At 60.7% G+C, this 106,107-nt stretch overlaps 5 protein-coding genes and 1 long non-coding RNA gene across 15 annotated transcripts; 3 read left to right on the forward strand and 3 right to left on the reverse strand.

The window, feature by feature from the left end:
• Window positions 1–2,172: 2,172 nt before the first annotated feature.
• On the reverse strand, window positions 2,173–4,227 carry FNDC10 (fibronectin type III domain containing 10). The gene has a single exon (XM_057720375.1). It carries the CDS (start codon window positions 4,213–4,215, stop codon window positions 3,538–3,540), a length of 678 nt encoding a protein of 225 aa, XP_057576358.1. The 5' UTR covers window positions 4,216–4,227; the 3' UTR covers window positions 2,173–3,537.
• A 261-nt stretch (window positions 4,228–4,488) lies between these two features.
• Window positions 4,489–11,717, forward strand: LOC130860264 (uncharacterized). Its single transcript, XR_009055393.1, has 4 exons — window positions 4,489–5,268; window positions 10,307–10,560; window positions 11,017–11,182; window positions 11,326–11,717. It is a non-coding gene; the product is annotated as an uncharacterized LOC130860264 (long non-coding RNA).
• Window positions 11,718–24,504: 12,787 nt separating this feature from the next.
• MIB2 (MIB E3 ubiquitin protein ligase 2) lies at window positions 24,505–36,310 on the forward strand. 3 transcript variants are annotated; one of them, XM_057750021.1, is made up of 19 exons: window positions 24,506–25,988; window positions 29,545–29,801; window positions 29,879–30,050; window positions 31,211–31,317; window positions 31,416–31,610; window positions 31,763–31,896; window positions 31,996–32,112; window positions 32,974–33,078; window positions 33,160–33,322; window positions 33,401–33,534; window positions 33,630–33,778; window positions 33,880–34,036; window positions 34,129–34,289; window positions 34,389–34,515; window positions 34,605–34,838; window positions 35,224–35,402; window positions 35,486–35,673; window positions 35,755–35,820; window positions 35,991–36,310. In XM_057750021.1, exons 2-19 carry the CDS (start codon window positions 29,555–29,557, stop codon window positions 36,227–36,229), a joined length of 2,874 nt encoding a protein of 957 aa, XP_057606004.1. In that variant the 5' UTR covers window positions 24,506–25,988; window positions 29,545–29,554; the 3' UTR covers window positions 36,230–36,310. The 3 variants fall into 3 exon arrangements, with proteins under 3 accessions (XP_057605986.1, XP_057606004.1, XP_057605997.1); XM_057750014.1 differs by lacking the exon at window positions 31,996–32,112 and having other exon boundaries at window positions 24,508–25,988; window positions 31,763–31,905; XM_057750003.1 differs by lacking the exon at window positions 31,996–32,112 and having other exon boundaries at window positions 24,505–25,988; window positions 31,763–31,905; window positions 33,160–33,534.
• Window positions 36,311–37,543: 1,233 nt separating this feature from the next.
• On the forward strand, window positions 37,544–40,201 carry MMP23B (matrix metallopeptidase 23B). Its single transcript, XM_057749955.1, is given in 9 exon segments — window positions 37,544–37,639; window positions 37,641–38,108; window positions 38,431–38,567; window positions 38,639–38,778; window positions 38,843–39,010; window positions 39,346–39,510; window positions 39,589–39,699; window positions 39,777–39,903; window positions 39,980–40,201. Coding segments are annotated over 9 exon segments (1,587 nt in total). The 3' UTR covers window positions 40,155–40,201.
• A 785-nt stretch (window positions 40,202–40,986) lies between these two features.
• Window positions 40,987–81,822, reverse strand: LOC130861292 (cyclin-dependent kinase 11B). Of its 5 annotated transcripts, none has more exons than XM_057750054.1 (26): window positions 69,853–70,239; window positions 69,628–69,763; window positions 69,296–69,423; window positions 67,606–67,726; window positions 66,582–66,635; window positions 66,254–66,326; window positions 63,606–63,838; window positions 54,853–54,976; window positions 53,944–54,059; window positions 52,858–52,955; window positions 51,924–52,062; window positions 46,191–46,327; window positions 45,802–45,924; window positions 45,610–45,705; window positions 45,368–45,526; window positions 45,075–45,140; window positions 44,321–44,496; window positions 43,474–43,564; window positions 42,824–42,945; window positions 42,596–42,701; window positions 42,319–42,440; window positions 42,096–42,203; window positions 41,906–42,022; window positions 41,672–41,820; window positions 41,402–41,591; window positions 40,987–41,305 (listed from the first exon to the last, which is right to left on the reverse strand). In XM_057750054.1, exons 1-26 carry the CDS (start codon window positions 70,172–70,174, stop codon window positions 41,213–41,215), a joined length of 3,399 nt encoding a protein of 1,132 aa, XP_057606037.1. In that variant the 5' UTR covers window positions 70,175–70,239; the 3' UTR covers window positions 40,987–41,212. The 5 variants fall into 5 exon arrangements, with proteins under 5 accessions (XP_057606037.1, XP_057606029.1, XP_057606019.1 ...); XM_057750046.1 differs by having other exon boundaries at window positions 52,828–52,955; window positions 69,853–70,238; XM_057750036.1 differs by lacking the exon at window positions 41,672–41,820 and having other exon boundaries at window positions 52,828–52,955; window positions 69,853–70,241.
• Window positions 81,823–82,853: 1,031 nt separating this feature from the next.
• Window positions 82,854–103,822, reverse strand: NADK (NAD kinase). 4 transcript variants are annotated; one of them, XM_057750092.1, is made up of 12 exons: window positions 103,678–103,822; window positions 93,912–94,133; window positions 92,162–92,245; window positions 88,377–88,506; window positions 87,987–88,095; window positions 87,811–87,896; window positions 86,714–86,816; window positions 86,201–86,355; window positions 85,931–86,030; window positions 85,692–85,861; window positions 85,017–85,099; window positions 82,854–84,640 (listed from the first exon to the last, which is right to left on the reverse strand). In XM_057750092.1, the coding sequence occupies exons 2-12, from the start codon at window positions 94,082–94,084 to the stop codon at window positions 84,460–84,462; spliced, it is 1,374 nt and encodes a 457-aa protein (XP_057606075.1). In that variant the 5' UTR covers window positions 94,085–94,133; window positions 103,678–103,822; the 3' UTR covers window positions 82,854–84,459. The 4 variants fall into 4 exon arrangements, with proteins under 4 accessions (XP_057606075.1, XP_057606066.1, XP_057606083.1 ...); XM_057750083.1 differs by lacking the exon at window positions 103,678–103,822 and adding an exon at window positions 95,707–101,999; XM_057750100.1 differs by lacking the exon at window positions 103,678–103,822 and adding an exon at window positions 95,707–101,980 and having other exon boundaries at window positions 85,692–85,849.
• Window positions 103,823–106,107: the final 2,285 nt, after the last annotated feature.

Raw genomic sequence — 106,107 nt, forward strand, 5'->3', positions numbered from 1 at the left:
GACCAAATCCAACAGCCTGCACCCCCAATCCTGAGATCACCAGGGAAATGCCAGCCCCACAACCCTGGCCCGGCGGTGAGACGTTTCCTCCATTGCACCTGACGCTGCCTGCTCTTGTGTGTGTTCCCCGCCCCAACTTAGCAGCCCTCGGGAGTGTGAGGTCCTCACGCGCCAGCAGCGATGAAACCACCTTCTCCTGAGAGGCTGAATGTCCGGTGGACCAGGGGCACGAGCAGCTGCCCCCAGGCCATGGGGAGGGGCTGAGCGGGCAGGCCTGCCTTCTGCCTCCTGTGTCACCGCTGGGGCCTAGAGCCAGCCACACGGGGCGTTGGGCATGTGTCCACAAAACGTCTGTGGATCTCTCCTGCTCGCTGAGCAAGGAACACAAGCCAGGGTCGGCTCTGGGGTGCGAGCGGGGAGTGTGATCGGTCGTAGAATCTCAAGAACGTCAGGATTCCGAGTGGGGTCAGGCTAAGGATGCAGCCCAGGGGGCTCTCGGCCAGGATGCACATCATCTAGTGGCATGCACAGTAGCAAGCATGGACCACTTCCTCTTGTCTGTCTGGCTGATCTCATGTGAGCCTCCAAAAAAACCTCTGAGTTAGGTCCCATGTTTCCACTCCACATATGGGGAGACTGAGGCACTGAAAGGCTGCATGGATCTTAAAAGGCAGGGCCAGGCCCACAGCCCAGGCACCCCTTCAGTGTTTCAGAATCAGAGCAGTTCTTCCCTCTTCACGGCAGAAAATCATAAGCTTAAGGAAGTTATCTCAGGCACCACGAGAAAGGCAGTAGTGACTGAGGAATGAGGTATCTGGACCCCCACCTCCAGGGCACAGGGAAGCCACATGTCCACCCACCAGCCAGGAGTCAGAGAGTGAGCGAGGTGGGGATAGGAGGGGGAAGGCAGGGGAGGCTCCTCCAGGACGTGGCGGGGTGGAGGAGGACTGGGGGCTCGGCAGGGGAGGAGCCTGGGTGTCCCCTGCACCCCTGGGAGGATGGAGGGGCCACCTGGGGAAGGAGCCGTTTTCGGGGGAGACAAGGGTTCCGAAGGAGAAGTGCCCCTCCTAGACGCCAGCTCCAGGCCATCTCCCAGGCCCGAGCTCTGCCACCGGACAGTGCTGGGCTGGACACGGGGCCTCCAAGAAGCCCTCGAACAGTCCTGAAAAGGCATCCCTGGAGCAGAGGGCTGCGGGTCAGTGCTGACCAGTCTCAAGAATCGGCTGGTAGCACAGGCCTGTGGCTGCAGCTGGCGTGAGTTCAGTCAGGGTCACGAACGGAGCCCCACATCGCGTGCAGGGCTGGGGGAAGGGCCCAGGGCAGGCCTCCAGGAACCTCCCCGTGGCCCCAGTTCTGAAGCCAGCTGCCCACAGGAGCTAGAGGACGGACAGCAGGGCGGCAGGACCTGGCACCGCAGCTGCCAGCCCCAGCCTTGTGGAAGGCACCTGAGCACCTGTCACGGGTAGCCTGGGGCTGCAGGAGGGAAGGTCCCCCAGGGAGCCAGGATGGGGGACGTGGAACCCTCCCCACTCCCGCCGCTGTCTAGACACTTCACTGCACCCCAGCCCAGGCCGGGGGTGGGGGGAGGATGAGCCACTCCTCAGAGCCCGGCGCCCCCCCAGCTGTCTTCTTCTCAGGGTTACCGCCGCTCCAGGACATCAAGGACCGCCTGGTCCACGCGGGGGAGGCCCGCAGGGGCGCAGGGGGTGATGCAGTATGCCACACAGAGGGTGCCCAGGTCTGCCCTCTGCCCCCCGCCCCCAAGCTCTAGCACCACATGGGGAGGCGCAGGCGGGGCGGGGTGGGGGAGCAGCCCTCTGGAGCTGCCTCATTGCTGCCTGTCACAGCTCAGGCGGGTCACCCCGGAAGCTAGGCTGTTCCTCACTGCGGCAGGTGCCGCCCCCCCACCCACACCCCACCCAGCAGGCCTGGGAGAAGATGCTTTTCAAGCTCTGAGGGTGGACAGGCCAGCCAAGAGATACTCTGCCTATCCCTCTGCCACCAACCGCCAGGGCAGGGTGCCTGTGCTCCCGCCCCAGCGGACCCCATGTGACCCGGCAAAAGGTCCAGGGCCAGCCACTGGGCTGACACCTGAAGAACTGCGAAAAAGGGGTTCAACCCCCCCCATTTCTCCCGCCTCCCAAATAAGCACACAAGACAGTGGTTTTGGTCTAAGAATGACAGACGTTTAGACACGGGCGCCAAGCTCACGCCTGACCAGTGCCACGCCAGGGGCGGGCAGAGCGAGGAGAGAGAGGTAGGGAGTGGGTGCTGCAGGGGCACCAGCCGGGCTGCTGGGGTGAGGGTCGCTGGTGGCTGCTGGGGGAGGGGAGGAGGGAGCCACAGCGACTCCAGAAGTGCCAGGTCCAGGACAGCCACAGTCGGGGGCTCACACGAAGCCGGGCGAGCCGCACCGCACCCCTCTCAGCGCCGGCATCGTCAGGTGGTTGGCGTAGGAGGCACCCTGGGCCAGGATGCTCAGGTCCGCCCAGAGAGGGGCAAGGCCAGCCTTCAGTCCACGATGATCGGGCGGGTGGGCAGGCAGCAGCATCTCCAGTCAGATCCCGGGCACCCACCCGACCACCAGCTTGAGGAGGGCTGAGTGGTGCTGTCCATCGGGCTGTGGTTGAGGCTTGGGACCCGGACCACAGTGGGAGGTCCGGCTGGGTGAGGTTGGCATCTACCCTCCACCCTCTGGATCCAACGCTGTTCTTTCAGCCCAGGCCCTGTCTTCTCAGCCACCCGCCCCAGTCACCATGGAAAGTCCACGCCAGACACACAAAAGGAAGAGGAGGCAGCCCGACGCTGGTGAACTACCAGCTTCCCCCAAGGGCAGGCGACACTCACCCCTGGACACAACAGCTGGACGCTAGGCTCCCAGCTTGTCAGATACCCACACAGGGAAACGCCGCAGGCGGCCGCTCACCCAAACCCGACGCTCCTTGCAAAGCCTGAAGGGAGGGTCTCCAGGGGCCTCTGGCCAGAAGCACGCATAAGCTGCCAGTATCTGGGCCACAGACCCTCTTGGACAGCACTGGGCGGGTGACTGGCTCCCGCAGCGGGCCCGAGGTACTAAGGCACGAAGCTACCTAAGCCCACGGGGGCCGGGCGGGGAGAGGACAGGCTCCAAGGGGCCCCCTCGAGTCGGCAAAGCACACAGTGCCCAAGCCAGGGCGACAGCCAGGTTTTTTTCAACTCGGCACAGGCTGGGGGCGCAGCGTGACGGTCTGGGGGTGCCAACAGCTCTTGCGAGAAGGGGCTGTGTTCTGACGCCCCCCCCCGAAGGCCTCTGGAGAGCGGGGAGAGCCCCGGATGCAGCTGGCGCCCCAAAGGGCCAGTCCCGAGTTGGAGTCTGGGAGGCGGCTGCTCGGCTGGGAAGGTGCTACGCTGACTCCAAGGCCCTGGCAAGGGCCGGCCGGTGCCCCATCCCTCTCCAGCAGAGATCCTAAGGAGGGAGCAGGAGCGGGGCGGGGAAAGCGGGCCGAGGGCCCCGGGCGGGCAGGCAGAGCCCGGGCGGGCGGGCGGGCGCCTCGCGCTTCAGGGCTGCCTGCGCAGGCCCGGGCGCCCGAAGGCCGGGTGCATGAGGTTCTCGGTGATGTAGGCCACGAGCAGGCAGATGACCACGAGCATGACGCAGATGGAGCCGCCCACCGCCGTCATGGCCACCACGATCTCCCGCATGCCGGCCGGCTCGGCGGCGAACTCCACGCACTCGGCGGGCGCGGCGGGCTCCGGGGCGGCGGCGGGCTCGGCGCGCAGCGGCAGCGGCTGCAGGCACAGGCGGTAGCGCACGCCGTCGTGCACGTCGGGCAGCAGGTAGTCGCGGCAGGCGGCGCCGAGCAGCACGCGCTCGCACGGGAAGCGCGTGTAGGCGCCGCGCCACGAGCAGTTGAGCGCGAAGGCGCGCACGCGGCGCGCCTCGGCCGGCGCCAGGCGCCACTGCAGCAGCACGCTGCGGTTGCGCAGGACGCTGGCGCGCAGCGAGCGGCCGGCCGAGGCGTGCGCCGCGCAGCCGGGCGCCTGGCAGCGGAAGCCGCGCGCCGGGCTGCGGAAGCACAGGCGCCCGCCGCTGGCGTCGGGGCCCTCGGGCAGCACCTTGTAGGGGCACCAGGGCGCGTCGGCCGCCGGCTCCCAGCCCGGCGGCGTCGGGGCGGCCGCGGCGCAGGGCGGCGGCGCGCAGGCGGCCAGCAGCAGCAGCAGCGGCGGGGCGCGCATCTTGCGGCTGGGCCGGGCGGCGGCGGCGGCGGCGGGGCGCGGGCGCGCGGGCGGTGGGTCACGCGGGCCGCGCCGCCGCTCCCCGCGCTCGCCCGGCGCGCCGCGCCCTCCGCCGCCGCCCGCTCCGACCCGCCCCCGCGCCCCGTGCGCGCTCGGACCCGGCGCGGCGGCGGAGGCGGAGCCGCCCCACGCCCCGCCCCCCTTAACCCTCGCCGGGCCGCGGCCCCCGGAGCGCGACGGAGGGGCGGCGGCCGGCGCCGCAGAGAGCCCGGGGCCGCTCGGCCTCCCGCCGCGCGAGCGCCCCTCGGAGCCCTGCCCCTGGCCCGCCCCTGCCAGGCTTTTCGGGGCTTTTCTGTGGACCGCGGCGGGCGGGGGTGTCGCGTGGGGGCGGGGGCAGCTCCGCGACTCTCCTTGGCCACGCCAGGCAAGGACGCCGTGCCTCCGGGTGGGGGGGCGGGTCGGCGGTCAGGAGCGCGCGCGCGGCTCCACGCCGCCCCATCCCAGACCCTCGGGGACCGGCAGAGGAAGGGTCTCATCTGCCCTGACCTGGAGGCGGTGAGGACGGACACTGCTTCGTCCCCAGGGCTTCGGCTGCCTTAGAGGTGGACTGGGAGGACCTGGGAGGGGCGCCGGAGCGAAGAGGCTTCCGTCGCTGAAAACTATTCACGCCGCACCAAAGAGGCAGCTACAGGGTGGACCCGTCTCGGCTCTGATTCATCCCTCCCCCACCTTCCCGCAGATGTGGCCCTGGGGCAGCCCTCCGCATCGCCCGGGAAGAGGGCCGAGGCTGGACAAAGGGAACAGCACCCCCGCAAGCCCACCTGGTGCAGCGGTGGGCTGCACTTCCCCCGGGGAGGAGGGGCACACACCTTCCTCGCTCCTGTGTTCAGGAGGCCCGAGACCGGAGGCCCTCCGTCCCCTCCTGCCTGACCGTCCCCCACTCAGGACGCCTCTCCAGGGCCAGGGGACGCCAGGGCAGGCCTGCCTGACCTGCCTGGATGTGGAGCGGGAGCACATCACCTACAGACAGCGCACCTCTGAGTCCTAGGCAAGGTGAGGAGGGGTCCCTGGCAACTGTCCTGTGGACCTTAGTCTCCCGGAAGCGGCTTCCAGGCGCTGTTCTCACCTGGGGCAGAGAGAGGGACTAGGTGGGCTGCAGTGCTCACTGAGGCCTTGGTCCCCATACACCCACCCGTGGAGCACCCCACCTCCACCCCGGCCTCACTGTTTCCTGGTCATCCCCCCAAATGCTGAGCCAGCACCCGACCACCAGACCTCTACCAGAAGGGTCAGCGGGCCCCCAAACACCAGGCCTCTGCACTTAGTGGGGGAGGGCTGGGGGTGAAGGTTCAGAGAGAGGCACCCCTGGCCCTGCCCCTGGCTTCTGCCCCCTCCGCAGGTGGGAGGGTGCTGGGCTCAAACTCCTGGCCAGCTGCCTGAGGGACTCAGGAGCTCCCCCGGGGAGGCAGAAAGTGATCCAGAGAGCCCCGTTGTCCTCTTCCCAGCTCCCTGGGGCCTCGACCAGCTTGCTCACAACGGCTTCCAGTGGAAGCTGAGGCCACTGCAGCTGCTCTGCCGGAGGGGTAGGGACAGGACAGGGGTCAGGTTTCCACTACCAGGTCCTCTGGGCCAGAGAGCAGCTGGGGGACCACTCCACCTGCCCACTCCATAGAGGAGCTGGGCGGAAACGGGACTGTTCAGAGCTTTTGCAGCTTGGGGTGGGGGGTGGGGGGTGGGGGGGGGGAGTCCAGTGAGATCCAGCCTGAGCCCTCCCTGGGGAACCTGGTGCCCGTACGCTGAGCCTGTCCTGGGGCTGGGGGCTCACCAGTGGTGAGCGTTCCTGGTCCTGCAGCTCCTGGCTGGGCAGGAGAGCCAGCCGTGAGGTTGCGTGCTCTGCTGTTCCCGACCTGGGCATTTTACTCTGCAGGGCATCTTCGGGCAGAGAGCAGGGAAGGGTGGGAGAAGGGCTGTGCCCTACACGTCCCTGGCAGGATCTGTTGAGCTGCTGCAGGACTGGGGAGCACAGATGTGAGAAAGCGCTGCTTCCCAGCTGAGGGTTCTGGGCTGGCAAAGCAAACCAACTGCCCCAGAGATGATGGCGGACCCTCAGCCTTCACCCCACATCAGCCCCCATACCCACCTCGGCAGCTGCCCCTGCCAGCGGGGTCGCCGTCTGTGCCCTACGAAGACTCAGTCCCAGGGCTTAGCTCTGTGGAGGGGCTGGAACCCCCTCTGCCACCAGCCACAGCCTATGAGGAACGTGGGTGGATTCTGGGCCCCTTCCCCCACCCGACAGAGACCGCCCATCTCAGATCCTGGGTCCACCAGCCCTGAGAGCCCCCAGCCAGAGCCCCCCAACAGCCCCCTGCCCAGAAGTAGGAACTCATGGGGTTTGCAGGAGCACCTGGGGCTGCGGTCATTGCTGCTCCATCAAGGGAAAGGGAGGAGGAAGTCAAGGTCAGCACGCACCTTCCCCAGGTAGCCGAGCGTGGCACTGGTGGCCTCCCTCCCACCAGAAAGGGCATGTGGGCAAGAACGCAAAGACCCGACGGCCCGCCTTTAAGCTGCTGCGCACCCGCCAGGGTAACTCCCTCCCTGCATGGAGACCCTCTTTCCGGCTGGAGCCAGCTTCCTGCCATTCCCACCGGAAACCAGAAGACAGAGCCCGGGCTCTGCAGATCCGGAGGCCCGCTGCCGGGCACAGCCAGGTTGAAGCAAAAGATGGGGGAGGGGCAGCAGACAGAAAGGGACCAGCACGTGAGCCGAAGCCAAACCCAATGCCGACCCGCCCCCCTGGCCCCCGCCAAGTTGCAGGCGGGTGGTACCTGCCTGCCCCACACTTGTTCCGACTCCCAGTCCTAACGCCTCCATTTCCCTTCGGGGCCTCCATTTTCAGCTCTCAGGCCGTGGGCTTTGGGTTGGCAGGGCACCCAGGCATGGCCTGGCAGACCGTGGCCTCAAGGCCTTTGCCGCAGCTCACGGGAATGTGTGGTTGCCCCACTGGCAGAGGGAGACGTCCAGCTGCCCACTGAAAGGTATCTCAGGGGAAGAGCTGGTCTGAGGATGAAGCCACCCCCTGAGAGAGGCAAGAAACCCGCCGGAGTATTGGCACCAAGTGTCTGGATCCAACCTTGCCTGAAGCAAGCCCATGCTCAAGTGTCAAAGCCACAGGGGCCGGGAAAAGCCCCTCTTGTGTAAACAATGGGACACTGGCTTTCTGACCATTGTAACTCAGAGTTCCACCCAGTGTGTGGCCTGCAGCCCCCGCTGACCTTGCCAACTTCACCTGCCACCCCTCCACGCTGACCTGGAGACCCCAGGTCACTCCCTCTGCCTGACGGCCCCTCCCTGAAGACCTGCGCATCTTCCTCCAGCCTCACCTGCCCTGGCAGCAGGGTGGGCAGCTGTGGACTGGGGACACAGGCTGAGCCCCAGGACAGCTCCCTGCGAGGGGCCAGCAAGGTGAGGCAAAGACCACGGCCCGTGGCTGTGAGCGAGAACACGGGAGGGGGAAACCATTTCTGTGCAAGGAAAACGTGGTTTCCGGGGCCTCCTGTTGAGTGAGCAAGCGGGGACCCACGTTGGGAGGCCCAGCGGGGGCTGGCCCTGAGGACGGGGAGGGCAGAGGCCTCCACCCCGCTGCCGCAGGGCCAGCTCGGGCACACTTCCCTGCACGAAGTGCCACTTTGTGGTGGTCGGCAGCTGCCTGCTTACTTCCTGGATGTTGTCTTTAAATGTTTACGGGAGGCTTCATGTCACGACCACAAGTAAAAGAAAAGTCAATGTCAGACGGTCTTGCCTTCTTGGCTTCCTGCTTGGAGGCTCAGACTGACTGCCAAAGAGTGTCCCCAGAAACCTCTGTGGCCTTCATCCTCTCCACACCCCACCTACCCCCCGAGAGCCCCCAGGCCTGCCCCAGAGCCCAGCAGGCCGCTGGCCACCCCCTGCATCCCTGTGTCCCCACCCTTACTCGGGGAGGGGGTCTGGGTGACTCCACCCAGGTCGCACCTCACTTTTGGGGGAGGGGGTTCAAACTCCAGGACCTGTGGGAAATGGTTCCGCCCAGCAGGGAAGGTTGGACCAGACTGAAGCAACGACAGCAGCTTCCAGGGAACCCCCCAGGGGGGCCTCCAGACAAGGTGGTCCCCCTATCCCATCAGGGCCGGGAGAGAGCAGCTGGCGTTGGGCCGCGGGGACAGGGAGCACAGAGGTCGTGGGACGTGCGGTGACTGCTGTGTGGGTTGTAGGGAAGCAGAGGGTTCCGGGCGGCAGCTCATGCTTGGCCCTTCCTGGCCTCCGTGTCCACGGCGCCCTTGGGGTCTGGGAACCACGCGTTCTGCTGCCTTCGCACCTGCGGCGGAGTCCCCTCTCTTCCTGTGGGCCAGTCTTGCTCACGCCCCAAAGAACCAGGGAGGGACGTGCTCCTGGGGGCGGCGGAGACCTGATGTCTGGGGAAAGGAGCCTTTTCAGGGCGCGGTGCTCCCCTCTTTGCAGATCTGGGCTCTGAGGTCATTGAGCCCGGGTTGGGCTCCGTGGGGCCGCGTTTCTCACCGTGTGGCCAGCTGCCCTCCTCACCTGTGGGACCCCACGGTGCCTCCGACCACCGGACCGCGCGGCCTCAGGGCTCCCCAGTGCCCCATCCCTGGCAGGTGACCCTGGGGGGGGATGGCCTGCACCCCAGGCCCCACGCGGGGAGGGAGGGCAGAGGGGACACTAGAGAGACGCTGCCTGGGCTCCGGTGCCCCAGGCTTCCCTCCTAGTGCACGCTGCGGGCCTGCTCACAGCTCACCTCCTGCTCTGGGTTTGCAGTGGGGCGGCTGGGGCGGAGGGGACGGGCGCACACCCCGCCTAGACACCCCTGCTTCTCTGCTCCCTGAGGACAGAGGTGTGCTGGGCGCTTGCGGGCTTGTCCGCAGGGCAGGGGGGGCCGCAGGCTGGCATGCATTTTCTCACCTGCAGAGCCAGGAGGGGAAGGTCCTGGCCTCCAGGGCCCCCCACAGGGAGCCTGCCCACGCAGCTCGGAGCTCTGTCAGAACACAGCACGTCGTGGTCGGTTAGGGGCAGACCCCGAGGCTGCCAGGGCACGCAGGACGGGACCGGGCCCAGGACCAGGCGCCCTTCCCTCCCTGGTGTATTTGAGCCAAGAGCCGGCAGTGCAGGGGGACAGCCGTGGGGCGCAGAGGGACGCCCGGCCACGAGCTCGGCAGCAGGCAGAGGAGGACACCGAGGCTCTGGGGGTCCGCGAAGCTGGGACGTGGGGCAGGCCCCCCCCCCAGGGGACTTCCCTGTAGAGGGAGCTGCAGGGCTCCTGGTGGGGCCCTCCCTGCCTTCCCCCCCTCCTCCCAGTACCGGTCAGCGCGGGCCTCAGCAGCATGGCAGCTTTTGCCGAAAACGCGTTGAATTGAGCAAAACAAGTGGTCAGTAGAGAGGACACTCTGCTGTGCTGTTTCCAAGGACCAGCGAGGAGGCCTGTGTGCAAGGTCACCCAGATTCCCTTTGGCCCGTTTCTGCTTTTGTACAGAGACCCTCGTGGAGCCAGTGGCGGCTGAGGGCCTCAGGGAGGCTGGACGAGGGCGGGGTCTCGCTGGTCAGCCTGGGCCCCGGCGCTGGCGGCTCTGCTGGCCCCGGTCAGCCCGGCCCCTGCCCACCTTGTCTCAGGCCACTTTACGGACTTAAACCTACCCAGACGCCCCAGGAAACGGTTTACGTTTTCAGATGTATCGGCTTAAAAAAGTCCACAGGGCTCTCATTCCCGCTGCAAATGTAATCGTTCCTAGCGTGGAAGGAAGACATGGTTCATCACGTCCCATCTGTGTTTAGAAAGGGTCTGCCCCGCCCTTCCCTGATCTCAGGAAGTGTGAGCTCTTCAGGCCTGTCTTTCTGGAAGGTTAACCGGGGCATCCCAGCCTCCGGCCCTGCTTAGTTCCCAGCTGCCCCGGGAGAGGGATCCGGAGGGACGGTGGGAGGGCATCTCCGCTGCCCCTGTTCTGCTGTGTCCTCAGAAATTCGGGCTCTGAGAACGCTGGTGTCTCCTCTCCTGTCAGCGTGGAGAATGGGGAGAAACTTCTGTTCTCCTTTTGATGCTATGAAGCTGCCCCTGGGCCTGCAGGTGCCACAAAGGCATCTCCGACACCTCGGACACCCAGAGTGGACCTGTCTCCCCCCGGATCCAGCCTTCCGACTGGGTCTTTGCCCTGATAATACTGAACTGACAACTCGCCGTGTGATGAGTCCGCGTGGCCTTCGCGGGCGTCCCCTGCGCTGCTCCGTGGCCAGGGCCAAAAAGGTGACAGTGCAGGCCTCACCCTAATCTTCAGACTCCTGCAACATAGACCTCGGCTTCAGGTGTGGCTTCAGGAGCAAGTGAATGTGCGGGTAGAGGGCGGTCTCGTTGGTTTTGGTGCGTGTGTGAACCTGGGGTTGGGTGGTGCGGGAGGTGCTCTCACGGTCAGAGTCAAGGGCACGACAGCGCGGAGCGTGCTAGAAGGAGACGACATCACTCTGTGCCACAGGCTCTCCGACCAGAAATTATCAACCAAGTGAGACACTGGGGGGAAGGCAGTGCAGTGTTGTAGGTGTCTGAACACTGATCCACGTTGTTTATTTTATCACCACATAGTTGACTGACAATATCATATTAGCTTCAGGTGTACAACATAGCGGTTCAACCTTTTTATAGATTATACTCCCTTTAAAATTATTAGCAAATAATGGCTAAACAGTAATTCCTTGTTGCTTATTTATTTTATTTATTTTTGAAAATAATTTTTAAAACTATTTATTTTTGGCTGTGTCACGCAGGATCGTTTGTGGTGGCACGCGGGCTCTGTTGCCCCCAAAGCATGTGGGATCCTAGTTCCTCCACCAGGGATGGAGCCCGAATCCCCTGCGTTGGGAGGCCGATGCTTCACCCCTGGAGCACCAGGGACGTCCCCCGTATCTGTTTTACACATAGTGCTTTGCATCTGTGAATCCCATACCCCGTCTTGACCTCCCCCTCCCCCGGAGCTCAGCCCCCTCTCACCGCCCGCTGGGGCTTGCTGTCTCCCTCCGGACCTTTCCCTCGGCCGCGTCACGCCTTTAAAATGACGCTTTCTATACCTCATACAGATTTTCCACGTTTCATTGAGAAGGCCTTTCGTGCGACCGAACACACGCGGTTGCTGAAGACGGGGCTCTTCCTCCCGGATGGCGGATTTCTGTCTGGCCGGCGCGCCGCGACAGCGTGTGGGTGACCGGCTGCCCCTGCCCGCGCCCGGCCCCGCCGTGGTCCCCGGCCGGGCTCCCCTTCCCCCGCGCGGAGATGCGGGGGTACCCCCGCACCCCGCGTGCACAGCCTGAGCCCAGCGACCGCTCCCGCCCTGGCCTGCGGCGCGCCCGGGGACGGGGGACCGGCCTCGGGTTCGGGTCTGGCGCCTTGGCGACCGCGGGCATCGCGGGGAGGGACGCGCCTGCGGACCTGGCCCGGCCCAGCCTGCGCTCCCCGCGCGCGGGCGCTGCCGGGGTACCGGCCTGAAGAAGCGCTCGGACTGTCCCCTTGCAGCCTCCTCCTTTTCTGTCCCTCTTGTGTGCTCGGCCCGTGTTCTCTCCGTCTTCGCAATCTGTGTTGCTCAGCCTTCTGCCTCTAATGGAAGTTTGGGGCCTTCTGGCCTTGCGTGTAGGATTTGCCAGGCAGAAATGCTTGATTTTCAGGTGGGAAAACTAGCATCCTTTATCTATCCTTTCTGGCTTTGGGGTCATGTTGTCAAAAGCCGAGGACTGAGGTTCAGGAGGGTGTCTCCTTGGTTCCCCTGGCCTTTGTGTGGTTCTGTTTATTCTAATTTTGGCCACAGTAGGACTTGCTCTGGTGCGGCCTCCTCTGTCGCGAGGACCCCTCTCCCCGGGGGACTTGGGAGCCACCCTGTGCACAAGGCGTCCTACTCTGTTCCGCTCTCCCGCTGCTCCACCCGGCTCTACTCATCTGGTCTAAACAGCTCTACCCTCCCATTAAGGCTGGTACACCTTCAGGATTTTCATTTTCCAGAAGTGTTCTGGATGTTCTTGCCTTTTTTTTTTTTTTTTTTATTGAAATATAGTTTATTTACACTGTTGTGTTAATTTCTTCCTTCCTTCTTTTCTTTCTCTCTTTTTGCCCCGGGGCGGCGTGCAGGGTCTTAGCACCCAGACGCGGGATGGAACTCACACCCCCGCAGTAGAAGCACCGAGTCTTCACGACTGGACCACGAGGGAAGCCCTTGTTCTTGCCTTTTTAATGGATGAATTTTATCTACCTTAAAAAATGTTACTGAGGTATAATCTTTTAAGTGAAGCACATCCATTGTTAGAGCACAGTTGGATGAATCTTGACACGGGTGCAGCCACACGCCCGCCTCCCACGAAGCCCTGGCCCACGGCTCCCCGCCCCCTCCACTCACTGGAGTCTTGCCTGTCCTTGGACTTCGTGTGAATGGGACCGTACAGTCCATCCTCTTCTCTGTCCGGCTTGCTCGCTGAGCATCAGGATATTCGGACCCTTCAGCAGGTCCCTGCTTTGTGTCGCCAGGCAGCGCCCACCGCACAGCTTGTGGTTCAGCCCCGTTAGCGGATGCCTGGCGGGCTTTGCCAGTCGTGGATGAGCTGTTCAGATTTGTGTGGTTCTGTGTTTTCAATTATCTTAGGTGAAGACTTGGGTGCGGTGGAGTGTGGGGGACCTGGGGTAAAGCATATGGTTGACTGTCACGCCTGCCAGATCACGCCTAAGTGGCTGTTTTCTGGTTTGTGTGCCGTATATTTCTGCCAGCAAGGGGTGAGCCGCCCGTTGCCCCACATCCTGGCCAGCCCTAGGTATTTTCCGTCTTTTTAAAGGTCGTGAGTGGGTAGTGATATCCCTTTGTGTGTGTGCCCCTTTTTATTCCAAAATAATTTAGGATTTCAGAAAAGTTGAAAAATGAGTACGGAGAGTTCCTGTGTACCCCTCACCCAGGTTCTCCTAATGTTCACAACTAACACAGCCTTAGAGCAATTCTGAGAAGCCGGCAGCTCACTCGGACACGGTGCTAGTAAGCACAGGACGTCTTCAGATGTGGCCGCTTTCCCACTGTGTCCTTTGCCCCCGGCCCCACGTGGCTCCTTTGCCCATTCCAGTCAGTGCTGGGTCCTCCTTGACACTTCTGAAGGGTACCGGTCAGTTATTTTGTTGAATGCCCCATAACTTGGACGTGTCTGATGTTTTCTCTGGATTAGAATGAGGTCCTACATTTTGGCAAGAAGTGACGTGTCCTCGGGCATCGTAACGGGGACAACACGGCATCCATCTGTCTCGTGGCCGCTGACGTTAACCTTGATGCCAGGGTAAGGTGGATTTCTCCACGGCAGAGGCACTGTTTTTCTCTTAGGAATCAATAAATATCTGGTGGGGAGATACTTAGAGTCTCTGAAAACATCCTCTTTCTCGTCACACGTCCCCAGCACTAAATTCAGCATCTATCCGTGGGTCTCGCCTACAGTTGTCACGATGCTGTTTGTCTAATGGTGTTTTCAATTTCTCTCACTCCTTCTGTATTTACTAGAGTTTTTCAGTTAAGGAAGAGCTGTACCGTCTCCCCCATTTATTGATTGATTCAATTGTTACATCAGTATCGAATCTTAGATGGATAACTTACCCTGTGAGTCTGAGCCCTGTGTTATCACTATTTATTTTAATGCTCAAATCATCCAAGCTTGGTCTTCGGGAACTTTTTTTTTAAATTATTTATTTTTGGCTGCGCTGGGTCTTTGTTTCTGCGTGCAGCCTTTCTCTAGTTGTGGTGAGTGGAGGCTACTCTTCGTTGTGGTGCGTGGACTCCTCACTGTGGTGGCCTCTCGTTGCGGAGCACGGGCTCTAGGCACGTGGGCTTCAGTAGTTGCAGCACTTGGGCTCAGTAGTTGTGGCATATGGGCTTAGTTGCTTTTCGGCACGTGGGATCTTCCCGGAACAAGGATCGAACCCGTGTCCCCTGCATTGGTGGGTGGACTCCCAACCACTATGCCACCAGGGAAGCCCTAAAATTAAGAGTTTTAAAAAATGCTAAAAAAAATTCAAGGTCATGAAGACTTACCCTATATTTTCTTCTAAGAGTTTTATAGTTTTAGGACTTACATTTAGGCCGTTATCTATTTTAATTTTGTAGGTGGTGTGAGGTGGAGGTCCAACTTCATTCTGTTGTATGTGGCTACCCAGTTGTCCAGCACCATTTGTTGAAGAGGAAGTTTTTCCCCCATTGAGTGGTCCTGGCACCCTTGTTGAAAACCACTCTGCCACAGATGTATGGGTTTTTTCCAGACCCTTGGTCCTACCCCACTGATCTCTCCATCTGTCCTATGCTGGAACCACTCTGTTTTGATTATGGTAACTTTGTAAGTTTTGTTATCAGAACGTATGTCTTCCAACCTTTTCTTTGTCAATATTGTTTTGACTGTTCAGAGCCCTTTGCGATTACCCGTGAATTTTAGGATCAACTTTTCCATTTCTGCAAAACAGGATGTGGAAACCTCACTAGGGACTCCCTTGAACGTGTAGACAGCTTTGGGCAGTGCCGCCTCTTTACCAATATTAAGTCTTTCAACCCAGGATTGCAGGATGCCTGTCCTTCCATTCATTTTGGGTCTTCTTTCATTTCTTTCAGCAACAATGTGTAATTTTTGGTGTCTTTCCCCTCCTTGGTTAAATTTGTTCCTAGGTATTTTATTCTTTTGGATGCTATTGTAAATGGAATGGTTTTCTTAATTTCCATTTCAGATTGTTCGTTGCTAGTGTATAGAAATATAACTAACTTTTGTGTGTTGGTCTTATATTCTGCAGTTTTGTTAAATATGCTTACTAGCTGTAGTTGTCATGGGAGAATTATTTAGATTTTCTATATATAAGATCAAGTTGAGGGGCTTCCCTGGTAGCACAGTGGTTGAGAATCCACCTGCCCAATGCAGGGGACAAGGGTTTGATCCCTGGTGCGGGAAGATCCCACATGCCACAGAGGAACTAAGCCTGTGAGCCACAACTACTGAAGCCCACTCACCTGGAGCCCATGCTCCGCAACAAGAGAAGCCACCACAATGAGAAGCCCTTGCACCGCAACCAAGAATAAAGAGTAGCCCCCGCTCACCACAACTAGAGAAAGCCTGAGCGCAGCAGTGAAGAGCCAACACAGGGCTTCCTAGGTGGCACAGTGGTTGAGAATCCACCTGCCAATGCAGGGGATACGGGTTCGATCCCTGCTCCAGGAAGATCCCACATGCCTTGGAGCAACCAAGCCTGTGTGCCACAACTATTGAACCTGCGCTTTTGAGCCCGTGAGCCACAACTATTGAGCCCAAGTGCTGCAACTACTGAAGCCCACGCACCTAGAGCCCGTGCTCTGCAACAAGAGAAGCCACGACAATGAGGAGCCTGCGCATCACCATGAAGAGTAGCCCCCACTCACCGCAACTAAAAAGAAAGCCTGCGCATAGCAAAAAAGACCCAACACAGCCAATAAAATAAATAAATAAATATTTAAAAAAAAGAGCCAACACAGCCAATAAATAAATAAATAAGTAAATATCAAGTCAGAGGGCTTCCCTGGTAGCACAGTGGTTAAGAATCCGCCTGCCAATGCAGGGGACACAGGTTTGATCCCTGGGCAGGGAAGATCCCACATGCCGTGGAGCAACTAAGCCCGTGTGCCACACTGCTGAAGCCCTCGTGCCTAGAGCCCATGCTTTGCAACAAGAGAAGCCCCTGCACCACAAGGAAGAGTAACCCCTGCTCGCCACAATGAGAGAAAAAAGCCTGTGTGCAGCAACAAAGACCCAACACAGCCAAAAATAAATTAATTAACTAGAAAAAAAGTCCTGTCTCATTTTTTAATGTTAAGGTGACACCAGGTGCTGTACTGTATTATGTAATTGTTTATCAAGTGGTGTTGGTTACATATGCTGCTTTATGTGCTGTACATGGTAGTAAAGTCCGTGGGGCTGTGTCCCTGGCTGGATGGCTAAAGGCTGGTCACTGGAGGCTGGGAGCAAGCCTCAAAGGCACCGCTGCTGGGGCAACAGAAATCTCAGAGGATCAGGAGAGAAGATGGGAGGGGTCCGCCGGGGGCCCCACAGGCTTGGGACAGAGAGCAGTGCCCTCATCTAGGGACTGTGGCCTGAGCAGGTCACAGCCGGTGCCTCCCACCCCAGGGTGCCCGCCTCTCCCTGGTAGGCAGGGTTCGCCCCTCACCCCTTCCATCTGCTTCTGGAAGGGAGCGGCCCAGGCTTCACTCAGGGGGAGAAATGAAACAGTCACAGAAAAAATAGAAAAGATGATCAGCTCCGGGGGGTAGAGGATTCTCCAGCTCCCCTGGAAGGCCACGGCAAGGGTCCTGGGTGGTAAGCGGGGCCCAGGGACTCAAGGCTTCCACCAGCCTCTGAGGGCTGGGACGCCAGTTCTCCCTGACCTCTGAGTAACTCCACCTGGAGCTCACCTGGGTCCTTGCCTCCCCAGCAGCTGGGCTGTCAAGTTCTAGCCAAGGGAGCCCTCCTCCCGCTCCCTCCCCGGCTCACAGATGGGACCTGAGCCCGGGCAGGAGCCCCCCCACCCCTCACCGAGGAAGCCGGAGCCGCCAAGGAGAGTCAGACGGGGTCCCCAGGTCCTGGGACCCGTCACCCAGCCCTAGAGCACCCCTACTAAAGAGGGGAACTGTCCTCTGCCTTTTGAAGCCACTTTCACGTGGAGGTGTCCACACACTCTCAGTTCAGCTGGATCCCACCGGTCCAGGGCCCCCTGCCGGGCTCCAGGGACAGCGGGGAGTCGAGAGACCATCGCGGGCAGAGCAGAGGGACCTGGACGACAGGGGTCAGCGCCGAAAGCAGAAGCCAGAGCTTCAGGAATCTGTAATCCAACTAAACTGAGAAAAACGCTGCACTTAGGAAAGAACTTATTTATGAGAAGGAATCAGAAAAAAACCAACATGAACTCATAGAGGTAAATGACCCAGCAATTCTCCACGTCTGTGTGGACACTGACCCGTGTCCTACAGTTTAACTCAATTTTTTAAAACCAAATGAACTAAAGAGCTTTACTGACACCACAGTATATTCGAGAAAAATGTTAAGAACTTTACAGCTGAAAGAGAATGGCATGTTTATAATCTCGTCATGTGCTATTTTTTTGGGGAAAAAAAAGTACAAAGAAATCGTCTTAAGTAACTTGGAGCAGCATTTGGGAAAAGTACACCTATTTAGAGACTTAAAAAATTATGGTTTTACTTACACACCACAGTGTGCTGTATACTGAGACAAGCCCTTAAAGCTCCCGGGATTTCGTAGACATCATGAGCGTTTGTAAACATTGTGGCGTTCTCGCCATGTCATTTCTTGGCGTTTTCTGTGGGGAGGGTTCACGGTTCTGCACAGGACTGATCCCACTCAGGTTTCCACACAGCTTGTCATTTTCGCCGCCACCTGGACTCCTGCGCTGGACCATCGGTCTGTCTGTCCCTCCAGCCGCTGCCCTGCTCCGTGTACCTCAGGGAGGCCGTGATCTCCTGCTCTTGCTCTTTCCAGGCCGCGTCGCTCAGACCTCCTCCTGCCTCCCACCCTCGCTCTAGACAGTTTGCTCTCACTCTACAAATAATAACTGCTGGAGGGGCTGTGGTGAAAAGGCAGCCCTTCCGCACTGTTGCTGGGGATGTAAATTGGTGCAGCCCCTGTGGAAAACAGTATGGAGGTTCCTCAGAAAACTAAAAGCAGAGCTACCATATGATCCAGTAATCCCACTCCTGGGCATCTATCCAGAGAAAACTCCAATCCAAAAAGATAAATGCACCCCTATGTTCATAGCAGCGCTATTCACAACAGCCAGGACATGGAAACAACACAAATGTCCATCGACAGATGAGTGGATAAAGAAGATGCGGCACACACATACAATGGAATATTACTCAGCCATAAAAAGGAATGAGGTTGAGTTATTTGTAGTGGGGTGGATGGACCTAGAGTCTGTCATACAGAGTGAAGTAAGCCAGAAAGAGAAAAACAAATACCGGATGCTAATGCATATATATGGAATCTGCGAAAATGGTACTGAGGAACCCAGTGACAGGACAGGAATAAAGATGCAGATGTAGAGAACAAACTAGAGGACACGGGGGTGGGGAAGGGAAACAGGGACTTAGTGAGAGAGTGGCACTGACACACACACACGACCAAATGTAAAACAGACGGCTAGTGGGAAGCTGCTGCAGAGCACAGGGAGCTCAGCTCGGTGCTTCGTGACGACCTAGAGGGGAGGGATAGGGAGGGAGGGAGGGAGGCTCACGAGGGAGGGGACATGGGGATACACCTATACATACAGCTGATTCACTTTGTTGCACAGCAGAAACTAACACAGCATTGTAAAGCACTTACCCTCCAATAAAGATGTATAAAAAAAAGATGTGATATGTATACACGACAGAATATTACTCACCATAAAAAAAAAAAAGAGCAACCATACTACAATAAAAATAGGAAAAAAAAGAAAGAAAAGAAAGGGTACCATGCAGATAATGTGGAAAGTTTTTAATGGGTCAGACTTGGAAGTGGCACACGTCACTCCTCCCATGCTCCACGGGCCAGAATTCAGTCCTGCAGTCACACCTAAGTGCAAGGGGAATTCTGGGAAGAGCAGCACATCTGTGTGCTCCCAAGGAAAAGGAAATGGACTTTGGTTCACACAGAAGTTTCTCCACCCCAGCCTGCTCCTCTGATCACCAAGTATCTTTTTTCTCCTTACATTTAGAAAACACTCATTCCCATGGATAAACATCACGGTCCTACTGTACGGCACAGGGAACTACGTTCACTACTCTGTGATAAACTATCGTGAAAAAGAATATGACAAAAAATGTATATGTGTGTATAACTGAATCACTTTGCTGTACAGCAGAAAGGCACACAACATTGTAAATCAACTATACTTCAATAAAATAATTTTTAAGTGGGAAAAAAAAAAGAATGAAATAATGCCACTTGCAGCCACATGGATGGACCTAGAGATGATCATACTAAGCAAAGTAAGGCAGACAGAGGAAGACAAACATCATATGACATCACTTATATGTGGAATCTAAAATATGCCACAAATGCACTTCTCTACAAAACAGAAACAAACTCACAGGCATAGAGAACAGACTTGTGGTTGCCAGGGTGGAGGGGTCGGGGGAGGCATGGAGTGGGAGGTTGGGGTTAGCAGATGTAAGCTAACATGTATAGGATGGAAACAACAAGGTCCTACTGTATAGTACAGGGAACTGTATCCAATATCCTATGATAAATCATAATGGAAAATAATATAAAAAATAATGCACATGTATGTATAACAATCACTTTGCTATACAGCAGACATTAAAAAATGTATGTATGTATTTATTTATTTGTTTATTGGCTGCGTTGGGTCTCCATTGCTGCACACGGGCTTTCTCTAGTTGCGGGGAGCAGGGGCTACTCTTCGTTGTGGTGCACGGGCTTCTCATTGCCAGGCTTCTCTTGTTGCAGAGCATGGGCTCTAGATGCGTGGGCTTCAGTAATTGTGGCATGCAGGCTCAATAGCTGTGGCTTGCGGGCTCTAGAGCACAGGCTCAGTAGTTGTGGCATACAGGCTTAGTTGCTCCACGGCATGTGGGATCTTCCTGGACCAGGGCTTGAACCTGTGTCCCCTGCATTGGCAGGTGGATTCTTAACTACTGCGCCAGCAGGGAAACCCCTATTTTTAGTTTTTTAAGGAATCTCCATACTGTTCTCCACAGTGGCTGTTATCAATTTACATTCCCACCAACGTTTAAAAGGGTTCTCTTTTCTCCACACCCTCTACCATTTATTGTTTGTAGATTTTTTGATGATGGCCATTCTGACCGGTGTGAGGTGATACCTCATTGTAGCTTTGATTTGCCTTTCTCTAATAATTAGTGATGTTGAGCATCTTTTCATGTGTTTGTTGGCCATCTGTATGTCTTCTTTGGAGAAATGTCTATTTAGGTCTTTGGCCCATTTTTTGATTGGGTTGTTTTTTTGATATTGAGCTGCATATGTACAGCAGAAATTAACACACCATCGTAAATCAACTAGAGTTCAATTTTTTTTAATGTGAAAAAGTAGGCAGTTTGCTCTTCAAACTGGGGGCTGGGTGGGTGAGGGGACTGTGGGCTCCAGGGCACAGAAGTCTTTTTTTGTCCCCCGTTTCTTGTAGGTGAGACTCCAACTTCCATGACCTTCCCTGAGCTCCAAAGGTCAGATGTGAACAGTTGCTCATCAAGGGAGGAGCAGCCAAGACAGCAGCCGAGGCGAGACTAGAGGGGCCAGAGAAGCTCAAGGTTAGGAGCGACCACCTGAGACCCTGCACACACCCTGGTCTTGTCAGCACCCCCACCCTAGGGATGCACTGTCATAAAACTCCTCACCAAATCCTCCTGGGTGGGGACACATAGTTTTTTGAGGCAGGAGCCCACTGTGTCCCCCGTGCCTGGCAAAGCAATAAAGCTATGCTTTTCTACTCTGCCCAAAACTCTGTTGCTGAGATTCGACTTGGCACTGATGCAGAGAGGCTGAGCTCTCATCATCGCCCTCGATTTTCATTCTGGGAGAGTCACTCCCCCTCCTACTGTGTCCAGCTTTAGCTGTTGGGGGTCTGCTATTTGCCTCACTTAACTCTTAGGAGATGATTGATGCAGTGTGGCGGGCTCTAGAGCACAGGCTCAGTAGTTGTGGCGCAAGGGCTTCGTTGCTTAGTTAGAACTGCGTGCAGAACTGGGGCCTGTGGGAACTGTGCCCCAGGACTTCCTCATCAACTCCTTCTTTGCTTCTTTTCCTTTTTTAAATACATTTATTTATTGGTTGCGTTGGGTCTTCGTTGCTGCACACGGGCTTCCTCTAGTTGCTGGGAGCAGGGGCCACTCTTCGTTGCAGTGCGTGGACTTCTCATTGCGGTGGCTTCTCTTCTTGCAGAACACAGGCTCTAGGTGCACGGGCTTCAGTAGTTGTAGCACGTGGGTTCAGTGTTTGTGGCTCTCGGGCTCTAGAACACAGGCTCAGTAGTTGTGGTGCATAGGCTTATTTGCTCTGCAGCATGTGGGATCTTCCCAGACCAGGACTTGAACCTGTGTCCCCCGCAATGGCAGGCAGATTCTGAACCACTGCGCCACCAGGGAAGCCCTGCTTCTTTTTCTTTACACACTTCTTCTGGAGTGCTTTTCTTTAACCTCATCACTGCTCGTCTCTCTGTTTCTATCAGATCAAGGGTTTTGCTCTTCATGGATGAATTCATTCATCTCCTCGGTAACTGACAACCCAGGTCGTCACAGTGTCCCCAACCCTCAGACCACACATTGGAGCTTCCTACAACCCCTCCTCGGGTCTGACGAATTTGCTAGAGCAGCTCACAGAATACAGGAAAGCAGTTTACTTTGTAGATGACCAGTTCATTATAAAAGGATATAACTCAGGGATGGCCAGATGGAAGAGGTGTGTCGGGCAAGGTGTGTGGGAAAGGGCATGGCGCTTCCCTGTTCTCCCTGGCACAACACTCTCCCTGAATCCTGGCATGGTCACCAACACAGAAGCCTCCCAACCCCATCCTTTTGGGATTTTGTGGGCATGTCTAGTTAAATATCGGCCTGTGGAGACTGAGCTCAGTATCCTGCACCCCCCTCCCCAGAGGTCAGAGGGTAAGGCTGAGAGTCCCAACCCTCTAATCACATGGTTGGTTCCCCTGGCAATCAGCCCCTATCCCTAGGAGCTTTCCAAAGACCACCTTCTTAACATAAACTCAAGTGTGACTGAAAGAGGCTTGTTATGAATATCAAAATGCACCTTTATGACTCTTCTGATTTAGAAAATTCAAGGGTTTTAGGAGCTCTGTACAAAAGACCAAATGTCTATTTCTTATCATGAATATCAAAGAGCTTAATTAATGAAAATAAGGGATGGAAGGTAAATTTAAGAATATCTACCATAAAAAGAGGTAAACACTAGGTGAGAAAAGAAAATTAAAGGCCCAATCAGAATGTGAGTAATAGGAATTTCATCAGGAGAGAACACAGAATATGGAAAGAGCTTGTTCTTTACAAAGTTCCAAAACTAAAGGACATGAGTCTGTAGGATGGAGAGAACCACTGCGTGGAAAGTGCTATGAGCAAGGCCCACATCAAGGTATACTGTTGTGTCACTTGAGAACACCAAGGCCCAAGAGAAGATCCTAAAAGACATCTTTCAGAGAGAACAAGCAGATCACACACAAATGACTGGAATTAGAATGGCTTTAGACCTTTTAATAGCAGCCCTGGAAGCCAACAGTTAAAAACTATGACTTCAAAAATTTTGAAAGAAAAGTATTTCCAATCTAGAATTCTATACCCTACTAAACTATCCATCATAGATGAGAACAGAATAAACACATTTCAGACTGGTACCCTTTCCCAGGAAGCTACTAGTGGGCTAACTTCCGCAAAATAAAAGAGTAAACCACAAAGGGGTTCCAGGAAACAGGGAAACCAATACAGGAGAAAGGCAAAGAGTCACAGGGATGACAGCAGAGGAAAGGTCAAGACGGCAGAGGTGTGTGATGATTTGAGAAAGCTACCAGTCTGGATGGAACAGGGGCCAGAGGGCTCTGGAGAGGGGCCTCCAGGAATTAAATGGCTCTAATATGTTTGAGAGTTTGGAAAATGTTATTGATAGGCAAGTGGCAAAGAAAACTAGCCAAGTAAAAATTTAGGCACAAGAGAAATATTAGGTAAGTATGAAGAGAAAAACGAGGTGGTACGAGATGGAGATGCGGTTTTACATTGTCACCACCAATGAACAAGCGTGAAAATGTGGGGGTGGGGCGGGCAGGGAATTGTTTGGAGAGCCTGCTTCTCCTTAACCTTATCGGGAAGTCCATAGAAATGTCTAAATTTAATACATCAAAAACTAGCAGTCTCTGGTTGAAAAACATGGAGGTTTCTGTCCAAGGAAAAGCTACAAGGGTTGGAAGTATATATTTACTTCTGGAATAACTGACCAATGCTGTTCATAAGTCTTCGGTTCTGCCTCAATTAAAAACATGCACTTGTGTGACTTTGATTTTAAAATAAATCAAGTCAGGACCTCCCTGGTGGTACAGTGGTTAAGAATCCGCCTGCCAACGCAGGGGACACGGGTTCCAGCCCTGGTCCGGGAAGATCTCGCATGCCGGGGAGCAACTAAGCCCGTGTGCCACAACTACTGAGCCTGCGCTCTAGAGTCCAGGAGCCGCAACTGCTGAAGCCGGCGCCTAGAGCCCAAGCTGGGCAAGGAGAAACCAGCGCACCCTGCTTGGGCAACTGGGGAAAGCCGGGGTCAGTAACGAAGACGCAACGCAGCCAATAAACAAACAAACAAATAAAAAACAAACGAATAAAGTTCTAAGAAAAATAATAACATAAAATAAAAATAAAATAAATCCGGTCAAAAGGAGTTGCCTGTGACCTCGCCTCATTTTTACGCCCGGAGGCCCGGCCTATCCTGTCTCCACGGCAACCGAACGCGTCTCCGAACACAGCTGTGCCACGTAGGGCTGGGCGAGGGCGACGCACTTCCGCCTCAGGCCCCGCCCCTCCGCAGCGGGGGCTGGGCCGCCGGGTCCGCGCGTCTGGGGCCCGCGCGTGCGCAGTCTTCCGTAGCCCGGGCGGCTCGGGGAGGCTGTGTCCCTGCACTCCCGGGCCCCGGCCCCGGGCGGTGAGAGGCCCGAGAGTCGCCACGGCCTGCCGTCCGCATCCCTCCCTCGCTGTCAGACGCGAGGACGCCTCCCCGTCCGTGGCGGCCCAGAGCCAACCCGAACCCGTTCCCGGGGAAGTGGGGCCGTAGCTCACGCCCTCGCTCCCGTTACGTCACGGCGCTACCGGGCCTCCTGGGAGCTGTGGTTCAGGTCCGCCCCCCGGCCGGGGGTCCCCGCGGGCTGCGGACTACAAGCCCCGGCAGGCCTCGCGGCGGCCCCAGAGCCCCGAGCGCCGGGGTCGTCGGGCGGCGTCGGCCGGTGGGCTCGGGCGCGGCGCGGCGCGGCGGCCGGGCTGGTTGGCTGGCTCCGGGCGGCGCAGCTCGCGGGCCGGCCGCCGCACACGCGGAGGCCGCAGCCGGCCGGCTGACAGACGCGGAGCTCCGCAGGCCCCCGGCGCGCCCGCGCGGAGCGGGTGGGACGCAAACTTCGGGGCGAGTGGAGGGGCCGACCAGCGCGCGGCGCCGGGGTCTGGCGGCGGCGGGGGCCCGGGGCGGCTCCCTGAGCAAGGTGACGGGGGTCGGGCCGGGCCGGGCGCGCGCGGAGGGGGCGCTCTCGGGCCGGGCGCCGGGCCCGCCTTGTCCGGCCCGGCCCCGCCCCCCCGCAGGCCCGCCGCTCGCGGCCCGTCGGCCGAGCGGGGGCCGCCAGCCGTCTGACCCCACACCGGCGGCCCCAGAGCGCAGGCAGCCCCGCGGGGCAGGAGGCAGGCCCCTGGGGCGGCTCTGGGGTCGGCGGCGCGGGCCCGGGGACGGGGACAGGGGCACCGCCGGGCGCTGAGTGTGCGTGTTGGCGTCTCCCCGCCGCCGCAGGGTCCGACGGCACAGGGCTTGCGCTGAAGCTCCGCGAGGCTAGAGGCCAGTCCCCAGGTCTCCAGGCGTCCGGGCTTCAGCCCGCCAGGCTTTAGGCGGGCGGGGGGCGACCCAACAGCTAGACAGGTGGGCTCTTGCGGGGCTCGGCTTCTCTCTGTTGCCACGCCAGAGGGGTTTTGCTTGTTTTTGAGTGTGTGTATGGGCTGGTGGGCTGGTAAATGATCCTGCCTCTCTGCCTCGGAGCTTAGAAGCAGCAGAGGAAAGAGCAGAGGGGCCCGACAGCTCCTGGGGGGGCCCAGGAGAGCTGGGGCCCTGGCAAGCCTGGTCGTTCCTGGCAGGTCCCCTCCTCTCCCCTTCTCACTCTGGCTGTTGCTGCAGGTGCAGCGAGTACCTGAATGTGATGCCCCAGACTGGCTCCAGGCTGGCCGTGTGCAGTGGCTGGGCCGCGACACCCAGTCTGCGGGGTGCCTGAGGGCTTCCATCCGGGTGGCTAGGATTGGGGTGATGACTTCCCTCTGCTTTCTTCGGGCCTCCCCCCAGAGGTGTGTTCGTACCGGGCCGAGTCAGGTCTCAGGGTGTCACCCGGTCTCTGATGGGCCCCACTCCCTAGGCACCCAGGATGTCCGCCTCTGCCTTAGCCAGAGCTGCCCTGGACCTGAGCCTGTGATTCACCACGTCTTGCCGGTTAACTGCGCCGCACGCGGTGTGGACCGAAGCAGCGCAGCCAGGGGAGGCGTGGCAGCCTCTGCTCCCAGGCGGCCAGCACGCAGCTTTGTTCTTCTCAAGAAAGGCAGTTTGCCCACTTTCTAGCTAAATGAGATTTAATCTTTGCAGCTTTTTAAAGTTTTTCCGATGAAATAGTCAAAGTAGGGCAAACGCGTTATTTCTACACTGCCCCATCGTGTGCTTTAGAAATAGTTGTGCCTTCCAAGAGCTGGACGTTTCTTGTGAAAAGAGAAACTGGTAAACCAGCAGAGCAGATTAGGTGTCCACCTGTTTGGTTGAGGTGGTAAATGCTACGTGTGTAAAACTGCCTTTGAAAAACCGTGTTTCCGCAGACGTGCTGGCTGCCTACCTGTCTGGTTTGCTGTGTTCTGCGTGGGCAATGGCTTCTCGTTTCCAGCAGGAAATGTTGGTGGCTGAGCAAACCTGCGAGCTGGGGAACAGCCCCTGAGCGTCCGGGATGCTGATGAGCGGCTGGTGCGCGCTCTGAGGTGGGTGCCGCCCGCTCACAGCTGGAGGCCTCAGGGCCATCCTGAACCTTTGTAGTGACAGCTTGGGGGGGCGGTTTCCGGTGGCCTGTGAGCTTGAGGAAGACGTCAGCGTACAGCGTTTCCGGCATAGGAAGAGAAAGGAGAAACTGTCTGCGTGAATTTCGCACTGAAACGGGGGGCGGGCCCCCTCCTCCCTGTCCCCTCGGGGCTTCGTCACTGCCTCCCTGCTGCTGACCACGGTGCATTCCCCGCTGGCCCCTCCCCTCACACCCCGGGGGACCTTCCCAGGCGAGGCTGGGAGCCCTGGCCCCGGGACGGGCTGGGGACCTGAGGCTGCACGGAGCACGAGCGGCCATCTGCTGGGTCCTGGTGACAACAGTGACGAAGACCAGGCAGGGAGGCGGGTGGAGGACAGGAGCAGGGACGCTTGGAAAGCCACCTGGCCTGCTTCACAAGTGTCATACCACGCAGCGCCGGGGTGCCGAGGTCCGCGAGGAGGGGCGTGTTGCTGGGGGCCCTGCTCAGGCCCCAGCTGGGGTGATGCCAGGCTGTGCCGAGGTGCTGTGGCCGAGGGCCAGCCTGGGGCCCCCAGGGATGGAGTGTGGAGCGGAGGGGACAGAGGCTTCGCAGGCTGGGGCACCCAGGGCAGGATGCCCCTCTCTCCTCACCGCCCTCAAGGGGCGCTGGTCTGTGCGGGAGGCAGCCTGAGGCTCAGCTGTCCTTTGGCTGTGTCCCCTGTGGCTCGTGGGCTCAGAAGGGACATCCTCGGTGAGCGGGGCGGGTCCCTGGCCAGCACTGGACACTTTCCAGCTGTGCTTAGAATAGGGATGAGGAGGCAACAGGTGCTGGTCAGAGGCGCTCCTCGTGACCTGCTGGGCTTCTCTGGCGGCCTGATAGGGCCCTTGCTGGTTGGCACTTGGCCCTGTTTTCCCACAGGCCCCGCACCCCATCTGTTCTTTGCACATTGCCCTGAGGGCAGAGCCAGGCACTGGCCACGCCTGCTCTCCTGCTTAGTGTGTCCGTCCCCGCCCCTCACTGCGCTGTGTCTTGTTGGAGACGATTCTGCAGCCCATGGCCAGTGGATCTGTAGGCCACAGGAGGACCACAGCTCATGGGACTGGGGTCCTTTCCTGCCCCTTTATCTCAGTGTAGGGCTGGTTTCCGGCCCTGCACATGGGGTGCCCCTGCTCACACAGACCTCACGTGGGGCCTGCCTGCTCACACTTGTCTGCTTGGAACGAGGTCTGCTCTGGCTGACTAGCTCAGCAGGAGTGCCCGGCGAAGGCGAGGGCAGTGCAGCACTGCCCACAGGCCACGGCCAGCTCTGGAGGCTCGCGGCAGGGAGTTCGGCAGCCTGGTCTGATGGGGCCTGTGCTCTGAGCGGCAGTGCCACCGTGAAGCCCCCGGGCCACTGGCTTAGGCTGTGCTGCCCAAGACAGACACGTGTGGTGCTGCAGACAGAGACACACCAGGCAGGGGGCCGCAGCCACATGTGAACGGCCCACCCCACAAGGTGACAGCCCACTAGCCCCCTCCCCTTGTCTGGGGCTCACTGGCACCGAAGAGCTACAGGCATTGTTGTGTGGCCTTTTTGCTGTGGCAGGAAGGATGGAGAGGCCCTGGTGCCCCATCTTTGCGGGGTCCAGAGACCCCAGAGGGGAAGGTGGCTGGAGGACAGCAGGAGAGGGGGCCAGCGTGACCCCGGAGGGGCGGCCAGCCGGCCAGGTGCACGAGCCGTGAGGAGTTTACCGGAGGAGCTTGGCTGTCGGGTCGGGAGGCTGTGTCCCTGCAGGTTGTCCTGGGCGGGCTGGGCGCAGCCTGGGAGGGACGGGGACTTGGGGAGGGTGAGCTGGCTCAGCAGCTCATGCTGCTGAGAGTCTGAGGGTCATTCACTTTGGACTCTAGGCTGGGCATGGACCAGGGGCTTCGCCCTGTGGGCAGCGCCCCTCCCCTGCGCCCCCCGTACTGGGTGCGAGCCTCAAGGTGGGGCTGGGCAGAGGGTGGCCGTCAGATGAGCTCCGGGCTCAGGCCTGGGATTCTGAGTGTCGGGCTGGGGTGGAGAGTGTCCAGGTGACGTCTGGTTTTCTTTCTTTGTTGCTGGCCAAGCTCTGGGCTGGCCTGGTGGCCTGTGGCTGCCCTGGGCCGCTGGGTGCTGACAGGAGCCGGTGCCCCAACCAGCCTCAGGGTCTCCCTCTGGCCTTCCAGGGGCTCTGTAGTGAGACTGCGGGGTTGCCAGCCAGCCCAGCCTTGGGGTCCCCGGCCTCAGGGTCCTGATGCCACCTGAGCGTCTGCGCCACGGCGGAGGCTCGGTCTCCAGAGCTGGCAAGGCGACTGCCCCTTCAGCGCTGGAGCCCTGAGACCTCTCCTGCTTCAAGTCCTGTTGGCTTAACCTCTTAAGTGTTGTTACATCCATTCATGTAAAAACAAAATCGATCGAGGAATCCCATATACAGGGAGGCGCAGGCCATACGTGATCCGAGTTTGCAGAGTGAACGCGCGTGTAACCGGCACCCAGGTCAGGGAGCGGCCTGTTCCCGGGTCCCAGCCCCCCGTGACCGCCTGTGCCGCGGTCTCCCTGACTCCAGCGCCCTGGGTGTGCCTGTCCTGTCTGTGAACTTTGTCACTTGGAGTCAGGTAGCGGGCACAGGGCTCCTTCCTTCACCACCTGTTTGTGAGCTTTGCTGGGTGTAGCGCGGGGGTTCGTGCCCTCCTGCAGGTAAATCACGTGCCACGACCCTGTTCACCCTTGAGCACGCGGGGTGGGCGCTGCTGTGAACGACGCCACCTCCGTCAGGGCCTGCCTGGGGCAGCCTGGCATGCTTCTCCAGAGAAGGCCCCAGCAGTGGGCCCATGCAGCACTACCTGCCGGGCTGTGGGTGGCGTCAGGCCCCGTGTGTGCTGGCTGCTGGGGACAGCTGTTCCAGCACTTTCTTGTTTTCTGTTGGGTTGTCTGCTTTGTACCTGAGATCTGCAGACCTTCCTCCCATACTCTGGGTCTGGGGCCTTTGTGGGGTGTGACTTGCTGCCTCTCCAGTCTTAGCTTAAGTGCTGGCCAACTTCTCTGTTGGTTGCACAAAGAGTCTGCTTTCTTTGGAAAATTTTATTTTTTCGTGTTGATGTGTGGAGTCCTGGTGACCTCTGAATGCCAGCCACCCAGAACCGGGTCTGCTAGCATGGGCAGACCCTGCTGTGGGCCCGGGCTTATCCCCTGGTTCCCTGGGGACCTGCAGTCCTGTCACCAGAACTGCCCCCACTCTTCTGCTCCAGCTCCTCACAGCGGCTGGAAGGCCCTTTCCAAAGAGGTGGCCCCCACCCTCCCTCCAGGACGGGGCCACCTCTGCCTTTGCAGCTGGTCTCCCCTGCTGCTGGCGGGTGGCCACATGGGCCTCCTCTGGTCTCAAGTGCACAGGGCCCCTCTGCAGCCCCAGGGCCTTCGCTGTGCTCCGCACTCCCCCCCAGGCCCGTTCCCATCCCTCTCTCCCTGGCAGCCCTCCCAGAACTGGTGCACGCTTGTGTGGCCTTCTCCATGTGGCCTGAGGGTGCCCTCTGCCCGCAGGTCTCCCACCATGGACCCGGACCCCCAGGCGGGCGTGCAGGTGGGCATGCGCGTGGTGCGCGGCGTGGACTGGAAGTGGGGCCACCAGGACGGCGGCGAGGGCGGCGTGGGCACGGTGGTGGAGCTCGGCCGCCACGGCAGCCCTTCGACCCCCGACCGCACGGTGGTCGTGCAGTGGGACCACGGCACCCGCACCAACTACCGCGCGGGCTACCAGGGCGCGCACGACCTGCTGCTCTACGACAACGCCCAGATCGGTGCGCGCGCCGCGGGGGCGGGGCCGGGGGCGGGGCCGGGCGGGGGGCGCGGCGCCCCTGACGCGGGCCGCCCACAGGCGTGCGTCACCCCAACATCATCTGCGACTGCTGCAAGAAGCACGGGCTGCGGGGCATGCGCTGGAAGTGTCGCGTCTGCTTCGACTACGACCTGTGCACGCAGTGCTACATGCACAGCAAGCACGACCTGGCCCACGCCTTCGAGCGCTACGAGACGGCCCACTCGCGCCCGTGAGTCCCCTGCCGCCCCGGGGGTGGGCGCGGACCCGCGGGGGCCCCAGCGGCCCTGGCTCCGCTCGCGTCCGGGGCCTGGCGAGAGCACGCCCGACGCGCGACCGCCCTTGGTCCCGAGGACTGGGGCTGCCTCCTGTGGACCACTCCCCAGGGTACAGGTCGAGTCCTTCCTGAGCCATTTCCTTGAGGAGTGGCCGGGGTCGTGGTCGCACCAGGGCCCTGGGCGTTGACGCCAGCCCCCACCCCCTGCGGAAGACCACTGTGTCCACAGAGCAGGTCTGTGGAGGTGGGTGCTGTGGGTGGGGCCTCCTCTGTCCCGGTCCCCTCCTAGAGCCAGGCTCCCCAGCGGCCCCCAGTGCCACCGCGGAGATGCTGTTGGCCTGGCTAGCAGGCTCCTTTGCTGTGGTCGCGGTGCCAGGCTAGGGAGTCCACTGGGCTGGGTGGGCACCTGGAGGCACACCGGTCCCTTGCAGTGTCACCCTGGCCTCCTGGCCACCCCCCACACGTGGAGGGGAGGGATGTGCTTGCTGCACATCCCAGCCACCCCCGGCCAGCGTGGGAGTGGGGGTCAGGTGTCAGGGCACCTGTGGCCAAGCCTGCCCTCTTCACACCTCCGTTTCCCACATGCTGAGTGCTCCCCAGGGCCAGGCTGTGCGCTAAGCTCTGGGGTCAGCTCAACGGAGGAGGCCCAGCTCACGGGGAGGCTGCAGATGTGGTGTGACCATACCCAGAGCTGCGCGGTGGGGGTGGGCCTGGGGCACCCTTCCAGCCTGGTATCATGAAAGGACCCCCAGGGAATTCCTTGGCGGTGCAGTGGTTAGGACTCTGCACTGTCATTGCTGAGGGTGTGGCTTTAATCCCTGGTCAGGGAACTAAAATCCCACAAGCTGCATGGCGCGGCCAAATTAAAAAAAAAAAAAATTCTTCTGGAGGGACCCGGTCAGCAGCCCCACTCTCGGCCCACAGGGTGGAGGGCCCTGACCTGCGGGGCCAGCTGCTCCAGGGTGAGAGCTGGGCCTCGGAGCTGGCGCCCCGTCCTTCAGGCTCCCGGGCGCCCGTGGGTGCTGGTGGTGGAGGAGCCAGGCTGGCCCAGCAGAGGGCCTGCTCCGTTGCACGCTGTCCCTCACAGCCTGGGACCCACTCTCTCTCTCTCGTAGGGTCACGCTGAGTCCCCGCCAGGGCCTCCCAAGGATCCCGTTAAGGGGCATCTTCCAGGGGGCAAAGGTGGTTCGGGGCCCCGACTGGGAGTGGGGTTCGCAGGATGGTGAGTGGGGGCAGGGTGGGAAGGTGGGGCTGGGCTGCCGTGGCCGTGGCCACCTTACGGCACGGGCTCAGCCTGCTGGTGGGGCCGCTGTCTCCCAGGAGGGGAAGGGAAGCCAGGCCGAGTGGTGGACATTCGTGGCTGGGATGTGGAGACGGGCCGGAGCGTGGCCAGCGTGACGTGGGCCGATGGCACCACCAACGTGTACCGCGTGGGCCACAAGGGCAAGGTGGACCTCAAGTGTGTGGGCGAAGCAGCCGGAGGCTTCTACTACAGGGAGCACCTCCCGAGGCTCGGTACGGGTGGCCCCGCTGACACCCACCCAGTCGTCCTCTGTCCTGGCTGAGCCTCAGGGGCAGCCCCGGGCCAGGGGGGCCCGTGAAGTCACTGAGGGGAGGGTGGGGGCCAAGGGACGCCCCCAAGCCTGGCCTGCCGCCTCCCCCTCCAGGCAAGCCCGCAGAGCTGCAGCGCAGGGTGAGTGCGGATGGCCAGCCCCTCCAGCACGGGGACAAGGTCAAGTGTCTGCTGGACGTGGACGTCCTCAGGGGGGTGCAGGAAGGCCACGGTGGCTGGAACCCCCGGATGACCAAGGTGAGCCGCCCTGCCCGCCAAGTCCCCGTGCCCCGCCCCCCCCCAGCATCCTCTGGACCTCCTGCCCCCCTCGGCCGCAGCCATCACGACCTGCCGCCGCGTGTCGGACAGATGGGCACTGTGCACCGCGTCACGGACCGTGGGGACGTGCGCGTGCCGTTCAGCCACAAGACCCGCTGGACCTTCCACCCTGGGGCTCTCACCAAGGTGCATGGGGGGCCGGGCTGAGCCCCTCTGCTCGCTTCTGCACCCTCTGTAACGTACCGGCTCGGCCCTGGGAGTGCCTCCCTCCAGCCCCGAAGGAAGAGGGGAGGGCCTGGTGGGGTGAGGGAATCAGGTCGAGGGAGAGGGGACCCGGGAATGAAGGGACAGGAGGGTGGGGGGGGTGAGCTGTTGGGAAGCAGTATTCCTCTGATGGGGGATGGGTGCGGGGGGAGGCAGCGGTGCGTCCAGTGGTGGCCCCTGGGCGGGGGGCGCTGCCGGCACTCAGCTCTGAAGCTGGAGTCAGGGGCTCCAGAACACATCCGCCCTCAAGGAGCGGGTATCGTGGGGTCACAGCACAGGTGGGTTGTAGGGTGAGTTGTCTGCACAGGCTAGAGCACAGGTGTGGAGGAAGTTGCCAGGAAAGGTTTGGGAGTGGGGGAGGAGCAGCCCCTGACCCCCGCCCCGTGCTGTTCCGGCCTGGTCCCTGGTCATCCTGGGGTCCCCTTTCCCCGAGCCAGGCTAGTCTGGTCTTGGCCACGCTGCCCGCCCCCCGTCAGCGTGCAGGGACAGGCCGGTACCGGCCTGCACGCCCCCCGGAGTGGGCTCTGTCCCATCTGGGTGCTGAGGTCTAGCTGCCTCTCTGGTGGTCACCCCCGTGGCTCTGCGGCCAGGCCACCAGGGCTGCCCGGGCCACTTATCGCCCTTATGGAGCCAGCCCTCTGGCTGTGCTTTCGGGGGGCGGGGGGGCTAGGGTCCTGTCCAGGCCAGCCTGTCCTGTGGAGCTGGATGGGGGCCCCTTCCTGCACGAGGACCCTGGGCAGCCAGGCCCGCCTGGCCCCCCTCACGCGCTTCCTCATCGCTCAGCACGACTCCTGCTCGGTGGGCGAGGTCGTGCGGGTCATTGACGACCTCGACACGGTGAAGCGGCTGCAGGCCGGGCACGGCGAGTGGACAGATGACATGGCCCCCGTGAGTCCCCTGCGCCTCCCGCTGCCCCACCTTTCTCTGTCCTGGGCCGCCTGCCTGTGACCCCACCCTGTCCCCGCTCAGGCTCTGGGCCGCGTGGGGAGAGTGCTGAAGGTGTTCGGAGATGGGAGCCTGGGCGTGCTGGTCGGTGGGAAGCTGTGGACCTTCAGCCCCTCCTGCCTGGTGGCCTACCGGCCGGAGGAGAACACCAACCTGGATGTGGCCGAGCGCGCGCGGGAGAACAAAAGTGAGGGCCCTCGGCGTGGGCGGCTGGTGGCGGCGCAGCCGTCCCAGCCACCACTGAACCGCAGCGCCGTCCCCCCAGGCTCCTTGAGTGTCGTCCTGGACACGCTTCGGGCCCAGAAGAGCGACCTGGAGCACCCGGGCCGGCTGGTGGTGGAGGTGGCCCTGGGCAACGTGGCCCGGGCTCTGGACCTGCTGCGGCAGCACCCGGAGCACGTGAGCTCCCGAGACGGCGCCCACCCCACCCCCGCCCGGCCAGCCCCAGCGGGAGGGCCGCGGGCCTGGGACTGACCGGCTGCTGCTCCTGGCAGGTGGACACCAAGAACCAGGGCAGGACCGCCCTGCAGGTGGCTGCCTACCTGGGCCAGGTGGAGCTGCTGCGGCTGCTGCTGCAGGCTCGGGCCGGCGCCGACCTGCCGGATGACGAGGGCAACACGGCGCTGCACTACGCGGCCCTGGGGTGAGGCCTGGCCGGAGCGCGGGGGGGGGGGGGGGGGGGGGGGCCGGGCCTGCAGGCCGCGCCCGTGGGCACAACGCCCCTCCTGCTTCCTCTCCCGCCAGGAACCAGCCAGAGGCCGCTCGGGTGCTGCTGAGTGCGGGTTGTGGGGCCAATGCTCTTAACGGCACCCGGAGCTCAGCGCTGCACGTGGCCGTGCAGAGGGGCTTCCTGGAGGTGGTGAGGGTCCTCTGTGAGCGCGGCTGTGATGTCAACCTGCCCGTGAGTGATGGGTCCCCTGGCCCTTTCCCCGGGGTGAAGGAGGCGGTGGCTGAGACCTCCCTGCCAAGTGACCACGGGCCCGCCACCGGCAGGATGCCCACGCTGACACGCCCCTGCACTGCGCCATCTCGGCGGGCACTGGCACCAGTGGCATCGTGGAGGTCCTCACCGAGGTGCCGGGCGTGGATGTCACTGCCACCAACAGCCAAGGCTTCACGCTGCTGCACCACGCATCCCTCAAAGGCCACACGCTGTGAGTTTGGGGTGGAGCCCTAGCCAGTGGCCAGCTCCTGCGCCGCTGGGCCACTCTGGGGTCGTCCCCAACCCCAGCCACGTGTCCCTGCCCCCACAGAGCCGTCAGGAGGATTCTGGCGCGGGCGCGGCAGCTGGTGGACGTCAAGAAGGAGGATGGGTTCACGGCGCTGCACCTGGCCGCCCTCAACAACCACGGGGAGGTGGCGCAGGTTCTCATCCGAGAGGTGTGGACGCAGGGTCCTGGGCCGGCCCGGGTGCCAGGGAGCGGGGCCCACCGGGGTCCCTGGGCCGAGCCTGTGCCCCCCGCCCCCAGGGCCGCTGCGACGTGAACGCTCGGAACCGTCAGCTGCAGTCCCCGCTGCACCTGGCCGTGCGACAGGCCCACGTGGGGCTGGTGCTGCTGCTGGTGGACGCCGGCTGCAGCGTCAATGCGGAGGACGAGGAGGGCGACACGGCCCTGCACGCGGCCCTGCAGCGCCACGCGCTGCTGCCCCTGGCGGCCGAAGGGGCCGGGGGGGACCCGGGGGCCTTGCAGCTGCTGTCCAGGGTGAGGAAGCGAGACGGGGTGCTGCAGAGGTGGGCTGTGGCGCCTGGCCGCAGGGGCCTCTGGCCGCCTCCGCCTTTGGGGACGGCCCTGACCAGGTCCTCTCAGGGTGGGGCAGCCTGGGCCCCCATGGTTCGCAGGAGGTGACCCCAGCGTCCCTGAGATTCTGTACTTCTGACTGGCCTGGGAAAGGGGGTGGGGCGGTCTGGGCAGCAGCACCGTGTGGAGGGTGGTGGTGTGTCCGAGCTTGACCCCTCCCCCGGAGCTGCCAGGCAGTGGCCTTCACCTGCCTGCCTCTGGCTCCAGGGGCCTCTGCAGCCCGCTGCCAGCCGAGGCTCCCTTCAGCATCCCCAGGGACCCGGCCTCACGGCGTGTGTCCTGCCACCAGCTACAGGCCTCGGGCCTTCCAGGCAGCGCGGAGCTGACGGCGGGCGCAGCGGTCGCCTGCTTCCTGGCGCTGGAGGGCGCCGACCTGAACTACGCCAACCACCGCGGCCGGAGCCCGCTGGACCTGGCCGCCGAGGGCCGCCTGCTCAAAGCTCTGCAGGGCTGTGCCCAGCGCTTCCGGTGAGCCGGCGGGGCGGGGCGGGGCGGGGCGGGGGGCGGGCCCGCAGCCCCGGGCCCCCTCAAGCCCCCCTCTTCCCACGCAGGGAGCGGCAGGCTGGGGGCGGCGGGGGCGCGGCCCAGGGCCCGAGGCTGGTGCTCAGTGCCCCGAACACCGTGACCAACCTGCACGTCGCCGCGCCGTCGGGGCCCGAGGCCGCCGAGTGCCTGGTGTGCTCGGAGCTGGCGCTGCTGGTGCTGTTCTCCCCGTGCCAGCACCGCACGGTGTGCGAGGGTGAGTGGGGGGGCCGGGGCGGGGCGGGAGCGACGGCGGGGGCGGGGAGGCGGCCCCGCTCACCCGCGCCCTCCCCCGCAGAGTGCGCGCGCAGGATGAAGAAGTGCATCAGGTGCCAGGCGGTCATCGGCAAGAAGCTGCGCCCAGGTGGGGCTCGGCGCCCACCCCCGCCCCCCCGCTGCCCAGGTGTGGGCCGCTGCACCCGCCCGCGGTTCACGGCTCCATCCCCGGTCGCGGCTCGCGCCCCCACCCGCGGCCCTCCCCCAAGCCCCGGGACCCCCTCAGCCCCTGTCCCTGACCCGGACCCCTGCCCGCAGACGGCACGGAGGTGGTCAGCGCGGCCCCCGCAGCCGGCCCGCCGCGGCAGCTGGTGGAGGAGCTGCAGAGCCGGTACCGGCAGATGGAGGAGCGCATCACCTGCCCCATCTGCATCGACAGCCACATCCGCCTCGTGTTCCAGTGCGGCCACGGCGCGTGCGCGCCCTGCGGCGCTGCGCTCAGCGCCTGCCCCATCTGCCGCCAGCCCATCCGCGACCGCATCCAAATCTTTGTGTAGCCCGCGCCCCCCGCCTCGTTCCGGGGCCACGCCTTGCGGCCGCCGTCGCAAGCCCCTACTCTGTGTTTTATAAAAAGATGAAGGGACCTTGAGCCTGGTTGCCTGTCTGGGGCGGGGCCGCACGGGTTCCCCTCCCCAGTCCCGGACCGCCTGGACCTGCCCTCCCCCCCCCCCCACCTCCGTCGTTGGCTCGGCGCTGGGCTCTGCCCTCGCCAGCCCCTCCCGACCCGCGTGTCTTGCCCTTCTTCCCAGGACTCACGGGTCCAGAGTCCTGCCCGGACCCCGGCCTCTGGGCCAGAAAGGATGGGGCCCGGGCTCGCGGTGTCGTCCAGGAGCACTGGGTGGACCGAAACCCCAGCAGCGCCTCCTCCCTGCGCCGGGGGCGGGCCATGGAGACAGGCTTTTGCCAAAGCAGAACCCGGTCTCGTGGCGGGCTGTGCGGTCCTGGCTGAGCGGGGATTTGGGCGAGGCCTCTGTTTCAAGCCAGGAGCTCAGGCAGGGTCTCGGGACCGCTCAGCGTGGGAGGCGAACACGGACCTGGGGAGAGGGCAGGACAGAGGGAGTCGGTTTGTTGGCGCAAGTATTTAGCCATGCGGGTGGAGGCCACTGCCCTGGTCTGGGCTCGGCGGCCCGGCGCTTTCCAAGAACCACCGAAACGCTCCCCCAGAGCCTCAAGGCTGCCAGCCAGCCACTTGGCGCTGACCCCGCTGGCCCGGCGCGCCACTGTCACTCTGGGCTCAAGGCCTGGATGGAGAACGGGGAGGGCCAGCACCCCAGGCCTCCTCTGGCTCGGGGCCTCTGCGCTTGGTCCAATTCACCCAGCCCCCACCTCCACGCTGTCTCCCCTCCCCCCAGTCTGCTCCGCCCCGGCGGCCCTCCCGCCCCGCCCTGGATCCCGGCCCCCCAGGCCAGAGGCGCCCTCGCCGACATCCCGCCTGGCTCGGCTCCTCTGCCAGGCCCAGCCCGAAGACCGTCCCGTCGAGTCTTTCGCCCTCAGGACACCCGGTCCCCCGGCCCCCACCCAGGACCGCTCAGACTTCGGCCCTGCGCGCTCCGCAGGCGGCGCCTGGTGCGGATTCCTGGCTCCCCGCGGCCCGCACCCCCGCACTTTGTGCGCTTGCCCCGTCGCCCTCCGCGGGCCCCTGCAGGCCCCCCTGCCTCCTGGCACCCCAAGCCTTGCTCCGCAGGCGCCGTCCTTCTCCCTCTTGCTCAGCCCGGTACTCACTTGCCACGTCCCCTCCCGTCGCGTGCCTCCCTTCTCGCGGGGTCCCTGTCAGCCAGCGCCTGCGGGGGACGTGTCCTGAGCTGGCCAGGATGGAGGTTCCACTGCCGGGTCTCATCCGGTGTCCGGGGGGACTCCGTTTGGGAGAAAAGCTGCCAAGTCATTCGACTCCCAGCGAGTTTGGGGACCCCGGCTGACCACCCCCACCTCAGCCTGAGCCCCTGGCGGCTGTCGCTTCCCTGGCATCCGGGGCCCTCCTCGCCCCCCCACCCCCACCCCCGCCAAGTGACCCCGCCCAGCCGGCCCTGCCCAGGCCACCGCCACCAACCCACAGGCCCGGGTCCCCGCGCCCCAGGCTGGAGGCGGCGGGGGTGCTCCCGACAGCGGGCGGCCAGCTGGTTCCCTTCAGGGGCGGCCGCGCGCCCTCCCCCCAGGGTTGTAACCCGAGCCGCCGCGGCGCCCCGCCGCCCGAGCCCCGACAGCGAGTCCGCAGGCGCCATGGGCCGCGGGGCCTGCGTCCCCTCGGCGGCGTCGGGGGCCCGCGACCAGGCCCGCCGGCTGGGAGCCGTGCTGGGCGCGCTGTGCCTCCTCCCCGCGCTCGTGCTGCTGGCCCGGCCGGGGGCCCCGGCGAACCGGCCCGCGGCGAGCGCAGCGCAGGTGAGAGCGGGCGCGGGAGCGGGAGCGGGCGGGTCGGCCCCGGCTCCGCGCTCGGGGGTGAGTCCGGGTGTCCGCCGATGGGGGGAGGGGGCAGCCTCTGCCGCCCGCTCCGCCCACTCCGACCCGGGCTGTTTTTAGTCACCTTTTTCTTCTTGGCTGCTGAGTAGCGCGGGCTCAGGGCAGAAAACCAGAAAACGCCTAAAGACAGGCCCTCAGGGCTCCCTGGAGCTCGGCCCCCCATCCTGCCAGGCCCTTTCCCCCCAGGCTGGGGCTTGGGGGCCGTCCCTATGGCCTCTCCAAGGGGCACTTACTTCCCTCCAAGGGAGACGCTGAGCCCCAGGCCGCCGGCGCGCTCATCACCCCCAGCCTCGGCCCGCCGCTCCCCCCAGCGCCCCGCCGACGCCGCTACACGCTGACCCCCGCCAGGCTGCGCTGGGACCACTTCAACCTCACATACAGGTGCGACCCTGGCCCTGGAGGGGCGCGCGGTGCCACCCGCCCGCCGCCCCTGACTGTGGCTCCCACCCCAGGATCCTCTCCTTCCCGAGGAACCTGCTCAGCCCCAGCGAGACCCGGCGGGGCCTGGCCGCCGCCTTCCGCATGTGGAGCGACGTGTCTCCCTTCAGCTTCCGCGAGGTGGCCCCCGAGCAGCCCAGCGACCTCCGCATAGGTGGGCACCGTGCCCCCGCCCCTGCCCTGCCCCGCGGCCCCCTCTCAGCCCCGTGCTCCCCCAGGCTTCTACCCGGTCAACCACACCGACTGCCTCGTCTCGCCGCTGCACCACTGCTTCGACGGCCCCACGGGCGAGCTGGCCCACGCCTTCTTCCCCCCGCACGGCGGCATCCACTTTGACGACAGCGAGTACTGGGTCCTGGGCCCCACGCGCTACAGCTGGAAGAAAGGTGACACCGGCCCGGCCTCCCGTGGGCACAGCGGGAGGGCTTTGGGGGTGGTGGCTGGGGTTTGGGGTCGGGCAGGCGGGGAGGGGCAGGCTGGGAGGAGGCGGTAAGCCTCGGTTCCGGGCATCCCGAAGCCCCCCACCCCCATTGCCGCCGGAGCCGAGCCGGAGCCGCATTCCTGGGGGCCAGCTCACCACCTCGCCGGCCTGGAACATTCTTATCTCCCGTGGCTGCCGGGGGGAGGCTCCCTGCACTGCAGCAGCTGTGCGGCCGCGGGGAGCGGGCGGAGGGCGGGGGGCTCAGCCGGGGTCCCGGGCGCTGACCGGCAGGGCCCGCAGGCGTGTGGCTCACCGACCTGGTGCACGTGGCGGCCCACGAGATCGGCCACGCGCTGGGCCTGATGCACTCCCAGCACGGCCGGGCGCTCATGCACCTCAACGCCACGCTGCGCGGCTGGAAGGCGCTGTCGCAGGACGAGCTGTGGGGGCTGCACCGGCTCTACGGTGAGTGGGGGGCCGGCGGGGGCCCGGGGCCGGGGGGGCCGGGGCGGGCGGGCCCTGAGGCCGGCCTGCCCCCCGCAGGCTGCCTGGACCGGCTGTTCGTGTGCGCGTCCTGGGCGCGGAGGGGCTTCTGCGACGCCCGCCGGAGGCTCATGAAGAGGCTGTGCCCCAGCAGCTGCGACTTCTGCTACGGTGAGGTCGGGCGTCGTGCCCCGGCCCGGGTCTGGCGAGGGGCCGGGCACTGACGTGGCCTCTGTCCCCGCGAGCAGAGTTCCCCTTCCCCACGGTGGCTGCCACCGCGCCGCCCCCCAGGACCAAAACCCGGCTGGTGCCCGAGGGCAGAAACGTGACCTTCCGCTGCGGCCAGAAGATCCTCCACAAGAAGGGCAAAGTGTCGTGAGTGCCCCTGCCTGGGCGCCCGAGGGTGGGCGGCGGGCTCGGGACCCTGCCCAGCCCTCTGCCCTCCCCGCAGCTGGTACAAGGACCAGGAGCCCCTGGAGTTCTCCTACCCCGGCTACCTGGCGCTGGGCGAGGCGCACCTCAGCATCATCGCCAACGCCATCAACGAGGGCACCTACACGTGCGTGGTGCGCCGGCGGCAGCGCGTGCTCAGCACCTACTCCTGGCGCGTCCGCCTGCGCAGCTGAGGCCGCCAGCGGGGCTGAGGCCGCTGATAAAGCACTTTCTCGCTCAAGTCTCCTGGCCCTTTCTTGGGAGGGTGGGCGGCCGGCCTCGGCCCAGGGGGTGGGGAGGATGCCATCCACAGAGACGGGCCGAGGGGCTCTCTCTCCCGGCCGCCGGGAGCAGAGGCGGAACCGAGGCCGGAGCACCGGCGGCGGGCTGAGCCAGTGGGGCTGGGGAGGAGGCACCGTGGCTGCAAGGCCTCCCTGAAGGCAGCGGGGTGAGCGGCGGGGCGAGGCTGGGGGCGGCAGCGGGAGGAGCCAGCTTAGTGCCGGTGGGGCTCCCAGCCAGTGGCAAGCACCCCGTTCTGTCCAGGCGACACCCTGTCCCGCCAGACCAGGACCTGAAGACGCGAGCGCCGGGCAGAGCCGGGCCCACGTGGGGCGAGAGGCTGCCCTTCCTCCTTCCGCCTGGAGCGTGGGGGCCGGGGCTGCCCTCCTAGGAGGCCCTAGCCAGGACCCAGCACAGGGCCCGCCGCTTAAGGAAGGAAATACCAGACTTTTCCTCCAAGAATATTTCACTTCATCTTCAAACCCGTAACAACCTTGTACAAAACCCCACAGTGGCCGAGTGCTCGCTCGCCGGCTCGGGGCCCTGGGTGAGGGCAGGGAGGGGCGGGAGCTGCAGCCTGAAGACTGGAAAGTACACCCCCCCGCCCCAGCGCTGTCTGCAGGCACGGCCGGGGTCCGGCCCGTGTGCCCCGCTGGTCACCGAGGCTGAGTGTGGGCTGGACGGGCGCCCGCCCTCTCCTCCCAGGGCGAGTCCGACACGTCTGAGAAAATACAGTCTTTCCTCCCACAACAAGGAAAATGTGATTTAATTCTACAAATTTACAAGCCAAGATAAAAAGAAAACGTGGAAAACCCCACAGGGCCAGCAGTCCTAGACGTGAGGTCGCGTCCACGGCAGCCCTGGGCGCGGGGCCAGGATCTGGACCCAGATGCCCCCTCCGGTGTCAGCCGGGGTCCCAGTCGGGCCGCGGCGGTCGTGCTCCCCAGGGTGGGTCTGGGGTCGGCTCTGAGCCTCAGAACTTGAGGCTGAAGCCCGGGCCCGCGGCCGAGGCCCCCTGGTTCGTGGTGGTGAGGTGGAAGCCCGTCTCCTTCAGGTCGTCGTCGCCCTGTGGGCACAGCGCGGCGCCGTGGGTCCCCGGCCGGGCCGCCCCCGCCAGCCCCGCCCCCGGCAGACGAACCCCGCCCCCGGCCTCGCCCCTCACCAGCTGGCTGTAGCCCAGGCCTCCCTCCGGGGGCCGCGGGCTGGTGCCGCGCTTCACCCTCTGCTGCTCGCTCTTGGCGGGCCACGTGGGGAACATGGAGGGGTCGATGGGGAGGGGGGTCTCGCGGAAGTACTCGTGCTTGAGGCCGTCCTCTGCGTTGACCCTCCGCCCAGGAAAGTAGGTCAGAAACCTGCGGAAACCAGGCCCGTGGCGCCACCGCGGGGGCGGGCTGGGGGCGGGGCGCGCGGCGGGGGTGGGGGGGACCCGCACTTGTTCATGAGGTCGAAACCCTGGTCTGAGAGCAGAGCCCCGAAGCGCTTGCGGAGGTTGTTGTAGGGGTACTCGGTGAAGGTCATCTTCTTCACGGCAGGGAGGTCGTTGTAGCCGGGCCAGATTTTCTCACTGGGGGTCCCCAGGTCCTGAAAGAGGGGGCGTCTCGGGCAGCCCAGCCCTGCGGGGAGGGTCGCCCGGCCCGGCGCCCCCCCACTCCCCGCGGGCACCCACCTTGAACACCTTGTTGATCTGGTCGATCTCCGACTTCCCCGGGAACAGCGGCTTCTGGGTCAGCAGTTCCCCAAAGATGCAGCCCACCGACCACATGTCCACGGCCGTGGAGTACTCCTGGGGGTCAGGGGGCGCTCAGGGGCTGGCGGGTCGGTGCGCCCAGGGCGGGCTCCCGCACACCCCCACTCACCTTGGCGCCGAGCAGCAGCTCGGGGGCGCGGTACCACAGCGTCACGACCACCGGGGTGTAGGCCTTCAGAGGGGAGCCGTACTCCCGCGCCAGCCCGAAGTCCCCCACCTGCGAGGACGGAGGGCGCGCTGTGGAGGGCGCCGGGCAGGGCGCCGCCCCGAGGACGCCATGGGGGTGGGGGCGGGGGTGTCACCCTGAGGACGCCCGGGGGTGTGGGTCTCACCTTGAGGACGCCCGCGTGGCTCAGCAGCAGGTTAGACGTCTTGAGGTCGCGGTGCAGGATCCAGTTGTCGTGCAGGTGCTTCACGCCCCGCAGCAGCTGGATCATGAGCGTCTTCACCTCCCCTGCGCGGCGGGCAGCGCGGCTGGTCCCGGGCCCCCCGCCGCCTCGGAGCCCCAGGCCCCCCGCTTCCCCCATCCCCCTCCCAGCGCACGTGCACCCCCAGTCCCCCGGCAGCGCCGCTCCCCGCGACCGGGCGTGGGACGCCCCTCGGGCCCACCTGGCAGGAAAGGCTGCTTCATGGTTTCCATGAGGCTCTTGAGGTCGTGCTCCACGTAGTTCATCACGATGTAGATCTTGTCCATGTTGCTGCCCACGACGATCTCCTAGGAAACGGCTGCAGGTCCGTGGCCTGGGAGACCTGAAACCCCGGGGCCCGGACGCTGAGTGACGGCAGGGCTCCCGAGTGCGCCGGCCTCCAGCGGGCGGCGCGGGGGCGGGGCCTCACCCTGACCGTGACGATGTTGGGGTGCTGCGCCTTGAGGATGGTGTTGATCTCCCTCAGCGACGTGATCGGGAAGCCCTCCTTCTCCTTCTCCATCTTCAGCCGCTTCAGAGCCACGATTTCATCTGTAAAGAAGGCGATTTGAAGAGCAATGCTGAGAAGACATTCCTCCAAGCACAGCTTCTTCCTGTCATGACTGCTCCCGTGATCATGGCACACGGCCAACCAGCCTCGAAGGTGCTCTGAGGCCCCGTGGGTGCACACCTGCTCAGGTGCCCTCACTCTAGGCCAAGCCCCAGCGGCTCCCAGGCCTGGCCTGGTGGACTCTGCGCTCCCCCGTGGGGCCGAGTGGCCCGAGGCTGCAAGTGAGCAGCACAGAGCCACGTGGTCAGGCCGACCTCTGGCCTCCGGTGGCACCAAGGGGCCAGCTGCTCAGGCGTGCACCAGCCAGGTAAGCCAGGGCCGAGGCCCAGCCCCAGGGGAGGGGTGATACCCGGGATCGTAGGGAGCTGTGCCCAGTGACCTCGACGCTGAAGGTGCCAGGGCCCCGTACACAGCTGGGGGCCTGCAGTGCTGGCTGGCACTCTGGGCCGCCCAGTCCACGTCCCACACCGCCCCTTCCCTTTGGGGGGCCACCCTGGAACCTGCCCCACCTGTTTTCTTGTCCTTTGCTCTGTACACCACCCCGTAAGTGCCTTCTTCGATCCTGTTCAGGCACTGGAACTCCTCCACGCTCCGACAGCCCTGGGAGGAAGCCCTGGTGTAAGGGCGCAGCAGCAGGGTCCACCCCAGAGCGAAGCCCTGCCTGGATATCTCAGGAGGACCCGGAGGGCGCGTCGGCAGGAGCCCAGGAGCAACTCTCCTCTCCGGCGTCTGCTCGCTTCAGCGAGCACTGGCCCTTTATCCAAAAGCCAGCCCTGGGCACCCTCCCCCCTCCAGCCACCGCATCCTAAGATGATGTAGAGACAGGAGTGACCCTCTGCGCCACACCCCCAGCTGGCACAGCAAGCCCCCCAGGAGCTGGGGCGGTGCTCGGGGCTGGGCCACTGGCCTTGGGGCACCCAGAGCACCTGAGGCCACTCACCCTCTCGGGACCTGCCCTCCCCAATCCCCTCCCTGCGGCACTGTTGTTACTGACTTTTCCCAACAGAAAAGGAGGCTGACTCGCACAACTACCCTCTGACCCCTGCACAGCGACCGGGTGAAGGGGGCCGCTGCCCACTTAACCCAGGCCGAGGCAGAGGTGACTGCAGAGCTGACCGCCTGCCAGGCTGCCTGCCCCCTAAGGCGGGGCTCCTGGCAGGTGTCCTGGCTGCGGTTGCAGGAACTGAACTCCCACCAAGGCTGCTGGACAAGGGGCCAGACCATGACCGGGGACACGTGGGAGCCAGCGGCCGGCCCCTGCCAGTGACAGACACCCACAGCGGGAACCTGGCTTCTCTCAGCCACTGGCCCTGTCCATGAGCAGCAGCCAGGCCTGCGGCAGGGTGGGCGCCTGACCTGCAGGGCAGGCAGGTACTTGGGCAGCTCCTGTTTGAGTTCGATGGGCGACAGGGCTGGGGAGTCGGGCACGAAGTCCCCCTCCGTAAGGGCGCTGCTCTGGGGGGTGCCCTCGCCCACATCCTCTTCCCCCTCTTCACTGTCTCCAGAATCGCGGTCAAATCGTGACTCTGGAACTTCAAAAGTTAAACCCAATTATGGAACCAGGCACAAGCAAGTGTGGCCACCCCTGCCTGTTCTGGAGGGACAGTGAGCACACGAAGAAGCCACAAGAGCCCCTGGGGGGCCACACACGGGTTGCGTGTCCCACCGCCCTGGACAGAGGGCGCTGTGTCTTGGGGCCACCCACCAGGCTGGGCCCACTGTGAACCATTGACAGGTCTCCAGCTCTAAGGAGGCCCAGAACTTGCATCCACCGGCCCGAGGGCTCAGCCTGGCTGCCTGTGGAGAAGCCTGGCTGGCGGCTGCCAGCCTCCCTGGGGACCCAGCCCAGCACCCTCAGGGTGACGCTCGGTGAGCGCTGACCCAACGGGCGCTGGCCCCCACGGGCACAAGCTGCCCAGCGTGGGGCGTTTGGGGAACCAGCTCGGCCCCGGGGTGCACCAGCAGGTGCTCCCTGAGGCTCCTGGGACACGACGTGCCTTGGAGAAGGTTACTGCCTAGGTGGCCACCCAGCTCACGGCTCTCACACGCGTCAAGCACCCGGGTTGGGGCAGAGGAGGAAGAGCCAAAACGCCACCCGGGGGCTTCTTACCGACCAAGACGTGGTTTTCATTCTCTCGCTCCTCATCTTCACTCATTTCTTCCTCACTCACTTCTTCTGCAAGTGAAACAGGTGTCGGCTCAGACCTTCATGAGCGGAAACGCGGTCCGCTTTAGCCAGCAGGGAGCAAGGCCCACCTTACGTCATCAACTCCGGGATCTCGTGCGACTCCCAGACAGCAAGGCGTATTCAATCTGGATATATTTCTACTGAGATTTCAAATTACTTTTCTTCTAAGAGCTTCTAAGCTTTTATCAAATTAAACTGCAGGCCCACGCACTCACCGGCCGACTGTCCGGACGCGTCCTCGGAGTTGCTCCCGGTCTCCTCCTCCTCCTCCTCCTCCTCCTCTTCCTCCTCCTCCTCCTCCGACTCCTCACTGCTGCTCCCCTCTTCCTCCTCCTCCTCCTCTTCCTCCTCCTCCGAACCTGACCCCGATTCCGCTTTAGGAGGAAAGCAGCCGGCAGTGAGCTCGGGGCCCCTGTGGCCACGGACTCGGGCCGGGCCGGGCCGGGCGAGCGGTCACCTGACGAGGACTCCGCGGAGCTGGTCTTCCTCTCGCTGTCACTGACGTCCTGCAGGTCGGAGAGCAGGTCTCTCTCCTCCACTTTCTCTTCTTTTACTTACGAAACAAACCATCAAAGGTGAATATGGGGAAATGTTTAGCAGCCAGTTTCTGTGCTCAGACGCTGGCCCGCCGGGCACTGTGCGGCCTCACCTGGCTTTCGGCTGTCCCCCAGCTCAAACCTCTCTCGAGGCGGCCGGAGTGGGCTCCGACTCCAGTGGCTGGCTTTCACCTTGTCACTGTAGTCCTCTCTCATCGTCCGGTGATGTGCAGACACTGCGCCCGAGAGGAGAGCAGGGGCTGGTGCCCGCAGCCCCCGTTCCCACAGCACCCCCCCACCCCCCAGCACACACCTGCCCGCAGCACCTGGCCAGAGCCTGGGGCGTGACTGCAGAGGCCGTGTGGGCTTTCTAGACTGCTCTCTGCTGGTTAAAAGGCGGGGGGGGGGGGGGGACACGACGGGATGGGACGGGACGCCAGACACGCCCGTCAGGGCCCGACAGCCCAGAGCCCCCGAGCAGCAGGGCCGCCGGCCCCCGCACCCTCGCGCCGCGCCTCGCGCTCCTTGCGCCGCTCCTCGGCCCGCCGCTCCCGCTCCTTCTGCTCCCTCTGCTCCTTCTGCTGCTCGCGCATCTTGCGTTCCCGCTCTCGCTTCCTCTCTAACTGCTCCAGGCGGTCCCTGCAACAGGCACGCACCAAAGATTTTCGCCCAAAACGTAAGTTCTCGTCTTTGTCTCCCAGTGCTTTCTGCTCGCATTTATAAACCACCCCTCTGGGTGGCTCACCCCACAAAGGGCTTTTTCAAAGCAGAACGCGCACACACACGCGTCCCGGGAACCCTGTTCCTAAAGACACACGGAAGGAAGCGCTGGTACAAGGAGGTAACGACTGGCTGGGGCCGAAACCCCACTGGCCCCAGAACCTTCTGCCGGGCAGGCCTACCCGCGCAAGCACAACGGAGATCCACCTCCAGCAGGAGACCAGCCTGCAGGGGCCTCCAAGGGGTGGGAGAGCCCATCTGAGGACGGGGGGAGGGGAGCCACACCCCCGCACCAGGCACCCTGTCCTCCTCCCCGATGCTCCCGAGGACAGAGGCCAGCCGCGCGGAGGCAGGACAGCTGTCCTGCCGGGGTCAGGAAATATTAGTGACCACAGCACACGGGGTCGGCGGCACTGTGAGGAGGCCAGAGGGAAGGCTCATCAGTCAGAGGTAATTCTCACGTCCCTACAGACTTAGTCCAAATACAACTTGAAAAGCAAACACATTAAACAAAAAAGGCAGCATTTTACACACAGAAAGGAGCACAGGCAAAAAACAGAGCACAACCGGGGCCTCGGTGCTGCCCGCACAGACCTCGCCACCCAAGGGGCCGGACCAAGGCTACTGGGGCTCCACGCACGCTTTTATGAATGCCAGTGAGTCCAAACCATCCCGAGATAAAAACGAGGGGGGCCTCCCCGGCGGTCCAGTGGTTAGGACTCTGCGCTTCCACTACAGGGGGCACGGGTTCGATTCCTGGTGGGAGAACGAAGATCCCGTGTGCCGCGTGGTGTGGCAAACAAAAGAACAGAGGTGTAACTTGCATATAAATTCAACTAGTGAACTCAGTCTCCCACACACCTCTGGAATCGCGCCACCAGCACAAGCCGGTTTCAGGACACTCCCAACGTCCGCTGAGCACGCGGCCTGTGGCCACACCCCCCACCGGCACTTTGTCCTGCTCGGCACTTGCGGACACGTCTGCTGCTTGCTTTGGGCTGAGTTTGCTTTTTTCCTGGTCTCCTTGGGTACAAGTTAGGTTATTGATTTGGCAACCTCCTTCCCTGCTCTCTGGTTTAGCTGTTTACAAGCCGAGACGCTTCACTCTAAGCAGAGCTGCAGCCACATCCCTAGGTTTTGATACACTGTCTTTGTCCTCATTTAGCTCAAAATATTTTCAGGGGACTTCCCTGGTGGTGCAGTGGTTGAGAATCCGCCTGCCAACGCAGGGGACACGGGTTCAATCCCTGGTCCAGGAAGACCCCACATGCTGTGGAGCAGCTAAGCCCGTGTGCCACAACTACTGAGCCTGCACACCTGGGGCCCGTACTCCTCAATGAGTGAAGCCACCGCAATCAGGAGCCCGCACAACACAGTGAAGAGTAGCCCCCACCTGCCACAACTAGAGAAAGCTCATGCACAGCAACAAAGACCCAATGCAGCCAGTAAATAAATAAATTTAAAAAAAAAAAGTATTTTCAGAGACTTCCCAGGTGGTCCGGTGGTTAGGACCCTGAGCTTTCACTGCCGGGGCCCGGGTTCAATCTCTGATTGGGGAGCTAAGATCCTGCAAGTTTTGTGCCCTGACCAAAAAAAAAAAAAAAAAAGTTCAAAATATTTTCTATTTTTCCTTCTAATTTCTTCGTCAGGCTGTGGGTTTTTCAGAAATGGGCTGTTGGATTCCCAACATCTGAGGATTTCCCCAGCTTTCTTTCTGTTGCTGACTTCTAACTGAATTCTCTGGTAAGAGGGCTTACTTTTGTTTGGCCTTATTGATTGATTGGCTGCACTGGGTCTTCGTTGCTGCACGCAGGCTCTCTCTAGTTGCAGCGAGCAGGGGCTACCCAGTTGCGGTGCGCGGGCTTCTCAGTGCGGTGGTTTCTCTTGTTGTGGCTCATGGGCTCTGGGCGTGCCAGCTCAGCAGCTGTGGCTCGCAGGCTTCAGAGCACAGGCTCAGTATTTGTGGCACACAGGCTCCGTTGCTCCACAGCATGTGGGATATTCCTGACCAGGGTTTGAACCCATGTGCCCTGCACTGGCAGGCAGATTCTTAACCAGGGAAGCCCAGGCCTCAATTCTTTTACATTTGAGACGCGTTACACAGCCTGGCATATGGTCTCTGTTGAAACGCATCCCAGGTCTTGGGGTGTCCTGCGGCTGCAGCTGCAGTGTGGCGTCCCCGTGGGTGACCCTTACTTGGCTGGTAGCATCTTCCAAGTCTTCTATATCCTCGTGGATTTTCTCCCGTTGTTCTACTGACAGCTGGTGTGGGGCACTGACATTTCCAACCAGAGTCAACAAACCTTCTCCTTTCAGTTGTGTCAGTTTGGGTGCGGAGACACTTACCACGGCCACATCCTCCCGCTCTGCCTTTCTCGTCGTGAGGTCCTCTACTTTCAGCATCTGTCTTAGTACCTACTTGGTCTGCCATCAGTGTGGCCACTCGGGCCCCTTCCAGTTGCTGTCTCCTCGGACCATCTTTTCCCAGCCTCATACTTTGAACCTACTTTTGTCTCCCAGATGCTCCTCTGACACACATCCCAGAGCTGGCTCTTGCTTTTCTGTCTGACAAGGTCTTCCTTGTCTGGTGCAGAGACTACACCAAGAATGTAACTGTGGACGTGGCTGCAGTTACTCCCCCCACCCCCACCTTGTTTTGTCTTCTGTTTTGTGGTTTCTCTGTTTCTCTGTTTTTTCTGGCCACACTGCAAGGCTCACAGGATCTTAGTCCCCTAACCAGGGATTGAACCTGGGCCCCTTGCAGTGGAAGCCTGGGGTCCTAATCCCTGGACCACCAGAGAACTCCTTGTCTTGGGTTTAAATAAGGATTTTTAGGGACTTCCCTGGTGGTCCACTGGTTAAGAATCTGCCTTCCAATGCAGGGGATGTGGGTTCGATCCCTGGTTGGGGAACTAAGATCGCACATGCCGCAACTACTGAGCACAAGCGCCACAACTAGAGAGAAGGCCACACGCCGCCCACATGCTACAGCGGAGGATCCCACAGGCCACAGTGAAGAGCCTGCGTGCTGCAACTAAGACCCAACACAGCCAACAATAAAATAAAATAAATATTAAAAAAAAAAAAAAGGGCTTCCTAGGTGGCACAGCGGTTAAGAATCCGCCTGACAATGCAGAGGTCACGGGTTCGATCCCAGCTCCAGGAAGATCCCACATGCCACAGAGCAACTAAGCCCATGTGCCAAAAAAAAAAAAAAAAAAACTGTTAGTAGACCCGAACGGCCTCCGGATGTTAAATCATGATGTTTAGCACACTGCTGAGGTTCCTCTGTTAATTACTTTTTAGAAGTTATTTTCCTAGCAGTTGCTCTGGAGATTGCAGCGTGCGTCCTGTGAGATTAAGTCCCGGAACACACACAGGCTGCTCCTTCGTGCAGTCCATACACGCTACGGGCTACACGACCACAGTGTTGTAACCGTTCTCGTTGTACACAATCCTGTGTGCTCTGTAGCAATTCAGACAAGACGTGAGGAAAAGCATGTTCACAGGCGCTCTGGTGCTGACCTGCTCTCCAACCACGTCCAGCGCTTGCTGTTTCTCCTGGTGTCATCTCCACTCAGCCTGAAGGCTGTGCTCTCATATTTCCTGTAAAGCCCACTGTGCCGACAGAGAACCCCCAGCCTCTGGTCACCTGGGGAGGTACCTGCCCCTCACCTCTGAGACCGGCTGCGCTGGTTACAGAATCCTGGGGCTGGGTTCCTGCCTGTGCCCGCCCCCAGCCCCCTCGTTGGTGCCTTTCACGAATTTCTCACTGACTTCCGCAGTGTGACTGTGACTTTGTACTCATCCTACTTGGGGCTCACGGAGCTTCTCAGATGTGTAGATACATGTTCTTCGTCAAATTTGGGAAGTTTTCAGCCATTATTTAGAAACCACCTTCCTGCCTTCCCCTTCCCGCCCAGGCCCGCCACCACATGGTGCTGGTACAGGGGGTGCTGCCCCCCAGGTCAGGAGGCCCTGTTCCTTTTTCTTCAGTCGTTTCCTCTGTCTTCAGAAAGCATCATGTCTGCTGCTCCATCTTCAAGTTTCTTGCTTCCAACTCTTCGCCAAATCTGGAAACACTGTTTCTACTAATGTTATTCTTCCTTAAAACAGCATCAAACCTTCTTATTTCTTTGTATGTCTCAAAACTTTTTGTTGAAAACCAGGCATTCTAGATAACATCTTGCAGCAACCCTGCAAGGAAAAATACGAGTTTTTCCTCCCAGTTGTTGCCGTTTAGTGACCTGCTGGGCTAACTCTGTGACTCTGTGAACACGTCTCCCTTGTACGATGTGGCCACTGCTTCATCTTCCTATGCGGTCCTCTTTATTTTCAAGCTTGGCTTCCTTGGGGTCACCACTGTGTCTGCACAGCTGTGTGACCAGACCACACTGGACAGCACAGGGCTCAGCACACGTGGCTGTGTCACGGGCCAGCAGCCGGGACACTGATGGCTCTGCTGGCCTCACAGTGGCCCCAGACCCTGAGTCCTGAGAACGAAGGCCCTCCTCACACCTGCTGTACACGCCCTCTGTGGGCCCCAGCTGCTGGGAATGTCGGCACTTTCCATCCTGCTACCTTCCTTTCGTGGAGCAGCCCAGCTCCCAAGCTCTCTGGAAATGACCACAAGATACACAAGGGGCCCTAGGATTCATACCTGGGCCACGGAGAACAGATCTGGGCAAACAGACACTCTCTCCTGGGACTCTGAGCCCACAGAGAGGCACCTGGAGGCGAAAGCCCAAGTCTGGTGTCCTAGCTCCCCAGCCATTTCAACGTCTTTGGGACTTCCTTTGTTACTTTTCCTTTTTTTTGTTTGTTTGTTTGGAAGAACCAGAGTCTATTTCTGCTGTGACCCCACAGAACCCTGAGCAACACATCGTGTTGGTCCTCACAGAGAAGCCTCTAGAAGAGAGCAGGCGCAGGGCAGGCGCTCAGCACACAGCTGCCGAGAGTGCCAGCGGAGAATCGCCACACCCCGGCCTCCCCGCACCGACTCTGCCTCAGGATTTACACATGGGGACTGGCGGCCGCCAGGACGGCTCCACCCGGGATGGGGCAGCCCCCCTCCCCCTCCCTCCTGTCACCCGCCACTCCTCCCTACTCTTCCCCCCACGGCTGTACGTCTGGCCGGAACCTTCACTCTTCACCTCTCAATTCCTCCTGGACCCCCAGCTCCCCCCGGCAGCATCCCTCCCCGCAGGCCCATCTCACACGCTGCCGTATGGTCCCTGCCGACCGTCGGGACCCCGCTTGCCTGGCCCAGCCCGAGCGCCTGGAGGAAACGCTGCCCTTGCCGACTCCTCTCAATCCGTTCACACCCACCTGTCTTCAAGATTCAGTGAACCCTCCCCGTCTTCGGGACAAGTCTCTGGGTGGGGGCTGCACTGGGACTCGGGGTCCGGAACCGCCTCCTGCCAGGTTCCTGTCTGCGTGTGCCACGCTCATCCACACGACTGCCCCCAGCACCCCTGCACGTGGCCCTCGGCCTCAGCCTCCCCGCAGGCCTCACCTCTCCCGCCGGGAGTGCTCCCGCGCCAGCTCCCTCCTCTTCTGCCGCTCCCACTCCCGCCGGGCCTTGTCCTGCTCCTCCCGGTGGCGCTTCCGACGCTCGTGCTCCCGCTCCTTCTCCTTCACCCTGGCGTGCTTCCCTAGTGGGAAACAGGACGTGTCACGCAAAGAAACTTTACCTCCAGGGACGCCACTTGAAAACACCCAGCGAAGAAAGGAAACAATACGTAATCACTGAGTTGGAGAAACAATCATGACTTTGTTTTTAAAAAACGAGGGATGCGGGGTGAAAACATAGAACTCTATGCCGTAAGCCTCCAGTTAAGAAACAAACAAAAACAACATGACTGTCACTGAACAGACCTGGGATCGCCATCTTTTCTTTTTAATTTTCTGTATTAAATAAACTGTGATTAGACTGTATGAGTTTCATGATTTAAAGAAAATCACTATTTGTAAAGAACACAGGACAAAGCACAGCTCCTTTTAGTTCCTCCATCACATCACAAACCAGGTTAGCAAACTGAGTTTAACCATGAGATCTGTATCAGTGCCAGGCCCACTTTTCCCAACACTCCTAAGGAGCTCTTCATACTGGTACGAGACCAAACCCATTATTTGGATTTTATCAGGCATCTGTCTCTTAGTTAAAGCAATTTACATGGAAGAGGGTGTTTTCCCCTGTTGAATTAACTTTATAGGTAGACAAACGACCCCGGAGCAATGCGATGAGGGGAAACACACCAGGAGGAAAACGCAGTATGTATTCAGAATGATCTACAGTATGTTTTCAGCTAAAATTGTACTCTCTCTCTCTCAGCTGTGCCCTGGAGAAGGCAGCAGATCATGCGACAGGAAAGAGACTGCATCTGAACATAGCACAAAAGAAAACAAATGCTCTGTACCCCCTTCTGCTGAATGGCTACGATGCCTACGTTTCTCTTTTCTCTTTTCGTCTTTCCTGTGATGAGCTTTTTCTTTCCGAGACATCTGCTGGGGCGGTTTGATAGCCAAAGAATCATCTTCCTCTCCTCTGAAATAAGACACCACAGCATTACCGCACGCCCGAGGGCGTCACGTGGGGAGCATCTCCAGGGCGTCACGGAGTGTCTCCAACTGTGAGAAATGAAGGGTTCAGAACAGAAAGGGGAATCTCCACCATCAGCCAAAAGATCACACTCATCATGAAGCGAAAGCCCAACCTGTGTATTAAACACAGATTCAGATGGAAAGTCTAAGCGGGGAGTCACAAAACGGGGACAACCGGATGCCTGTGCGGAGCTTTTAGGCCGGGACGGCCGAGCTCATCACCTCCATCGTGGGGACAGTTTACAGGAATGTAACAGCCTAACAAGCCGCACGCCTTAAATCTGTGCAGTCTATCTCTTCCATCGCGATAAAGCTGCTAAAAAAGATCCCACAATTTTAATCAAAGTTAATGATCTCAAAAGGTCATTTAACAACATTTTAAATTGATTATACAGCCAAAATCTTGGGAGAATTCACACCCTGTGCCTTTTTGCCTTCATTTCTGGTTATGTTGTTTTTAACTGTTTGATGATGGATGTGAGAAGAAAACAAGGGAGGAGAAACCAAGGCACGGAAAGAAACATCAGAATACACAGACCTCGGTACGACCGTTTCTGTTCCAAGGCCTGCATCAGGTATCTTTCAGCAGCTACTTTGGTTTCTTTGTAGACGATTATAGTCAGAAATTATATAAATCATCACAAACATACAGCACAACTGCTTACATAGCCTGTGCGAGTGGTGCTGACTTTGCTGCAGGATGGCCACAAGGAAGAGGCCGCACTCAGGCTCCTCCGAAGAGGGCAGAGCTGAGGGCTGACACCACACCAGAAGCATTTCAATCGAGAGCTAAACCTCCGGTCATGACCTCAGACTTTTAAAGTAACACTGAGAGGGGCCAGCCAGCCCACAGCCCTGTCATGGGGCCCAGTCTGTCTCCAGGTGAGCCCGCCGGCAGCCTGTGGGCTCCTCCAGGGCCACACCCTTCTCACCTGTCTTCCATGGAGTCCTCTCTTCTGTACGGCGAGTTCCTTATCGTTATCTCCATGCGGTGGTCCCTCAGCTCCCCCTCCTCAAGGGAATCCCGCTTAGAATCCCGGTCATCAGACTAAGAAGCAAAGAGAAAGAAATTTTCCTTACAGATAAGCCTATTTTTAATAATAGTCAAACCCTGCCAATATCTCAAAACAAACTTTCATAAACACTTTGAGTGGACCAATGGGACAAAATATAAAACACTTTCATTCGACTCCCTTGACATTAGAATTTTGCGTAACTCTCTGTGAGCCAGAACCTGAGAAACGGAGAACCAGCACGTGTGACAAGGGCCATAAGACCCTGTGCCGAGCACGTGCGTTGTCACAGCAGCCAGAGCTGAGCCTAAAGCATGTCTGATACACCAAGGACTTTACAAAACCTCATCCAGGACTCAGAGATAGGTCAGGGAGGTCTGCTGCTGATCTCACAGAAGAGGTGTTTCTTCCTTATCAAGTCACTAGAGTGTTCCTGTGTTATTTGGCAAACTAAGAAAGCTGTGAAACATTAATGTTGATTTCAAGGGAACTTCCTACTATACTAGAAATATTTGGAAATGGTGTCATGAATGTAACGATGAAATGAGAAAAACGAGTCCAACTGCACTAATGATGTTAGGTTCAAGACACCTTATTTTCCATGTAGCTGTGCTCATCTATATGCAGCTGTAGTATGTTACTAATCAGCCTTCAATGTAAACTGAGTATCTGAATGTTTTTGTTAATTTTTAGAATTGATTTTAGGCTCACCTGTGACATTTGGAAGTACAAAAGAACTTCACCGAAGACACGCTGTTCTAATGGAAAAATGAGGGCAAAGAAATTAAATCTCCTTTAACAAAAACACTTACTTAGAAACATGCTTACATTTTTTAAGCGTTTTATCTCTGCTTTCTCCTCTTGTTCCTTCCGTCGTTTCTTTTCCTGAAGAATTTCATCTAAAGTTTTCACTTTCCAAGAGTCCTTTTCATCACCCATTGGAGTTAAAACACTGCAAAAAGACCAAGAATTCAAACTGCATCAGGACACAACCAGCTGAGGTTTGCTGCTGCGCCGCTTCGGCATGCTTCTGCCACCTCTGAGCGCTTCAGCACAAACCTGCCCTATGAGGGGTGGGCTCTGCCAGAAATAAACCCACGCACCTGCAGCCCATTAACCTTCAACACAGGAGGCCAGGATACACAATGAGAAAAAAAGTCTCTCCAGCAAGCGGTGCTGGGAAAGTCGACAGCCACATGGAAACTGACACAGTCAGAACACACCCTCACATCATACACAAAAATAAACTCAAGGGACTTCTCAATGCAGAGGGCCCAGGCTCGATCCCTGGCCGGGGAACTAGATCCCACACGCATGCTGCAACTTAAGATCCTGTGTGCCACAACTAAGACCTGGCACAACCTAAATAAGTAAATAAGTATAAGTAAGTATATGTATATTTTAAGCCAAAATGGCTTAAAGACTTAAACATAAGACATGACACCATAAAACTCCTAGAAGAGATCACAGACAAAGCATTCTCTGGCATAAATGGTACCAATGTTTTCTTAGGTCAGTCTCCCAAGGCACCAGAAATAAAAGCAAAAGTAAACAAACGGGACCTAATCAAATTTACAAACTTTTGCACAGCAAACTATAAACAAAACAAAAAGACAACCTATGGAATGGGAGAACATATTTGCAAACGATGTGACTGACAAAGGCTTAATTTCCAAAATATACAAACAGCTCACACAACTCAACAACAAAAAAACAAACAACCCAATCGAAAAATGGACAAAAGATCTAAAAAGACATTTCTCCAAAGAAGTACAAATGGCCAATAGGCACATGTAAAGATGCTGAACATCACTAATTACTAGAGAAATGCAAATCAAAACTACAACGACAAAACTACAACGAGGGGCTTCCCTGGTGGCATGGCGGTTAAGAATCTGCCTGCCAGTGCAGGGGACATGGGTTCAATCCCTGATCCGGGAAGATCGCACAGGCCATGGAGCAGCGAAGCCCGTGCACTACAACTATTGAGCCGGCGCTCTAGAGCCTGTGTGCCATAACTACTGAAGCCCATGCACCTAGAGCCCATGCTCTGCAACGAGAAGCCACGGCAATGATTAGCCCACACTGCAATGAAGAGTAGCCCCCGCTCTCTGCAACTGGAGAAAACCTGCACACAGCAACAAAGACCCAGTGCAGCCAATTTAAAAAAATTAATTAATTAATTAATTTTAAAAAAAAGCCTACAACGAGGTACTACCTTACACTGGTCAGAACGGCCATCATTAAAAGTTCTACAAATAACAAATGCTGGCGAGGGTGTGGAGAAATGGGAAACTTCCTACACTGTTGGTGGGAATCTAAGTTGGCACAGCCACTATGGAGAAAAGTGTGGAGCTTCCTCAAAAAACTAAAAACAGAATTGCCATATGATCCAGCAATCCCACTCCCGGGCATATATCCAGGCAAAATTATAATTAAAAAAGATACACACACCACCCCCGTGTTCACAGCAGCACTATTTACAATACACAAGACACGGAAGCAACCTAAATGTCCATCGACAAGTGAATGGATAAAGAAGATGTGGTGCGTACATACAATGAAATGTTACTCAGCCATAAAAATAGAATGAAATAATGTCGTTTACAGCAACATGGATGGGCCTGGAGATCATCACACTAACTGAAACAAATCAGACAAAGAAAGAGAAGACATCAACGATATCACCAATATGTGGAATCTAAAATATGACACAAATGGGAATTCCTTGGCCGCCCAATGGTTAGGACTCACTGCCTGGTTTTGGTGGGGGGGGGGGGAGGGAGGGGCACTCCTGGGTTCATCCCTGGTCAGGGAACTAAGATCCCACAAGCCACATGTGGCCAAAACATAAATAAACAAAGACACCACAGAACTTACTGACGAAACAGAAACAGACTCACAGACGTAGAGAAGAGACTCGTGGTGGCGAGTGGGGAAGGAAGGACGAGCGTTTGGGGACGGCAGGTGCACACTGTCACACACAAGACGGGTGAACAAGACCCTCCTGCAGCGCACAGGGGCCTGTGCACGGCTTCCTGCGACAAGGAGTAAGAGGAAAGAGCGTGGACAAAAGGGAGGTACGTGGATAACCGCGCCGCCCTGCTGCGCAGCAGAGGCTGCCACCGCCCTGCAAACCGGTCACACGTCGATTAAAACAGGTGAAAAACTAGGAGGAAAAAGATTAAGAAAAAAGAAAAAGAGAAAGGGTGAGCGGCTCCGGGAAATGGCTGCCTGGATTCCAACCTCTCCTCCGTCATTCCCGCCCAGCCTAGGGCGAGCTCCTGCGCCTCAGTTTACCTCTCCGCAAACGGCGGGGAAACCGCCCGCACGACGGCGGCCCCGCGGGCCGAGCGAGACCGCGCGCGCGGCGCGGGGGCGGGGAGGCCTGGGCGTGGGGACCCCGCGGGCGCGCTCGCACGCCAGGTTCCCGGGGTCCGGCCGGGCGGGGCCTGGCTCGGGGAGCGCCCGCGGGGTCCCCCGCCGCCTCCACGACCCCGAGCTCCGCCCGGCCCGGCCCAGGCTCCCGGGGCCCGCCGGCATCGGAGAGCTCGGGTGAGCCGGCCGCGCCGCGCCCCCGCCCCGCCGCCACTCACCCCTGCGCCGCCGCCGCCGCCGCCGCCGCCGCCACCGGTCCCGGAGCCTGAGGAGCAACAGCGCCCGGCGCGCGCCAGGAGCGTCGTCACTTCCTGCGCCGGCGCGCGCTGATGACGACACCCGGGGCGGCCCCGCGCGTCCCTCCCGGCCTCGGCGCGCGCTGATGACGACACTCGGGGCGGCGCCGCGCGTCCCTCCCGGCCTCGGCGCGGGCTGATGACGATCCCCAGGGCGCCGTGACGGGCGAGCCCCTCCCGGGAGCGCGGGGCCGGCGGGAGTCTGGCCCCGGGCGGCTCGCGCGCCCGCGCCCTCCGTCCCCGCCCCCCGCCAGGCCCGGGCGCGACGAGCCGTCACCACGGGGTTCCCGCTGCGCAGAGGCGGGGGAGGGACGTCAGCGCCCTCGGGCTCGCCTGGCCCGCGAAGGGTTTAAAGACCCAATCCCGAGGCTCGGCCCCGAAGCTGCCGGGGCTCCGGGCCGGCGTCCTCCCCCCGCAGGGCGCGAGGGACCGGCAGGCCTCCGCCGCACAGGCACGCGGTCGCCCGGCGTCGCGGCGCTCGGGAGGCGAGCGGCGAACACACACCCGCGGCCGCCGGCCTGGGCGGGAACGTGGCTTAGGTGCTGGGTCCGAGCTCTTGCTTTGCTTCCTGAGTTTCACTTTTCTACTCCCTTCACGCTGACAACGGCGAAGGCAGTAAGACCCCACCCGTGTTTGCTGAGAGTCAGGCGAGGAAGAAAACAAGGGACACAATGAACACTTGTTTTACTTTTTGCAGAACAAGAGTCCTAGATGGCTGCTACCACGGTGGCTTAAGTTAGACAAAAATAACCGCACGTCCACAGGATTAATTGTACAGCACATGTATTACCGCAGCAGGATTAGCAGTGACTCGCTCATTTCACCACCATTTTCTAGAAAGAATTGATGTAATCACATAAATACTGAAATAGGTGCAATACAAAACACTATGGACATTTTGTACGATGTACTCTTAGTTCTCCACAGTTTGGTATAAAGCAAATAGAATTTGGTTCTGATACAATTATGGATATAATTTTCAAGTTTTTCACTGTGGGAGGGTCACCCGTGCTGTGGCCCTCTGCGACGCCGTGCCCCCAACACCCACTGGGTGGGTTCACACTCATCTCACACATCTGCCGTCTAGAAATAGCACGTCCGTTGAATGCCGTTCTCAAGTGAAAACTGAAAACAAAGGACTTTGCCAATTAGAACAGTTCCCAGCTCCGTCTGGACACCTAGGTGTGCATCCAATGGCTACCAAACGCAGAACCAGCGCAAATACTATAGACACAGCAAACTGGAAGGTTTTACACCCTGAGCCGCAGGGTGAGTGGGCCAAGCGACCGTCACCACCACCTCAGCTCTGCTCGCAGCTCCTCAGCCAGGATAAAGAACTAGGCAGACTCCTCAGAGGAGCTGGGACGTTTTTATTTATAACTAAGAAAATGAAGAGTCCCAACCAGGGTATCTACGTGTTTTGGAAAAGAACAGAGCACTTAGTACAACATTGGTCAAAGGCTAAAAGAGAGAAGGGGTTTTCTACCTGTAACGACATCCTTGTTTAATTTTTCTAACCCAGGAAAACGGTGAAAATACTTTCAAGGCCTCAGGAAGCATATCCCCTGGAGAGATGTAAAAAGACCTGTTGCACTTCTGTGGTCCCCACAGGCCCACCTACAAATGACCATCCCTGGGACAGTCAGTGCCACACGGGAGGCCAAGTGTCGGCGACAAGCACGGCTCCGTGGCAGATACTCTTTGTGCAGCACTTTTTTACTGTTTGATTCAAATTAAAGACACATTTTGGATTGTGCAAGAGTTTTCTCAGCTTTCCAAGGCAGATGATTTTAAAGCTGATATGCAGGAAACGACTATCAGAATTCTTATTAAAAAAGCCTTTTACGCCACTCAGTAGTGGAAATTTCCTGGAAAGCCAGAGATCTCTACATCTCTAAGTATCTATGTAAGATTCGGAAGCCTGGTTCAAGTGTCTGTTTACAAAGGCACGGACAACGACCACGGGCACAGGAGGGCGGGACCCAAGGCAACACACGACACCCAGTGTCAACGTTTACACAAGCACATCTGCGACAGTTCCGTGAAAAGAACACACTAGAAAACTACTAAACAAAGTTATTAAAAAACATATCTGTAGGGCTATCAAACAAGTGCCATTGCCAGGCTGCGGGTTTTGACTCTGGGCGCAGGGCTGTCCCGGAAACGCCCAACACGTGGACTCAGGGGGGGAGCCACACATGGAATGCGGCCGTAGCACGTGTTCTGTGGTCTCCCACCCAGGATGAGGAGTCTCAAAAGCAGCTCTGCTTGAAACTGCCTCATTTACTAATAATTTAGGAAAATCTTTCTGGTCCCCAAATCTAGAAAATCAAAACAGGCTGAGAGAGGAGGGAGGGGCGCATCCACGGGAAGCAGTGGCACCCAATCACACGCAGGTGACACAGCCGGCTGTGGGTGACCACAGACGCTCTCCTTCTGTAAACGTCTCACCAGCAGTCGCGGGCGCGGTGGCCACAGTCTAAGGGCAGAGGCAGCAGCCCCAAGGAAACGGCGCTTTCCCTCTGGTCCTCACAGAGCAATGCGCCAACCTGCCACCCCAGCCACCACTAAAGAATCCTCTTTAGTTTTGTTTTGGGGAGAAGCAGAGAAAGAGGAAAAGGGAAAAAGCCTGGGAAAGTCACGGGAGCCAGCCCTGCACTGAAGGTTCATGTGACCCGCCATCCTCCGGAGCAGGAGGTCTGTTTCATAAAAAGGTGGTTTGTATTTTAAAAGGCCTCCTTTTAATCCATCATCATGACAAACTTTTTAAAGTCAGCGGAATTTAATGAGATGTAGTTATTGCTCTTTGTTTCCAAGAGATTTGATCTCTAGGACGGGCTATTTTATATTTTCCAGTTGAGAAGCCAACTGGAAACCCAGAGAAGCAATGAGGGAGCCCAGGCCCCGAACAGCAGGGACTGTTCCCTGAGACTCGGGGAACGATTTGTCCTGCGGGTGGCTCTGTCCTGCAGGGCGGCTGGAGACGGCCAGATGGCCAGCCCACGGTCTGGAGTAGGGCTGCACCTGACAAGCCCGAGGGCTCGAGCCTGGTAGGAGGGAGAGGGGCGGCGTCCTGATCAGAAATCCCAACAGGATGTGAGGCGAGGAGTAAAGTGAGAGGTGGAGCCTCAACCCCCTGTAGGCCTCAAACACCTGGCTGTCTGTCTGTCTTCTCCAGCGGAGGAGGGCCAGGCCAGGCCATGGGTCTGTGGTTTACCTGGCATACACGATGCATTCCAGAAGCCACCTGTGCCTGTGTTTCCGTTTAAAAACCTATACTGTCATTTTAAACACAGCATAACGAAAGCTGTAAACACTCCACAATCATCCTGTCATCCTTCACGAGGGAAGATCCTAAAACCATTGTCGATGAGACAAGGAGAAGCCCCTGACCAGCTAAGCGGGGGACAGGTGCCCCCCCAGAATAGCCTGCTTCTCGCCCAGGCGAGCATCAGGGACAGTATCCGCCCCCCGCCCAAGTCAAACACTGAGGGGGGTCTGCCTGCAACCTCAGGCCAGAAACCGTCTGGGTCTCTGGGACACCCCAGCTGTAGGTGAGGGACAGGACTCCGGGGAGGCAGGGGGCTTGGTGCAGCACAGACGTGAAAAGAGGTGGGGTCGCCTTCCTTCTGTGAGTGACTTTCCCTAAGCGGTGCTGACGTGGGCAGCTCCACTTCAGGTGGAAGAGCAGGAGGCAAGGGCCGGACACCCCATCCTCAGGAGCCGGGACCCCGGTTTCTGCACCCCATCTGTCCCCTCTCCACTCGCTGCCCTGCTGCTGTGGCCTCCGTGCCCGGGCAGTGGGGGCCTTGGCCTGTCTGAGCCCAGCGGACAGACTCCCCTGGCGGCCGCGGATGGCTGGTGCGGGGACGCCAGTGCTCTACTCCAGCTCCAAGCGGGGAGGGTGCCTGCTGGCCCTTGGACACAGCTGTCCTGAGTGGTCATCACCCACAGGGGAACTGGGGCCTGGGCTGGCTGCAGGGAGTGCGCAGTGGCCACCTGGAGCAGACTGTCACGTGGCTCGGCGAAGGCTCGGTGGCAGCTGTGGTCTGCCCTCCAGGAGGCTGACATCTGGGACCCCAATTCGAGTCCCCGCCAGTTCTGACTGAAAGCCCCAGAAAAGAGCGGGAAAGGCTGCCAACCCCCCCACCTGCCGTCCAGGGAGGGGGAGAAGTGAAGGGGGTCCCCCGTGAGCAGAGAGGGGGGAGGTGCGCGGTGCCCCCGAGGCTCCGGGGCTCAGTGGCGTGGCCGGGGGTCCTGGGGGGGCAGCGGCTCGGAGCCGCCGTCCGGGGACTGGCTGGAGGCCGCCGCCAGGCTCTGCATGGCCTCCCGCTGCTGCTGCTTGGCCTTGTTGTAGAGCAGGACGCCGGCCATCACCAGCACGGTGCCCACGGCCGACAGGCTGGTGACTCTGTTGCCAAAGACGATGACGCTGAGCCAGATGGACAGGGCGTGCTTGGCGGTGCTGGCGACGCTGCGGGAGAGCACAGCGGGGGTCGACGGGGGCGGGGCCGGGGCGGGGCCTCCGCTGACCCCGCCTCCGTGTGGGTGGGGCCCTTCCTACTAGGAGAAAGGTCAGAGGAGGGACCCGTCTAACAGACAGCGGAGTCTCATCTTCACACTCAGCATTTTGCCTCCTCCTGTTTTTGAGGAAGTATTTCTAAGTAAATTACAGATGTCAGGATATTTCACCCCTAAATGCTGCAGCCTGTGCTCCCAGAGCGAGAAAGGTCCCCCTAGGCCCCTGCGGACCAGCCACTAGGGAGACCACCTGGGAAGTGGCAGTGCTGCTGTCACTGCTGGGACCTCGTGAGCCCAACTCCAGGGCTCGTCTCCTGGGCTGCGATTATGGACAACTTAAACTTAATTTTTGTACCTTACTGCTTGAACCTATTTTCTTTAAAAAGAACTGGTTTGGGGACTTTCCTGGCGGTTCCATGGTTAGGACTCTGCACTTCCACTGCAGCGGGGCACGGGTTCCATCCCTGGTCAGGGAACTAAGATCCTGCATCCCGAGCAGAGGCCAGAAAAGAACTTTAAAAATGAAATGAGAACTGGTTTTCTGTCTTTTTTGAGCCTCCACTAACAATCACTGAAAAACAAAGTTTCACGGACATTTGGAAATAATTCCTAGCCCTAAACGGAAACAGGACTGTGTGACAGACCGCGGCCCCGTGAGCTTCAGGAGACCTCAGCAATCACACTGTCCGCGACGTCCCTGCGGGCACCTCCCTTCCGGGGGAGGCTGCGGCCGCGTGCGGGTCCGTGAGACCCGTGAGCAGCACGACACTCCTGCTGCTGTCACTTCTGGGGACAATTCCGCTCTGGTGACGGTTCTGAGGTTAAAGGACCACGGCCCGTTGACGTCCACGAGAATGCGGTGGGCAGGCGGCCGACACGCCCTGCTGGCGACCTCGGCTCATCCCTTTCTATCTGTTGTGAAAAGCCTCTGGTGTGAAATCATGCTTTCGCCACGTCCTCCCAGTTACAGAGAAGCAGCTGGCGAGACCCGAGCCCAGCACCACGTTCCCAGCGGGGAGCCGGCAGCCCCGCGTGGCTGCTCGCGGGTGAACCGATTACAGTCAGAGGGACTCAGGCGGCGCGTCCCAGGCGCTCGGGAGCCCGCGCGGCCCAGGAGCGGCAGGCGCCAGCATCCCGGCAGCGTCCCGGCCCGGGCGCGCTCCCACCCCCCCAGGGTTTCTCTGCTAAGCACAGGTTCCCAGTGCGGGGTCCCCCGCGCGTCTACTTCACAGACTCTCGTGTCCACGTCTCAAACGGCCTAGGGAGGACGACCCGCGACCTCAGCGAGAACCGCCCTCGTGACTCCACAACCACACACACCTCTCACGAAAGGTCTAGACGGCAGGCAGCCCCCTCTGCGCGGGACCTGGGGAGCGCGGTCCTTACCTGAAGGTCACGGGGGAGACCCTCCCCATGAGGGCGTAGGCTGTGACGCTCTGCAGGTGGAACAGCGCGCCATCCGCCAGCAGCAGCAGCACCACATCCTGGCTGTAGCGGAGGCTCCTCCCGCTCCTCCCGATCACCGGCAAGTCCTGCGCCAGAGCCAGAGGGACGTCCGCTGTGCCGACACCCAGAGGAGCTCTGGTGGCACCTGCGCCCCGGGACCTGGGTACAGGGGACTGACAGGGAGGGCTCTGGAACAGCAAGTGGACGGCACTGACCGAAACGTTAAATACAGAAATACACGACGGCCAATAAGCACATGAAAAGATGCTGAACATCACTGATCATCAGGGAAATGCAAGTCAAAACCACAACGAGGTGCCAGCTCACATCCGTCAGAGTGGCCGCTATCAAAAAACAAAACAGGGACTTCCCTGGTGGCGCAGTGGTTAAGAATCCGCCTGCCAATGCAGGAAACACGGGTTCAAGCCCTGCTCCAGCAAGATCCCACATGCTGCAGAGCAGCTAAGCCCAAGTGCCACAAATACTGAGCCTGTGCTCTAGAGCCCGCGAGCCACAACTTTTGAGCCCACGTGCTGCAACTACGGAAGCCTGGGTGCCTAGAGCCCGTGCTCCACAAAAAGAGAAGCCACCGCAATGAGCAGCCTGTGCACCATAACGAAGAATAGCCCCCGCTCACCGCAACTAGAGAAAGCCCGTGTGCAGCAACGAAGACCCAACACAGTTATAAATTTAAAAATAAATTAAAAAAACAACAAACAAAAAAACCCAAAACAACAAACCAAAAAATAACATGTGTTGGTGAGGACGGGGAAGTTGGAACCTGGGCACTGCTGGAAGGAATGTAAAATGGTGCAGCTGCCGTGGAAAACAGTCTAGTTGCTCCTCAAAAAATTAAACATAGAATTGCTGTGTGATCCAGGACTCCAGTTCCGGGTTTAGACCCAAAAGACTGAAAGCGGGGTCTTGAAGAAATACTTACACCCCTGTGTTCAGAGCAGCGTTACTCACAGCAGCCTAAAGATGGAAGCAACCCCAGTGTTCCTCTGTGAGATGTTGGATAAGCGAAATGTGGTCCATCTATGTGACAGAATATGATTCAGCCTCGAAAAGGGAGGCGGTCCTGACACCTGCTCCAGCGTGGACGGACCTTGCGGCCGCGATGCTGAGTGAAATAAACCAGACACAAAAGGACAAATCCTACGTGATCCCACTTCCACGAGGTCCCTGGAGGAGCCAGATTCACAGAGACAGAAAGCAGGAGGGTGGGGGCCGGGGGCTGGGGGCTGGAATTCAGAACATCCCCTCCCCTAAAATATGCCTCTTTGACATAAGGACTGTTTTGCGCTAAAGGCGCTTAGAAAACAGCAGGTGCCAGGAGGGCTCTCCAACCTCCCTTTTTCTTCCTGGAAGCAAGAGACAAACCCCGAAGGGAGCTGCCCCACCCGCACCCCCAGCCAGGAGGAGACGGGCGTCAGGACCTTGTCACCATCTCCCTCGTCGTCCTGCCGCTGCCCCCCCCCGTCCCCCCGCCCGTGTTGTTTCAGTCACTTGCTTCTTCTCCCTGATGTGTGAGCGCCGAGGTTCTGCCACGTACTTGGGATTTCACGTCCTCCCGGGTCACGGGCCACGTAAAGCTCGTGTCGGATAAGCCTGTGTGCTCGTCTCCTGCGAATCTGCTTTATGTCAGTTTACTCTCGGGCCCAGCCGGAGCCCTGGGGTTGGGGGTAAACCTCCTCTCCCCGTTAGGGGGTGGGGTTGGCACGTGACGGGTCCGAGCTTCGGTTTGAGACAATGACCACGCGTGATGACGGCTGACGACAATGTGAATGCACGTGACGTACAGTTAAACGTGGCTCGAACGGTAAATTTGATGTATGTTTTAACACAATAAAAATAACTTCAGATGTGCACAGTCTTTCACTCCACCATTCCAATTCCAAGAATGTAACCCAAAGAAATACCCTCATCCGCTAAAGACGTGACACACCAAGCTCCCTGCTCTCTGTTACGAGCACAGAACGGCAGCAGCGCCAGGCGACCACGTCTATCAAGGGGCAGTGACGGGTCAGGGCAGAGCCCGGATGTAGCTCAGGACAGCCCCGTTCCACTTGTGTCAGGAAGACAGGTCTGCACAGACGCGGGCCTGTGCTCCCACAGGACTGACGGCATCCCGCGACGCACGTGAGCAGCTCAGACGCGTCTGGGAAGCGGCTCTGCCGGGAGCGGGCCTGGGGGGCCGGGGGACACACTGCTCTCTCTTTTATAAGCTTCTGCCCTGTGACCTGTTCGACAGCGGTCATGATGTTTTTAAGTAAGAGTAGCGATAAAAAACAAGTGCGGGAGTTCCCAGGCGGCCCAGGGGTGGGGACTCGGCGCTCTCACTGCCGGAGCCTGGGTTCCACCCCTGGTCGGGGAACTAAGATCCCGCAAGCCCTGAGGTGTGGCCAAAAACAACACAAAAGTGCGCCTAAAACCCTCACGCCAAAGTCTCCGGGAAGCGAAGCCTGCGGCTTTGCCCCCGTGGGTCCCCCCGCAACCCCGGGTGCACGGCGGCCTCTGTGCGTTCAGCACGGCCGGCGCCTGGGGCTCGGCCCGACCGGGACGGCGGCCACCACCGCGGGACTCACCATGAAGAAGATCCAGGCCGGGATGAGCATGGCCACGGCCGCCGCGCTGGTGTAGAACTGCAGCTCCGCGGCCCTGCGGGGACACGCACCTGACCCTCTCCCCCCTCCGCGGCCGGCACCCCCGCGCAACCAGGCGCCCGAGCGCGGCTACCTCCTCCCAGGCGGTGGGGACGGCCGGGCCTGACAGGCGCCCGCCGGCCACGGGGCAGTGGGAAACAGGTGGGTTTTTCTCCCAAGTTTCCACAAGTGTCTTTTAAAGGCACCGGTGAAATGGGGGCGGGGGGGCGGGGTACAGGGTGCTCTGGTCTCCACGGGCAGTGACACTTACGAGAACCTGTATTTGTCCCCGCTGAGGAGCTTTTTGGAGAAAACGTTCTGCAAACTAGAATAAAAAGAAGAGGTTACTTGAGGTCTGATGGCACCTCACAGAGGAAGTGCCGCCTCCTCTTGAAACGGGGTCGGCCCTGGGCGTCTGCCAAGAGCCGGGCCGAGCTGCCCCTTTCGCAGGTGGGTAACCTGAGGTCTTGGAGGCTGAGGACATGCCCAAGGCGACCCAGCTCTGCACAGAACGCGTCTTGGTGCCAAGAGCTCCCACAAATCAGCAGTGGCCATAGGATGGACAGTGAGCACAGGAAGACCCGGGGGAGAAACAGAGACAAAACTCCTGGCGGGAAGGCCCGTGGTGGCCAGTGGGAAGACCGGACAGCGTCCAGCTTCCCTGGAGCCCAGGGGTCGGCTCCCCGACGGACGACACTACACCCCGGCCTCCGGGTGCACAGAAGCTCTGGCCGAGACACTTAAACCAGAGCCACAAGTCTGCTGCAGAGGTCCGCAGTGCTGGCCCTCTTCTAGCGCTTTACGCTGCAGGCCAGGCAGAAACCTAGAGGGACATGTGTGTGAGGATGTTTCCTGCAGATTTAAAGGCGTCAGGACTGAAGCGTCTGCAGGGGAGCGAGGAGGCTTCTGGAGACCATCCCACGCTCGGAGTGGACAATGAGATGCAACCAGCACGTGAGCCGGACTGTGTTTCTGGGAACAAACGCAGAGGGAAAGGCTGAAGGAAACACAGCAAAGTGTGAGAAACGAAATGAAGGCTGCTTTTTCATTTTTACTCAGCTGTGCCACTCAGACCCTCCAGACGGGCCTGTTTTTCTTTGCGGGTATCGGCAATGAGAAACCCCCGGTACCCGCGCTGCCACTACTTCTTCTCTTCTCAGAAGTGGCGACGCGGAGAGGGCAGGCTGTGCCGAGTGGTCAGCAAGACAGCCCGGCCTCACCAGGGTGCGGCGCCCCCCCCCGCCTCCTGCACGACATGGAAGCCCGCGTGCCCGGGACCCACCCCTCGGACTCACCAGTCCATGATGTTGGTGGACAAGGCGGCCGAGAACCCCAAGAAGTTGAAGCTCATCTCGGTGGCCGTGCACAGCGCCAGGCCGCCCATGACCGGGATGAGGGAGAGGTTGACCAGCAGCCCTGCAGAGGGACAGCACACAGGGGCCGCGCTGCAGCATCCCACCTCCCCCCGCCGCCACCCTGCATTCTCTGCAGGCTCACTTTGTTCCATTCTTCTCGTTGGAGGCCAAACATAGTGCGTGCCTCCCTCACCCACTCCAGAGCCGGGGTACGACCGCCAGAGCCACCAGCTCCAAGCCCTGCTCCCTGCAGCCCCCTCCGCTGGGTGAAGGGTGGTCTCCAAGGAAGGCTGGGGTAGGAGGGAGGCCTCACACCCTTGGGGCATCCAGCCCTCCTGCCTCCGTTCTGAAATCTAAGCAACAACCTTGACATGCGGGTAAAAAGTCCGTTTGGTGCAACAGAAAACCAGGCCACTTTGCAAGCACGGCATCCCGCCTCGTCTGGTGCCTCTGCTTTGATTTCAGACACAGCACTTCACTTATCTTGAAATTCAAAGCAGATGAGGGGACAGCCTTTCGTGTTTAGCCAAAAGGAGCAGGAGTGCAGCCCTCAGATGACCACGGCCACCACTCCCGCCCAGGACAGCGCTGTCCACACAGCAAACCCGCAGCCTCGCGGCTTCAAGTCACCTCGAGGGGAGGCCTGCTGGACGGAGGACTGCACGCGGGGCCGAGGCTGAGAGGCCGTCCATGGGGGCAGATGCCTTCGTGGATTCGGGGTGGGCAGTGGCAGATTCGGGGGTTTGCTGGGGGTGCCCCACAGTGGGTCACTCCTCTAGGGACCCCAAACCTTGGCCCCTCAGGTCCGGGCACCTCAGTCATCCCCCAACGCCTCCCTAACAGATTTCTTTCTGCTACATTTTATCAAGATTCCCTGACCGTTCTCAGCAAGCCCGCTGGTTCTCTACATGCGGACCCACCACAGCCGGAACCGGAGTGTGATGCTTTAAGGCCCTTGAAATAAACCCCTCTGTGTGGCTGAGCCTGACGTGCAGTCAGGCTGTTTCCCCCCAAGTACGATTTCAGGAACTGCGTTCACACTTGGATTTGACCGTGTTTCACCATCACCTGAGCGTTCTCGTGGCTCCAAGGGCGCACCTACGAGGAGCCCGGCTGTGCCCTGTCCCCTCGTCCTCCTCTCTCCCTGAGGCAGGTGCTGCCTTGTTCTACCTTCTTGTCATTTTCCTAATTGGAGCAGCCCCCCACCCCCACCCCGGGGTAAAACACGACGCATCTCGTGCCCAAGGCTGCCCCCTGCCTGGCCTCGGAACCGCACTCTTGGAACGGCTGGCAGGACAGCCAGGGACGTGGGTGCCGCCAGTGAGTGCCGGCCGCCGCCTGGGCTGGGGATCTGGAACTAAGCCCCATCTGCTGAGCCTCAGGGAGGACGGTGGACGCAGAGGCGCAGCGGAGGGCAGGAGGGGTGCGGGGAGGCGCTGGGGCGCCCGGCTGATTCCAGGACAGGCGCTGAGGTCACCTGCCTGTCACTCCTTCACCCGGTTCCTACCGTCCCCCCGCCGCTGAGGCTAAGAAAGGACCAGGAGAGGCGTGGACGAGGCTGAGCGCCAGGGCGTCACGGGTGGGAGCGGCCCCAGAGGAGGGGTGCGCCCAGGTGCGGGGGGCTGCTCACCGGTGTGCTCCCCCAGGACTGTCCGGGACAGGATCACAGTGAAGATGGGGGCCGAGCTCTTCACCGTCTCAGCAAAGGACACCGCCACGTTTTTCAGGCTGACCAGACCCAAAACCACTGTTGCAAACCTAAGACAATCAGAAGGGTCCGGAGGGTGAGTCAGCGCGCCCGCAGCCCCAGGGCGGTCCCCCCCCCCCCCCCCCCCGTCGGAGTCAGCTGGAGGGGAACGTCCACCCCCCCCCCCCGGGTCCCCTGAGGATAACAGGCAGCCCGGGGCAGGTGTTTTACAGATAAGAGACTCAGCCCCTCAGCCAGCAGCGCCAGCCGCTTACCTCATCAGACCCACGAACAGCATGGTCATGATGAAATTGGGTGGGTAAGAAAGCCGGGGCTTGTGCTGATGCAGACAGCAGGGCACGAACGTCTTCACGCAACCAATGAGCGTGGTCGACAGCATCTGCACGGCCCCTGCGGGAGCGGGCGGGCGCCGGCTGAGCAGACGGCCCCCCCCCCCCCACCAGCAGCCCCGTGCCCCCCGCCAGCGCCCGGCAGGGTACCTAGCATGCTGGGCTCCCCTTCCAGCAGGGACAGGATGTACTTGTTGAGAAACAGGGTGCAGAAGCTGAAGAAGAACCAGAGTGTGAGGTAGGTGAGGGCGCGGGCGCCCCACACGCCCAGGTCCGCCTCGATGACAGTCGTCTCGGTGACGGTGACCGTGAGCAGGTGCTCTTCGGGGCCGCCGTCGCTCTGGCCAAACGCGATCTTCTCGCTCCGGTGGCCGAACACGGGGCCCCAGGCCAGGAGCGGCCGTCCCCCCGGCTTCTCGCCGGGGCCCGGGGCCAGCTCCGCCAGGGCCGCGGGCTTGGAGGGCGCCGACATCTCAGGGGCGGCGGCGGGCGGCGCGGGGCAGGGACGTGGGGCCGGAGGCTGCGGCCATGCGGGCAGCGGGCCGGGCGTGGGCTGGAGCAGGAAGGAAAGGGCGGTGTTGCCGTGCGCCTGAGGTCCTGCCCACTTCAATCACTCCCTTAAAGTAACTTCACAGCGAGCGCACCCTCGAGTCCTGGCCTCCTTCCCTGCCCCGTCGGAGCGGGCGCCCCGACAGCCCCGACTTCTCTTCCACTGAGTTCCTGAGGCCAAAGCCTTTACCGGCCTCCCTTCCCCCCACACACACCTGGCCTGCCCAGCAAATCCCGCCTGACCTCCTCCCACAGGACCTGCTGAGCCCTGCCTTCTGCGGCTCTGTCCCGGGGCCCCCAGCGGCCAGCCCGGCCTCGAGCTCATCGTCCAGGCTGCCCTCCCTCAGCTGAGGCCTGGGGTCTCCACGCCACCCCCGAAGCTGTCACAAGTGCCCTGCACCGTCCCCCCACCCCCCCCGGGACCAGCCAGAGCCGCTGAGACAGGGCTCCCGCCAGAGCTGTGCCCCCCACCCCGAGCCGGCGCTCCCACGCCCTCACCCGACGCCTTCACACTTTATCCAGAGTTTCAGGTTGTCCTCCGTGGGAGGGCTGACCTGCCCCGTCAGAGACTCTTGAGTTTCTGTCCCTTGGCCGGGTTTTGAGCTCCGCCCCCTGCCTTCTTTGTGTTCTATCTGTTCCCGTTTCAAGCTGGCCTGTTTCTCTTCCCTTTCCATTCCTCCTTTGTATCACCTCTTTCTCGGGCCACCAGCTCCGCACCCAAGACCTGACCGCACGCTCCCCCGCCTCTCGGTGGGTCAGCTGCCTCTGGCTCGAGGGGGGCTGCTCCTGTGCACAGATCCTTGGCCGAGGGCCCTCCTCCCGGGCTTGAGGGGGAGCCTTGGAGCGGCCGCGGGGGCTGCCTCTGCCAGGCGCCCAGGAGAGGACACTGCTTCCTCAACAGACCCACAGCTGCTGGGCGCTCAGGCCTGGGGCCACGACGTCTCGAGAGACCCCTCACACCCCCTAAGATCACAGGCAAAATCAGACCCGGTCTCCCCCGTGTACTGGTGGGCAAGTGCTTCAAGTTCTGGCTCTTCTTCTTTTGGCTGCACCTTGTGGCTCGTGACCTGCAGGGACTGGATCCTTGGCAGTGAGCGCACGGAGTCCTAACCACTGCACCGCCGGGGCAGTCCCCATTCTGGCTTTAAGCGACCCAGTGACGACCACCTATCCCGCTCAGGAGGCCCAGCCACTCCTCCCCAGTGACACCAAACCGGAGTTCCCAGCCCCTCCCCGCCCCCCCCAGCCGAGCCAGCTGACGATGTCCTGGTCCCTCCCATGCTGTCATCTGGGGGGACAGGTGTCACAACAAGGAGGCATCGCGTGTCCAGCTGGCTGTACCGCCCCCAAGGCCCGTGTGACCCAAACAGACTCACGACTCCCTGAAGCCTGCCCGAGGCCGGGCTCCCAGCCGAGCTGCCCCCCAGCTCCCAGTGTCTACCCAGTGCTCTCGGTCGCCTCACGGACTCAGCAGCACCAGGTCCCAGCAGGCCCCCAGGTGCACCCCATCCCTAGGGACACCAGGGCAGCTCCCCAAACGCACCCCAGACCACGATGGACGCACCTGGCCCTCCTGTGGGCTCCCACTGGCCCCTCGATATGCACAACCCTTCCAGCCCTCTGGGCGCCGACAGGGCCCCCGCCCTCCTTCCTCTTCCCAGCCCACCCCCTGTCCCCTCTGGGCAGCACCATGCTGGGAGCTGCACCTCTGTGGGCTCCCCCAACCTCGCAGCTGGACCAGCTACAGCCCAGCAGGGGAATGGAAAACGCAGGAGGAAGGCCCACGTGTGGTGTGGGCTCCCCAAGAACAGAAAGAAGGCGCCCCACCCCCAGGCCCCTCACTGACCGTCTGGACGCCCAGCCCTGCAGCCGGACCCTCCAGGACACAGTTCCCCACCGGCCGCGGGGCTCTGCCTCTCAGGGGAGCCTCCCGTCCGCCCCCGACGGCACCAGGAGCCTCTCTTCAGGGACCCTGTGCTGGCGTTTGCTGCACAAGCCCCCCGGCCACTGAGGCCCCACACGGAACCCATCTGTGAGGTGCTGCTCCCAGAGCCCCCAGGCTGGTGCCCGGCCCCGGGGAGGGTCTCATCAGGCGCCCCCCCCACCCCCCCGCCCCCAGCTTCTGGGGCAGAACGCCAGCTGGGCCTCCACCACCTCCTCCACAGGTCAAGGAGCGTTGGCCCTGCCGCCCACTGAGCCCCGAGGCCCAGGGCACCCGCTCTCCTTCTTCAACTAGAAGCTGCTTTTAAACGAAGACCTGGCCATGCGGTTCCGCAGCCGCCACTCACCTGCGGATGGACCGCCGCGCGGGAACCAGCCCCCCCAGGGACACCAGCACCGGCACTGGGCCATCCACCACGTCCTTGTGGTTCCGCTGGGTCTGCGCCTACGGGGCACCCACGACCCCCAAGGTCATCGCGCAGGGCTGTGCCCTCATCTGCCCGTGAGGTCCTGCCCCCGAGGGTGCAGGGCATCGGGCGAACCCATCTCCCTGCCCCTGCAACAAGCACAAGAGGCACCAGCCGCCCGCACCACGAGGCCCAGAGTCAGGACTGCCGCAGGCTGAAAGCAGGCTGTGGCGCAGGTGCAAACACATTCAGACAGACGGTGGGAACGGGGCCCTTCAGGAGTCACCACGAGGGACAGGAAACAACGCAAGGAGGAGTCCACAGAGCCCTCGCGGCGGCGCGGGGACAGGGCGGCCGTCAGATGGGGTCAAGGTGGCACTTTTTTGTCAGTAGCAAAACAAAAGCCAGACAGACAGGGACGCGACAGGCAGGCGGAGGTGGGGGTGCAGCCGGACGCTCACGGCGGTGGGGAAAGCCGCACACGACCAGGCTGACCTCACGGCGTCGTGGGCAGTGTGGCGCCCGGCGCCACCAGCAGCAGACGCGTCCAGACACTGTGTGCCAGCAAGAGTAACAGCACAGAAAGAACCGGGGGCTCAAGCCGGGGTGGGGACTGGGCTGGGCCTGAGGACGGGGACGCTAGCGGGCAGGCCTGGCGGCCGTCGCGCTGTTTCCTAGGCTGTTCCGCAAGCTGAAGAATCGTACCTAAACAAGAACCAGCCAGCACCTGGGGAGACGGATGCCTGTTCAGGCCAGGGCCTCCTGGCCCCTCTGCCCTCGGTGGCCTGGTCTCAGGTGGAGCCAGAGCTCCTGTGTCCTGCCGCAGGCAGGTGGCAGGTTCCAGACTGGAAGGCAGCCGGTGCACCATCACAGACCACCACCACCATCCCCGGCCTCCAGACGGGCCCCGGGAGCCCAGGACAGGTGCATGGGGCCTCTGCAGCGCACGACCTCTTCCCGACCACTGGCACCACCAAGAACAGCCCACCCAGCCTGGTGACCGAGGATGCCACAGCCGAGGGACCGGCAGAAGCTCCCCGCCGCCACGTCCAGCAGGAGGGGTCAGCACCCTCCACGTGTGTGTAGTTTCGGCAAGGAGTCCAGATGCCCCTTGAGTCACAACAATGGCTCTGAATGTCTTAAAAAATTAAATCATGGGCATTCCCTGGCGGTCCAGCGGTTTGGACTCAGCGCCTTCACCTCAGTGGCCCAGGTTCAATCCCTGGTCGCGGAACCAAGATCCCGCAAGCCGCGCTGCCCAGCCCCCAAACAAACACACACAAAAAGTGAAATCGACTGTAGAAGGGAACGACGGTCCTGTCTTGCTTCTGCCCAACAAGACCCGTGAGTCACCAGGATTCCCAGCTCTTTGCTCGTGTGTGCTGTTAGGCGATGGACGGCTCCTCCGGCAGCTCCTGGGGCGGGGCTAGGGGCCTGGAATAAGGAGGGGTCACTGCAGAGAAGCAGCTGAGACCGGGCAGTGAACGAGGCCCCTGGGCAGTGATACAGGCTGAGGTGGCCCTCCAGGCTGGAGGCCAGAAGGGCCGTCTCTGGGGAAGTCAACAGGTACAGGACAGACCTTGAGGACGGAAACCAGGGCCCCAGGAGAAGGCAGCTGAGCAGCCCTGAGCTTCTGGTCGCCTGTCAGCGCCCGGGAGCTGAGCCAGGGCCAGAGACGGGAGGGGGCGAGCGCCCCCCGACAGGCAGGAGGAGATGCTATGAGAGCCCCTAGGGAGGGGTCCCTGGGGACCAAGACCAGGGCAGCAGACGTGGAAACCTCACCAGTGCCCCGGGCTCCCAGGAAGCTCCGACTCAGGACGGGACTTGACGTGGGGACTCCAGGGGCCCCAACAGCACACGGGGAGCTCGAGGTGGGCAGACAGCAAGGATGCAGTGACCCAGCTGACCTGGGGTCCTGCCTCTGGACACAGCCCACAGAGGCCAAGGCAGCCCCAGGCGCGGCCCGGCCACCAGAGGAGAGGCAGCCGCCCTGAGGAAAGCTTCCGCGGCTCAGCCTGAGGACCTTCACAGTGAGGGTCAAAGATCGGAGCTCACCCGGCCGGCAGGCAGCCAGAGGGAGACGAGCCGCCTCCCGGCCCCTCCGGGAGGGACAGACGGACACAGCCGTGCAGACAAACCGACAAAGTAACCGTCAGGAATGAATCAGCGGGAGGAGAACGTGGGAAGTCGCGAGAGGAAGCGTCCCACTGCTGAATGAAACCACGACGCCTCAGACGACTCCCGAGAGGCGTGAACTGGTGACCAGGGTCCGTCACAACTCTGCTCCCCGGAGAAACAGGCGGACGCCCCTCCCGGAGGCACCCAAGTGGGAACCAGCAGGAACGAGACAGAGACACCGCGTGCTCCCTGATCTGCAGGTGCCCTGCCACGGGCGCAAATCTGATGGTGAGTAAACACCGGTGTTGGTGTCCACAGCCGAGGGGAGGATGGACGGCTGAGGGCCGAGCACCAGGCCAGGGGCTGAGGATCGCCACGGCATCCACGCCCCTCGGATCCCACCCATGCCACGCACCTCTGAAACACGCACGCCCTCTGGAACCCAAAACGATCCAATCGATTACGTCTCTAGAAACAAAAATCTCTCACGTGCAATACAGACAGAAATACCTGAACCAAACCACAGCCAGGCGACACCAGTACCCACCGAAGAGCACAGGACAGGAAGCCACCCCGCAATGTGCGCCCACAGTGCTGAGAACATGCACGGGCTCCAGGCCACACCCCAGGTAGGCGCTGGGCCCCCTCGCAGAGGCCGGGTGGGAGCCGCGTGTGGAGCAGACGGGGCAGCGCGCTGCACAGAAGGAGGGTGGCTGTGGGGGCAGACGGAGCCGCAGGAGGCCCGGAGGCAGGAGGCTCCGACAGCTGGAGAGAGCTGGCTTCTAGACCTCATCCTGTGCTGACCCGAACCAGCCCCCCTGGAGAAACGGCTGATTCCAGGGCTGGGGCTTCAGCTGGGCCAGAGGAGAGAGGGGCTCATCAGAAGGACACGGGGGGCTTCTCTGGTGGCACAGTGGTTGGGAATCTGCCTGCCAACGCAGGGCACACGGGCTCAACCCCTGGTCCAGGAAGATCCCACATGCCATGGAGCAACGAAGCCCGTGCGCCAACTGAGCCTGCGCTCTAGAACCCGTGAGCCACAACTACTGAGCCCATAAGCCACAACGACTGAAGCCCGCGAGCCTAGAGCCCGTGCTCCGCAACATGAGAAGCCCCCGCAATGAGAAGCCCATGAAGAGTAGCCCCAGCTCTCTGCAAGTATAGAAGGCCCACGTGCAGCAACGAAGACCCAATGTGGCCAATAAATAAAAAATAAATAAATAAATAAGGACACAGGGACCAGGATGAAGGACGCCCTTCAGCCACATCCTGGTGGTTTGAGAAAGTGAATAACGACAAAGGGTTAGAACCCACACATCCACCGTGATCAATAAACGGAGAAAAAGAAAACCTCTTCCTTCTGGTACAAAGTCAAATGACTGATGCCATCAGAACACCTCCACGTGTCAGGGATCCCATCATCTCACTACAGTCCACGCAGGCTGGGCGGACGTGTACAAATGACAGGATGTTTAGCCTCAAAGAATGTCCCTACAAGGTACGTGTCAATGACAAAAGGCCTGCGATGAAGGTACAAAGGGGAGAAGAAAAGAAACTTCCCTGAAGGGGGGCCTATCCAGACACGAGGGTGCCAGGCCACGTGCGGTATCGGGAACGCAGGCCCAGAGGCTGCGCGCAGCAGGGTGCAGACCCGAGACAGAGCGGGGCTGCGGCTCACTGGAGACGGAAGGCCTCGCGCCCCGTCCGGGCATGACCCTGACCTCACAGTGACGACAAGCAGCCCCCACCGAGCACTTCCAGGAAGCAGTGGGCCTGACGGAGCATCTCACACACGTTAACTCAGTGAGTGAGTCGTCACGACGGCCCTTGGGGAGGGACGCTGGCACCCATGCGAGACACAGGTCAGGGCTTGAACCTGGACAGCCTGGCTGTGGAACGCAGTCACATAAAACCTCACGTTTAGAGGAAAACGTAAGAGAGTATCTTCCTGATCCTGGGGTAGGAAAAGAGTATCTTTTTTTTTTGCCTTCCATTTTGGCCATGCCACGCGGCTTGTGGGATCTCAACTCCCCCACCAGGGACTGAACCCAGGCCACCTGCAGTGAAACTGCAGAGTCCTAACCACTGCACCGCCGGGAAGTCCCAGAAAAGGGTATCTTAAACCCATCCCTGTAAAGCATTACCCATAAGTGAAAATATAAATAAAACAGACTAAGCTGGCTAAACTGAGAGCTTTCGTGTCATCAAACCGCACTACGATGTGCCGCAACACTAACACACTAAGCCCACTAAGTGACAAGTGACAACCTGGAAAAGATAGGTACAACAATGCAAAGGGAGACATAACGAATTCCTACAACTCAACAGGAAACGTGGGCAAAACGCCAGCGCAGGAGAGGATTTCCAAACCGCCAACGGGCACGAGAAGGGAGGCGTATCCGCTGGCCAGCACCGTGTAACACGGCGCCCCGCGCCCCGCACTCGGGACCCCACAGCTTCTGCGGTCGGGACGCTGGCAGCAGCTGCGCCGGGCGGCTGGGCCGTCACGACGGCAGGAGGGGCCGAGGTCTTGGGGCGCCCGCTTCCAAGCGCACACGCGCTCCCGGCCGGCTGCGGGGGGAAGACCCCTCGGCGGGGCCGCGTCAGCACGAGCTGGCGGCTGAGAGGAAGCGCCCGAGGAGGCCCAGTCTTTCCGCACCGTCCTCCCCTTCGCGGTGGCAGGGCGGCGCTCGTCAGAAGCCTGGCCTCGAGGGAGGGGGCTACAGAGGGTGCGACGCCGGGAGGCGGGGCCACAGGTGTCACCGTGGAGGTCACCGACCACAGGCGTCGACCTCATCAGGGGTCAGGACACACCCCCCACCCTCACCGCCAAAAACCATCAGGTCTGACAACACCCAAAGCTGTTGGAAGGTGTGGACCCCGAGGTCCCCAGACACGGCTGTGGGGCGGCTGGGGACACGCACTTGGGGAGATGGTTTGGCACCGCCTTGAGAGCTACACTCCCGCACACCCTACAAATCAGCACTTGCACCCTCGAGGTTCCCCCAGAGCGTCCAGAGTGGGACTGCTCGTCACGACGGCTGGGAGGCGCGACCATCCACCCGCCGGAGGATAGACCTGTGCTGTGGACTTGGCGCGGCAGTGAGAACGAGAAACGCCGGCAACACCCTCGGCTGAGGCGGCCAGGTCCTCGGTGCCCGCTGGTGGCTGAGCACCCGCCGTGCCGGCGGCACTCACCACCCGCCACTGGCGCAGCGCTGGTCCTGAGCAGGAGGCCCGCCCCGGGCCTGGCCGAGCCCCTTGGCGGCTGTGCTGGGCGTCGCGGTGCAGGCCGGCAGCAGCCGGGGGGTCGGCGGCCCAGGCCTGCAGGGACCCCTGCTGCCCTCCCCAGCTCCGGCTTGTGTTTCCACTGCCCGTTCTTCTTTCTCAGCCCCCGTGACTCAAGGTGCCTTCACGAGAAGCAATTCTTATCCTGCGAAAGACCGAAGTTCAGCAGCCCCAATCTGACAACGAAAAACTGACCTCACCCAGGTCGGCCTGGAAACGGGGCAGACGGGGCTGAAGGCAGGGCTCGTGGGGCACTGCTCCCCCCAGGCCCCTGGTGACAAAGGTCTGAGTTATCGCCCTCTCAGATGACAGCACAAATAACAAGATCTGAAACGTAGCCTTTTCCACCCAGCACAGAATAAGTGGCTCCCAAGGCCAGCGTGGATTCCTTCCTCCTGCCCAGAGCTGTCCTCAGAAGAGGGTGCCCACCTGGGGCTGAAAGGAAACCCGGTCAGCAACAGGCTGCAAGAAGCACATCTGTGACGCCTTCATCAGGCGCTGAGCCACCAACCAGCCACGGCTTGAACGGGCCAGTCTCCGCTAACCCTGCGGCGAGGGCTCACGACCCGTGGGGAGGGTGCCTGGTTCTCGAACGTGGGCGGCCAGGGCCACCATGGCACATTTGCCACTGAAGGGAAGTGCAGGTGGCAGTTTGTTAAAATAAACATGTTGACTTTCCCAGCCAGTTCTGCAGACCCTTAAATTCCAGGTCCTCTTAGCCTGAGGTCAAGAGCTCCTATTCTACAACAAACAACTCAGGATGTTCTCAAATACCTGGCGAGGAAACCTAGGTTTGTTCAAGTTGTCAGCAGGGCAGTTGAGATAAAATGTACTGAAAGTCTACACTTTTTATACCCTAATTCAGAAATTTGACCTCTAGGGATTCATCTTAAAGAAATAATTGAACGAAGTCCCCAGCTTATGCATACAAAGATGTTCAAAAGCTTTGTTTTTAAGAATGAGAAGCTGACACTAGCCAGGGGTCAGATAAAGAATTTGTAACAAATTCTGTCACACACCGGGCCTCTGTGGCCCTACAAGCTTTGACAAAAATATATTTGTCGTAGCTTACGTGAGAGCAGAGTTACAAGCTCTCTGCACAATATGTTCTGCTTTGAAAAGGACAAATGGTTCAGAAGAACACAAGGCAAGTCCCCAGCTGTGGTCAATTCCGGGAGGCAGAATCTCAGACCCTCCCCTTTTTTTTTTTTTTTTTTGCGTTTTGGCTTTTCTTCATTTTATAATTTATGTGCATTAAAAGTGGATTTCTTAACAAGTGGATTTCTTAACAAGGACCTACTGTGTAGCACAGCGAACTATAGTCGATATCTTGTAATACCGCACAACGGAAAAGAACGTGAAAAAGAATATGTGTATATATGTATAACTGAATCACTCTGCTGCACATCAGAAACTAACACACTGCAAATCAACTACACTTCAATTATAAAAGATTTTTTTTAGAAAAGAAAATGGGCTTCTTTAATGTAAAAACTTTCCTATTCCCTCTCTTAATGCTGCTTTTCCTGTTGTTTACTGTTGTTTCGCGCTGCTTTAAAGTGCCACTTGCAAGTTTCAAGGTTTTTGGTGACATCCACTGTGTGCTACTAAAATACCAAGCGCTTCCAGCCGCTCAACAAAGAGCCTGCCTCTGAGCAGAGCTTTCCTCTTTCTCTCGCAGCAGCGGTGGGCGAGCAGAGCTCAGGGCTTCGGAGCAGGAGGCCCGCGGGGAGGGACGCCGCCGGGCGCCCCGGGCCCCCCGAGCCCGCCGCGGGAAGGGCGCGCGCGGACCGCGGGCAGCCCCCCGCCCCGCGAACACGGCCGCGGTCCGCCCGGGCCCCGGAGCCCAGCGCGGACGGACGCCCGGACCCGCGCCCGGCTCTCTCTCTGTCGCGCGCGCGGCCGCCCCCACCGCCCCGGCCCGCGCCCGCCCGGACCCCCGGAGCAGCGGCGGCGAAGGCGCAAGGACCCCCGCCCGCCCGCCCGCCGCGCGGACCCGGGGCCGCAGCTGCCCCCGCGCTGGACACGGAGGCGGGCCCCGCGCGGGCCGGGGCGGCCCGGACGCCGGGGGCTCCCCGGAGGCGCCCGCCCCGCCGGCTTCCCTCAGCGCTGCACCCACCGAGGCGCGCCCGGGCCGGACGCCGCGAGCGCCCCGCAGCCTCGGGGCCGTAGACCCGGGCCGGCGGCCGCCCCCGGGCGGGCCCTGCGCGCGCCGGGGCGGAGGACGCGCTCGCTCGGGCGCCGCGGGCCCCGCCTCCGCACGGCGGCCCGCCCACGTCCCGCGGACGGCCCTCGGGGCGCCGACGCCAGCGGGCCCGGCCGGGTGGGCGGGGCGCGAGGGGCCGCTCCGGTCCCCGCGGGGCGGGGCCGCGGGCGGGGCGAAGCGGGCGGAAGTGCCGCTACCGGCCCGGAAGCCAGGCGCCGGAAGGGACGCCTCGGCCGGAAGCTCGCCGCGGCTCCCGGACAACCCGCGGGACTCGTTCCGCCGTGCCCCTCAGAGCCGGGGGTGGGGACGGGCTGCTGGGCGGTTGCCCCCGCGGCCGTCCCCCTGGCATCCTTTTGGCCCTACCACTTCAGCCCCGGCGGGGGTGGTGCTCCTGGGTGACGGCGACCCCCAGGGTCATCCCTTTGGCACCCCTCCGGGCCGTACCACCTGTGCCCAGGCGGGGGTGGTGGCGCTGCTGGGCGACGGCGCCGCGGTGGTCCCCTCGGCACCTGCCGGGCTGTACCACCTCCGCCCAGGCTGGGGGGGTGTGCTGCCGACGCCTCCGCGTGGTCGTCCCCTTGGTATCTTCCGGCCCGTACCACTTCCGCCCACTTGGGGGTGTGCCCCTGGGCGACGGCGACCCCCGCCGTCCTCCCCTTGGTACCCCCCCGGGCCGCACCACCGCGGCCCAGGAGGGGCGGCCAGCTCGTGGAGGCGCCGACCTGTAAGCCCCTCAGGGGCCGTCCTCCGGATTTGGTTTCAAGGCACAGAAGTCCCAGCCTCAGTGCACCCCCCTTTAGAAGGGGAAAGACAAAGGGAGGGTCGTGCCGAGGTAGCGGGCCTCGGAAGCGCCCCGGGGCTGGCGGGGCCCCCGAGGCCGCGCCCCTGGCAAGGGCGCGGATTGGCCGAGCGGCGGGAGCCCCGCCCCGGGGCCGTGGCCTCGGCCCGGGGACGCGCGCCTGCGCCGGAGCGCCCGCCGCGGCGGCTCTCCGCCCCGCGCAGGTTTTGACGTAAATGTCAGGGGCGCGGGCGCGGCCGACGCGCTCTCCTTAAAGCCTTTCTTTCTTTTCAAACTTTCACGTATCTCCCTTCCCATTATTGTTGAACGCAAGGCGCTTCTGCTTTAGATCTTGGCCAGAGGGCCAGTTCCTGGGCGGCGGGGCCGGGCCTGCGCGGAAACCGCCCCGGCGAGGCTCGCGTGTCCTCGCAGGCGCGCCCCGGAGCGGAGGAGACGCCGCCTTCGTCCCTGGGTGGAGTGTCCGGGGCCCCGAGCAGAGTCTGGGGGGCAGGTCCTCCTGGCGTGCACAGAGCTGAGAGTCTGGATGACCGCGTTGGTGGCCGGTGGGTTACCGGCAGTCGAATCATTTCAGAAGCAAACGTGTGCGAGGTATCGCGAGCGTCGCAGCAGCTTCTTCCGTACGTTTCGCCCGAGACATTACATGTCCACGCTTCTGAGCCGCTGTCGGGGAGCCCGGCGCCCGAGCGTGGGGCCTCCGGCCGCGGCCGCGGGAAGCCTCGCTCCGCGGCCACGCTTCCGGAGCTTGGATCCCGCCCCTTCTGCTTTGTCAACAGTGCTTCACTGAAACAGCCACTTCTTTTACCAGCAAAACGGGTCTGACAGCAGCGAAGAACCTCGCTCCAGGGGACACGTAGCCTGGTCAGGCAGGAGCGGAGACCCACGGAGGAGGGGGGCCGTTGCAGAGTCTCCTGGAGGAGCGGGGCCCTGAGCGCGGGTGGCTTTTCATGGGCTGAGGTCGCCAGGCAGGCGGAAAGTCGTCCCTCCTCCTGCTGGTGGTAGTGAAGTAGCTGCTTCTGGCCACAGACACAAGGGACGCTCTTCTTGCTGGGATGTGTGCATGTCCAGGGGTGCAAGCCCGAGAGCTTCCCCTGCTGGCCTCCCAACTCCATTTCAGTTGAGGTTTCCCTTTATTAGTTTTCACGTAATTCATAGGAGACGTTGCTTTGCTGCCTGTGAAGGTAGCAGGAGACATTTCACTGCTGGGCCCTGTCCGACGTACAGCATCAGAGAAGCCAGGGATTTATGTGCATTTGCTGGAGTTTCAACTTCTCCCTTTGACTGGATCCCAAGAGGTAGAATTTGGGGCTGAAAGACGTTAGACTGGCCAGGACTCTTCACACCCTTGTCCCTTGTCAGCTTCAAATCTGTTTCAGCCTCTTGGCTGATGTGCCCATGAGACACGAGTCTGTTAGGGAGCAGTTCTTGTGAAGGAGGCCCCTGCCCCGCCCCAGCCCGGCTCACACTCCAGATGCTGGTGTCTGCTGGGCCCCTCCAGTCCACCCCCGCTCCAGGTTCAGTGTGCATCTGGCTGCAGCTGGGTGGGGTGGTGACCTGCAGGCCCGGGGGAGCCCAGGCACAGTGAGGACAGCAGGAGGTGTGGATCTGGGCCCAGCAACCCACAAGGCCGAGAGAGCGGGGTCGAGATTGGTGGGTGGGAGGAAGGGCGGAAGGGCGGGAAGAGCCCCGCCGCATGCCTCCAGACCCACCACCAGTGCTGCCAGGAAGCACTGACTCTCACGATGCTGCTGCCTGGACGCCCAGCCTCCTGACCACAGCCCTCAGCATCTCGGTGTTGGTTACAAGTTACAAAGAACCCAATAAAGTTGTCACTCAACCCAACTTTTTAAACAAGTCTGTTTATTGAAAGGATCTGAAAATAGTAATAAGGCTTTCAACATTTAACAAATTTTCAAGATATTAACAATATGAAACATTAAGAATTTACTTCAAAACCCCAAAGTTTCCTAGGTCATTCCCCGTTACGCGTGAGGACTTGGTCTACACCGGCTCTGTTGTCTGAACAAGTGACCCGCGTTCTGACTGCCACTCTCTTCTGGCCCTAAAGCTGGGGCTGTCACCCCCTCAGCCCACGGGAGGCTGGGTGGGCCACCCACCGTGCCCGAGCGCGCGGGCAGAGGGTGGGAGCCGACCTCCATCCCCCGCACCTGCTCAGCTGCCCAGACGGGCACGCGGGGGCAGCAGCACTTGATGGACACACACGCGCTCAGGCTGCAGGGCCAGCCCTGGAAACCCCGGATGCCTTCCCACCAGCCCGGGACCCTCCAAGCAAGCAAAGCACAGCCCCCCAGCCCTGGCCCCGGCCCTCCAGAAGAAAGTCCAAGGAAGGACAGGCCCCTGCCCCTTCCATTCCGGACAATTTAACAGGTGAAGACGCAACTCAGAGACAAATCAGTTACTCAAAACAGGACACCGTTAGGCAACAGTAACCGGGGGCCAGGGCCATGTGCCCTCTGAGCCACAGCTCCCACCAGACACCACGGGGACCCGGCCCCCGGCACCGGTGACGCAGGCACGGGGCTGGAATGATGTGCGCTCCCACGAAGCCAGGCCCCCGGGAGAAGTGAGAGCAGCGTGGGCACCTCCCTGGCCTGCCAAGCGCCAGGCACCCTGACCGAGTCGCCCAGCTCTCTGGACGGTTACGGGGGCTGCACAGAATGGTCCCACGTCACAGCACAAACCCCGTTCCCACCGAAATCTCAAAGTGTGTACAATAAAATCTGTACGTAAGCACTTTCAGAAAATTTAAAAAATAGACACAGGATTGAAAATAGCTTCCAGGGTGGGGAGGCGTGCCCCTGATTCCCAAGGAATGTGTGTGGTCCGACCCTCGCCCCACCAGCACCGGTCACCCTGAAGCAGGGGGAGGAGACCGGGGCCTGGGGACCAGGCAGGAGGTCCAGGAGGACTCAGGGAGGACCCCGAGCCGGAGGGGGCGGGGACCCACCTGTCCTGCCAGCCAACCTCCACCTGCTCTCGGCAGAAGCATCCCCCCAGGTGGCTTCAGGGGAAGTCGTGGAGCTGAAGGAAGATTTCTGGCCGTGAGACACTGATTTTCAAGACCATAGGACAGACCCGCTCATTCTGATCCCCTCTGAATTTCAGTAGACTGATTTACGGAAGTTTCTTCACAAGGAACCAAGGAGCCCACCCGGCTCGGCCGTCCCTGCCCGGGCTCGGGCTCTGACCACACGCAGGGTGGGTGCCCCTGGGCTGACCCCAGAGCTCCACCTGCTCACTTGTTTAGAAATGCAGAAAAGTCAGATTTAAAATGGTAAAAACAGCTGATCTGGTCGACAAAAGGCAGACTGCAGGCCCCTCCTCTGGCCACAGACATGTGGTGCAGCACCTGCCTCCGGCGCTGGGCCCGTGACGTTCACAGCGCACATTCAGGCCGGCCTGTCCCGAGCGCGGACAGCAGGACCGCAGGCCTAGCTCCCCACCTGCCCTGCCCCATCCTCCTCGTCCGCATCCTCCTCGTCCTCTGGGAAGTGGGCCTGCTTCTTCCGCACGTTCCAGTGCAGACACTGCGCCAGGCTCTCAAACCAGTCGCTCACGGGGTCGCGGACGCAGATGGAGGGGAGCGGGTAGCAAGAGGTAGTGATGCTGATGCTGAAGCAGGAGAGAAGCAACATGGCTCCTTCCCACCCCCCTGCCCCGCCCTCTCCGCACGACCCCCACTGCCCAGCTGGGAACCAGCTCAGCTCTGCTCACACCACTCCCTGCTTTCCAGACCAGCCCTGAGGACAGCCAGGAACCGGGGGCTCCCCCAGGACAGATTCATGGACCCCCTCAGCCCACCCAGGTCCACAGAGGGGGCCCCCAAGGGGCAGGGTGGCAGGAGGATGAGGGGGCGGGGGCGGCTGGCAGGGTGCTGTCACCCCAGGCGCAGGTCCGCACTGTGACGTCTCAAGAAAGGGGATGGGCCCGGGCCCAGGCCCTCGGCCCACCCACCCACCCACCCGCCGCAGCCCCGCTGTCCACGCACCTGTCTCCGTGGCGGATTTCCTGTCTCCTGCGTCCATCGAAGGACACCCACGCCGTATTCCTTGCTTCTGGTGACAGCATGATCTGAAGGGTCAAGCAGGACAGGTGTGGGCTACCCGAGCACCATGGACCCTACCTGGGGCGGGGGGGCCACCGGCCAGGAGGAACCTCACAGGCACCCAGTGGCCACCACGCGCCAAGGTCAGGTCCAGGCTGTGAAAACAGTAACTTATACGGAGTTGACCCCAGCCCCGGGGAACAAAGGGCCAGCGCCTGGCTCTAGCCCTCCCCCACCCCCAGCTCTCTGCGTCCAGTAGACGCGGCTCTGCCTGTCAGCAGAGGGAGCATGGGGCAGGGGAAGAAGAGTGGACATGGAAGGGCAGTGGGGCCAGTCAGACGCCGGACGTGGCCCTGGGGGACACGCCAGGCAGTGCTTGTTCCTCACCTGCAGGCCCCCCCACCAAGGACTGTCCCCACCCACTCGGCCTGAGAGCCCTGCCTGAAGGGCTGGCCCAGCTCTCAGTGCCACCCCCACCGACCAGACCCTCCGGGGCGCTGGCCACGCGACAAAGAGGGTGGAAGAGCCACTCCCAGCACCCAGCAAGGCGGGAGGTCGGCACGGCAGGCCCCATGCTGGCTCAACCGCCAAGGGCGGGGGTGGGGAGTGGGCTCTGACCTTCAGCTCGACACCGGCCGGGACCACGATGGGCCGGAAGGACAGCGAGTGGGGGCAGATGGGCGTGATCATGATGGCCGGCACGTTGGGGTGGATCATGGAGGCGCCGGCGGCAGCCGCGTACGCCGTGCTGCCCGTCGGCGTGGAGACGATCACGCCTGCAGGACAGGCTGCGGTCACGCTCGAGCACCTGCCCCGGCCCCGTGTGCAGCCCCTGGGCAGGCCTGACGCCCACATACCGTCGCCCTGCACCGTGGTGATGAGGTGCCCGTCCAGGTAGACGTCCACGTTGGACAGGTATGAGGAGGGGCCTCTGTCGATCACCACCTCGTTTAAGACCTGGGGGCGAGGCCGCTGCGCACTGAGGGGGCCGGGCAGCACCTGGCTGCTCCTGGGCTCCCTGGAAGGTCCTGAGGACAGGGTAGGGGGGTCCAGCCCAAAGCCCCCACCCCCTGCACCCCCTGCACGAGAGCGAGGCCCAGAGCCCTGCCGGGGACAGGCCCACAGACCTGGTACTGCATGACCTGCTTCCCGACCTCCGCATCCAGGGCTGCGGCCAGCACCCCATTCTCGCTGATCCCGTTGGGGACGGCCACCTTCTTCCCTCGGAGCTCCTTTACGACCCTGACCTTCAGCCGGCTCCGGAGAACAACAGCTGCGTTCCCTGGGGGCCGGCAGGGGTCACACCCAGGCAGGTCAGCAGGGACGGGGGCGGTGGCACCACAGGAAGAGAGACCCTCCTCGACCAGGGACCCCCCCTTTCTTCTCCCAAATGGAGGGAAACACCCTGTGCTTTTGTGAAAATCAACTCCCTGCTACTCGACACTGTACGGTGGCCTAAACCCATGATCGGCTCAAACGTCTCACCGTGAAGGAAACACGTTTGACCCACTCAAAATTTAGAATTCTCTGAGTTCCGAAACACTCACATGTTGACCCTTGCATCATTAAAAAAAAAACCGAAATCAAATAGAAAGACAATCCCACGAGCAGCTCTGCAGTTCCGGAACATTCCAACTCACCCTGTATCACCTGAGTAACTTGGGACTGAAAGTTCTCAAAGTTGAAGGGGGTCAGGAAGCCCAGGGAGCCCAGGTGGAACGCCATGACCGGAGGCACGCTGCCCTGTGAGCCGACGAGGCCGGTTACTCAGCGGGCCAGTCCTCTCGAAAGCCCCGCGAGCCATCCCCAGCCCGACAGCCCCGCACCCCGGCTGTGCGGGCATGGGGGGCGGGGGGAGGCGTGCAGGGAGGGCAGGGCACGAGGCGGGGCTGCTACGTTCCCGGTGGGGCGGTGGGCACAGGTGACGAGACATGGAGGCAGCGGGGCCGACCAGCCCACCGGCCACAAGAGACATGAAGGAGCGGCGGGGCAGGACACAGGCTCCGGCACACGGAGAGCACACCCGGCAGGCTGGGGGCGGGGGGGAGGCCCAAAGAGACAGCGGGGAGGCGCACGCGGCGGTGGGGGCCAAGGACGGGACTCAGGGACCCCACTGAGGGAGGAGATGGCAGGTGAAGGGACTCCCACGGTGGGAGGGAGGGAGGAGGGGCGGCTCCGAGGAGGCAGGACACCCCGCGGACCGTCGCCCTGGTCCTCTGCTGCCGCTCACTCTGGGGCCTCCCAGCCTCGGTGGGTTCACACCCTCTAGTGCTCAGGCCCCGGGCCCCGGGCCCCGCTGGACCTGACCCTCCTGTCCTGCCCACGTGCAGGCTGCTCTCTGGGGACCACACCTCACCTGACCCACCTGGCTGCGTCCCTCCAGGGGCCCCGCCTTGTGGAGCCCGAGGGTGGGCCCCCAGGCGGACCCTTGCCCTCCGGGGCCTCCACAGGGCTTCCCTGAGGCCCCAGACGGTCAGCCTGCAGCTGTGGCCCTCACCTGCCCCGGACTCTCGCCCAGCAACGCAGGCCCGCACGCAGGCTCTCCCAGGGGACGCCCTCCGGGCCATGCGCGCCCCCCCCCACCCCAGCCCCTCCTCCGAGCCCAGGCCGCAGGCCCCCCGTGGGCCGCCTGCACCAGCGACCCGAGGTGCACGGAAACGCCTGGCCTGTCACAGCGGCCTGCACGGGGCGGCAGATGCGGGGCTCCGTCACCCTCGGGCAGCGCCGGGGGCCGCACCTGGAAGAGCGAGGAGGCGTAGAGGAGGGTCCCGTCCCCTCCCAGGCAAATGATGAGATCGATCTGGTTGGAGATGTCGTCATAATCTAGAAAGCGCGGCAGACACAGACGTGCCGTCGAGCACCCCGCCACGGCCAGGCACAGGAGGCCCCGCCACAGCCCCAGGGACAACGCACCTTCTGAGAAAGTGCAGAACTTCCTCTTCACGGGCCCAAAGCGGTCGTCGCTCACGATGGCAGGGTCCTCCAGAACTTTCTTCTCCACGTACACGATCATGTTGTTCTCCTGGAAGGGACACGGGCGCGTCAGCCCCGCCAGGAAGAGCAGGTCAGGGCGGGCCGGTCTTCTCGAAGGCTCCTTCCATGCCGCAGCCTTTTACGATGGGGGGCAGGGGCAACTTCTCCCTCGGCAGCAAAGCGAATGTGTTTTGCTCACTTCACACACTTCTGAGTTGCTGGAAGCTCAGGGACGCTCGGTCACGGAGCCTCTGGACTTGAGCAGCCCCGGGATCAGAACCCCAGGTGAGAACCGGCTCCGACCCCGACCCCGCAGCCACCCCCACTCACCTCCATCAGGTACACGCAGAGCTCCTTGAAGGGCTGGAGCAGGCTGGCGTCTCGGATCTTCTTGATGACAAGGACACTCTTTGGGGACTTGTTCCACGTCAACCGCTGGCTGGCAGGGTCCTGGATGTGCCTTGGAGGGGAGAGGAGCGTTCACGCTGGCCCCGGGCCGACCTCCGAGCAGGGGCAGGGGCTCAGCGGAATCAGTCCGGGTCTTGCTGCCTGACTGCATCCCTGCCCGCGGCTCCTTCAGAACGAGGCTCACGCGGGCACACGTTCCAGAGGAAACCCCACGCACACCTGGACCAGCCTCGGGCACTCTGTCCCAGGGGACCCGGGCTTCCTGCTGCAGCGTACGTGGGGGCACAGCCCCACGTCCGCACCCCTGTGTGAGCAACTCAGCAGACCACACCTCTCACAGGTACGCCACCCTGTCTTAAAGTCAGTGGCAGGACTGCGGGCAGTGCGACCGTGCTGTGTGATTTCAGCAGCAGGCACGCGTCATCACACGTCTGTCCGAAGCACAGGACGCAGCACGCGAGGGGCCCTAACGCAGACGAGGGGCTCCGGGCGTCGATGCCGGTCTGTCGTGTGTAGCAAGGCGGGGAGGCTGTAGGGGGACAGGGGGACTCTCTGTGCCTGCTCCTCACTTTTGCTGTGAACCTAAAACTGCTCAAATGATAAAAACAAACCTCAGAAAGTCAGTTGGGTCTGCCTTCCACCGACAGCCCTGCACGCCCTGTGCTGCTCGTCCTCGGTCCCTGGCGTGGTCCAGGGACCAAGGCCGAGCCCCTCGGCGAGGACTCCGACTGCCGTGCGTCCCAGGTGACACCAGCCTGGCCTGGGACGAGCCGGGACCTGTGGGCGGGCAGCACACACCTCCGCCTGTTGGGTAACGGTCCTCCAGGCTGCAGGGCAGCAGAGACTTCCCTTCTGACACACGTTCCCCAATCGAGACACCTGCTCCAGATCCTGCCGCCAGGCTGGTGCCTCCCTGCACACCTGACGGCCCCACCAGCACATTCCCAGACCGTGATACGAACCACGGAAGCGCGGTGGGTCCCTGGCCCCAGGCTGTCACGGACTGACCATCACTCATCCTTTCCAGGCGTTTCTGCGAGGGCAGGGGTCACTCACCACCTCTGCTGCCAGCATCTCCGCCAGCCTGGGGCACACGTGTGGCTCAGCGGAAGGCGGAGCTTGGTGCCCGGCACCTCTGTCATGCTTGACTGACAGCAGGAGTGAGACGCAAACCAGCCCTGAGACTCCCCCAATGTGCATTTGCCCCATAACCCTACCTTCTGTAGCCTCCAAACTGAAAACATAAACTTGTTAAAGCTCATATAAAACAAGTCAAGAGAGCTGCCTAAAACGAAAAAATCTAACCAAACAAACTGTATCTGACCTTCTTACAGTTCACACCATCCTCTTGTCCAATCGCCTTTAACAGCACAGAGGCCAGACCTCAGAGGCGTGCTCCTCACAGGCTGGCCGCCAGCTCCGCCGCCCCGGGCGCTCAGAATGGGCCCCGTCCAGGCACAAATGATGGCGCTGGGCTGTGGAACCTGCTTGGCCCGTGGGAGGAGCTCACAGGCAGAGGCGGGCACTCATGGGCCTCTTGTCACTCTGCCTGGAGGGAGGGCAGGCGGGTCAGCGGAAGGCTGCCTGGCCCTTGAGGTGGATGATGAAGCCCCCTCCCCACTGACTAGGCGGGCTGGGCTCACAGCTCCTCTAGACCCGAGACTCAGCCGCGCCCAGCCAGAGCCACTGCAGCACCATCAGCTCGGTCTTGGGCACCCACTGGTCACTCAAGTTCTTGTTGGGTCACTGCAAAGAGGGATGCTGACCCTCCCTGGCACAGAGGCTCTGGGCGCCGGACAGGAGGGCACGGACGGATGGGAGGGCGTGGATGCCTGGCAGCTCAGCAGGGGACCCATCTGAGCCACCATCTCAAAAGCCAAAGGCGTCAGATGTTGGCAATTCCACGTTTCGACGTAACAGAAAACACACCAGTGGTGAGACGTGAGACAATAAGAGCAGGAAGTCAGGTCTCCTGTAACCGACTCCTCTACAGCACCTTCCTCGTGAAGGTCAGGGGAGGGCCAGCTTAGCGCGTGAGCCCGCCCCGCCTGCACCCGCGGCAGCACTGGGAGAGCAGGGATAAGACGGGGAGGGCCCTGTCCTCCCAGTGCAGACCGCCCCCCAGGCCACGCCGGGAGCAGGCCTGGGAGATGCTCCCGGGGCCCTTGCCCCCTGCTCAGTGCACCGCTCCCCACGACCCCCCCGACCTCGCAGAGCAGCTCAGGTGCCGCCCTGAGACCCCCACCCGAGGCTCACGAGGCCGAAACACACACACACATCTCAGCCACTGTGGGCTGGGCCAGGGGCAGGTGATGGCCAATTAAGGCTGGACGGCCAGAGGCCACCCAGGGCAGCACCTGAGTGAGTGAGTGAGGTGAGCGGCGATCAGGGAGAGGCACTGCCAAGACCAGGAAGGGCAGGGAGGGGCCCTAGGCAGCGGTGAAAGGCCGAGGCAGCGCCAGTCTGGGGCAGTGCAGACAGCAGGGCGTGGGGCGGCGGGGCTGCAGCGCGAGGGCAGGACCCGCCCGCGTCCAGCAGCCGTGACGAGAGCCAGGGCAGCACCCACACGGCCGAGGCACCCACACCAGCTACCCCGGTGCCCAGGGCGCCCTCGGGTTACGGGGTGCCCACGGCACAGCAGTTCCCGGGGGCCCGGCACCGCCCACCCACTGGGCCAGCGGTGAGAACAGGCAGGCAGCTGCAGGGAGCAAGGCCCCCCACGGCGAGTCGCAGGAGCCCACCTGGGCCCCTGGCCCGACCCCTCCCAGAAGGCAAACCCTCCATGGCTCCCCTGAAGAGGGGGCACAGATGGCCCACTGGGTGGAGAGCCCACCGCCAGGCACGGTGGCAGAGTCCGCCTACTATTCTGCTGTGTTAACACAAAGCTCTCGTGGCTGCGAAGCCATTTGAATGTTTTCTCCCCTAAGACACAAACCACACAGAGCAACGGGGCAAAGCTTTCCCCTCTCTGGAACCATCCGGACCAGGAGGAGGCGCTGGACGGGTGGAGAAATAACCCAACTGCTTAGCTTTTTTTTTTCTTTCTAAATGTCAGAGTTCTTGGTCAGACTTGAAAACACTTTAAAAAACAAGTCCTTGGCAACCTCCAGATCATTCTTGGTGACCTTAACATCCCTCTGGCCATAATCTTGGGACAAAAGGGCACATAAAAAGTCACCTTTAACTGCTTAGTTTTTAAACAGTGTCTCGGGCGGCACAGCATGGCCAGGGGCCCCCAGGCAGCACTGCCCTCAGGCTGCCACTAAAACACAGAGCTCGTTTGAAAAAAAAAACAAAAAACAAAAAACAACACATGCCCGCAAGGCGCAGTATCTCTCAAACAAGTAAACTCAGATTTTAAAAAATGCCAGTGAACATCTCTGCATTTCAATGATAATTAAGAGAAACATATTTGACCCACCAAGCACATTAGCGTGAAATATGTTGCTTTTTTTCTCCTAGAGTTTTTCCTGTAAAAAGCAAAAGTAACTCTAAACATGGGGTGAAGCCCTGCTGACCCACTGCACCCAAGGAGCAGGCCCCCACCCGCATTCTCGCCCCGCGGGAGTCGGTGACGATACCACGTGGCCTCCTGGGGTCTCAGAAGCCGCCTGACACACGCACGGCTCACCCCAAGTGTCGGAACCTCCCACAGCACAGAGGTCCCTCAACAACAGCCCCCTGGGAAGCACCCCCAGAAGACTCACATGATGGTCTGGGGGTTCTGCAGCACACAGGCCTTTGGTCCGAAAGTGGTCACCGGGCACGGCCCATGCAGAGAGCGGGTCCTCCTGTGGGGAGAGGCACAGGGCAGGGGCCGTCAGTCAGCTGAAAGACACACACGTGCAGACAAGGCACAGACTGTGTTAGACTCTCCAAAATATTTTTAATCCAAGTGACATGAACTCCATCATCTGCCCAGCCCCATGTGACGGTCCCAGAAGACCCTGCCCTGATCCCCAGAGCTGTGTGGAAGGTCACACGTTGTCTGTGTAGCTGCGAGAAGCAGCACACCTAGAAACCCTCCTCAGAACCAGGACCCCACACCAGTGGAGGTGCCCAGGCCCCGCCCCAGAACAAGGGCATCCAACCCTGGGAACCTGATTTCTTGTCTGGGCAAGTCTAGCTGAGGATGAGCGTGGGGCATATACTTGGGAACCAAGACCTCAGAAACTGTCCCCAAGCCATCCAGATTCTCACAAAATCATTCGGAGCTGTACTGTCAATAAAAAAGGTAGTCCTTGGGTGGCACGACATTTCTGATAACTGAAAAGTGACTCAGCCACAATCGAATCACAGGGCACTGTGGCCAGCATACGTCCTGGGGACGATGCCACTAGGTGGCCCTCCCTGTCCTCTTGTTCGGGTCTAGCGCCAGCCCCACGGTGACAGGTGGACGTGTCCACCGTCACGCAGAGTGCCAGCTCCAGTGGCCTCATGGTCCCTTTCTCTTTTTTCTTTTCTGGCCGCACCACGACATGCAGGATCTTAGTTCCCTGACCAGGGATCGAACTCGTGCGCCCTGCAGTGGACACGTGGAGTCTCAACCACGGGACCAGCAGGGATGTCCCCTCGTACTTGCTCTCTGCAACAAAACTACTGGCACAAAGACAGGCAAGTGCAGATGACAAACTTGCTTTCGTCTCTGCCCATCTCATGGGTCAGCAAACTTTCCAAATCCTAGTGCAGACAAACCAGATTTCCTGTTGTCTCATGAAGAGCAGCCACGCCCGGGAGAGTGAAGGATCTGGTCAAGGGCTCCCTCCCTGGCTCTCGAGAACTGCGGGGAATGGCTGCGGGCCACGGCCTGGGGCCGCTGAAGACTAAAAGATTTTGGGAAATGCAGTTCACAGCAGGCTTTTCTAAGTCAGCGTTCCATCCAACCTTTGAAACCCCCCTCCTGGAGACACCCACACGCAGAGGCCACCTTTGACCTGCTGCCACCGTACCAGGTTCAACGTCCTCTGAAGGGACAGGGCGTGACACCCCACAGAGCCGGCAGCCAAGGCCACCCGCCCGTGGGGACACGCCCTCCCTGCAGGGACCCCAGGGACACTCAGCATGGAAGCTTCTGCCAGCAGCCTGGCCACCCGCTGCCCAGCAGGCGAGGGTGCCGTCCACCAGGCCCCCCGCACGTGCAGAAGGGCCGGCTCAGGCAGCTTCTCCCCAGAACTCCGGGGGGCATTCACAGCTCTGAGGCCGGCACTGCTGCCCCCCTGCCTATGCCAGAGTAGGTGCCGCCCATTCAGCACCCGGTGGCCACACCTGGCCCAGCACCAGCTGTGCACTGGGGGGCCGGCCAACGGCACGCAGGCCCCACCCCCACGCCCCAACCTTCCACGGTGAGCGTGGGCACCAGCCGGGGTGAAAGGAAATGGCTGTGGGGGTGCCCTCTGGGGGGCCGTGCCCACCTCCCTCCCGCCTGAGCGCCCACGCAGGCCCAGAGGAGCTTGGTACCTGAACTCCCGGGTGCTGGCCAGGGCAGGCGCGGCCGACAGGCTGCGGGACTTGGCACGGCCCCGGATGGGGTGGCCCAGGCCCCAGTCCTCGTCCCCATGACAGGCGGAGCAGCGGTAGGGGGCCGCCTCTGAACTCATCTCCTTACTCCCGTTGACCTCTTCTTGTTCCATTTCTGTAGCTGATGGATGAGGAGGTCTTCGGCCCGAAAACCCCGGATGCCTTGATTCAATAAAATAAATATGTATGTACAAAACAACGTATACACATACCTACATCCATCCTAGCAGAGGAAAAACGGCTGAAGTCCAACGTACCAAAGGACTTTGAAGAGAGTCTGTTTCCACCCCAAAGATATTTAAGAACTCGGGAATCTACCTGTGGTTTTTAATGAATCCAGAAGAGCCAGAAGTCCAAGAGGAAGAAAAAACTACCAAGCTAGAGTGTGGCCGCATGCCAGGGGACACAGCACTTTAATGAGAGAGAAATCACAGTCGTGTGGTTTAAATATCTCTCAGCCCAGAAAATCTGGATAAATATAATTGATAAAACCACTGGCAGGCACACAGTGAACTCCACGTCCTGCAAACAGAAGCTGCGTTTCAATCCAGTGCCAACGAAACACTGGCCAAACCTGACATACTTGGTCCTCAAAGAAAACTTCAGGGCTTCCTAGGTGGCGCAGTAGTTGAGAATCCGCCTGCCAATGCAGGGGACACGGGTTCGAGTCCCGTCCTGGGAAGATTCCACATGCCACAGAGCAACGAAGCCCGTGCACCACAACTACTAAGCCTGTGCTCTAGAGCCCGTGAGCCACAATTACTGAGCCCATGTGCCGCAACTACTGAAGCCCACGTGCCTAGGGCCTGTGCTCCACAACAAGAGAAGCCACTACGAGGAGCCCGTGCACCACAATGAAGAGTAGCCCCCGCTCGCAGCAACTAGAGAAAGCCCGTGTGCGGCAACAAAGACCCAACGCAGCCAATAAATAAATAAAATAAATAAATTTTTTTAAAAAGTCTCTAAGAACCTGGGCTTCATTAAGTCCTAAAACCAGAGGTAGAGTGTAATTTCCTACTCCTTGAATCTGGAATTGCCTTGTGACTTGCTTTGTCCATCAAATATGTCACAAGTGACAATGTGTGACTTCTGGAGCTTAGACTTCCAGAGACCCCCAAAGCTTCCACTTTCACTGTCCTGGGGCCTCCCGTTACCGAGTAAGAAACCCAGGCTCTTCTTCTGGAGGGCCACATGGAGGAGAACTGAGGCACCCTGGCAGACAGCCCCAGCTAACCATAGTATGTATAAGTGAGGCCACCTTGCACCATCCTGGTCCAGGTGACTGCAGCCACATGAGCAACTCCAGGTGAGACCAGCAGAAGAAATGCCTAGTTGAGCCCAGCTAAAATGTGACCTAATAAATTGTTGTTATAAGCCTCTAAAAAAAATAAGTAAAAACACCATTTACAATAGCACCAAGATATAAGATATGTTCCAATTAAAAAATAAGTCATGGTATATAATATACACCATGATGACTTCAGTTGATAATATTCTAGTGTATATTTGAAAGGTGCTGAGAGAGTAGATCTTAAAAGTTCCCATAAGAAAAAAAAACTGGTAGCCATACATGCTGATAGTGTCAACTAGACTTACAAACACTGAATCATCATGTTCCGCAGAACCAATAACTACATGCCAACTACACCTGATTTAAAGCATAACACCTGTACACTGAAAACGACAAAACGGTGCTGACGGAACTTAAAGGAAACAAGTAAATGGAGAGACGTACCATGTTCACAGATCGGAGGACACGATGCTGTTGCGACCTCACTTCTCCCCAGTGTGCGTTAGGGTCTACCCAAACCCAGCAAACAACATCCAGCCTTCTCCATAGGACACGGCAAGCTGATTCTAAAGCTCACATGGAAACTTAAAGGACCCAGAATAGCTAAAACAAAAAGGACTGAAAAAGAACCAAGTTGGAGAACTAATACGACCTGATCTCGTCTGTTGTGAAGCTACAGTAACCAGACAATGTGGTACTGACACAAAGACAGACACGGAGATGAAGGAAACAGAAAGACACCTTCATACACAGTCAATGATTTTCAACAGAGGTGCCAAGGTGATTCAACAGGGAGAGGACAATCTTTCTCAAAACAGTCCTTGAAAAATTCCACAGCCATGTCCAAAAGTATGAAGCTAAATTCTTCTCACACAATATGCAGAGATTAACTTGAAATGGATTACAGACCTAAATGTAAGAATACAAACTATAAAACTTTAAGGATGGACTTCCCTGGTGGCGCAGTGGTTAAGAATCCACCTGCCAATGCAGGGGGACAGGGGTTTGATCCCTGGCCTGGGAAGATCCCACATGCCACAGAGCAACTAAGCCCGTGCACCACAACTACTGAGCCTGTGCTTCAGAGCCCTTGAGCCACAACTACTAAGCCCACATGCTGCAACTACTGAAGCCCTCGTGCCTAGAGCCCGTCCTCCACAAGAGAAGCCCCCACAATGAGAAGCCCTGGTACTGCAACGAAGAGTAGCCCCCGCTCTCTGCAACTAGAGAAAGCCCACGCGCAGCAACGAAGACCCAATGCAGCCAAAAATAAATAAGTAAATAAGTTTATTTCAAAAAATCTTTAAGGAGAAAGCATTGGAAAAAAATCTTAGTGGCCTTGGATTTGGCAAAGATTTCTTAAATAGGACACAAAAATCACAAGGTTTAAAACAACAAATCAAACTTCATTATAATTAAAATCTTTTACCCCTCATAAGACACTGTTAAGAATGAAAATACAAGCTCCAGATTGACAAAAAATACTTGCTAAATGTATATATGACAAAGGACTTGCTTCCAAAATACATAAAGAATTCTTAAAACTTAGTAAGAAAACAACCCAATGAAAAAATTGGCGAAAGACCCCAACTTTGGGCAACTTCCCCAAAGACATATTGATTGCAAACAAGCACATCATTAGTCACTAGGGAAATGCAAATCAAAATCACGATGAGCCCCACCTCACGCCCACCTAGAATGGCTAGAATGTAAGACAGCTGACCGCACCAAGTGTCCCTGAGCCCCAGGAGGACCCGGAACCCTCAAACACTGCTGGTGGGAACGGAAACAGGGCAAGCTGTGTACTCCAGCCACTCTACTCTCAGATGTTCACCCAACAGAAATGAAAGCACGCGTCCACACAGACTTATCTGTGATATAACCTGCATTCGGATCTTGGCTCAAACGCCACCTCCTGCAGGAAACTCCTGAAGGAAACACCCGAGCCTCCCACTCCATACTCCCTCCCCCACGCTCACTTCCTCTTCTTGGCAGCACTGACCACACCTGCCCCAAGTTCCTCCTCACTCCTGGTGAGTCTCCCTCCCCACAGCTCCTGTGGAAGCCACAGAAGCTCCGCTCCGCTCTGGGTTCTCAGGGCCCAAATGGTGCCCCACCGACTTCACAGATCATTGCCGGCGGGGGGAGAGGGAACAAGAGGGCGGCTGCAAGTTCAAGGCTGGAACCCAGCGGCAAGCTGCACGCGGTGGGCGCCGTCAGCACGGAGTGACGCTTTCAACCACGGAACCGGACAGGCTCGCGGGGGCTGCACCGGGGGCACGCCAAACCGAAGGGTCTGGATAGGAGTCTGGAAGGAAACCACAAACGTGACGCCGAGAGCACAGGAGCCACGAGGGTACCGGGATGGAGAGCCCGTGGGCGGCACCAAGTGTGGGGAGGTGAGGACGAGCCCACTGGCCACAGGAGGGGCCCGAGAGATTTCGAGTGTCCGGCTGCACACCACAGCAGGCCGTGCGTGCCTGAAAGGGCACCGTGCAGACTGGTAAGAAATACAAGAAGGCAGACTTTGGCTCTAAATATATATAAAAAAATGAATAGATATGTTTCCCTCACTCCAGTAAAAACTGTCCAAAATAAAAACACAATCACTAGCATCACTGAGCAGCGTCTCTGTGCGGGCACTGCCCCAACGGCTCCACTCGTGTAAATCACTCAATCCGCAGGAGGGCCCGACGGCACCAACACAGTCACACTGCAATGACAGATCGACCATAAACTCACAACGTTCAAAGGGAGTGTTATTTAAAAAACTAGTTTTAAGCTGTTACTAAGAGGCCTGGCAGCAGCCTCAGCTTGCTACCTTGAAGATGCAAGTAAACAAACTGCTCTCCTCCAATAAATCAGGGCAGGGCCACATCTGAACAATCTGTTGCCAGAAAAGAGCAAAAGAGCCCTGAAAGGACCCGGTTAGCCAAGCTGTTACCATGCAAGCCCCAAAGAGAGGTTACGAAGGCTGGAGCAGATGATGTAGGAGAAAACAGTCCACAAAGGGAAAGGTGACAAGTCACACAAATGGCTGTGCTGAGACCGAGGGTGACACCGCGAGAGAGGGTCAGTTTCCAGCTCAACAGGAGGCGACACAGGACACAAGGCCGTGCGTCCCTCTCTCTGTGAAAGGAGGAAGGGCAGGCCAGGGAGGCCAGGGTTACAGCTACAGGAATGCGGACGCTTACGCAAGACCAGGACGGCCGGTGAACAGCAGAACCAGGGCCCATCGCCTGGCCCAGCGCCCACCCTGCTAGGCCCCGTACGACCACTGGACTCGAACCGCCTGACTTACACTCGCAAGGGGCCGCGAGCAGGGAGTGTCCAGGAGACCGAAGCCCACGGTGATACAGCGAGGAGGGATGGAGTTGGCATCTGGGCCAGTGCTCATAAGGCCCCGTGCATGACTGCAGTGGACACAGACAACAGGACCCAGCAGAGAGGCCCAGGGCCCCGGGAGGAGACAGGACCCTGCAGACTCCACTCCTCATCTTCTGGAAATGACGCCTTTGACTTAGCCCCTCCTAAACTAAGGTTCCATCAGCGTGTACCCCAGTTTCCAGTCACACACAACATCAACAGACGATAACCACAGGCAACGATGCCAAAACACTGGCCACACAAAACTTGAAGACCACTCTCTGGGTGCTGCACCAGCCTGCAAGAAGCCAAAACTTGCTTGCAAGGAAGACCTGTCTCAAAACCAACTGGGCCCGCAGCCTGAGCTGGGCAGGTGATCCTATAATCCTAGAAGGATGTGGAAGACTCTGTCATCCCAAAAAAGTACAGAAATAGCTACTATAACCTTGAGAAGATATGGATAAGAAAGTAACAAAATCCTACCATGTTGAAATTTTGAAAAGGCTCAGAATTAACTTTATAATCATTACATTTTTACATATTTTGTTTCATATTATAGGCAACATATTCAAAGGAATAAATCATTCAAAGTAATTCTCATTTAAAGGGCTGAGGTGAACTTATGTTTGTAAATAACAATGTTTCCAGTGCTAAGAGCTGAGGACTGGGGCGCAGCACAGGGGCCAGAGTCACCCCCCCCCCCCACCCCTCAGCCCTCTGGGACAGGCGCTGAAATAGAATTTATTCAATAGCTAAGTACGGGCTGGTGATGCCACCTCAGCTTCCCCTTGTAGTTTAAGAATTACATTAGCTGAGTCTTGGGGTAACACTCTGTATTATCTGATGCATCCTTAATATGGACAACGTTTAAAAAGGACAAACCAATCACCAAGTGGGGCTTATTCCCGGAATGCAAGGCTGGCTCAATGGACGTAATCTGTCACTTCATCTGGCTGATTACGTCAACTGATGCACAAGAAAGCGCTGGGCAAAACTCAACATCCGCTTACGGTAAAAGTTCTCAGCAATCAGGAACAAAGGGTACGGTACCTTCCTCAACTTGATATAGAGCATCTACAAGAACCCTACTGCTAACATAAACTTGATGGTGAAAAAGTAAGACTGGGAACCAGGCAAGGATGTCTGCTCCATGCACGCTCAGCACAGTCCCGCAAGTCCCAGACAGGGCGACAGGCAAAAAAGGGAGACAAATTAGAGAGGTATCATCCAGTCGCTCAAAACATGCTTAGATGTAACCTAACGAAACATGTAGAGAACCTGTATGCTGACTATATTTAAAAACCCTGATGAAAGAAATCAAAGAAGATCTAAATAAACAGAGATGCCCTTGGTCACGGATTAGAACACTTAACACAGTGATGTCAGTTTCCAAAACTGACCTATAGGTTTAATGCAATTTCTATAAAAAGCTCAACAAGATTTTTTATAGATATGGCCAAACTTATTCCAAAATGTATATGGGAAAGCAAAAGTACTAGAAAAGTAAAGATTTTTTAACTGATTAATTAATATTAACCTGGCTGCATTGGGTCTTAGTTGCGGCATGCAGGATCTTTCGTTGCGGTGCGCTGGCTCATAGTTGCGGCACACAGTCTAACTGTGGCTCGTGTGCTCAGTAGTTGCAGCTCACGGGCGTCGCTGCCCCAAGGCACGTGGAATCTTAGTTCCCGGACCAGGGATCAAACCCAAGTCCCCTGCCTTAGAAGGCAGATTCTTAACCAGTGGACCACCAGGGAAGTCCTGACATTTTTTTAAAAGAAGCATAAAGGGAGATGAACCACTCTCAGACTTAAGACTTACTCTGCCGCTGTAACAATCAAGCCTGGCACTGGAGGAGGGCAGACCCGGGGCAACGGAGAAGAAGGACCCCAGAAATAGAGCCACACAAATACATTCAACTAGTTTCTGACAAATGTACACAAGCAATTCAATTCAGGAAAGCGAATCTTTTCAGCAAACGGTGCTGGAGTCCTTTCACATCCATGGGCAGAAAAGCAAACCTCCGCCTGACCTTCACACCCGAAACAACATGGATCCAAATGGATGATGTGAAATATAAAACAGAAACTATAAAACTTTTACAATAAAACACAGGAGAGGAAGTTCCCTGGTGGACCACGCTTTCACTGACGTGGGCACAGGTTTGCTCCTCGGTCAAGGAACGAAGGTCCCACAAGCCACATGGTGTGGCCATCAATAAGTAAACAAAACACAGGAGGAAGTTCTGGGGACCTAGCACTAAAGAGAATTTTTTTGTACGTGATATAAAAAGCACAGTTCGTAAAAGATTTTTAAAAACGGATAAACCGGGCTCCATGAAAATTAGAAACTTGCTCTGTGCGAGACCCCGTTAAAAGGGTAAAAAAAAACAAGCTGCAGATGAGGAGAAAATATTTTCAAACCAGACATCCAACAGAGAGTGTGTATGTATAAAACACACAGCACTCTCAAAAGGTCCGGTGAAACAGCAGACGACCTCACGAGAACACCAGCGGGCGCTGAGCGGACGAGAGGGCCGCGCGCCCGGGAGCAGCAGGCCCGCGAGGGGATGCTCCGCGCGCTCCGCCGCCAGGAGCGCCACCGCACCCCAGCGGGCCGCTCAGAACCGCTCCGCAGCCCACGGCGGGCGCGGCCGCAGGGACGCCCGCTCACGCGGCGGCGCGGAGACACGCAAGGCAGGCACGCCGGGGACGTCGGGCCGTTTCTCACAGAGACCAAAGAGGCGGCCCAGCCGCGGCCCTCGCGCGCTCAGCCCAGAGAAGCCCCTGCCGCGCAGACAGCCGCGCGCGCACGCTCCCGGCCCGCTCCGCGCCCTCGGGGACCCCCGGCGAGACCCGGGCGCGGGGGCGGCGCCGCCCACACCTCCCTGCGGGTCCACGGTCGCCCCAGGGCCAGCGGTTCACACAGAGGGGGGGAGCCGCTCCAAACCAGGCAGGTGCACGGCAGCACTGGCCGTGACACACGACCTGGAAGCGGTGAACACGTGCCCACAGAGACTACGCTGATGACTAAGGAGTAAACCACCTTGTAAGAGAACCCCAGGAAACACGAAAACCGGCCTTTAAAATGCAAGATGTCGCCACAGCGTCCCTCGGGACAGCGGTGACACAGGACTCACGCTTAACCCAACTTTACTTGCTATTTTGACGTGTCAGAGGAATGAAACTCCCACTCCGTCCAAGTTCACGAACGTTCCTGACGGCCCGAACCTAATCTTTAAAGACCCTTCCGTACCGGGACGTGTTCGTGGGCAAAATAGTGCCGGAGCAGGAAAACAAAGTACGCGCAGACACGACAGTCCCCACCGAGGTGGGGCCGCCAGCGAGGAGCGCTCCCGGCCCGCGGAAGCGCAGAAAGAGGCCCGCAGCCCGGCGCCGGCACGGACGGCACAGCCGCGCGCGCAGAGGCCCGCTCGCCGGGAGCAGGCGGCCCGCAGCCGGCCGCGCCCGCAGCACCAAGCCCGGCTGGGCCGGAGCCGCGGCCGCAGGTTCGCCCGACGGAGCAGCGCCCCACGCCCCAGGCCCCGCCGCCCGGGGGCTCCTGCGCGGCCGCGGCGCCCGCCCGGCCCCGTCCGCGGGTCCCCGGCGCGGGGCAGGGCTCACGGCCGGAGCCGAGGGCGCCGTCCAGCGGGGAGCGAGGCGGCCGGCCGCGGAGGCGCGCGGCCCGGGGCTCCGGGGCCGTCGGGGGAGGCGCTTTCCGAGGACGCACGGCGCGACGCGGCCCCCTAACGGACCGCTGCGCGTGGGGCCCGGAGCCGCCAAGCCGCCGCTCGGCGCGGACCCCCCGCCGCCCCGCGCCCCCCGGACGAGCGGCCGCGCACTCACCGTTCGCTGCCCCGGGCGCCTGCGGGGCCGTCCCCTAGCCGGGCCGAGCCCGCGGGCCCCGCCGCCCCGCCACTGCTCGCCGTCGCTAGCCGGCCCCCGACGCCGCGGCCGCCCGCTGCCCCATGGCCGCCCCCCGGCCCGCGGAGCCGGCCCGCCCGCCCAGCAGCAAGGCCGCCGCGCCGCCAGTGCGCATGCGTCCCCGCCTCCCCGCGCATGCGCCCCGCCTCCCCGCGCGTGCGCCCCCGATTCCCCGCGCATGCGCCCCGCCTCCCCGTGCGTGCGGCGGCCCCCGTTCCCCGCGCATGCGCCCCGCCTCCCCCGGGCATGCGCCCCGCGCCCGCCCTGCCCCGCGGACGCCGGCCCGGCACTGGGGGCGGAGCGGAGGCCTGGGGGGTGGGGCGCGGGGGCGCAGCCGGCGCTCAGGGCTGGGGGCCGGCCTGCGGGGAGGGCCGGCCCCGGGGGCGGCCGTGGTCCCCACTCACCTCGCCGTGTCTGAGGCACGTTCGCCGGCGGTGGCACCCCCGCGCCGCCCCCGTCCGCACGGGCTCCTCCGGCCCGCGGGCCGGGTGGGCTGACCGCCGCCCCTCCGGTGGGGACCCCTCCAGTGGGCACCCCGCCCGCCGCGGACTCCGTAACCACCGGGGCGTGGCTCCGCTTAGAGGGAAAGTGTTTTGGGAACCAAAACTCGGTGCGAGCAGCTGCCACGGAACTGCGCCCCTGGGCTGCCGGCACAGCTGGAGCGAGCGGCGCGGCCTCCCCCAGCAGCCGGGCGGGTCCTCGCACACCACCTAGACCTCAGGGGCCCTGGGCCGGGGGTCTCAGGTGCGGCCCCTCGAAGGGGATCTGCCGACACTGTTCGCCCTCGCCCCCAGCCCCTCCCTGGAGGACCCCGAGAGGGGGCAGGGAGGGGGTCGAGGGGGAGCTGCGCCCCCAAGTCCAGGCAGGGTGGGTTCCCCCAAGGCTTGCCGAATTGCAGGGTTACGCACCACCAGGGCCCTGGGTCAGGCGTCCCGGCGGTGCGCCCGGCCCCTGGGATGCGCTGTCAGCAAGCTGATGCCGGGCTACTGTGGAGGAGCAGGGCCAGTGCCGGCCACCCTCCCCTCTCCACAGCCGGGCCCCCGGGACGCGGGGCGCTGGCCCAGGCCCTGTGTGGCCGGGAGTCCTCCGCAGCGGCCTGGCCTCTAGGTTTCCCCACCCCCCATACCTGTTGCCGACGGTAATCTCTGGCCAGGACTCCTGGCGCTGTGTTCAGAGACCGGGAACACACCTGGGCGCAGCAGAGGACACCTCTCACGGCTGTCCTGGGCCCAGTGGGCCATGGGGTCATCAAGGGTGAGTGGGAAGGGGGGCAAGGACCGCGGGAATTGGGGGGGGATTTCTCAAGTTCTGTAACTTCCTCATCTGGGTATTTTGTAAACCCAACCGCTTCCCCAAAGTGACCCCAGCCACACCCACGGAAATGATCATTAACATAATAATACTGATGCCTGGTCAGGCCTCCCGAGAACCTTCTAGAGCAGGGACACGGGCTGCAGAGGAGGCAGCTCCGGCCCGGTCACTAGCCCAGGTCACACAGCGGGCACTTTTCCTGCGCACCCCTCTCTAGAGGGAACTTCTGCATGTGTGCGTCCGTAATCAGGGAAGTGTCCGCTCTGGGTCTCAGGCAGTGACCTCGGGCAGGGGCACTTCCCCATCTGAGGAGTGAGAAAACGGGCGGTGGCTTCCTTCGGCTGAGCTGTTGTGCAATTCCTCCCAGCAGGCCCTGGGGCCACCCCAGGGATTGCGGAGCCGCCGGCTCACACCCTGCCCTCCAGAAGGCCAGCCCTGGGAGGGGCCCTTCGGGGCCTCCGGAAGGCTCCCAGAGGAGATTGTGCTTGGACTGAGGGCAAAGGCTGAGCTGGAACGAGCCGGCTGCGGTGGGGACAGGGAAGGGTCCGCAGCGGGGAGGAAGGTGGGCGTGGGGCGGGGGATGGGTGCCGGTCAGGCCAACGTGGGAGGGGCTCAGGGTTCCGGCAGGGCGGGGGGACGCTTTCCCAGCGTCGCCGGGCTCTCTGGCTTTGGTGTTTGTCTCTCTGTGCTCTTTTTCTTAAGCATGGCTCCCCTCCTGTTTAAGCTTTAGACCCCCAAACCCGGACCCATCCTCTTCTGAGGGTTAAAAGATGGGGGACAGCAGGGGTGGGGGTGGAAATAGGGGAAGCGGGGCCCCAAAGGGTGCAGCGGGCAGGGCTGCCTGCCCAGAGCTGGGCTTATTCAGGCAGGGGGGCGCCCTTGGATTTGGGGCGCAGGGTGTGGGGAGGGTGCTCCTCTTTGGGGTTCTGCTCCCAGCTCTTGAGGAAGTAGGGCTCAGCTGTGCCTGGTTGAGGGGGATGGAGTGGAGGGAGGCTGCCCAGCACCCAAAAGGGGAAGTGGCCAGGAGCCTGGGTGACAGGGGTGGCCGGGAGGCTCCCTGTGGACAGGGAGTGTCCCAGGCTATCCGGAGGCCATCTCATCCCCCCAGTTCTGGCCTCCAGCCAGCACGCCCTGGACAAGTCCTGCCTCTCCTGTCCCACCCTTCCCAGCCCTCCCCAGGGGCCAAGTGTCTGGAATCGCCCACCTGGCAGTCTCCTTGTTGGGCTGGCTTTGGGGTTGGGCAGCCCCTCTTCCTGCCAGGCCACAAAGTACCAGGCACACAATACTGCAGGGAACAAGCCTCCCGGTTCCCGGGGCGGGGACGTGCCCTGCTGAGAGCCAAGCCGGGCCAGGCCGAGGGCACTGGGGTGGCTGGGGGGCTCTGAGAGTGAAGTCAGGAGCAGCCCCTCCCTGCACAAGCACCTCACACAAGTGGGATTTTCGCAAGGCCTCTAGGAGCAGGTGCCTTTGTTGTCGCAGTTCCGAGGCAGAGAGACCAAGTATCTGGCCCTAGACTACACAGGGAGGACAGGAAGGGGCAGAATTTGGCCCGACTCCAGGAGTGGGGAGTGGTGGGGGTGGGGCAGCCTTTCCCTGCTCTCACACGTTAGCGGAGGGACCGCGGGGGCAGGCAAGGGGGCACTGAGGACCCTGCCCTGCGCTCCGCGTGGAGGGTCAGGCGTTGTGGGTGCTGGTGCCGGGTGGGGTGGACGTGAGCACCCGGTGCTGGAAGAGGCAGTGAGACCCGCCATCGGGGCACAGGTGGCCCTAGAGCTCCCTGCAAGGCCCTGATTCGCGTCCAGCTGCTGAGGGTCTGGCCGGAGCGTGGACATCGCACCCGTGACAGGCGTGCCCACCGGAGCCAGCCGCTATCTCAGACACTAGGGGGCGGAGGATGCAAGCGGGGAGGGCAGGCACCCCGGAGGGAGGTGGGGCGGGGAGGATGTCACTTCCCAGGTGTGTCCAGGCCCCGGAGACCGTGTTTCACACCAGGCAGCTGCTCTCGCTTAGCGCCACCGGCTGGCTGGCTGGCCTCTCAGTGCCCCCAGGCACCTATTCCCAGTGACCACTTTGCTGAGAAGGTGGGGCAGCGGCCTTGAGGCCAGCACAGAGGCTGAGTCTCAGCTTCCCCGGCCCCCGGTCAGGGCACTGTGAGGGTGGCCGACAGCAGGGGACCCCTGTGCCAGGATAAAGGCGTGCTTCCCAACCCCAGGAGACCCTCCCTCCCAGGACTCAGCCCAGAGAG

This window comes from Hippopotamus amphibius, chromosome 1 (assembly GCF_030028045.1).
Source record: "Hippopotamus amphibius kiboko isolate mHipAmp2 chromosome 1, mHipAmp2.hap2, whole genome shotgun sequence".
Classification (NCBI taxonomy): Eukaryota; Metazoa; Chordata; class Mammalia; order Artiodactyla; family Hippopotamidae; genus Hippopotamus; species Hippopotamus amphibius.

What these genes read in the sequence shown, in the direction of transcription:
- FNDC10 (XM_057720375.1), bottom strand. Translation starts at nt 4,215, where the DNA reads ATGCGCGCCCCGCCGCTGCTGCTGCTGCTGGCCGCCTGCGCGCCGCCG.
- MIB2 (XM_057750021.1), top strand. Translation starts at nt 29,555, where the DNA reads ATGGACCCGGACCCCCAGGCGGGCGTGCAGGTGGGCATGCGCGTGGTG. An exon ending in GGACAGATGACATGGCCCCC is followed by an intron (nt 33,079 to 33,159) that starts GTGAGTCCCCTG and finishes GTCCCCGCTCAG; the next exon opens with GCTCTGGGCCGCGTGGGGAG. An exon ending in CTGCACTACGCGGCCCTGGG is followed by an intron (nt 33,779 to 33,879) that starts GTGAGGCCTGGC and finishes CTCTCCCGCCAG; the next exon opens with GAACCAGCCAGAGGCCGCTC.
- LOC130861292 (XM_057750036.1), bottom strand. Translation starts at nt 70,174, where the DNA reads ATGTCGGCGCCCTCCAAGCCCGCGGCCCTGGCGGAGCTGGCCCCGGGC. An exon ending in CGGCCTGGATCTTCTTCATG is followed by an intron (nt 63,839 to 66,253) that starts GTGAGTCCCGCG and finishes CCTCCCTGTCAG; the next exon opens with TCCCCTGTACCCAGGTCCCG. An exon ending in TAGCCATTCAGCAGAAGGGG is followed by an intron (nt 52,063 to 52,827) that starts GTACAGAGCATT and finishes GTTTCCCACTAG; the next exon opens with GGAAGCACGCCAGGGTGAAG.
- NADK (XM_057750092.1), bottom strand. Translation starts at nt 94,084, where the DNA reads ATGGAACAAGAAGAGGTCAACGGGAGTAAGGAGATGAGTTCAGAGGCG. An exon ending in CAGAACCCCCAGACCATCAT is followed by an intron (nt 88,507 to 92,161) that starts GTGAGTCTTCTG and finishes CTCCCCTCCAAG; the next exon opens with GCACATCCAGGACCCTGCCA. An exon ending in AGTTACTCAGGTGATACAGG is followed by an intron (nt 86,356 to 86,713) that starts GTGAGTTGGAAT and finishes GCCGGCCCCCAG; the next exon opens with GGAACGCAGCTGTTGTTCTC.